The sequence below is a fragment of the Pipistrellus kuhlii genome, unplaced genomic scaffold (assembly GCF_014108245.1).
Source record: "Pipistrellus kuhlii isolate mPipKuh1 unplaced genomic scaffold, mPipKuh1.p scaffold_m20_p_8, whole genome shotgun sequence".
NCBI lineage: Eukaryota > Metazoa > Chordata > Mammalia > Chiroptera > Vespertilionidae > Pipistrellus > Pipistrellus kuhlii.
In genome coordinates, this window is record NW_023425584.1 from 38,419,240 (window position 1) to 38,563,418 (window position 144,179).

Here is a 144,179-nt window from a genome sequence, read left to right on the forward strand (position 1 = left end):
AGACCCCAGAGAGAAAGAACTGGGATTCTTCCTACAGGGTCTTCAAGCTGAAGAGCCACGATAGTTCCCCTGGGAAGTGAAGTCCCCGGGAGCCACAGGCAGGAAGGGCTTAGCCGTGGCAGTTCTGCGACGTGATGGGGAATGCGGCCCCAGGGGCCCGTGCCCCTGTGCTCACCCAGACCTCAGAGAACGGTTCCTGCCTTTGAAAGTCGCCATCAGCTGCAAACTTGGCGATGAACTTCCAAGGTGCAGGAGGATTTCTCTTTATTGCTCACAACGGCGCGGTGATGTGGTCTGGTCTGGGAAGAGCAGGAGAGCTTGGACTGTCTGGTTATTGAAAAAGGCCCATGAGCAGATCCCGTATCTACTTCCCTGGCTGCGGCTGCGTCCACACCTGCACTCGGCTCCTCCTGGGCCGAGCGCGCGCCTTTCCTCGGGATGGAGGCAGCTGCTGGGGGTTTCGGCCCATCCTTGTACATCCTGCCTTAGAGACCGCAGCTCAGGCCTGGAACCTGGGAGTGTGTGCGAGTCCTTCCTTCCGCTCCCGGGCCCAAGTCATAAGTCTGTGGATTGCATTTAGTATCTCCTCAGCATTTCCATTTCTCTTAATCCCAGTACCCCGTGCCATGGAGCTCACGCTGCACCAATTCTTGCCCGGGTTAATTGCAGCTGCCCCTTGTTTCCTTCACTCAAGTCTTGCTGAAATTAATCCCTTCTCCCCCTCAATTAGCTGCAGCTTTGCCAATGCCATCTCCATAGTGATTGCTTGTGCAATTAAAACCTGATGTTGTCATTGTGCGCACAGCCGCCAGGAGAACCTCCAGACTCCTGCAGATATGACGGGGGCTTTCACATGGCAGGCACTGGGCTATTTTGTGGATAATGACTGTGGTTAAGCCTCACAGGTGAGGCGTTATCTAATTTGCAGATGAGGAAACTGAGGCACAAAAGTCAAGTTAATTGCTCGAGGTCAGTAAGGGGTAGAGCTGGGAGTGAGTCAATCCCGCGAGCTCGGCGGCCTTACAGAATCTAAAAATAGTTCCCGTAAGGAGCTCTGGTGTTCCTGAGTGTGCTGGGCTCACAGCTGGGAACTTCAGGCTAATGAATTTCTATAAAGTAAAGCTGATGATCATGGCCTGAACCCTTACGTCAACGTCCTGGCCGAATGACTCTGAACGTAACCTAATGGCTACTGGCTAATACCGTCTGCTTGTGGTCATCGCTGCCTTCTTCTAGGGAGAATGAAATTAGTTTATGTGGCGTCATAAACATCATGTAGCGAGCACACATACACATTTTCAGATAAAATATGTGCATACATGAGCAAAGAGAAGAGCTATCAGAAACTCAGTCACAATTCTCCATATCCCGACACCTTCCTGGAAAGTTAGTTATTTAGAGTCACACGGTTTCTTGATGATGAATCTAGAATTAGGACTAATGTCCAAGAACTTTAAACTGATGCTATGTCAAACCTTCAAATCAGTATTTTTGTGAGAGAAGATATAATAAATCCAGTTAATTTTTCAAATAAGCCAAACAATGACTTATTTGTCAAATTAAATAGCCAAGATTTTAAAAAAGTACTGTCATTCCTAATTAACACTAATATATCTTGATAGTCTCACTGCTCGGCTTTTATCTGGCTGAGTTTTAAGTGGTACATTTATAATTATGGGTTAATTATGGCTACTTTACCCACTCATCTGGCTCAAGGAATGGTTCTAACCACAAGTGTGGCGTCCCCTCTCCCTGCAGCAGTCTCAGGGCGAGGTCCTCCTTTCCTTGCTCACTTTTGAATGGCTGAGCTTCTTTTTCATGTCAGACGCTTGTGATCATATCTTTGCCTCTACTAGTCCCAGGTCCCAAATTTTGACACAGGAAATCATACAATATTATACCAACCACCTTACAATTGCTAAACAAAATTTAACATATTTACGATTTTTGGTGGATGCTTCATAGTGATTTTTACCACCCATTATAGAAAAAACCAAATCCAACTATATATGAAGTTGCTTTTCTTATACCAAGTTTTCTCTGTAATGCATATTAATTAGATGACTAAACGGGCTTTTGGGTTAGTTAGAAAAGGTGAAAAGGAAATCAAAAGGGCTCACAGTTCAGATTTGTTATAGGGTTGATGAGTGAAAAAGTGGAAGTAGAATTTTTTAAACCCTGATTTGCACCTATATTTCCCATCAAGAACACAATCCTTGAACTGAGGAGGACACACTGATGGGTAGTGAGCAACCACCTATAACCAGTCTCTAAGCGCGAGGAGAAAGTTACGGGAAGTCCGGGACGAGCAAGTCCAGGATGTGGCCCAGGAGAACTCCCAGGGCAGCCGAGAATGAGAAAGGCGACCGCTCAGTACCTGCCAGCAAACAGGAGAGAGGTCAAAGGTGTGGCTTCCGGGGCCCAGAGATGCCGCCCAGCGAGTAGAAGGCGTCTGGTGTGGGAGAGGCGGGTGTGAAACCTCAGAGCCACTTCCTGCTTTTGACCCAGAGCAAGTTGGTTAACTTCCGACATGCCTTGTATCTTAGGAAATGGAATAACATCTGCCTTATGAGCTAATAAATGCAAAATGTTAGCACAATGCCTTATGTATGAGTGATAGGTGCTCAACAAACAGGCGTCGTTAACACAGATCAGCATGTTTACTGTAGGCCCAGGAAGGAGTCTCCATGAATTCTTGTGGTTATTTACAAAAAGGTGATTATAGCTTCTCTCCGCTTTTTAGATGAAAGGGGATGCTAGTCTCATGTTTTTAATCTTCACAGATGTAAGTGCTAACAGAGTTCCTTATATATCACATTCTGCTCTAATGGCTTTTTTATTCTTTCAAAAAAGGGTGAAAATATTGAGTGAAAAGTTCCACGATGCCATATTAAAGGGCTGAAAGGGCTTTAAAAAGGAACAGGCAGTAATGACTGGGAACTCTGCTGAGCGCTAAGGTGACAGAGACACGAGTCCTGCTCTCGCGGAGCCTGCAGCCTGCTGGTGGGGGAGAGGACCTGAGAAAGACTCAGTCAGTGACCAGTCTCTAAGCGCGAGGAGAAACCCTAGAGCACTCTCTACAAGCAGCTGAGCCCTCCCCTAGACAGTGGCACCGGGAGATTGTGCACACAGCCAGGTGAACACTGCCCTGGGCGGGGAGAGGAGGGCCAGGTGAGGGGAGTAAAAGGCAACGTCAGGGGAGGGCAGGAGAGGAGGGGCGACGGGGAGTCAGCCCAGCACGCAAGGCCCAGGGCCAGCTCCTCCGCCCCACGGCCTCAACTCCACCAAAGACCCCACAACATCTGGTTGTCAGCATCAGTCCGAAACTTCCCACTGCGGGCTGACTATGGACACACCTCAAACTTAAGGCGCGATCTTTTACCTGCGCCACCGCAGGCCTCCCAGCTTGCTGTCCAGAGCACACCTATCCGCCCTGCTCCCACCGGGAGCGCAGAACAACCGCAAAGCTGCAGCCCCATGACATGAGCCACGCGGCGCAGCCTCAGGACCAAGTCCACCTGATCGCTGCTGCTCACACCTCCCGCCCCCAGCCTCACCGTCAGCATCGATGAATCCTGGAGATCATGGCAGTGAAAAACGGAGTCACTACAGTTACATATTAAAATACACGACAGCATCATTTCAGAACACATAATTTATTATATTTACGAGTTCAAAATAAAATGGATACTTGGGAACCTTAAAAATGAATTAGAAGTAACAATCTGATATAAAATTCTCAAATCTTGGAAACAGAATTTTAGCACTTACTTAAAATTTCTTTCTCATGATTAGCATAGTCTAAAGGTTATTATGCTCTTCCAAAGGAGGGGGGGGGGGTGTTTAGACAACAGACACACCGGTGGAGGCAATGAGGTCTTCTCAGCTGCTTTATTCTCCACTGAAGCCCGAGCGGTTCTGTTTCCTTTACTCCCAGGAGGCTGCCACGTCCTGCTTCCCCAAACCCTCAACAACAATGGCACGCGCATGCCCGGAGGCAGGGCCTGGCCCTTCGCCCTCCTAGCGCGGCGGCTTCCCCCGCCAAGGCTGGGGTGAGCTACGGGCCTTTTTAGAGATTTTCCAGGTTCATCATGGAGGCCGCTTTTCTTCTCTGCACTGTAACCACACTGAGCTGCAAGTGAAATGAACAATCAGTGAGCAGTCACTTTCCTCTGGAAAGTCTTGGGTGAATTTTCCACACTGTGTAACCCGCCACAGCTTACGGCCATCGAACATAACCTTCGTGGAGAGGGACTTGGGAGAGGTCGCCCTCTGTGCTCACTTCTCTTTTACTCCTGAGACACGTGAGTGCCTGCACCACACTAGACACACAAGCCAAATACGACATCCCGCAGCTCAGTGACATCCTGAGAATTCCAGGACTGAGTCCACAGATGGAGGAAGAACAGCCAGAGGAAAGGGAATTGGAAAAGTGGCTAAAACAGACACACTGTAAGCAGGCACACTGCAGGGCTGGTAATAGATGATAGGCCATAGTAAGAAAAGTCTAATAGGAAAATAATATTTAAATATTAATTGGAATTGATTAAAATATGGAATATACACATGGTAAAAAAAACAAACAAACACCTAACAGTGCAAAAAATAAAGCGAACAGTACGACGTAGCATAAAGGAAGTCTTCCCACCACTGTGCTATTTCCGTAGCCTTCCTTCCAGATTCAACACTATTTCCAGTTCCTAAGCATCTTTCCTAAAGTATTCTATTGTAAATGGGGGTAGGCATATGCATATATTTCCTCACCCCTTTTTATTTAGAAAATGATAAAGTATGATGCAGACTTTTTATCTTTTTTTTTTCTCTCCCTGCTACAAGATCTACCTTAAAAATGCTTCCATATTACTTTCTTACTAAAGGAAATAATATGGAAGCTGGTACATGCCCGTGACTGATATTCAACCTGGGACCCTTCAGTCTATAGGCCAATGCTCTATCCACTGAGTCAAACCAACTGAGGCAAAATGGTTTCATATTAGATCTATTTTATTCCTTAACAGCTGCTAACTTTCCCCTGCCTGGATATTCCATAATTTAGCTGGTTTTCTGTTGATGGGCATTTAGATATTTTTAATATTTTAAAAGGATAAGCAACGCTGCAATTAGGATTTTTCATGCTTCCATGTACAGCTGTGCCCAGGGGCAAGGAGCCACCTGCAGAATAAGTTCTCAGGAATGCTGGGTCCTGGGTCATTACAGCTACAGCCTGTGAGAGATCCTGCCGAACCGGCTCACCGCACCAATCGCCATTGGCACCAATGATGTGTGAACTGCAGCACTTCGTTGTTGACTTAGCCACTCTTTGTATGCATTCACGACATTAGCCTCTTGGTCATACACTTGTTGCTCATACTTTCCTCAGTCCGTCATTGACTTCACGACACTTTTTAAATGTAGGAATTTGAAATCTGACACTGTCACATTTATTGATTTTCTTAGTTTCTAGGTTTGTGTTCTTGCGGAGAAAGGCCGCACCGCCCTGATTTCTAAGACATGGCAGTCATGGCGCATGTGACTTAGAACCCGGGCCACAGTATTGGCTGGGGGGGCCTTGGAGACAGGACCCGGGAGGAGCAGGGTCAGGACCGGCCGAGTCAGGACTGAGGGGCTCTCCCTGGACCCAGCACGGTGCTGGGCTGCACTGCTGAGTACAGACAACGAGGATCTCTCAGTGCCATCGCTGCATTAAATATCAGGCCCTTAGCAGGATACCACTTCTATTAGCAGTTTCCATTTTTTGGAGGAAAATGAAAAAAATTAATTAGAAAGAATTCAGAGAAGGCAAAGGTAAAGGTTAAAAAAACTGAATATATGTCTCATAAACAAAGTTTATAACTTGGACTCACTTAAGGTGGAAAAATATTAACTCCAGGGGATAAATTCCTTTTTGTGTATGGGAAGAAGGATGAATGGTTCCTTTCCGTCTTTAAAGAAGAACAAAATAGGAGAAGAAAAGCTTAAGGAAAAAATTGTGATTTACTGAAAAAACATTAAAAAAAAAAGTTCACAAAGAGAATGGGGGCATCTTCCATCAAGGTTAGCAGGAGGCTGCTCAGGCTTAACTGTCTGGAGGGAGACGCAGCCAGATGTCACCAGGGCGCTACAGCGAAGTTCTGCAACTGCTCCCTTTTCACTACGGGACTCGAGGTAGGTGGTTTTAAGTAGGCATTTTCTTGACCATATTCCTTAAAAAAGGCGAACTCCAAGCTTTAAGGATTGTGATGTAAAAAATTTAATTTCTTATATATCTCTCTACTTACCATTTAATGACTAAGTGCTTTGTATGTGTGAATTCCCTTCACCTTTCAATAACTCTAATGGAAGCGGTTTTTTTTTGTGTGTGTGTGTGTGTGTTTTTAAATATATTTTATTAATTTTCCACAAAGAGGAAGGGAGAGGGATAGAAAGCTAGAAACGTTGATGAGAGAGAAACATTGACCAGCTGCCTCTTGCACACCCCCTACTGGGGATGTACCAGCAACCAATGTACATGCCCTTGACCGGAATCGAACCTGGGACCTTTCAGTCCCCAGACCGACGCTCTATCCACTGAGCCAAACTGGTTTCGGCATAATGGAGGCGTTCTTATCCTATGCTGAGTAAGAGCGTGAGGCACAGAGAGATGGAAGTGGCCCTGAGCCACATGGATGCCGAGGGACAGCAGGCTGTCTGTCCACACCAAACACAGGCTCCAGACACTGCCCAGCACACCCTCGCTCCTACTACCCTATAATCCACGCGATGGAGAAATTCTTGAGTAATTAAGTAATCAGTTACTTCATTATCCCATAAGTAATTAAACATTTCATAAAGCTATAATTTACTTTCAAGAGGGAGGGGACAGAAGGAGAAGGGCAAATTATGGCTGGATTTCAGTTAAGTGTCGCCTCATGGTCATACCAGAAGCAGACTTAAAAAGAAAATCTGTAAATATCACAAACACAAACTGAATTCAGTATTCAGAGTTGCTTTACTATGTATAAAATGGTGTAATATCTGAGTAATATTAATTTTAATTAAAATAGTAGACTTATATCCAAATATAACTATTAATGTTTTAACTTGGTTTGTTTTTGTCTGTCTGCCTATCCATACCTAGCTATCTGACTGTCCATCTATCTGCCTGCATGTCTATCTATCTATCTGAACTGCTTCCAGCCTATCTTTATATTCACTAAACTGATCTCATTTCGTTCTCAAAAAAAGAGACTATTGCTCCTATTGCAGAACAAATGGCCCATTTCCTAATGATGTGTGTGCATTATGGATAATTACCCCCATATCAATATTTCACGGATGCATTTTCAAACTCTATTTCCCACTGGACTTTATTTCATATTTTAGATTTATAGTCGTATACAAATGTGCATTAAATGGAGTTAACCTACACACAAAGTATTTTTTTTCCATTAAAAAAAGTGCAATTGAAACAGTGCTTTCAGAGCAATGCTGCCTACTTCCGACTCCGTCAGAAAACACCTGCCAGTTCACACGCACAGCCTCTGGGGCAGGGCGTCCCTCGGACTTCCTGGGACAGAGCGGCTCACCGTCATGTCCTGCTGTCTGATGTGACGCGTGGTCATTGAGCACCTGGAATCTGCTAGTCTGACTGCAGATTTATTTTAGTTTATTTACTTTTAATTAGTTGGAGCAGCTGCTGGTGGCTAGTGTCTGTGAGTGGACAGTGGTTCCAGAGGTGGGAGTCAACTGCAGAGACTGACGTTTATTTCTGTCTTTAAAGTTTACTTTCAACCCCAAGTAATAGAGACTAATTTCAAATTTAATCAGGTAAAAATAACCCTCCTAGTTCTCTGGGGACTTCTGAGGAGCCTTTCTTAGTGTGACCCACCCGGACAGTCCCCTTTAGGGACGGCACGGAGCCCCTACCTGCTGAGAAGCGGACGCGGCTCTCTGCTCCGCCTGATTGAGCCGCCTCTGGAGTCTGCTGGCTTTTTCTTGATGCTCGAGAATTAACTTTTCACTCTGGAAGAGGAAGCGTAAAACGAATGGGTTAGAGATCCACGCGTGACATGGAGGCGTTTGTGGAATAATCAATGGGAAATCTGGACGTCATCTGACCACTAAAAAATGCAAACAGAGTGTCTCAAAATGTGCATGTTTCAAGTTATGAAATTCAAAGCTGGTTGTACATCCTCACTAAACCATTTTACCCCTCCATGCCAACAAAAATGTGGATTAAGTGCAAAGCAAAGAGAATCAGAAGTTGAGAACAGGATTTTCAATTTCTGACCTGTTAACCGTGAGATGCTAGCTCAGTGCTTCCAATGGGGAGAGCATGAAAACACAGACTGCCGGGCTTCCCACCTGGACCCACTCCCAACTGAGAACCCTTGTGTCTACCCTGTTCCCCACAGGCGCTGACACTGCCTGCTGGTGTCCTCAGAGCCACTGTGCTAGGACCAACGTCTAGGGAAAATGGGACATCGTCATTATTAACATTCAAGAAACAAAAAATATTCATTCTAGAAATCCTGGTTTTAACAGTGTTAGATGTGCCTTAAATGACTTCTATGCTAAAGGTGTTCTTTAAAAGGTGACGAAGTCTGTTTCTACATGTTCACCAAACAGCTGTATTCGCCACAAGGTATTAGGGTCAACAGAGTTATTAAGAAACTAGAGGCCTGGTGCACGAAATTAGTGCTATCAGAGGGTGGTGGGGAAGGGTGTCCCTCAACCCGGCCTGCACCCTCTCACGGTCTGGGAGCCCTGAGATCGAATCCCCCAAAGAGGTAGACCTTGCCCACCCACCATAGCCCATCAGTCAGTGGCCTGGGCCTCCCTCTGCAGGGCGGTCATGGGGTGATGGCAGGGCACCTGCCTTGGCTGGCCTGGCGCCAGTGCATATCATAGCGTGGTCGTCTGAACGGTCGTTCTGCTGTTCGGTCGTTAGGTCCATTTGCATATTATGCTTTTATTATTATAGATTGTTATGGGTTGAATTATGCCCCTACATATATATTGAAGTCCTAATCCCCAGTACCTATAAATGTCTTCATTTGGAAATACGGTTTTTGCTATATGTTAGAATGATATTACTAGGCTTGGCCTTAATCAAATATGACTGGTGTCTTTATAAAAAGGGGGAATTTAGACAGACAGACGTGTGCAAAGGGAAGACCATAGGAAGACTCAGGGAAAACACCATCTACGAGTGGAGGAACACCTGAGGCTGCCGGAAGCTGGGTGACAGGCCTGGACCGATCCTCCTCTGAGCCCAAGAGGAACCAACCCTGCCGACCTCCTGACCAGGACCTCTGCCCTCCAGAGCCGAGACCACACTTCCCAGTGGTGACCTGGCAGCCCAGCCTCAGGAAGCTCGCAGCTTCACGAACATAAATCTGACACCACACGCCGCCACGCACCGGCTCAAAGAAGCTGTGAGTTAAGAAACGCACCAGACCTCCCATACTTACTCGCCTGAACAAAATGTTTTTGTACAACTGGTATTGTTATTCAGTTTTTCTGGCACTTGTGGGAATTGAGAGAGTAACCAGCCTAATCAGGAATGGAAAGAAAAACACGCTTTCTATGAAGAACAATATAGTTCCCATGTCTTAACACACAAGTGATTACGGGGCCTGTCATGCCTAGTAACATAAAATATTGAAATAACAGTATCCTGTTAAAATGAGCTTATTATATTTCTCAGTGTGCCCCAAAGCAAAATTAAATTTTATGATGAGAACTATACTGGCTATTCCAATTTACAAAATTGTTTAAATACGCAGTCTTAAATTTAAGAGGCACATTTTAAAACTAGAGTGAACTTGGGGAAAAAATGCCATCATCTATAATAATCATTTTCATAGTAACTATCAGACTGCACATAACATACATATTTTTCTATGCTGTCATAATAATGGTTAAGGCACAGTCCAGATTACATAAATCATAATATATAGGCAATTGTTCTTTTTCAACGGTTCATTGTGGTTGCTTCTGCTCTTCCGATATTATTAATATTACTGTGTTGATTATCTTCCTTTAAATTTTTCCCCATTTTAAATAACCCCCCTTAGACCAGATTCCTGGAAGTGGGAACTATACCGAAGAGTACTTTAATGGCTAGGGTGGAATTGTTTTCTAAATGGTTCATATCAATTTACAGTGCTACAAAACTTAAGAGCAATGATTTCACTCTGGCAGCTATAGCGGCCCACAAAGAGACGGTGGGCCAGGCAGCCTGTAAAAGAAATTCCAGCAAATACATTCGAAGTTGGGACATCAAAAGGAGAACTAGAGTTCAGGAATGCCCTAATCATAATCTAGAAATTGCTTCCTTTTTAACACTTCAAGGAAAAAAACCTGAACTCTTGTTCTAGTAACCTCTCAAGTCATCTGCAGGAGTATTTTAATATACTCCAGGAGGCCAAAGTATTTTCTACACATCTCTTGTGATGGATGAAAAGTAAACAAAAGGAGCAGGTTAAAAAATAATCTCAGACATGCACAGACCTCCGAGGGTCCTAGCAGTCTCTGAGACTGGACCAGCCCCGCATCTGTCATGTGCACATGAGGGATCCCTGACTTCAGGCTTTTATTCACATGGCACCACCTGAGGACTTCTGGGTTATGGATGATTTCTACAAGAAATACGCACATCTGTACGGTCATTTCCAAGTAGAGAATTAATTTGGACTTGGCTCCAGTAAAATTCTCTAACATGTGTATCAGGCTGCAGCAGAAGGACCTCCCGGGGGAGTCATTATCTTACCTCCACTACCTTTTCATTTGCCATTTCCAGCTGAGAAAGCAGCTCTTGGGTATGAAGTTTCTGCCGACTCAGCTCACTCCTATTAATGAAGGGAAGGAGGGAGGAAGTAGGGAGGGAGAAGAGGAGGAAGGAGGGAGGGAGGAATGGAGAGATTGTTTTTAAAAAAATGAACAAATAGAATCCTTATTAGTGAGATGCATGTTCATGTTTCTGTGTGTGAAATAATGTTTCTTAGTAATAGACCATATCTAAAGGACTCATTCATTTCTTTATATATGTGCATTTTATAAAGAAATGAATGAGTCCTTTAGATATGGTCTATTACTAAGAAACATTATTCTGGAGATTGATTATACAGTAATGTGAATACACTTAACACTATTGAATTGTAACTTTAAAATGGTTAAGCAGATAACTTTGTTATTTTATCACAATTTTAAAATGGTTAAAACAATATATTTTATGTTATACTTCGCCACAGGACCCCTCCACCCCACCTATGTACATGAATATATATACTAGTATCTTAACAGTACCACAGTGTCTTAATATTATCTTGACTATTATTTGGCATTAAATGAAAGCACATTCATATTCATTACTATAATTACTCATAAACTACTGTGATATACAGTGCTTCTGAGAGGAGCTCAACTCTGGGAAAACTGGTAATGTTAATCACTCCACAGTCATTTCAGTGTGGTATATTCAGGACTAGTGTTTGGGTTGCATATTTTATACATTCATATCTCTTATGTTTTATTAGCTGGAATTTTCTTATGCGCAGACTTTTTTTCTATTCAACATAAATGCATTATATTGTTTTTGGCCAAAAATAATTTGAAGAATCCCAGGTTAGAAGTAGATACAATGTAGTCTTAAAAATAACTTAAAAAAAAAAGATCAACTCAATGTCTTGCATACTAAAATAATTATTCAGGATTCAGTTTTTCATCCTTTGACCTTACTTGTTCTTTAAAAAAATCAACAGATTAACACTTCCAAAATAATTTCAGCTTTGATTTTTCCAAAGGAGCTACATAATCAGCTTAAAAACCTGGTCTCTCAGGTGTCGTATAGCTAAGTGAATAGTTATTAAAATCAGAAAGCAATCTGGTATAAATACATAGGAGAGAGAAAATAATAACATCTACAAATCAAATCCACACAAGTAGTTAATGAACATTCTTCAGGCCAAGTGCAAGGTACATGATAGTAAACACAGACTAAAAGGGACACAGCTCATTCTACCTTACATAGCTTAAAATTCCCAAGATAAAAAAAAGAAAAAGAAAAAGAAGAAAAAAAAAAAAGCGCAAAATGACTGAAGTGACAAGTCTTCTGGGTAAAATGCAATTAAAGGTAAATGTTTTGCACATTAGTGCTGATGAGAAATAACCTTTGAGTACTACTGAGATGAAGATGAAACAATGATCATATTTATAAAGTCGGCCAACATCCAGTTTATAGAAAACACCTACTGCATAATTTGATGTCTGAATTATTATTCACTTATATATCCATGACAATTTACCTGAATGACAGTAATAATTTCTAATAAATAGTATTAGTAATAATTTTTCAAAAAATTTAAAATCACAAAAATACACACTATTAAGCCTAAGTTACTTAAAAAATATATATTTTGATTGATCTCAGAGAGAATGGAAGAGGGAGAGAGAGAAACATCAGTGATGAAAATCATTGATTAGCTGCCTCCTGCACGCCTCCTACTGGGGATCAAGCCAGCAACTCAGGCATGTGCTTTTGACCCAAATTAAACCTAGGACCCTTTAGTCCACAGGCTGCCGCTCTATGCACTGAGCCAAACTGGCTAGGGTAAGCCTACGTTACTTTTTAATCTGTGTAAATACTATTCTCTTGTTTGTCAAACTCTGTCACTCCTGGATGGCGAGCAAGTGGATCATTCCTTGTGGTTCCCTTTAAGGTCTGGTTCTCAGCAGACCTGGGCAGGTAATGATGCAGATGATGATGATGAGGATGGTGGTGTTAACAGCAAACACTTCCATGTGCTTCCAACATGCCAGACACTGTCCTAGGTGCTTTATTTAAATAAACGCATTCGGTTTTTATGATAACACTATGGGACTCCATTCTCACATATGAGAAAATTTAAAGACAGAGACATATAAAAACAAAGTGAAGTAGTTGTCTAGAGTCATGCAGCTAGTCAGTGTAGAGTCAGGACTGAAAACAGAACCTTTGCTTCCAGTGTGAGCTCTGTGCCCTCCCCTGGATGGCAGGCAATTGCTAAATGAGTGAGTGAAGGACTATGAATTTGTGTGCTTATCAGGCATTCTAGATTATAAAAAGTAACACATTTACTGAAAACTGAACACATTTATCTTTATTTCTGATGTACTTCCCAAGGGTTCAGTCTTACACTTAAACTTGATGCCCAACATCAAACTTCCTGCACTGTCTCCAAAACCTACTTCTCATCCTGCCACTCAGATTTCACCCCGCCCACACATCTGCCTGGTGACTTAGGTTAAGTGTAGTCTCACTTGTTCTGCAACGCTCCTAAATAGACTCTTCCTAAATAGACCCTTCCTTTGCAATGACTCTCAGATCTGTTCTTTCCTTCTACTCTGTTACCATCACAGCTCAAGTTCTTAGTTTTTATACCGATGGGCACCGCCAACGGCTCAGGCTTCTGTGAAGCACCCACCATTGCGCCCGCAGAAGTGCTCAGTGAACACAGCGGCCTTCCCTTTCTAATCGCCAGCATGTGCTCGTCCTGAGACACCACTTTAATACCTTGCTTCCCTGAATGACAACTTCTAGGGCATTCTGCTACTGCACAAAACAGTCCAAGACTGGCATTCAAAAACCTCCCTGAATCTTCCCAATCTTATCTCTGATAGGAGTCTTCCTTGTTATTTAGGCTCTCACAGTCCTGCAAGCAAACCACCTGTATCCCAGTAAGCTTGCATTATGTCATTTTCTGAATCCTTGTGTTTAGATTTGCCATTAAAATCCTGCTCTCTCTCTAAGATTCCACTCTGCTTCAATTCTTTCTATGCCTCCTTCCGAATTCATTTTAATTTCACTAAAGGTTTATGCTTATTTTATGTATAGACATTTAGCAATTCTGTATTGTAATGCCGATTAGTGGTTTACACACACACACTCACCCAAGAATAATGGAAAACTATAAAATTGGGGATTGCTTTGCCTTGGCTGGACAGGTCAGTTGGCTGAAGTGTAGTCCTGATATGCCAAGGTTGTGGGATTGGTTACCAGCCAAGGCACATATAAAAAAAATCAACCAATGAAAAACAAAAGAATCAACCAATGAGTGCCTGAATAAGTGGACAACAAATCAATGTTTCTCTTCCCATCTTCTCTTTAAAAATGAAATAAATAAAATTTATTGGGAATTGTTTTTAGTTTCTGCAGGATCTACCAAAGTTGCTTTGCACATAGGAATTCAGTAAATATTTGCTGATTTATGGCTTTTTGTAGCAAACCTAAGTTAGAAAGTTCTATTCCTTATTTGCTCAGCAAACATTTACTGAAGAATCTACCACAAAACATATTTTAGATAAAGACCATTTTTATTTATTTAGATTTATATATATTCCACTTGTTTCTACAAAGGATTTGAAGTGGCTAAAAAAAGATTTTTTTTTTTTTTTTTCCAGTTAAGCATTCCCTTCCATCTCGTTTCTGAATGAAATTTGGGGAGGTGTGAAAGGGTGAAGAGAACAGTGGTTTCACCAGCTCTGTCCCCTGAGACCTTCCCAGAGCCTGCCTGCCAGTGCTTTGCAGCTGTTAATTTCTCTTCTGGGATGTTAAACTGCAGGATAAAGGAAAAACCCAGGGGACGATGCGACTCTATATCTGTGAGAAATTTTCTCTTCATTAGAGAACATCATTGAGCGCTCCCAATATCATTAGTGATTTGGAAAAAACATTAAACAAGACTTTCCAGAAAGTTTCACAGTGGTATTATAGTGGAAACACTTGCCAAATACAGCTACATAATCTCTCCCCTGGAAATCTTTAAGCACAGAAGCATCATTTCCTATCAGGCATGACTGAGGTACAGCCTGCCAGAAGGATAGCAACAGATGACATTTCCAGTTTCTGTGTGACATTGTGGTACTTAAAGAGTACTTTAAGCTAATTAAAGAATTTAACAAATTTCTAATTTCTGGCATATTATATATTACAGGTTTAAGGTAAAATTGTCTTCTACCAAGTTAGTGTGAGTATATAAGAATGAGGAATTCCTTATAATATCACTTGGCCCTCTAACTCCTAAATATTTTTAGTTTACTTACATAATTTATGTGCATGTAATAAAGTATCCTAGTTATGCTTACAAATATAATTTAGAAACACAGTTGTAAAATATAATTGATTTATTATCTTCTGTGTAAGTAAAATTTAAAAACACATACATACAAAATAACTTACATCACCCAGCTAGTGTGGCTCAGTAGTTGAGCATAAACTCATGAACCAGAACATCATGGTTTGATTCCCGGTTAATATATAAAAAGCCAGGGGCTGTCATGACCTAAACAATCAGACGGACAATCGAATAGCAGGCTAAGTGGGGCGACCAGGCCAGCAGGGGGGTTAGTCAAGGATGACTGAACGACTGAACCACAGGCTGCGTGGGATGACCAGGCTGTCAGGGGTGTCAGTTGAGGGCGACCAGGTCAGTCGGGGGAGTAGTTAGGGGTGACGAGGTTGGCAGGGGGGCCAGTTAGGAGCGATCAGGCCAGCAGGCAGAGATGCTTAGGGGTGATCAGGCTGGCAGGGTTGGCAATTAGGGACAACCAGGCCGGGGGGGGGGGGGGCAGTTAGGGGCAACCAGGCTTGGGGGGGGGGCGGTTTAGAGTAAATCAGGCCAGCAGGCAGAGACTGTTAGGAGTGATCAGGCTGGCAGGGGGAGCATTAGGGGTGATCAGGCAGGCAGGCATGGGAGCAATTAGGAGTCACTATCTACAGTACTTGCTGTCATTGCAGAACTAACTAGATAATTCAGTGATTACATTTTCATAGCACCCATCAAGTGGTGTAATAAATTTCACAGCACCCATCAAGTGGTGTAATACATTCCTAGCGGACGACTGCTAGGAAAACCAATGCAATGTAGAGCTTTAATTATAAATACCACTCATAGGAAGCTTATGTTAAGAAACTATGTGAAGAATGGACTCAAAGTGTACAAAGTGTGGGTGAACTTCCTCACATATCATTCTAAGTGTGGCCCTAAGGATGCGATTGGGGAGACTGTACAGTCCATTCATTTCATTAAATAATGAATTGAGTGCCTGCTGCATGCTACACATGATGCTGGTGCTTGTGAGATGGAGGAGGGGGGCCTGCAGAGGAGATACAGTCACTGCCACAGTGAGACGAAGGGATACCAGAAACACTGAGAAGCTACTAGGTTTATAACAAGTAAATGCTATAAAAGTCCTGTGGAGGATGAGGGGATTAGCACGGCTCTCCAGAGGAGCAGGCTTTTAAGCTGATATATGAAAGATGAACAGACGTTAGGTGGGCAGAGGCAGGGTGAGAAAAGGAAAGACGTTATAATGAGATCCACATGTGAAGGCCAGGAAATGAGAAAGGATCATCAAGGTAGAAAGCTGGGAGATGGTGCAGTATGGATGCGCCATACAGACTCACTGGAAGTCAGTTGTAGGGGGAAAGAAGCTGAAACACAAGGAAACACAGATTGCAAAGGATCTTCTATGTCTTGATAGGAAATGGAGAATTTATCAGACAGATAGGGAAGCGCTGAAGTATTTTAAGAAGAGGTGACAAGATTAGATTTGAGTATCAGGAGATTTTGCTGATTACAGCAGGAAAAATTGTAAGCATCTATGATAACAGTAAATTAGGAGGTTATAGCAGCAATCTAGGTGAGCAGTGTTGATACCTGAACTTCGAGAGGGCAATGGACAGATTCAGGAGATATTTTGATGAGAGCGGGGGAGGGTAGAATTAGCAGTACTTGACATATGGTTATGAAAAGAAGGGTTCAGGATGATTTTGCCTGAGTGACTAGGTAGAGAGCACCACTCATGGAAAAGGAAATGCAGGATGAAGGACAAATTTGGGCCAGGTGTGGAAGAATTGGTTCAGATCTGAATGCATCAAATTGAGGTGCTATGGAAATGTTCAGGAGAGAGTTGGAAATACAGATTATTTCAAAAGGGCAGCATTAGAAGCTGTTCTGTAATAAAAATGAGTCTTTTTCTTCTTCTCTATCATAGAAATGGGTGTCCTAACCCATGCTGAGAGAATTTCTACTCTAAACACACTTCGATTCCCCATATCATAAGCACATGTAATAACTGAAGAGTATGGTTACAAGGTTAAGAGCAAAGTGTTCCCTGCAATGCATTCATCTCTGTGAAAACACAGCAAACACTTTTATAAAAGAAGAGAAGTTATGGCTCCTTAAGGCATGGAATAAGCATTTAAAATTTGGGCCAATATCTTAGGCTTTATAATTAATTATGATAATTGCTCAGATCATTATCACTGAGGCACAGTTTAAGATAAGAATGGGCCATGCACATTTTGGTTGATACAGAATAAGGGGAAATTTCCTAATGCATGAAATCATTTAGTGGTGTATGAAGAGTAAATCACACAAGACACTGTTCTTATTAGACAAGAGAATTACAAACAAAGGTGTGCTATTCGTCTCAGAGAAATGATGGATCAGCCAGCTGCAGTGTGTGCTTTCTTTGAAACTCTCTCCTATGACAAATTAACATAGCATATGCCAGATGTTTTTTTTTTCCTGTTGAATTATACTATAATATGCTTCAGTTACTTTTAGCAATTATACATTTTGTAATCTGCCACTACCTGCAGCTGCCTCTCATCCTGTTAATAAAAAAAAAAAAAAAAAAAAGCTTAAGAAAAGCAACATTACAGATATATAGCCAAGAATAATATTTTAGAGATTAAAGAGAATTTCTTGGGCTCAGATGCTGTGTAATTGCATACACACACACACACACACACACACACACACACACACACACAGAGACATACACACACACAGAGTTTTGGAGATGAAAATACTACATATGATATATTCATTCATTCATTCATTCATTTATTCAATACAATTTTATTAAACATCTATATGCCTAGCAAGATTTCTGCTCAGAGGCTTGTAGAAGAGATGAATGTAAATGATAGTTATACTACAATTCAGTAAGTGCCATAAAGAAGAATGAGCATAGTGGTATGGGAGTGTAGGGAAAGGAAAGACTCAATCTGTCAGAGGAATTAAGAATGCCTTACAGAAAAAATAAAGATATTTGATATGGGTCTGGAGGGAAGAAAATGTTTTGAGATTGAGAGTTGGGAAAAAAATATCCCTAGAAAGAAATCGCACGTACATACCCCTAGAATCCTCCTTGATTCCTCTCTTTTCCTTCATATGCCATGTTAAATCCATCAACTCCTTCAATTACAGCTAAAAAAAAAAGACTCCCATCTTTCTCTTTCTTCTTAGTCTGAGTCACCACCATTTCTTAACAAGACTCTTACAATAGCCTTCTAAGTCCTTTCCCAGCTTTCTTTTCTACTTCTATTTTCCATTCAGAAGCCAATGGTCTTAAAAAAAAAAAATCTGATCAGGTGACTTCTTTTAAAACTGTCCACTAGCCTTCATTCATACTCAAAAATCTTTACCTGGCTAATAAAACAGCCAAGATCAAGTCCCAGATTGGAGCAGAAGCAATCACCAAAAATTCTGTGTGCACCCTACGTGTTTCCTAGATTCTTATGCAGTTAGATCAGTTTGGCCAATGAAGATAAGAGGAAGTGATGTGTATCATTCAGAGCAGGCTGCCCACCCCCACCCCTCGCCAAACCAGTGATCTCAAAGAAACCACACCTTCAAGGCCATGGAATCTCTACCACCAGAGCCTTATGCCAAACTGTCTTAGACAGGTAACATAAGCAAGAAGTAAACCTTGTGTGTTCAGCCCTGGGGTTTCAGAGTCTGGCTGCCCAAATCTGCCCCTCTGCCTTCATTTTGTGTACTGTTTCTTATACTTCAAACATACCTGCCTCTTCACAGTGACTGCTCTCTCCACTCAAAATGCTCTTTCTCCTGATGCTTTAAATGACAGGATCCCTTTTGTCATCAGATCTCACATTAATTCCCTCACAGGGTCTTCCTTATCTACCAGTCTCAAGTGCCCACCCATCCATTTATGGTCACATTGGTTTATTTTAATTTTCTGTATAGTACTTTTTATCTGACTTTAAACATATTTATTTGACAGCTTCCACTGCCCATTACTCAATAAATATGTGGTGATGAGTGAATGGAGTGCAGACTAGGAGTTGTAAAGGGCCAGCATGTTTGGTTTATTGGGGAGGTTGTTCAGTGTGGCTGGAACACAAGTAAACAGGCAGACTGCTGTTTAATAAATAAGGTGAAGGAAAGATTGTAGGAAACCTACAGGCAACAATAAAACAGAAGCCGCTAAGTAGACAGGGCAAGGATTTGCTTTTTTAGGAAAATAATTCTGACAGCAGTATGAAAGGTGGAGTGGAAAAACAAAACAAAACAAAGCAGAGTGAAGAGCTACTTTAAGAGTCCTAGTTGAGGATATGCAGGGCCTGACTGAAGGCAAGAGCAGGTATGTTATTGCGTGTTTACACAAATGCAAGTGTTTCCATGGGATAAATACTGCACCTGAGATTGCAAAAGGGTCTGCACAGACTCAGTTTTATTAGATAACTCTTCTAAAAAAGATTCACCAGTTCCCACCAATACATACACCAATTCCTGTTTTCCCATGTGCTTTCGGGCACTGCATGTTAACCATCTTTTACATTTTTGCCAACTTGATAGGTACAATTATTGCTTTAAATTTGCATTTTTTTTTAGTGAATAGAGTGGCTGAACCTGGTTTGCATTGTTTAATGGAACTTTGCTTCTGTGAGCTGCCAGTTCACATATTTTGTCCCTCATTCTATTAGGTTGATAATATTTTTCTTAATTATTAAAATCTTGGTGGATTCTTCATATGAATCCTTTGGTTTTTTTTGTGTTTTTTTTTTTTACATTTGTCTTTTATTTTTGGTATCTTCATATAGAATTTTTATTTTCTGTTAAATCAATATTTTTCTTTTATAGATCTGGGTTTTGTGTTTTGATTAGAAAAACTGTTATATTCCAAGATAATAAAAGTAGTAATTTCTTTTAATACCTTCTTTTTTATTTAGCTCTTTAATCCACCTGAAATTAGTTTTATGTATATGATAAGAAATATTCTAAATACTTTAAAATATCATGTTTTCACCAGTGATTTAAAATGCCATATTATCATGAGCAAAATTTCCAATTTTACCTGGTCTGTTTTTCTGTATTCTACTCAGATGATCTACACCACATAGCTTTATCTATTTGTTATTGGCAGGACAAATGTCTCTCATTTTTAAATTTAATCTATAAAAATAATGTATCATTCAAGTAAGATTAGTACAGCTATATTACAGTTCCAGATGTTATATATTAACAAGCAACTATTAATACTGTCCCCTCTTGAAAGCTCAAAATTCTCTGCATTACATACATCCCATATAATAAAAGTCTAATATCCTAAGTGTCCAGTTGTCTGTTCAACCAATCAAAGTGTAATGTGCTAATGATATGCTAAGGCCACTCTACCTCTAGTTACGATGTGCACTGACCACCAGGGGCAGACAGTTGACCAGTCGCCATAATGTGCACTGACCACCAGGGGCAGACAGCTGACCAGCTGCTATGATGTGCACTGACCACCCGGGGGCAGATGTTCCAACAGGCAGGTTAGCTTGCTTCTGGGGTACAGCCAATCGGGACTGAGCAAGATGGGCTGGACATTCCCTGGAACCCTCCCGTGGTCTCTCTCAGTTGGCCAACCTCCTGCATCTCTCCCTGGCCCCAAACATGCACCGGTGGGGTCCCTTGGCCTGGCCTGTGCTCTCTTGCAATCCTGGCTGAGAGACTCCTCTGAGTGCACGAATTTCATGCACCAGACCTCTGGTTTCAAAATAAAAGAGTAATCAAGAGGGAATGATTATAAATGAATAAAAATTTACAAATGAAAGCAAACTTCAAACTGAAAGAAGATACCAGAGGAGCTCACATTTTTAAAAAGCTCCTGACACTTACATAAAAAATTTTCTTCTATAGAAAAATTTTATTTAATTAATGTGAGTTATGTGTCATTATAGCTATACTTACTTTTTGGTAGATCTTAAGAAATCACAGGTACCTGATAATCATATTTATTTGTCACTTGTCAGGAGGAACAGACGTTTTCTAAGGCAGCAAAACCAGTCCCTAGAGGATTCTGGCATCTTAGGGGTGTTGTGGCCATGCTGGTATTTGTTTTTGTCTCTAATGCTCTTAAACTATAGTAAGTAGGTAGACACACGGGAGGCAAGAACATGGCAATATATAAATATTTGTTAAGAAGTAAAGAGGACATATTTCAGGGGAAAGCTTTAATGCATATGGCACGATAATGGTGTGCTGGCAATGAATGCTGGGACGTAAACCTGATAAAGCTCATTGTCAACAGTGACAAATAAATACATTTTATATAAATAATAGAATGCCTGAATTGGTGGCATATACACAGAAATCCTCATGGGGAAAGTCAAATGCATCAAATGAGCCATTTGATTTTTAAATGTATTGTTCTGTGGTTTATGTTGTAATTTATTATTAATAAAAGAGATAATTGGTTGAAGACTTGGATTGTATCGCTGAATCAGCCTAAAACAAAACTGTTTTTGAGGAAAACAAGTGAACCCTTCCCCAAAGAAACAGAAATACTACCTAGCAGTCAGCCTGGAGAGTTCCTGGAATAATCACATTGCTAGTACTCATATGGAAGCTGTCCTAAATATATCCAGTGAAGAGGAACACATTCATAATATTTTTTTTCACTGGAATAAACATAAATTCCTACTTCAAAGTAAAAAATTATAGCTGCTATGTAATTCTGTTTATGACCAATAGGTGAGGGATAGGTAAAATACTTTGATAGATACTATTTTTATTGTAGGAAGATTTTTGGCTTGATTTCATATATATCCCTCAGTATTATTTATGCCTCCAAAGAGGATACAATTCACATATATAAATCTTGCCTAAAATCTAGTGCTTTCTAGAATTAGCAATGCTTTTTTGTACAATTAAAAATGAAATAAGCACATAAACTTCTCATATACATATCCCATGCATTATAATATGGTTTGCTTGAAATACAATAATCTCTTTGCAATTATAAAGGCTATTTCCTAAGCCCTGGTTTTACTGTTTCCTTCCTAAATATTTTACATGTCAGAAATGGAGTTAACACTATATATGTATCATATAAATAAAGCCTTATAGTAACATATGGGATTACAGGTAAGTGTAAAGTGTTGGGGCTGGGTGAGATTCAAATTCAGGCTTGATTGCACCCTGAGTCAGTGGTGGTCTCTCTAACTGTTGTGCTGCTTCCTTACATGCTAAAAATATATATTTTTCTCAATACTGTGTAATATATAATCCCTTTATGAAAGGAAACAAGTCTTAATGCAAACTCTTGTGAAAATATTTTCTGTTTTGAAAGTAAACATTTTCTTTCATAATGTAAACATGCGGAGCAAACCAACATGGACCTAGCAGTGACATGCAGGAAGTCTCCCTAGAATAGTGGAGTGTCTTTCTCTTCCAATCCTGATTTAAACAACCAACACAGGCACAACAGGTAAAGATTAAGTATGCCTTATGAAAACCGACTTTCCTCTGCAAAATTCTAAATATATACAATGAAACCCTAATTAGAATATAATGCTTTCTCATATTTAAAAAATTATAAAAATTATTACATAACCAAGAAAGATTTAACTTAAGCCTAATTATTCCTTTTTTAAAAGATTTCTAAAGAAAATGACTAAATCTAAAATTTTCAAAGCATGTAAGATGTGTAACCTATTTATTTTTTTATAAACAATTTAGTTTTAAGTAATCTTCCTCAACCTATTCAACCTACCAAAAATGCCATGGAACATGGGGGCTTTTAAAATTTAATAAGAAGAGTGTTCTAATCCCTGAGACAAAGACTGGATTGTTAAACACACAGAAGAGGCAATGGCTGGAAAAATCTGGTTCTTTTTCTCTTGTCTTTAGTAAGAGCATTCAAAGAAGGATTCTTCCCCTATGCAGTTATTGTGGATTTGTTAAAAACTGGGTTACACTGAACTGGAATGGCAGAAGGAAAAGCAGTCACAATAATTAGAATCCATATGAACTTGAAGAGATATGATCATGATAAAAACTAAAAATTAGAATACTAAAAAGATCTCAAAGATAGTCAAGGACTAGAGATTCAGGGACAGTAAGACCATTGAAATATGAATCCTATATAATAAAACCCTAACATGCAAATCAACTGAACAGTGAATGACTGGCCGCTAAGATGCACACTGACCACAAGGGGGCAAATGCTCAATGCAGGGGGAGTACCGCTCAGCCAGAAGCCAGACTCATGGCTGGTGAGTACAAGCTGGGCAGTAAGGAGCAAGGGGTCCCAGACTCTGAGAGTCCTGGACTGCAAGAGGCATATCTGTCTGCTGGCTTAGGCTCAATCCCTGGGGAGATAGGGCCTAAACTGGTAGGTGGACATCCTCCGAGAGGTCCCGGATTATGAGAGGGCACAGGCCAGGCTGAGGAAATCGCCCCCAAGTGCACAAATTTCGTGCACTGGACCTCTAGTGTAGAATGAAACTATGAGTACACACTATTTCTAATAATATATAATATTTACATGAGGCTTAGAGATTATAAAATTGATGCTTGGAAAAATTAAGTGGTTTATATGTAATCACACATTTGTGGAGCAGACCCTGAATTAGAAGCTACAATTTTAGCTGTTTTCAAATTGTATTTTTTTGGGTGATACTGGTTTGCAAAACTATGCAGGTTTCAAGTGTACAACTCAACAACACATCATCTGCACAGTGCATCATGTGCCCATCATCCCAAGCAGTCTCCTTCTGTCCTCATTCTCCCCCATTGCCCACCTCCACTTCCACCGCACCCCCCCTTTCCCTCTAGCTACCACCGCACCGTTGTCTCTCTCTCTCTTTCTGTGTGTGTATCTTTGCTTAATCCCTTCACTTTCTTTCATCCAGCCTCTCAACTCCCCTCCCCTCTGACAGCTGTCAGTCTGTCCCATGTATCTATGCCCCTGCTTCTATTTTGTCAGTTTATTTTGTTCATTAGACTCCTTTTTATATACCCTAACTGATTCCTGTGTGAAGGTCTTAAGTTAGCTACTCATACTGTGGAGAAAAAGTTTAGATCTTTAAAATTGTTATTTCAATAGTTTATTGTTGAAGGCTGTTGATAAATATATGATCCTAAAGCTTATGTTTTTCAGTATTTAAAAGCTGTCAAATTATGAGTTATGCATAAAAGATGGAGACTATTTTGGGAAGACATACACAGTATTCTAAGATTCTATGTAAACTGAAAATAAACATAATGCCTTCAGTTGTCAAATGGATAATTTGAAAAGTTTATATTACTTCTACTTAATAAGCTTTGAGAAAAAATGTAAGTTCTTAGCAATGACTTACAGAGTAAGTTTGCTGCAAATTCAAATTCATAGATGGCAAAAAAAAATAATAATAATTCACCAAAAGTAGAAATAAAATTGTTAAAAAAAAAAAAGTGTACAACTAGAACTAGGGTACAAAGTGTTGCTTTTCTGTCTGTGTGAGCTGCTGAGCCTTGTCCCTGACTCCCTCTGTCTTGTGCCCAACCCCAGGCTGCCTCTGTGGGGCTCTGTGTGGTGTGCTGTGTTCACCCCTGGGAACCCGGAGTACAGAAAGTGTAAAACTCTGTTTGGTTTCTTTCTCTTTTGGTTTTCCTCTGGTCTCACTAATTTTACTCAAGGAAGTAGTATAAAAATACAAAGATATAACAGCATATTTCCTGTTAAGAAATAACATTAAAACCAACTGCTAATGTTTCTTAATTAGAATATGTTGTGTAATAAGTACAACATTAATTCTAACGACCCCAATATTAATTCCCTGCAATAGTTCCAACTGATTTATTTTGAAGCTACAGTTGATTTCAGCTTCCTGAATGCTGTAACTGACCATAGACACATGTACAGGAAAAAGTTACCCAAAGCCTAGCTTTCACTAATATACATTATCATGAAATATGTATTTCACCAATATATATTATGCCAAATGAGGTGGGATATTTTTAAAAAGTATGATTGGATCTACTACAGGTATATTAGATTATTCAGATTAATCAATTCATTAAAACTGCAATACTTCAAAAGTATTAGAGAGATGAAAACACAGCAAAAAGTGCTGAGGCAATTTTTGAACGAAAACTTATAATGAGAAAAAGCACAGAATATTGGAGCATCAATGATTCCCGCACCATGGAAATCATTTACAACTCCCCACATTTAGTTCTGGTCTGTTGAGCATTTAAGTCTGATCATATCACTTTGCTCAAAGCCTCTATAGCATCCCATCTCACTCAGCATCGAAGCTCATGTTTCTTCTGGGCAGGGGCCAGTAAGCATTTTCTTAAAGGGCCAGAGAGCAAATATTTTAGGCTTTGCAGGCCAAATGGATTCTGTTGTATTTACAGAACATCACTATATTATATTTATATGCAAATAGCATTAAGATTCTAAATGGCCATATCCAACAAAAATTAAACTTTATGGAATATGCATAAAATTTATAAAAATACACTATATCAGTTTTGGTTTATAATGCTCAATATTTTTTTAAAGTGGTCCAATAAACATTTGATGAATAAAACATATAAATATAAGGTCCAGGATTATACACTTTTATAAAAATACTATGGCACAGACCTTACACTAATGGTTAATTTCTTCTGTAAAATGTATGAGACAATTAACAATGAACTTACTTCAGATTACTAATCCTCATTTCGGAACTTTCAGTAAGTCTCTTTGTTTCTTCTTTCCACCTATTGGCTGCCTTCTGCTGAGTTGCTAAGAGATGCCTCAGTTCAACAGTGGAGTTGCGGTTAGTATCTTCCAACTCTCTCAGCTGAACTTCAAACCCATGCTCTTTTACAGAAAATTCGTGTTCCATTGCACTGATCTAGGGAATAAAATACACACAGTGTCTTCTCTTTCTTTCCCATTATTCTACAGGATACGCTGACCACTGACACCCAAAAGGAATATTCATTGCATTGTCTGTACACGTAAATTTTTTTATGGGAAATACACATAAAAGTTGTTTATAACTGTTGTTTTTCACCACTGAGGACTCATCCTATATGACAGTAAAATTTAGTGAAACCAGAATTTTGATGAACCACAATTTTTTGTGACACTTTCCCCAACACCTTAAAATGCCAGTAGAAAAAAGTATCTTACCTAATAGACAAACATGTTAATTGACTCTATCTTCATGACACCCACAGCCAATCAAGAGTGAGTATGCAAATTAACCAAACAAGATGGTGGTTAATTTGCATACACAGCCGCCAAGCAGCTGAGGTAGGGTGGGATGCTTGCATCATTGCCATGGTGACAATGCAGTTGTTCTGCCCCACCCCCAGCTGCTCTGGGCCTCTGAGTAGCGTAGGAAGATGGAAAGGCGGCTCTGGCCAGAGCAAAAGCGGTGCGGACAGCCAGGGAAAGGAAGGCCATTTTGGCACGAATCTTCATGCATCGGGCTTCTAGTACTCTATAATCTAAAACTGCTCTCATCATTTACTATTACTTCTGTTGCCATAATCCATGGGAAATGTTCAGGCTCTCAGTCATTAAAAGTTAGGTTTTTACTCAAGCCATTTAAAAAAATGTTTACTGGTGTACTATAAAGGCTACAACTCCGGAACAGCAGATGGAAGAGATACACAGGGCAAGGTTGGGATGTAGGGGCTGCGAGCTTCCAGGTATAGGCCCTAACCTCCTGACATGTTTACCAACTCAGGAGCTCCTACAGTCACTTTAGGTTAATATACTACACCTCAGATTGTCTTTCAAAGGGCTTTATGAAGTCACAGAATCCTATATAATAAAAGCCTAGGTGGCATCGGGTGACATTGCCACAAGATGGCTACCATGGCATCATCACAAGATGGCCACCACAAGATGGCTGGCAGGGGAGGGCAGTTGGGAGCAAGATCAGGCCAGCAGGGGAGGGAAGTTGGGGGGCGATTAGGCTGGCAGGGGAGCAGTTAGGCACCAATCAGGCAGGTAGGCAGGAGAGTAGTTAGGAGCCATATTGGAGCAGTCCTATACTGTGAGAGGGTACAGGCTGGGTTGAGGGTACCCACTCCCTTCCCCCCACTGCACGAATTTCATGCACCAGGCCTCTATGATTATATATGGGAGTTCCTTCACCATTTCAAAAAGACTATAATAATGATTTTGAGAATCTCATATGGAAATAAGTTCGGTTCATTTCTAGGTAGTGTATGTCATAGTAAACACATTTTATGAACACATAAATAAATACTGTTGGGACACCCTAGTGGTTTTCTCAGCTGGGATCCAGGGAGAGAATGAAGCCTTAGTGCCCTAAAGCATGTAATGAAGTGCCTCCTCCAGGTGCATCTAGAATAAAACTACCTATAACCATCCTTGAGGCAACTGAGAAAATAGGCACTACAACAATTTTCTTGGTGTACTCTCAGGACATCTTGATCTTGCTACACTAAAGCAATATTATAAAGAATACCTAACTTTGTGATATTTTCAAGTATTGGGTTTTAAAATGGTCATAGCTGGCATGGCTTCTAGCAATTCATTAAATATGGCTACTTCCATACTCAAAAAAGAATGAACAAAGAACCCAACTTTACCAATTCAAAAAACACCAAAGGAAACCCAACAATAGCAAAATCCCTGGCTCATGGAGGAAAACTGCAAACTGTCTGTCTTCACTGCCCCTGCTAAATACATGCTTCTAAGACTCTTAAATTTGCTTTCTCAAACAGAACACAAGTAGAAATGTAGGATTTTATGAATCCAGGCACTGGAAAACAATACTGATTTCTTAATTTTGTATTGCACTACTATTGGGCAATCCTCCTGAGGCTCTGTGACCCCTGCTTTTTAATACTTTTTCAATTATTAGAGTCTGAAAATTTAGATTTGAATATGCCCCTCCTCCTTCCCTGCCTCAATCTCCACCTTCTCTGGAGAAGCCCTGATTCTGGTATCTTATGCGGAATTGTCTATTTCTCTTTCTCTCACACACATACTAAAAAGGATCTATGCATATTTATATACACACTCATATATATATATATATATATATATATATATATATATATATATAGATAGATAGATAGATAGAGATAGATAGATAGATAGATAGATAGATAGATTTAGAATTCTGCCTATCAAGTTAACTTCCCATTGCCACCTAGAAAATCTATTTGTGACAAGTCTTGCTTTAGGTCCTTCATGATAGCCTGATCCATGCCTACTTCTACTATTAATAGTACAAACTTGTATTATGCCACCTTCCCCTTCTTCCTTCATTTCTGCCACAATGTCTTCTCATTCTTGGGCCATTTTGACATGTTCTCTTTGCATGGAATAATCTTTCCCCTTCTGCTCCATCTTGGTTATTTCTATCCAACTTTTAGAATTCAGACCAATTATTGCTTTTACAGGCTAATTCTCTACCTATCCAGACAAAGTTAGGTCCCTCTATAAAAGTTCTCACATTTCCTAAAATGTCTGTAAGTAGATGTTTAAAGTTTGACCAACTCCAGGCACATTTTAAGGTTTTAAGGGTGGGGACCATGTCCTTTTTGTTTGCTATTACATCTTTAGGACCTGAAACATTGTCATCAAAACACAGCTGAGGATTGATCAAATGATGGCTTTTTGGTGTCAAAATTCAGTCTTTAAACAAACCTCAGACCCCTTACTGGATGCAATTCTGAATGTTAAACTGGATAGGTTTGCAGTGATATTGAAAGGCCAATGGCTAAAACAACTGGGCCTCCTGTGACGAAAGTCCCACAAATGATGGAATCCAGAATGTTGGGTAGGAAAAGAGGACTTAAGTCTCCCTCCCATCTTCCTTTGTGTCCTTCATTGCAGAGAACATAAGCACTCTCTTTGGGTAAGTAGCCAGGATTATTTGGTATAGAATATGTGTCTGTCCAATTTTAAAAGATACTGTCAAATGGTGGTTATACCAATTTACATTTTGAAAAGTATCATATGAAAGTTCCAGCTGCTTTACACCTTTGTCAACACTTGATACTGTTAGTTTTTAAAATTTATCCATTCTGGTGGGTATGTAGTGGCACTTGCACCATAGTTTTAACTAATAAGTAATAAAGTTGAACATTTTTTCATATGTGCTCTTTTTATAAAGTACCCATTAAGTCTTGCCCATTTATGAAAATGTGATGTCTGTTATTTCCTTATTAAGTAACTTTTTTCCTATTAATAATTTCCTTTTTAATTGGTAATAGTTTTTATAGTTCAAATATAAGCCCATTTTTTTTAATTTTATATATTATACTTTCCTCTACTTTTTATTCTCTCGATGTCTTCTGATGTCATTCATTAATTTTAGTAAAATTCAATTCATCTGTGTTTCCATTATGATTATTGTGTTTTTTTTGTATGTGTTCTGTTTAAGAAATTCTTTCTTATTCAAGGACATGAAAATTTTCTCCTTAAAGCTCCACTGTTTATATTTTCATTTAGGTCTACAACTCAAAATCAATTTGCATGGTGGTGTGATATGAGTCAGGGTTTATTTTTAAAATATGGACTCAACTGATCTAGCATCATTTACAGTCAAGATAAGTCTTTCCCTATTGAATTGCAGTGGTGCCTTTATTATAAACGAGGTAATTATGAAAAACTGGTTTGTTCCTGGACTCTATTTTTTTTCACTGATCAAATTGATTATTCTTATGTTGATTACACATTTTTAATTACTATAGCTTTATATATAGTCTTCATATTTTGTAGAACAATTCTTCCCTTATTGTTCAAAGATTTCTCACTGACTAAAGTATAAAGTACAAAGTTCTTTGTAGGAGACATAAGGCTCTCTTTTTCAGAATTCAAGCTTTTACCAGTGTTAATACTTAGAACAAGAGGCATTCAATAAAAGTTGATATTAATTTGGGTGAAATGTGACTTTATGAGTCCTCAAAATAACAAAAAATGAAGTGAAACACTAGCATTATCACCCCGCATCCCTACTAGGAAACTAGAAGATACAGATTACTAATGATATAGAGTTAATGCCACTTTTCCAAAAAAAAATGGGAAAGGTAAGCAACATGTTGGCGGTGATACGTGTGCCCCTTAAAACTCCCTTAAACAGGTAATCATATTCCTATTGCCAAAGCATGTGAGCATTAAAGGAGAAATGAGAGAGAAAATGACGGGGACTTTTTCCTGGAAGAGAGTTCATCCCTCACCTTCTTCCGAGTGGAATTTTTAGACTACCTACGAGTGATTGTCAGAACACTCTGAGGTAGCATCCTCTGTACAGCCAGTTTTAGAGGTCAATTTTCAAGAGGCTATTACAGAGGGAGAAGAGAGATAGTCTATAAAGTTATCTAATCTATAGTTTTGCTAGCATTGCTTAAATTGCTTTGGCAGGAATCAGTGTACTTCACAGTTGGGAAATAATTTTGTGTGTGTGGACAGTGAAAGCAATCATTTTCAAGTATGCTTGCCAAGTTCTACACCACAGAAAGGCCGGTTAACGCTCTGCATTATGATTTAGTGCTATCTGATGAGAAGGCAAAAAAGAAAAAGGGCCTTAAAAGTGTTTTACAAGGTCTCTAAATATCCTCTACATTCTGCTTCTCACAAGTCCATATTTAACTCTGACTACTATTGAAAATACCTTTAATTTTGCTTTTTTTTGAGCCTCGAGAGCCATCTTTCTTAAATCCTCGGTCTCCTTCTGTAACTGTTCATTTTCTTGCTGAAGTTTTAGCCTTTGTTCACTGACGAAGCCACAGTTCTCTCTTTCAGATTCCAGGAGATTTTGAAGTTTCTGAATCATTTCTTGGCAACGTGATATCTCTTCTGAGGAACTGATTAAAAAAAGAAAACAAAAAAACCCTTAAACTTAATGATAGGTAATGGACGTCAAGAAATCTGTCTATATTTTATACATAGAGTTCGTTTTCTTTGTTCTGGGCCATTTGTCTTCACCGTACAACCTAACTGCATGGTGTCAGAATTCTATGTTATGCCAGGAAAGCACATTCAATTTAGCTATCTTAACTAAGAATAGAAGAACATTGAGAATCCGTGTGTAAAGAGGACTTCAAGAGAACAAACTGAAGCTAATGGTATGAAAGGTGAAATAGTAATAAAACTTTATTTCCTCAAGCAACCCCCATAGAAAGACATTAGCTGGCCACATTAGCCAATTATAATAAGACCTATTTCATATTTTCCTATTATACTTGTCTTATAAATGGTTTTTATACTTTTCTGGTTCCATAAACTTATTTAATCATAGTTTAAATAGGTTATATTTTTTTAACTTTCTTTACAATGGATTGTTGGGTGACACAACTTCCCAACATGTCTAGTACTAATTTTTATCCCTCTCATTTTAAATCTCTATCTTTTCAATTCTAGGTAGTCAAATACTGTGAACCTCCCTTGGTCAATACAAGGCCTTCATTTCCCATAATATTTATAGGTCTGTTTTGTTTTTTTGTTTGTTTGTTTGTTTTTTTGTCTATATCAATGTTGGCTAATAAAGTTACTAGTGAAATGATGGATATAGGCAATGATCGACAAAGAGTGATAGTGAGAAAAATGCTAAGACCAGAATTAACCACAGGTTGTGCTCTTCTAAACAAAAGTCCAAGATATCAACACCTATGAAGAAATCCTACAAAAAAAATGGAAGCTGGATACACTCAAGCCTCTTGACTTAATTATTAGCTTTTAGGAACCACAAGGCACAGAGAAACAAGGTAAATGATTACACATATATGCATCCCACTTAACTGCTAGAAAGAAGGACTTTTTTAAAATGATAAAATACTATTAAATCTTTTTTGTCTGAAGAAATTAGTCTTCAAAAATAATTTTGAACAAAAATATCTATTTGGTGCTAAAGTTTATTTTTTAAACACAAGATATAATTCTAATAAAAGATTAATATGCAAATTGACCATCACTCCAAGACACAAGATGGCAGCCCCCATGTGGACACAAAATGGCCACCACAAGATGACAAGCAGGGGAGGGTAGTTGTGGGCAGTTAGGGGTGACTGGGCCAGCAGAGGAGGGCAGTTGGGGGTGGGACAGGACTGCAGGGGAGAGTAGTTGGGGGGACCAAGGCCTACAGGGTAGGGAAGTTGAGGGGGACCAGGCCTGTAGGGGGAGGACAGTAGGAGGCTCCAAGCAGGGGAGGACAGTTAGGGGTGACCAGATTAGCAGGGGAGTGGTTAGGGGCAATCAAGAAGAGGTAAGTGAGCAGTTGGGAGCCAGCAGTCCTGGATTGTGAGAATGATGTCCAACTTCCCATTTAGGCCCGATCCCACTAAACGAGCCTAAACGAGCAGTCGGATATCCCTCAAGGGGTCCCAGATTGGAGAGGGTGCAGGCTGGGCTGAGGGACACCCCCCTTCCCCATGCATGAATTTTATGCTCTGGGCCTCTAGTTAATTATTAATCCTATAAAGAAAGTAAAGGATCTGTCAAAAATTGTTTGCATTCTGAAAATGTTATCACAAAAATTCTAAAGAGTGTCTTACTTTATTTCAAATTGTTTTAGTTTATTTTCTGCTGTCTTAAGTCTTAGCTGAAGATCATCTTTTGAACACTCTGCAACCAGACATCTTTGGTGCATTTCTTCCAGTTTTCTGTAATGATTTTCGTTTACTTTGCCTTCACGGTAAACCTGCAGAAGAGGCTCATTGGTATGTTACCTTACAGAGACAATATTCTAAGAAATTATAGATTTAAAAATGGAAATCAACAATAAGAAATCAAAATCCATGATCCTGTGTTTATCTTTTTCCACTTTAATGCAGTAACGCACATCAATAATTAAGATGGATGTTCCACATTTATAAAATACAATGCTAAAAACTGACAAAATAATGACTTCTTATTTTTTAAAATGATTCATGCTCATTGTAAATTATTCCAATAGTTTTAATATTTAAAAAAATGTAAAAGAGCTGAAGTAAAAAAAAAAAAAGTGCTCTAGATGTCACCCTTAAGAGGTAACTGCTTTGATTCTTTGATAAAAATCCCAAAGTCAATTATTTAAATTTTCAAACACAATATATGTTATGGTGTAATGATCAGAACTATCTGAAAGTGACTACAAAATGCCCCTTTGTGTTAACTAGATAATGGTCTAGCTGAAATGGGGGTTCCCCTTTGCCTAGCAGAAATGATTGAAGCCAAGTTCAGCTTCCTATGTAGCCTTCTCCCACAACATCCTATATAAAAAAAAGCCTAATATGCAAATTGACTGAAGAGTGGAACGATAGGCAGAATGACAGGTCACTTATGATGCACACTGACCACCAGGGGGCAGTCACTCAATGCAGGAGCTGCCCCCAAAACCCAAGCCAGACAAGGCGGGTGCCAGCAGGGGCCCCATGATTGCCTCATCAGTCACCCCACAGATTGGCCTTGATTGCCAGCCAGACCTAGGGAGGGACCCTACCCATGCACGAATTTTGTGCACCAGGCCTCTAGTAGAGTCTATAACACTCTAAGAATTGTAAGGTCTAGGCAGCTCACATTTTCACACAAATCCTACCCTTCAAATCCAGACTGCCTGGACAGGTAACCCGAGTCTTCTCCCATTGACAAGATGCTTTGTTACTCCTACTCTATAAAAATGACAGAATATCAGCACAATGTCCTACTACCAAAATGCAGACTCATATTGCAATGCAGCAGGGGACTTTAGCACACTTGTCTTTGGACAGTGGGAGAACCTGTTACCTTTAGCCTTGTAAGTTTTACATTTCTCCAATACAGCCTATTCCTTAACTTATGCTATGTGATGTTAAAATTTCACCTCAAGCCCTGGATCACAATTTAAATGGTACATATATGATGAAAACTGAGAAGGCATCAACCATGAAGGAGAATGGTGACCATGAAGTTCCTACTTAAAAATCCTGTGTGCTTTTTTTTTTTACCTAGATAAGGGATTAGAAAGATGTTTTGCTTTTTAAATTACTCTTTTATGATCCTATGTTGTTATGATCTCTTTATGTTAATGATATAAATATATCACATGCTTTTTATGCTATATAGCTCTTTGAAGAAAATCAAACTTTGACTCTGTTACTATTTTTTTAAACACTGGGTAATTGTGTGCTGAATCAAATGTAGCCCCTTACTCCCAAGGCTCTTGAAGAGAGTGGGATATTTACTGCTAATAAAAGAAAGTTATCTAAGTAAGAAAAAATGTTAACTATAGACTCCTTACAATACTTTTCCCTCAAATATCATAGGGGTAAGTGTTTTTCTTACCTATGAAATAAAAATATGCATTTTGAAAGGTAAAAATCACATCAATGTCATAATTTTCAAGTTGGCATAAAATTTAAAATGAGAAGACAGACAAAATAAAATTTACATTGGGATGAGGTTTGAGCAACGAATATAGCTTTTTCATAAAATTTATACTTTTATGTATTTCAAGCCTAAAAAAAACACTCACCAGATGAATACTTATAATATAGGGGTTGCTAGTAGATAGTGTGATGGAAGCAGACAGTAATGTTGAATATTTGCAGTTGGATTTTAGGCAGTTATCTTTTTCTTTTTCTTTTTACCTTTTCTAGTTCTTCTTCCACTGCTTTTTTCTCCTTAATGACTCGTTCAATTTGGCCTTGTTTTTCGGTACACTCCTATAAATTCAAGTCATATTGTAAATAACTGTAATATTTGTAAATCCTTAAGAAAAATGGAAAAACATGGATAATATTATTTGTTCATAACAGGAACCCCACATTCACCCTATCAGTATAGCAAGGCCTTGGTTAAAACAAAAACAAACTAACAAACTCCATCTTCAAAGAGCTAACTACCCCAGGATTTCAGAAATCACCCCAATACAGAATGCCAAGTTCTAAGTAAATATACCAGTTGAGTGACAGAAGTTGAGGGACAGCAAGGAGAAAAACATAAATAAATGAGATCCATTTCTCATCTTTTAGTTTTTCTCTTCATAAATTCTTATCATATTTTAAAAGAAAATACCGGGCTAGGCAAAGGCACAGCACCCTGAGGATAACTGTGGACTAAAAGCATGTATATAAATTCTAAAAATAAAAAAAAATTTTTTTGAAGAACTTATTAACAGCCAATGCAAGGGGCAGTGCAGAACATGGCTGGCGTTGGTGACATGGTGCAGGCAGTGGTTGGCAGTGGAGGCACTGCCGGCCCCAATGGGCCCTGATGAGAGCAGAACTATGGTGGGAAGGTGGAGCAGGTGAGTGGGCAGCGCCAGGCCAAGGTGGGTGAGAAGGGAGGTTTCAGCGGGTGGCGGCAGCAGGTAGTTGGAGAAAGGGAGGCCCTGGCTGGCAGCCAGCAGCCAGCAGCCAGCAGCCACTAGGGACCCTACCCATGCACAGATTTTGTGCACTGGGCCTCTGGTATGCATATAAGTTTCCTCCATGTCTTTTTATGGCTTGAATGGTCATTTCCTTTTAGTGTTAAATAATATTCCATTGTCTAGACATACCACAGTTCACTTATCCATTCACATAGGAAATGATGTCTTGGTGCCTCCAGGGTTTGGAAATTATAAATAAAGTTTTTATAAATAATCATGTGCAGGTCTTTGTGTAGACATAAGTTTTCAAGTTGTTCAGGTACATAAAGAGGAGTGAAATTGTTGGGCCATGTGTAGGTGTATCTTCAGTTTTGTAAGAAACCACCAAACTGCCTTCAAAAGTGGCTGTTCCACTTTTCATTCCCACCAGCAAAGAATGAAAGTTCCTGTTGCTCCACATCTTTGCCTCTGTTGGTGTTCTAGATTTTGGCCATTCCAAAAAGTGTATCTGGCACTTACTTGGTTTAATGAGTGGTATCACATTGTTGTTTTAATGTACACAGATAATAATTTAATAAAAAAAAAACTGTCAAAAATAAATAAATCCTTAGGCAACCTCAAAAAAAATTTGCATTTTCCTGGTGGCATATGATATGGAGCGACTTCTCATAAGCTTACTTTATATCTGTTTATCTTCTTCAGTGAGATGCCTATTAAGGTCTTTGGTCCATTTTTCAATCGACTTATTTGTTTTCTTATTGTTTTTATTACATTTATTGGGGTGAGATATAGAATGGAATACTACTCAGCCAGAAGAAAATATGAAATACTGCCATTTGCAGTAACATGGATGGACCTTGAAAATATCATGCTAGCAAAATTAGTCAGACAGGAAAAGTTAGAAACCATATGATTTCACTCATATGTGAGATATAAAATTGAAAGCAACAAATGAACAAACAAACAAACAAAACAAAAACTCATAGTAACAGAAACACTCATAGGCAACAGTAAACACTTTCAATTAGTCATACAGTTTTCCCAATGGAATCAACAGGACATCAGATAATATTTAATATTTTTAGAAAAAGCCACTGAGCTTTATGAACTAGAACTGTTTCACTGTAAAGCCTAAGAAACATGTATTAAAATAACCTGAAATTATAATTTATTTTACTCCAAAGTGAGTTGACAGAGCTCTGGTTGTTACACAGCTAACAGCTTTTTGTGTGTGTGTGTGTTTTGTTTGTTTTAAATCCCTGCAGGTCTTATCTAGTACATGTTCTTTTGGGGAAATATAAGGACAAATGTTCTTGTCCTTCCAGAGTTTATAATCCATTAAATAATCCTGAACTAAGGTATGCCCTTCTTCCTCAAAGCTGTTAATCCTTTGATAGCTAAATCACTCCATTTAAGAGAATCAGCAAAATAGCAAGGAGATAGAAGGAGAAAAAAGCCTCGGCCCCCCTACCCCCCTGCATCCTATTAATTTTACCTAATGTTTCTATATCCTTAAAACAAATGACACTCATCAGACAAAAAGTAACACTGTTGTTCTGTTGGTCTCCGGACCTATGCACAATGTCTAAGTTCCCATTATGCACACTGGAGTTTGCAGAATGTGAAGAAGATGTGGTCCTTCTCTCTGGGGTGACTAAATACCAATCAGATATCCTCCCAACTTCAGAAATTCTTATACCTTTACTCCCCTGTAAGCAAGGTTGTTAAACTCCATTTCATCTATCTTCAAGTTAAATTCATTTATTTAATCCACCTCTAGCCACACAAGCACTCTTTTCCTTACCCCTCTTTGCCTACTCATCCTTCAGTACTCCTTCCTTCGGGAAGCTTGTCTTTCTTCCTTCTCACTCTCATATATACCTTTTTTTTTTCTCCCTGGTCTCCCACGTGAACCCAGCTGTAGCTGGCTGATTCACTCGTGCCAGGTGAATTCTTTGTCAAAGATAGATAATCAGAGCCATCTTTCCTGCTAGATTATAAATTCCAAGACATCAGATAACATGTTCATTTTGATTTCCTCTCTGTCCCTAGCATCTAGCATAGTTCTTGTCTTAATAAACATCTTTTGAATTAACTAGGTCCAATACTATGTCTCTTGCCCTTTAAAATAAGCAATTTCAGAAGAAAATATCAATACAGGCTTCTAACATACCATCTGAAGGGCTGACAGTTCTTCTGTTAGTCGAGAAATCTGTACCTGATATTGTTTTCTTGAATTGGAAATCTGTAAATTAAGATATTTATGAATTATTAAGGACTAAAATAAAAATTAATAATATCCAATATACACATTTAGAATAATAATTTTGATAAAAAATAAAGTTGTAACTTTTAGGGCATAAAAGATAAGTAAGCACAGGAAATATTAAAGAATTAAGAATTTATCATGAAGTGGGAGGAAAGAGATTACGATAAAGGACAGTGTTATCAAGCATTTTGGTCCAGGATCCTTTTACACAATATAAAACAGCTATCTTTTGTTTATGATGTTTTTTTTTCTATTGAAATGTACCATATTAGAGATTAAAACAGAAAATTTCCAAGTATTTACTTATTAATTCCTTCATAAATAACAATAACTAAGGTTTTTACAGTTTAGTACAAATAATATATTTTATAAAAAGTAACTTCTAAAATTAAGATATTTTGAGAAGAGTGGGATTATTTTACATTTTTGCAAATTTCCAGTTCTGCCTTAAAACAGACCTAACAAGTTGAATAAAGGTCTGAAAGATCTTTAGATAGAGAGAAACTAGATTTTAGGAGGCAGCTGAATACTCACTCGTGTTTGCAGAAAGGTTTGGACTGAATTTAGAGATTGCAACACTTTTGAAAAAATTACAGAGATTATTAAAGGATTCATGCAAAAGATAACCTCCACTGACCATAAAACTAATGTAAATTTATTTTAGAATTAGACATCAATTAGAGGATGTCTCTTATCATGAGCACTTTGATAAAAAGTTTCATTATATATATATATATATATATATATATATATATATATATATTTAAGAAAATAGTTAACACCTAGTGAAGGAATATACAGTATATCTAACTATTTTTTATAGAGCTAACTTGCCTTATTTATTAAATTTATTTATTTTTAAAATATATTTTTACTGATTTTAGAGAGGAAGGGAGAGAGATAGAAACATCAATGATGAGAATCATTGATCAGCTACCTCCTGCATACCCCCCACTGGGGATTGAGCCCTCAACCCAGGCATATGCCTTGACTGGGAATCGAATTGTGACCTCCTGGTTCATAGATCAATGCGCAACTACTGAACAGACTGGCCGGGCAAATTTATTTTTTATTAAATGCAGTTGGCATACAATATTATATTAGCTAGAGGTGTATGGAAGCTCATCTTAAAGGAAAAAGGTATTATTTTACAATAATTTATGTTAATAATTTCATTGATAAGTCTTTATAAATATGTAGGCAAGGATTTTAATGTAAATATTTAAAAATTAAACTATAAATTTCTGCTTTTTCTAAACCTTGTCTCTGACAAAGTATCAAATTAAAAATTACAACCCAGGCTTCTTGAAAAAATGGCAGATTCCAGGTCTGAGACAGGGAAAGCACAGGATAAGAGAGAAACATTACTTATGCAAGAAAGCTCGAGAGACAACCTTATATAATAAAAGCATAGTATGCAAATTGACCAAACGGTGAATGACCAGTCACTATGATGCTCACTGATCACGGAGGGATAGATGCTCAATGAAGGAACTGCCCCCTGGTGGTCAGTGCGCTCCCACAGCGGGAGAGCTGCTCAGCCAGAAGCAAGGCTCAGCTGGCAAGCCCAGCAGTGGTGACGGGAGCCTCTCCTGCCTCTGCTGCAGGCAGGTGGTAAGGAGAGAGGGGTCTTGGACCGTAAGAGCCCAAGACTACAAGAGGGATGTCTGACTGCCAGGTTAAGCCCGACCCCTGATTGGGCCTAAGCCACAGTTGGACATTCTCCGAGGGGTCCCAGACTGCGAGAGGGTTCAGGCCAGGCTGAGGGACACCCCCCTCAGTGCATGAATCTCGTGCACTGGGCCTTTAGTTTGAGGATAAAAAGACTGATGGTAATATAACATAAAATGAATCTACAGTGATATTAAAAAGAGGGGCAGGGCACTTCTTTAGTGAAAAAACAACAGCTTATAAATGTATAGAAAGAATAGAATATTATCATTTTAATCAGTCCATATAATATTTATTTCTGGCAAGAACTATCAATGAGTGCCAAGACCACTGTATGAAAGATTTTGGTGAAAAAGGATACCAGCATGGTCTTCAACAAACTCCCCCAATTATTTATTAAATGACAATGGAGAAATCTGATCTTACCATCTTAATCATGTGCTCAAACTTAGCATCACCAATGCATAAACTGACATTATAGCTTCCTGATATGGCAGGGCGGGAGGTGGGAGGTGTGTATATACAATACATCACTCTGCCATTTTCCTACCATCCACTGCTTTCCCACTCCACCTCAAATTGTAGGTGCTAATATCCTATGTTGGTTTTTATTTGAAATTTGGTACATTGATGCTGTACCAAATTAGCTGATATTTAAGTAACTAGGTCCATCAAGCAAAACTTAAGCAGTATTGAGTCTTAAGCTGTAAAACTTTAATTTTAAATATAATTAAAAGCCCCCTTACTTCCTTCTTGGCTCTTGTGGCAGCCTCTTGCATAAACTGAGAAAATGATTTTTTAATTTTCTCTATCTCTTCTTCTTTTTGCTTCTCCTCAAGCAGAGCCTGCAGAAAATAATAATTAATGCTATTATATTTCCTGGTGAATTTCTTGTGACTCTATTTCTTTCAGAGTCAGTGGACCAAATCTCTCATGTTTAGCCTAGGGGGGGCATTATTTTCAGGGGATGCCTTATATTTCACTCAGAAGGAAACCTGTAAGTAGGTCTTATTTTCGGAGGATGTCTTATTTTCGGGGAAACACGGTAGTAAGAGTAACAGCTATTTGGCTGTGACAACCTGGTGGGGAGAAGGAAACGCTGAGTAAAGGGGGAAGCACTGAAAGAGAACTATGCGGGGCTGTGCTTCATGTCTGTGTGTGTGATCAGTTTAGAACCCTTGACTTCTTGGGACAAGAAGCTGAAGTAGAGAGCCCTTTAGTAACTAAGCAATGAGTTGAAAGGCAGCTTAATATTGTAGCCACACATAGTCTCTATAAAAGTCTGCCGACTTAAGGCTTGGGTGATAAGATTTGAGGGTTAGGCAATGAGTGTCACTACGACCTTCTGTCCACCAGATCTACATATAATGTTCATCTTTCACAACCTGATGTTAAGAATGCTCATATAATTAGGCTTCAGAGGGCAAAGAAGAACTATTAATATTTTGCCCTGCTCTTATTTTTTATTTTACTTTTTTTTTTTTTTTTTTTAGCTAATTTAGGTGGTAAGAGAAATTCCCAAGCATTTTGTCTATTTTATGTCTATTTCTAAGAGTTGCATGCTATTTCTGGAGGTTTCAACCATTCTAGCAGATAGCATTCAGATGGGAAGATTGGTATTCCTATGGTTTGAATTTGCATAATTATTTATTTTTTAATAGCTTCTTAATAGACAACTTATAGCTTGATTTTTTTTTAATGGCACTCTTGGAAAATCCTCTGTTCTGTAAGAAAGGAAACTTAAAGCATTTTCATTGTACTTCCCATATTTCCCAGCATTATTACACATATACTAGGTATTCAATAAATGCTGGTTAAACAAATTAATGATCTCTACATAAGGAAGGCAGCAACATTAAAAACAAATATGAATGCTTTATAATTTCTATAAACTATATATCATTCATAGGGAAGTGGTAAAGACAAAAATACGATATGTGATCACATTGGAATCAATTGTTAGAAGGTTAAAAAAAAAGTGAAATAAAGGCCCCAGTTAATAAATCTCCGCAGCTAAATTTAATTCCTGTCAATTAAGCTTCTGCTCTATTAAAGTAATTGTGAAGGTGATAAAGGGGAAATAAAGATAAGATTCATCTCCATTCAACTGAACAAAATACAGGGTATATTGCAGCAAAGTGCTGTAATAGGTCTTTTAAAATATTTTTTTTGATTTCAGAGTGGAAGTGAAGAGAGAGAAATAGAAATATCAATGATGAGAATCATCGATTAGCTGCCTCTTGCAGCCCCCAAAGTGGGGCTGAGCCCACACTCAGGCATGTGCCCTGACCAGGAATCAAACTGTGACTTCCTGGTTAACAGGTCCACGATCAGCCATTGAGCCACACTGGCCAGGCTATAACAGGTCTTTTAAAGAGTATAAAACTATAGGGGATGAAGATTGGTTACACAAGGATTACAGACAGAAGAAAGGTCTGATATGTATACATACGCTTTTGGAGAGGGCTGACACTTTATTATGCTTTATGATATTAAGTCTTACCATCAATAATGTAGTATGCTTATTAAAGGAGAGCAAAGCAATGTCATTTTCACGTGTTTATTCTGTAGTTATAGATTCCCTACTATGTCATATGGAGGAATAGTCAGTATTTCATTTTTTTATAAACCTGGGAACTAGTTTTCTTACCTGGTTTTTTTGCAGGTTAGCTTCTTCTAAGAGTTGCATGCTATTTCTGGAGGTTACAACAGCTTCATACCTCTCCTTTTCTAATTCATTGTACTTCGTTTGTAACTCTCTGGTCTGTTTTTCCAAATGTATTTTATCTGCTCTTAGTTGGGTGGCTTCTTGGACTGTCACACATAATCTAAATATTAATAGTCACATTGCAAAAGTTAATTTTTTTTTTAAAGAGAAGGAAGAAGATAGCATATTTACTGAACACCTGCTACAGGACAAGCATTATTCCAGTTATTTTCATGTATATTTTCTTATTTGGTTCACATAAAAGTTCTGCATCATAGATTTTGTTATTGCCATTTTAAAGAAAAACAGACCTATTTTAATAGAGGTCATTTGATCAAGGTCGTATGGCTAACAAGCTGTGGGGCTGATACTACGCCTAGATAGTCAGATTTTAATTATGTTACATTTTCTATAGTATCATGGTATAATATAGAATAGTTATGTGATAATGTTATAAAGCAAATTCTTTTAAAAAATATATTTTATTGATTTTTTTACAGAGAGGAAGGGAGAGGGATAGAGAGCTAGAAACATCGATGAGAGAGAAACATCGACCAGCTGCCTCTTGCACACCCTCTACTGGGGATGTGCCCACAACCAATGTACATGCCCTTGACCGGAATCGAATCAGGGACCCTTCAGTCCCCAAGACGACGCTCTATCCATTGAGCCAAACCGGTTTTGGCAAAGCAAATTCTTAAATAATGAGTAGTTATTTCTATGTATATGGTCTTTTTTCTTTCCTTTTCTTTTTGGTTGGCTCCCAGTTCCCATGCTCTACCAGGATTACCCATATTAACTTTGAATATTTTCCCAAGTTCATAAAATCATATACACACATACACAGCATACGTACACTGATCCACAGGTTTTTAAATATAATTATTTTGTGTTATAAAAATTAATATCACTTTTCCATACTTGCTTTTCTCAATGAATAACACATTGTAGAAATCCCCTAGCAGTACACCCAAAAGCTTTTTCCTTTCCTACTCTGATGGATGTAATTTTATGTTAATTTGTATGTCCCTGATACTGAAGAGTTTCGGTATAGTTGAAAAATTTTGTTAGCCACGTGAACTGTCACTTTAATTTCTTTCTTCATATCCTTTGCCCATTTTTTTTTTTCTGATGGGTTATTTACTTTGCCTGTTCCTTTATAAGAACTCTTTGAATATTAAGATAGTAACTTTCAATCTGTTCCTAAATACTGCAAACATATTTGTTGTTGTTTGCCTGTTGACTCTACATAGGGAATTTTTTTCACAGGACAAAATTTCATGTTAATACAGTTAAATTTGACTCTTTTCCCCCCAACTTCTTGGATTTCACTTTTATAAAGGTGTTCTCCCTTATCCATGGATTGTGAATGTAAACTCTGAGATTTCCTCAAAAGATTGCTATGTCTTTCATATTTTGACCCCTAAATCTTTAATAACATGTTCTGGTAGGACAACTCTTCCCTCACATTTCATTCTTTCCTTTATTTTCAGGCATTTTCCCCCTAAGTGGTGGCAGGAAAAACCTGCTTGGTCCTCTTCCCATGTCCATTCTCACCCTTAAAAACACAGCGCCAGAAGGAAGCTTCCCAGCGCACCCCATACTCTCCCCGCTTCCAATGAACAGAAGTTAGCCTTTTTATTTCATTCCTCTCCTTTTAAATATTTTGTTGTTGTTGTTTATTTAGTACCTCTGCTTAATCCTAAATGGAGTTAAGGTCCATCACTTAGTTAGGGTTCTGAGCTGTCAGAAGCAGAAGCCAGCCTAAGTGGAAAAGGGTTTATTCGAAGAATAACAGGGTAAATTCACAGACTCACTGGGAGAACTGGAAAACCAGGAATGAAGCTTTGTAGCAAGGAACTTGCCAAAAACTTCCTCCACAGAATTAGCTGGTCTCCCTTTTGGAGATAAATCTGGAGAATTCTACAAACATGGCAGGGAGCTGAGATGCAGATGGCCAAAATGATTTTATTTTTATCTAATCACTTTTGCACTCCCTGGCTTTTGCATCACATATTGAGCTGTCCTATCATTTGCTGCATTTAGGTTTATTAATGTTATCTTTTTCAAAAGGCTTCTATTTTCATTATTTAAGGTCCCTCTTATTCTGTTTACTGCTTTTCCCTTTACACCGTACCTTGTGTATAGTAACACCATCACTCCTGCTTTCTTTGTTTAAAGGTTGCTGATATTTTATACTAAAACCTTTATTTTAAACTAGAGACCCGGTGCATGGATTTGTTCACCAGCAGGGTCCCTCGGCCTGGACTGCGGGGATCAGGCCAAAGCCAGCTCTCCAACATCCCCAGAGGGGTCGGGAGAGGGTGGCTCTCAGGTGACACACCCTGGAATCGGGCTCCCTCCTCTCTGGTTCCTGGTGCTTCACCCAAAAACTGCAGCTGCCAAGTCATCACAGCTCAGCAGCTCCTGTGTTGAGCATCTGCCCCCTGGTGGTCATTGTGCATCATAGCTACTGGTCATATGGTCACGTAAGCTTTTATTTTTAAAAATATATTTTTATTGATTTCAGAGAGGAAGGGGGAGGGTGAGAGAAATAGATCAATGATGAGAGAGAATCACTGATCAGCTGCTTCCCTTACGTGCTCCCACTGGGGACTGAATCCATAACCCAGGAATGTGCCCTGGACCAGAACTGAACCTGGGACACTTGTGTCTGCAGGCTGACACTCTATCCACTGAGCCAAACCAGCTAGGGCAGCTTTTATATACATAAATTTAAAACAAATCCTCCTCTACTTCCCCCTCTTGAGATCTTTGTTCTAATTTATTTATTCTCTGTTTTAGGTGTTTTCTAAAATAACATATTACTGAGCCTTGCTTTTTAATCAAAACCTGCATGTCCCTGCCTTTTAATAGAATTTGGTCCCCTTATACTTTAATGTAATGATTTCTATGCAGGACATTGTTCATTCCACCTTAAATGGCTAAAGCTCCTGTGGCAGCAGGTGAAGCACTCTGCCTCTCCCCGAGACCCAGGACACCTGCCACTCTCCGACCATCCCTTCATCTTCCCTTCACCATGGCCCCAGGCGGGCAGAGCAGATGGACTCACCAGGGGTTATGAAGAACTAGTCAAAGCTTAGCTACTCATAACTCTGTTTGCTCTCATACAAAAATACAAGAGATTTTTTAAAAAAAACAATAATGTGAATTTATAGGCATACTGCGGCCATGATATTGCTAAAAGATTACAAATGACAATTTTCAAAATTTTTAAGGGAACAGCTAATAAGAAGAAACGAGCAAAACAACAAAAGATCCTAGAGTGAATGTTTGCACTAAGATAGCAATGAAGGACAAAGCTATCGATAGATTTAAAAAGTAGTCCAGCCCTGACTGATGTTGCTCAGTGGTTAGAGCATTGGCCTGCACACCAAGGGGTCTTGGGTTTGATTCTCGGTCAAGGACAGGTGCCTGGGTTGTGGGTTAGATCCCTGGGCCCAGTCAACGTGCTTTTGGGAGGCAACCAATCGATGTGTTTCTTTCACATCAATGTTTCAGTCTCTCCTGCCTTCCCTTCCGCTTTCTCTAAAAATCTGTGGAAAAATATCCTCAGGTGAGTATTAAAGCACAAAAATTAAATAAAAATGAAAAATAAAAAGTATCTAGAGCTTCAACGATAACTGAAAAGTATTGCTTCGGAAACCTCCAGAGAAACCATCTATAATGATTTCTCAAGTATTTTTTTCTCTTTTGTATCTGCTTAGTAAGAAGTGGTTTTTATAAGATTTTTACCAACTTCATTATTATTTTTCTCTGCTTCAGGATAAAAAGAACATGTTTGATTTTGGGATTGATTAAACGTAACTATGATTGCTATAGAGAAAAGGTAAAGATAGAAACGATCTTTGAATATATGTTCAAGATATACCAATCATTTGAATACATTTTTTCAGGTAAACAATGTTCAAAATATCAGATTTTTTGTCTAGCACTTATAAAATATTAATACATATTGATACTCTAATGTAGAATATCTTTTGAAAAGTATAGGCAAAGCTAGACGTATTTAAAAATTTACCTTGTTTCTAATTGTTTTATACTAGATTGCAACTGCTGTAAACGCCTGTCTGATGCTTCCTCTCTTCTTTGGGAAGTCACCATGTCCTCCTCCTAGGAAAAAAAGAAAACTGGAAACTTATTCTGAGTATGTGAAAATTCAATTCATCATTCTAGAGCATAAAGACTATACTTCACTCTCTAAAACACACTATTAGAATATACTTTATAAGTTTAAAGCAGGACCACTTGAAGAGCAAATCATATATATACTAAAAATGGTGAAGAGAATCTTCCTGTATTAGATACCATCAATCCTATATTAAATAATCAATAATCAAATAGTCATTGCATATAGATTTCTACTACAGTATTTCTATAGAGCAGTCAGTTTGCCTTTCAGACAAGCTCTGTTAACTAGGTTACACTGCATCCATTATAACAACAGGATAGTTCTTCTTTGACATGGAGATGCTTTAAAATATATTTAGGTTTTATTTGAACAACCTTTAAAAAAATTCACTGCCTGTCTTTCCCTACCTTCTGGTGTGTTACTTTTTTGTAATACCATTTTAATTCTTCTATTGGCTTTTAGCTATATCTGTTTGCATTACTTTTTTTAGGGTTGCTCTAGAGATTAAAATATGCATCTCTAACTTACTCCAATTTACTTAGAGTTAATATTTAATGAATTCAGAGAAAATGTCAAACCTTGCAGCAGTGTGTTTATTGCCATATACCATCCTAGTTTTTAATGCCTGCTTGTCATATCTTACATCTGCATACTTCACAAATCCATCAAATACAGTGCTAAGTTCTGCTTTAAAGCAATCAAATCTTTTAAGGTGTTAATAAGAGAAAAGAAAAATATGTCGATATATTATTTCATAGTTATAATTTCTGTTGCTCTTGATTTCTTCCTATATCTAAGCTGCCATCTTGTGTCACTTCCTTTCAGCCTAAGGAATTTTCTTCAGCATTTTTTAAGTACAGTTCTGCTAGTGACAACTTTTTACCTGAAAATGCCTTTATTTGCCTGCATTTCTGAAGTACAGTTGCACTGCACATAGAATTCTTAGTGAGCATTTTGTGTTTGTTTTTTTTTGCCTTCAGCACTTCAGATATATTATTCCAATGTTTTCTGCTCCCACAGTTTCTTGATGGGAAGTCAGCCATTACTCACGGCCGTTCCTGTTTATGCCATTTTTCTGTTGCGGTTTTCATGTCTTCACTTTATAACTGTCGGTGTTGTCAGGATGTATCTAAAAGTGATTTTCTTTGTGCTTGTCCTACTTGGGATTACTGAGATTTTTAGATCTGTTTATATTTTCTACCAAAGTTTAGAATTTTTCAGGCATTATCTTTTTAAACAACTTTTTGCTTCTTATCTTCTGCCTTTGCCTGCTAAATCCAATAGGTGGGTCCATAGAGAGTGAGTTTTACTGACTGCCCTCACTGCCAATAACTACACTTTCCTATCCAGTAAGTTTTGGTAGTTATTTCCAATATAATTTAGCTGACTAATTTTATATTTATTTATTTATTTATTTATTTATTTATTTATTTATTTATTTTAATTTATTTTATTGATTTTGTACAGAGAGGAAGGGAGAGAGATAGAGAGTTAGAAACATCGATGAGAGAGAGTCATCGATCAGCTGCCTCTTGCACACCCCCCACTGGGGATATGCCCGCAACCAAGGTACATGCCCTTGACCGGAATCGAACCCGGGATCCTTCAGTCCCCAAGCCAACGCTCTATCCATTGAGCCAAACCGGTCTTGGCTGACTAATTTTATATTTAAAGGGAAAAATAATTAATTCTTTTTTCCAGCAGCCTGTTTAACCCCTAATCCAAATAGATCAGGAATAAAAGACATGGAAAACACTAAGCTATGGGCACTCAATCAGTTGTCTTAGAAATAAGAAAATACCTTCTTCTGCATCTGTCCTTGAAAATCTTCAGTCACCTGAGTTAACTGTTCCACTTTTGCAACTGCAACTCTCATATCTAACTTGGCTTGCCTAAAACAGAAAGTAAATTAGTACAGTTTTCATACACCATAAAGAATGTAAAAAATTAGAAAATGTAAATTTGGTAAAATCAGTACTGACTTTTGTGCACATGCATGCTTAGAAAGGATAATCTGCCAAGACCAGATCTGTATAATAGATGGTTTCCTCATTTCTATCTAATTTGCCTAATGATTCTACTTCTAAATAGTCTCTAAATTGTGTAATCCATTTTCACTTTCATTGTCCAAACTTTGGCTCCATCATTACTTCCCAAGACTATTCCAATAGATTACAAATTCAAATCTTCACTGTTGGCCTCCTCTTTAATTCATCCTCTATACTGCATCCTAACTGCCAAAAAGTTTAGTGATAAAAATTCTCGTTTAATAATGATTTCTGGATTCTCCACTTCTTTGGGTACACAATCAACACTCCTCTGCATGGCCTTTAAGACTATAGCCATCATCTGGTCTTCAAGAGTCTCATGTCTTGCCAATTCTCCCCATGTAGTTTATGTTCCAGGTATAACAAATTACAAGCCCACTGTTTCCTAAACACGTCCCTGTCTATTTTTTCACCTGTTTGATTGGACTATCTCCCTCCCTCTTTTTATGATAACTTCTTCAATCTTTAGGACTTAGTTAAAAAATCTCCTCATTTCTAGTATTCCCTAACTTGTCTTAGCTAAAAGACCCTAAAATCCCAGTTTTCATAATACATAACACTTTGTGCATTACTAACAGATACCCCCTCATGGAATTTGAAATTTATAAAAAATGAAATGAAGATCATTAAAGGCAAGATTAACATTTTTTAAATTGTTAAATCCTCAGTAGAGTCTAGCACTTAGAAGTAAACATATTATAAATGAACGAAAGAGGACACAAGTAGAAAGGAGACAATCAAGGTATATCTTGATATTTTAATTATATCATGCCTATCCAATTTGATATTTAGTGTGCAAATCCTAGAGTAATTTTGTGAATCTTTCATTTGAAACAGAATCTCTCTCCCACATAATTTAAAAACTTTTGAGATAATGTCCTAAGACCTGATTTTGTAAGTCATTAAAAAAATTCTTAAAGTATTTAAATTATTATATTTAATTTATAGGCCAGGTACATGACATTTGTGCAATGGGGGGGGGGGGGAGGGAGGAAGAGGGGGAGTTTGTCCCTCAGCCCAGCCTGCACCCTCTCCAATCTGGGTCTCTTCAGGGGATGTCTGACTGCTGGTTTAGGCCAATCCCAGGTAGTCAGACATCCCTCTCACAATCAGGACTGCTGGCTCCTAACTGCTTGCCTGCCTGCCTGCCTGATTGCCCCTAATCACATCTGCCTGCCAGCCTGATCACTCCTTAACCGCTCCCCTGCAGGCCTGATTAACACTTAAATTAAGGTGACCAGACGTCCCGCTTTTGGCGGGACAGTCCCGATTTTTAACAATTTGTCCTGCGTCCCGCAGTGTTTTAAAAAAGTCCTGATTTTTGGAAAAATTTGGACTTTTTAAAAATGCCACAGGACACAGGACAAATTGTTAAAAATTGGGACTGTCCCGCCAAAAGCGGGACGTCTGGTCACCTTAACTTAAACGTTCCCCTGCTGACCCAATCGCCCCCAACTGCCCTCCCCTGCCAGCCTGGTCATCCCCAAATGCCCTCCCCTGCTGGCCTGATCTCAACCCCAATTGCCATCTCCTGCCATCCTGGTCACCTCCAACTGTCCTTCCCTGAAAGCCTGGTCACCCCTAACTACCCTTCCCTATTGGCTTGATGGCCCCCAACTGCCCTTCCCCTGCTGGCCTGATTGCCCCAACTGCCCTCCTCTGCCAACCTGATCTCACCCCCAATTGCCTTCCTCTGCTGACCAATTTGGTTCTGATTGGTCGGTTTCTATGCCAATCAGCATCTCTGGGCCTATATCCGGGCCTGATCATAGAGGCGGGGCTGATCAGCAGCTGCCACAGGCTGCTGGTGAGTGGCTGAGCTACTGACCACTGGGAGAGAGTGAGAGGCTTGGCTGCTGGTGAGGGAGAGAAAAACAGGGTCTGATCACCCTGCTTTTCTATCTGGGTCTGCCACTGCTGATCAGCCCCACCTCTCTCTCTCTCTAAGAGGTCAGCAGTTATGCCCACGCTGAATGTCTGCCCTTGATTCCCGGACAAGAAATGAAAAGTGGGATTTGTGATGTGCTGCTTAATATCTGAACTTGTCATGTAACCTCCAGCCAGGATTTGTTTACTTATGATTTTCACCTGGAATAACTGATAGCTATGTGACTAGAGGGGAAAAAAAAAAAAAAAAAAAGCCCAGCCTTGAGCTTTCCTGAAGCCAAAATTCACTGCACACATGTTGGTAGTTCAATCTGGAGACAAAGCATGTCTTTGTCTGAATAAAGACCCTGGGGCACTTTGCCTGTGCTCTTTTTTTTTTTTTTCCCCTGCACAATATCCTTTATTTTTACGCAAAAGCCTTAAGTGAGTAGCTCTATGGAGTCTGGTGAGTCCCTTCAAATATTCAAACTTTGAATCGTTAGAGGAACCAACAAAAATAATCCTAATTTTATTTTATGAGGAAACTTCATTAACTATATGTTTATAATATTTAACACATAAATGTTGTAGATATGTCTGCTTGTCTACAAATTATAGCAAGGTCAAAATTAATTTTCATTTTAGAAAAATAAATTTGATAAAAAATAAACAACAATAACTAAACAATATGGATGTCACAACTATCCACATATTTTATTTTTGCCCCAAAGGAATATTTTAAAAAGCACATTATTTCATTTTCACACATGCTTCATTGTTAAACAATTTCAAATTTCTGGGATTTATCTTTAATTTAATATTAATCTTTATAAATATTTCATTATTTATAAAAAACAAAGCTTTGCTCTGTTATGCAAAGTATAACCAAGTATAAAAGACAGGATATAGTACTTTAAATTATAGCATTAACTTAGATACATATTAAAATGCTTAAGCATCATTACATGCTTTTGAGATTTAACATCAAACAGAGTCTACTTTATAAATTTTTTATCAGTTTCTTTTGCAGTCTCACATTAAAGAAATACTAGAATTGTTTATAATAACTTCCATACAATGAAAAATGACAAGAATCTGAGCAAAATAAGATACAGATTTTACTTATTTGATCTACAGTCTGGTTGTCCTTTTTAAAATAAAAGAGAAATACATCGTTTGGTACTTTAATAAGTGTTCCTACAATTATACAGTACTGTAGTAAAGCCAATCATTTATGTTTAAAAAATTTTGATTTTGATTTTTTGTTAATCCTCATTAGAAGAGATGATTTTTTTCATTAATTTTTAAAGAGAGTGGAAGGGATTTGAAGAGACAGAGAGAAACCATGTGAGAGAGACACATTGATTAGATGCCTCTCAGGGACCCGGGATCAGCGTTGTGTCCTTGTCCGGCATTGAACCTGGGACCCTTCAGTCTGCAGGCTGACGCTCTATCCACTAAGCCAAACCAGCCAGGGCTATGTTTAAATATGTTGGGAATCCCCAAACTTAATTTTACACAAAGTTCTGAAACTTCAAGATAATTTCTGCTTTAGAAAACTGATGGTAAACAGCAAAACTGTGAAAAATTTTTATTTTGTTTTCTTCTTTCAATCTTTAATGGCTATCTAATGTTTATACCTATTAAAAAGACAGTATACCAAGAAAACTCTGAAAGCAAAAGGTATTAATAATCCACAGACTGAGCTGTCAAAACGTTAAAACTGAGGTGCTTGAGTTTTTAAATATTTAATTCAAAATTATACAAAAAGTAGTTCAAATTCTAATTTCCATGTCAGAATATAAGTTTCTAATATATCAGTTATAGTTGTCTACACTTTCTGTTCATGAACATGAGCTTTCCCCAATTCTGTATGCACAGGCTCTCAGTCTCATTCATTTACAAGGTCTGGGGCTAATCTCGTCATCAGTTTTTCACACCTCAATAAAGCTGATTCTGAGGTACAGCCATTGTTTTATGTTTATCATTGTCAACATGTTTATCTTTACAAAAAGATTGCAAACAATGATTAAAAATATGGTTTTACAGTCATATTATTTTGAGTATCACTAACAAACTGGAGAATATTTTAATTCATTTTCTATTATTAAGTACTAGGCTTATGCAATGGACATGCTCAACAATGTTTATCAAGTTGTGATGCTTGAGACACACAAGGTGTGTTGGAAGGTGGTACAAAACACACAGAGATAGGTGAGACACAGTAATCTTTAGGAGGGCCACAAAGCACACTTTAAGCATCACCAAAGTTTAAAATAAAGTTTTATGATTCAAAGTAGGTAGTACATTTGCATTTGTTCAAAGAATACTTAAGTGGGAGATATTTTAAAAAAAATTGGCAGAGGACTAGTAAGTCTCATAAACAGATAAAAAGAGAAAGCTTCAAGAAGGAGCAAAATTAGCATAAAAGTAGGAACCTATAGGGCCTACTCAGGGAAGGTAGGAAATAAGACAAGAAAGGCGATGAAAATTAGTGTCAGTGACCTTAATTGACAAGTTAAACAATCTGTATTCATTTAAAGGCAAAGGAAGCTATTTGAAGGGTGGGATCAGGGCTGCACTTTAAACCTGACATCTGTGAAAAACAATGGACTAGAATGATGGTTCATTCTGTCTCTATCTAGCCAATATATCATAATAAATGAGCAAGAAGCAGCAAAAGGCTAAACCAGAGTGATAGCAACAATGAATAAGCAGTTCCACTGGGAGGCATAGATTTGACAAAGATAGAATTTAAGAGATTCTATTCAATAATTTTTTAAACAAATATTTGTTGAATGCTTATACTATGCCAGGCACTGAGCTTCAAGTGCTGGTGGCTCATTCAGCTGCTTTGGTTTTTATTTTTATTAAGTTTTATTATGGTGACATTGGTCAAAATGAACATACAGGTTCCAAAATCTGTATAGAGCACCATGTGTCCACCACCCTAAGTCAAGTCTTGCTTTGTTTTCCTAACTATATTTCAGGAACCCTGTATTTACTTCACGGAGCACCTACAAAAACTAACAAAGCACTGTTAATTCAGTGGTAAACAAGAGAGATAATCTATTCACATAAAGTTTACACTGCTGTGAAGAGATTCGGGTAACATGTAAACAAATAAATTAGGTAATTTTAGAAGTGATAATTCTCTGAAGTAAATGACATAAAACAATGAGAGACCTGGGTCTTCAGGGATAGCCTGTGAAAGGGATATTTGAATTAAGACCTAAAGCATGATAAGCCAACTTAGAATTTAGGGTGAAAGAGTTACAGGCAGAGTAAATTAACAATAAATGTAAAGAGTATGAGAAAAGCACTTAAAGAAATGGTACTTAGCTAGGATGTATCACTAACAGGAAGGTAGAAGATAAAGCAGAGAAGAAGGCAGAAGCCAGATCAGTAAATGCAGAAAGTCCTCAATCAAGAAGAGGCAACAACCAAGGAAAATGGACCATTTTGTTTTAAATCAAAAAGGTACAAGTAATCTTGAGGAGAAGAAGACTAGAGAGGCAGGGCCAAATCCAAATTGAAAGAAATTCCAGAAAGACTAGAGCAAATACACTCTTCTTCTAAGCAATTTCAAAGACTAGAAAGGATAAACTATAGTAAAATGATGAATCATCAGGGGGTAGGAGGTCTTGGAAGAGCCCCATAAAAGAGAGACTAAACTTTTAGATCGAATATAAGTGAAGGAACAGATATAAGAAGAAAAAGAAGAGATTTGGGGTTGTACAGTATGCAAGAAATGGGAATAGAGCTTACTAGAAAAGATAAAATAAGAGAGGAAGGTTTCATCTAGTGGCAGGAGTTATAGCAGCAACAGTGTAGGTAAGGCTGATTTTTCCATAGCTAGGAAGGTAAATACCTACTGCCTATTTATGATATTAATACTAACTCTCAAACTACTAGCATCTGCTTTGTAAGCATTACTCATGCCTATCTACTTGGATAAGTCATACACTAAAGTAGAATGGAAGAGAGTAAAGATAAGAGTCATAAAATACTACAACACTGCAAAGAAAATCATATTTCTATTACAGAGCTGAGGAAACTGAAGTTCATTTGGTTAAGCAATCTGGCCAAGTCAATGAACCAGAAACAGAATACAAAATAGAAAATAAAAAATAAAAAATAAGAAAACAAAACTAGAACTGTCTGATTTCAAAGCCTACGCTATTTATATTATACTTCATACTACACAGAAACATATTTTTAGATGTGCAAATGTGAATATTTGCAAAATAAAATTATCAATAAAATACATATTTTGAAATAAATCAGTAATCAATTTTTAAAGGCAAAACTTCCAAACAGCAAAGTTATAGATCTTTTCCTACTCTTGAACAATATGTTCTGGACATGAAGTCTAATATTCTTCTTTCTGACCTTTAAAGATTAAGCACGAACAATATGCTAGTAAACATTTGAGTAATGGGTAACTGTAATTAAAACAGTGTGAACAGACAGAAAAATGACAGCAAAACCCTATTTCTTAAAACATGTTTTCCATGCTCAGAAGACTAGCAGCCAGCACATAAGGAACTGTCTGGCAATTCTTCTGACTAAGCTCAGGCCATTTCTCACATGGGACAGTTTCCAAGAGACTATGAATCAAACATAGTAATCCAGGGATTCCAGATTTCCATTGCATTCTTATAACAGAAGACACAATATCATTCAAATTGGAACATAAATCAGCTGAGAAAAAACTATTATCTCAGCTAAAATAAAACTATTACCTGGCAAAGGTACATATATTTTTGAAAAGAGATCACATAAAAATTATTGGCACATACAATGTTTTTTGAAGAAAAAGATTAAAAATGAATGCAATAAATATGCAGACTGGTTTATGTAATTTAGCCTTTGTTGCATTAAACATAATAGACTGATATAAAGAATCACACTGATATCAAATTGCTCTTATGTTTTTTTAATAAAACTACTTATTTAAAAATCCTTTCATTATCACATTTTAAATATTTTTTGGATTTTATTTCACATTTAAATAGAGCACTACCATTAAAAAATAATTAAATGCATCTATCATGCATTCAAACTTTGGGATGATTGGTACTAAAGCCTGGATCCATATTGAGGAACACTGAAAATCTTTTCATTCATTTTGCAAAGCTACTATCAGTTATATTAAAAATGGTTTTCTCTGGTGTGTTGTTTTTGAAATCAACCACTATGTGTCACACATTACTGCATAGCTGAAGAATATAAAATGTAATTTTTACAAACAATGACACTCCAAGAAGATAGTTGTGCCCCCACAAGATCAATGATAAAAGTACACAAAGAGAAAACCCACAAAAATTAGTTTAGCTGTGCCCCTCCTGTGAAGTGCAATTTAATTAATTATTTAATTAACTGAATCACTCAACAATGTTTTTTGAGCACTTGCTGGCAAGACAAAAATGACTAAATTATGAGCCATATCTTTAAGGATCTTAAAAGCTAGTAAGGAGAGATTAACTTATAAAGAATAAAAGTACACTAGAGTGAGAGAAATGCAAGGAGAGAAGCTACAACTAGGATCTGCAGCTACAGATGAGGCACAAAGGATGGTACACCTGGTTCTACCTGGGGAGGAAGAAACCATAAAGATTCAGAAAAAGATTTCTAGAACATGTGACACTTGAATGTTGAGAGGATATTTATCAGAGAAGAGCATTTCAGGCAGCCTGATCAATGTGAACGAAATTAGGGAGTTAGGAAGCAGCATGGCTTGTTTGGAAAACTAAAAGTAGTTTAGAAAATTGAGGTGAGGAGTGACAAGATCTAAAGTAGTCAGGGGTCAAGTCATAGAGGACTTTAGGTTGTGCCGAGTAACTTGGATTACATTTAGTAGCCTTTGAAGGAGAGTGACATGATCAGATTTCATTTTAGAAAGATCATCCTGATGACAGCATGAAAAAGGAAGATAGGGAAGGAATAAGCCAATTTGGAGGTTACTCACATGAGATGATGGACTGAGCAAAGGCAATAACAACACAGTGACGTAGAAGTGAAGGATCTGAGAGAGATTTGGGAGGCAGAGTTGAGGCACAGGAGAATTTAAGATACCTCCTAGTTTTATGAAGCAGGAACTGGATGGTGCCAGTCACAAACAAAGATTCAGGATACATGATAGATAATAAGCTCAGAGAGCCTGCTGGGTTTCAAGTGCCTCTGAACCATCTGGGTGGAGACAACCAAGAAAACCTTGAGCTAGAAATACTGAATGGGGTCTCATCTTTAGTGAGATCACTGAAGCCACAAAGTGTGCATGAGATTAAACAGGTTAAGATAATTTGAGGCTATCATATCACACATAAACTTATTAAAGGTCGTTTCTACTCCAGCGCACACTTGTGTATGTCTAAGTTCTCAGTAAATATATAAAATAAATTGGCAAGTTACAGATTCTATATATGAAGAGGAGAGGCCCGATGCACGAAATCTGTGCAAGGGGTTTGGCCCTTGCAGCTGTGGCAGCTTGCCTCAGCCCTTGCAGCCCTGGCTTCATCTGGAAGGACATCCGGAAGGTCATTCGACTGTCTGGTCTAATTAGCATATTATGCTTTTATTATTATAGATACTATCATGTGTGCTAATAAGATCATTCCTTAGTGGCTAAAATATCCTATATAATAAAAGGGTAATATGCAAAGTGACCCTAATGACTGAATGATGAGTTATGATGAGCACTGACCACCAGGGGGCAGAGGCTCAATGCTGGAGTGTCCCCTGGGTGTAGTGCACTCCCACAAGGGGAGCTCTGCTCAGCCACAAGCCTGGCTGATGGCCATGAGCACAGGAGTGATGGCTGGAGCCTCTCTCACCTCCTTGGCAGGGCTCCTGGACTGCAAGAGGGCACAGATCAGGCTGAGGGACCCCCCACCACATAAATTTTTGTGCACCAGGCCTCTAGTTTTAAATAAACACTTTGATGGTGCCACAAGGATAATACAGACCCCTATGCAAATACTTTAGTCAGTCTGTATAGCACATCCTTTACCAATATTGGTTATTCCTGAAAAATATAAACAGATGAAGCCGAAGCTGGTTTGGCTCAGTGGTAGAGCATCGGTCTGAGGATTGAAGGGTCCCAGGTTCGATTCCGGTCAAGGGCATGTACATTGGTTGCAGGCACATCCCCAGTAGGGGATGTGCAAGAGGCAGCTGGTCAATGTTTCTCTCTCATCGACGTTTCTAGCTCTCTATCTCTCTTCCTTCCTCTCCATAAAAAAAAATCAATAAAATATATTTAAAAAAAATATATATATATATACATACACACATACACACACAGAGATGAAAATCCTTTCCTTCAAAGACTTTACAAGGAAAATATAAAATCTGAGCAGGCATGACTTGAATTACAACCACGTCCATAACTCAGTGGGACATACATTGGAAACAAATATTTATGACAAAAAAGCACCTAAAGAGAAATAGCACAATATTTGTTTAAATTAATTAATGATGAGAAGAGCCACAGGAACAGTAAAAATCTGATAGAATGAATGAGAGAAGTCTTCCTGGAGCTGGCAAGTTTTAACCAGGCTTAGAAAGTTATAACATTTTTGACAAACAGAATAATGACCAAAGGCAAAAGGGAAGGAACCAAAATTTTGTTCCATGAGTAACAGTAAGATAACTGGTTTGAGCAGTTTGTACATAGCTAGAGTGCTGGGAAAAACCAGGTGAAGTAGGTTTTTGGAAAATAGGCTGAAGAGTTTCATCTGCTATGACAGGGCATCACCGGGATTTCTCAAAAGGAAAATGATGAAAAGCTTTAATTATAAATTCACAGGATTCTACTTTTTCTTGTACCATAACAGCAGACAAATGAAACCAGTATATTTTCAGTATAAGTACAAACTTAATGCTGGTGTTTAAAGAGTTTCCGATCTAGTTATTCTTGGCATGGTTATATAGGACATCTCAAAACCTACATTCTGGTAACATCAATATGCCCATCATTCCGAATCTGTCAAACTGGAAAGCAATACCCTTCTCCTTAAAAGAAGCATCTGCTTATCCTTCTGTTCCTTCAAGTCTGTGTCAGGAAAAGCAAGCATTAGTTTTATGTATACAACTCTGAACTGCTTAATGTTAAACTATGGAATACTGCCAGTAAATATTATGGCAAGACTGCTCATGGACAATGAAATGTTAAGACCTTTTAGAAAACCACAACTAGCTTTATCAATCTCTATTGATAGTCTTTGGGCCTGAATGTCCAAAAGCCAAATGAGATGTCAAAAATAATGTAGCCACACTCATCATCCTTTCTTTAACAAGCAGTTCTCATTGACTTCCTTACTTTGGTGAATACCGTTAGACAACCAGGTATAGAAACTCACTAAAATAGCAATTACAACATGTGAGTTCTAATCTGACTTTTTTCATGAATTTTTGTGCAAGCATGAAGACGACAAACGATTTCCGAGCTCTTGGTTCTTTTTGGTTTCTTCTATAAAAACAGAAAGTTAGTCCTAGCTGGTTTGGTTCAGTGGATAGAGCATCCGCCTGCAGATTGAAGGGTCCTGGGTTTAAATAGGTTTAAATAGTCAAAGGTACATGCCAGGATTGAGGGCTCATTCCCCAATAGGGGGCATGCAGAAAGCAGCCAATCAATGATTCTCTCTCATCACTGATATTTCTATCTCTTGTTCCTTCTCCCTCTCTGAAATCAATAAAAAATATTTTTTTAAAAAGGTAGAAAGTTATTTCTTTGTATTTGCAACAACATGGATGGACCTTGATGATATTATGCTAAGTGAAATAAGCCAGCCAGAGAAAGCTAAGAACCAAATAATTTCATTCATATGCAGCATATAAAACTGAAACTCATGGATGCAGACAGCACTGGGGTAGTCACCAGAGGGAAGGAAGTGGGCAGGTGGGGGAGGGGTGGACAGTTAATATATGGTGACAGAAGATGGTTTGACTTTGAGTGATGGGCACACAGAGCAATATATTGATCTTGTTTCATAGACATGTACACATGAAACCTGTATGATCCTATTAACCAGTCACCCTAATAAATTTAACAAAAAACATTTAAAAAGTAGAAAGTTAAAGACAATCATTAAATTACCTTTAGCAATAAATTCCATGATTTCCCCTGCCCTTTATCCCAATGTCACCAAGTTCTGCTCATTTTCCCTATACAAAAATATTTATATACATTTTTGTTTTCTATTTACATTATCATTATATGATCACAGGTCTTTATGAACCAATTTTCTTACTCATCTTTCTTCCAGGACCTTGCACCCTGTTTTATACTACATATACCATATTCTTTCTTTTTCCACTCTTTTCTGAACTTTAAGTGCAGAGTTAAATTAATCACACTATTCTTTCCATGATCTGTTATTATTAACTGTGAACTGTTACTCTCATTTGTTAATTTTTGTTTACCTGTGCATTCTCAATCCTTTTCTCATTCTCTTCATCTTGTGGTTCACATTAAAATGTGAAATATACTTTGGAGATATCTATCTATCTATCTATCTATCTATCTATCTATCTATCTACATATATACCTATCTATATAAAGCCTAAGTGACCATTGCAACCGAATGCACGACCGAACAACAGGCTGCATGGGGCCACCAGGCTGGCTAGGGGACAGTTGGGGGCAAACTGGCCAGTAGGAGGGGGGGAGTTGGAGGTGACCAGGATGGTGGGAGGGCAGTTAGGGGTGACCAGGCCAGCAGAGGTGACTAGGCCAGCATGGGGGCAGTTAAGGATAGTCAGGCAGGCAGCAAGTGAGCTTTAGGAGCCAGTAGTCCCGGATTGTGAGAGGGATGTCAGACTGCTGGGTTAGGCCTGGGAATTGGACATCCCCCGAGGGGTCCCAGATTGGAGAGGGTGCAGGCTGGGCTGAGGGAATCCTCTCCCTCCCACCCCCACCACATGCATGAATTTTGTGCACTGGGCCTCTAATATATAAAAATTATATATTGCTATTTGCATGTGTTTTTATGCTATAGATAATATCTTTTTACTTTTAACATACAAACCCTGTTTTATACATCCATGTTGCTGTAACTACATCTTTACCTGTTAACACATGTTCCTAAATGATGCATAGCATTCCACAGGATGCAGTTACTGCATTTTACCTATTTCCTTGGTGACAGACACCTAGGCTGCCTCCAATTCCCTACTTCTACAAAGAGTCTTATTCCACAGAGGTAATCACTAATTAGAAGTTAGGGTATGTCATTCCAGGAAATGTTTTTATTTTATTCTTTTATATACAGACATTTTATTCTTTTACTATATAAGTTAACATAGATATATATCTAAACATATAAGATATATAACCATATATAACTATATATATTGTATAATATATATATAATCAACACACATTATTATTTAAAACATTTAAAATGTATATAAACTGCATCATTCTTTAAGCTCCTTCTGCATTTGTTATTACATTCCACATTATATTTTTGACATTGATAACTGGGTGTGAAGAAATATCACAATACTTCAACATGTGTTTTCCTGATTGCTATGCCTTTTTACCATCCAGAATGAATTCTATGTTTTTTAATGGTTTGTGTGAATATGAAAAGATAGTAGATTCTGAAGTACTCTTGTTAAAACCACAATGACCCCTGCAGTGAATTGAATAGTGACTATACCCCCTACCTCCAAATTCAGGTTTACCAGCAACTTTATTTGGGAATAAGGACTTTGTAGAAGCAATTAAAGTAAGGATCTCAAGATGGATTATCCTAGATTAGAATGGGCTCTAAATCCTAAGACTTTTATGCTTATGAAGGAGGAGAGAGTACACAGAGAGACAGAAAACAAGGCCAAGTGAAGATGAAGGTGAGAGGAGATGAGAGTTATGCCGCCAGGAGCCAAGCCAAGAAGCACCTCAGGCTACCAGCAGCTGCAGAGGCAAGGAAAGATTCTCCCCCAAAGCCTCCAGGGAGCACCGCTCGACTAACCCCTTGCTTTCAAACATCTAGCCTCCAGAACTATAAGGAATAAATTTGTTGTTTCAAGCCACCAATTATCATTTGTGATGGCAGGTGGGAAGCTAATACAACCTCTATGTTGCTGAAGTCAATGAACTCATCCTGCTTTACCTAGCACTGACTGCACTTCACTCAGCAATCATTTCTTCCTCCTTAATATACGTCCTTCACTTAACCTCCAGGATATACTTCCTTGTGTCCCCTATCTCATTGGTCTCTTCTCAGCCTCTTTTGTTGATTCCTCCTCCTTATCCTTACGACTCTGAGCCCAGTTGTAGGTTCATCTCTTTTCTATATACACTACAATTTAAATATATTTGTAAATGTCTGTAGCATAGAACAAAACCTTAGAGGACTACAATTCTTAATTTTAAGTATCACAAGTGAGAGGAACAAAAAGTGACAAAAAACCTTTTTTTTTTTGACACTTCGAGGTATTCTTGTGCATCTATTAATGAAATGATTATTAAACCACTGGACCACAATTTATACACACACAATATTAAAATGCCTGATTAAAAACCCTTTATTGACTGCTTTTTCTTTCACTTCCCTGACTCACTTCTCCACTCCCCTAACATCTAAATAAACTAAATGCTCAAATGCTCAAAACCCTTTTCTCAGGGTCTGCTTATGGGGGGATCCAAAGAAAGATACATGTGAAAATATTTTATCTAAGAAATTTGATTTTCTTTTATAACCACTGGTTTTAACATCATGAAACATTCCTTCATATATAAATATTATAATATAATTGACTCCTCACTAATAGTTGTTTTTAAAAATTAATCCTCACCGAGTCACCGAGTATATTTTGCCATTGATGTTCAGAGAGAGTAGAAGGGACGGGGGTGGGGTGGAGACAGAGACAGAGAAACACTGTGATGTGAGGGAGTCACATCTATTGGTTGCCTCTCATATGTGGGGGATTGAGCCTGCAACCAAGATATGCGCCCTTGACTGGAATCGAATCCAGAACCATTTAGTCCAAGGGCCGATGCGCTACCCTCCGAGCCAAACTGGCTAGGGCTCACTAATAGTTTTGATTTCAGTCTCTTACCATCCCAAAAGATCGTACAAATAGCTATTGACAGAAACATAAAAGAGAAGAGGGGGAAAAAAAACTGATGGGAAAAATTATGGCATCAAAAGTTCCTCTGAAGAAAAACAATTAGTAATACTAAAATAACAAAATTCATTTTTAAAAATACCTAAGTTGTTTTCGAAGTTGCTCGATTTCCACACTTTGTTCAGTTATTGTTTTCAGCAAGTGTTGGTTACCCTACCATAAAAAAAAAGAATATTCAGTATCATAACATTTAAAACTACTTCTTTAACACCCACAAATCAATGGAAATTTTATACATCAAGAATGAACTCTCAGAAAGAGAAACTAAAAATATATAATCATCAACAATTTTGTTAAAAATGCAACAAAAAACTTAAGATACTTAGGAATAAACTTAACCAAGGAGGTAAAAGAACTGTGCTTGGAAAACTACAGGACATTGAAAAAAAGAGATGAGAAGATATAAACAATTGGAAGAATATACCATGTTCAGGAGTTGATAGAATTAACATCATTAACATGTCCATACTACCCAAAGCAATCTATAGATTCAATGACATCTCTATTAAAATACTAATGGAATACTTCACAGATCTAACAGAACAAATACTCCAAAATTTATGTGGAACCAAAAAAGATCCTTGAATAGCAGCAGCAATCTAAAGAAAGAAGAACATAGTTGGAGGAATCACAATATTGGATATCAATTATATTACAAAGCCACTATAATAAAAACAGTTTGGTTCTGGCATGAGAAGAGGCATATAGATCAATGGAATGGAACAAAGAACCCAGAAATTGACCCAAGCTTTTATGCTTATTAATATTTGACAAAGGAGGCAAGATCATACAATGGAATGAAGATAGTCTTTTCAATAAATGGTGCTGGGAAAATTGGACAGACACATGCAAAAAATGAAACTAGATCACCAAGTTACACCATACACAAGAATAAACTAATAAAAACCCGTGGTATATATTTACACAATGGAATAATATGCAGCTGTAAAAAAGAAGAAACTCTTACCCTTTGAGACAGCATGGAGGAACCTGAAGAGTTTTATGCTAAGTGAAATAAGCCAGTCAGAGAAAGACAAGTATCACATGATCTCACTTATATGTGGAATCTAGTGAACAAAATAAATTGATGAACAAAACATATCCAGAGACACTAAAACTGACTGACATATCAGAGGGAAGAGTGGGCAGTAAGAGATTAATGAAAGAATTTATATGAATATATGCACAGCCCATGGACAAACAATATTGCAGGAAAGGCCTGGGGGGAGGCAGGAGTGGAGTGGAGGAGGGTCAACAAGGGAAAAAAGGGAACATCTGTAATACTTTTAATAATAAAGAGTTTAAAAGAAAGAATAAACTCAAAATGAAGAAAAGACTTAATGTAAGTAATGAAACCACAGAAGTCCTAGAAGAAAATATAGACAGCAAAATAACAGACATCTCACAGCAGAATTTTCACCAATACATCTTCTAAGGCAAGATAAATAAAGGCAAGATAAAAAAAATAAACAAACGGGATTACATCAAATTAAAAAGCTTCTGCACAGCAAAAGAAACCAACATCAAAATGAACAGGTAACCAACTGTATGGGAAAACATATTTGCCAATGATACATCCGATAAGGAATTAATTTCCAAAATATAAAAAGTATTCATAAAACTCAACAAAAGGAAGAAAAACAATCCAACTAAAAAATGGGCAGAGGACTTGAATAGACAATTCTCCAAAGAAGATATACAAATGATCAAGAGAGATATGAAAAAATGCTTAAAAATGCTTAGTAATCATCAGAGATATGCAAATTAAAATGACAATGCAGTATCTATATGCCTTAGATGTAAAGCCATATGGATGACAGTTACCTCCTAACTGATAGTCCTGATTTCAGTCTCTTATCAATGGATCATACATACATTTCTCCAGCAAAAGTTCCAGAAGCAATTTTCATAATACTCTATCTAATACAATGGTATTGACTTCATATTGTTAATACACCATTGTATTTCCTTCTGCCTGGGATATCCTCCTTCTGACAGCATTCATCCCTCCACATTCCATGTCATCCGCTCAAAATAAGGCAGAATTAACTGTTTCCTTTTGCATTTTGATAAAACTTCATATGTACTTTTACAATATATATTGCATTATATCTAAAATTTATGTTTTTCTGGCTACAATATGAGCCATTTTTAAAAAATATATTTTACAGAGAGAAAGGGAGAGAGAGATAGAGAGCTAGAAATGTCGATGATAGAGAAACATCGGCCAGCCGCCTCCTGCACACCCCCCACTGGGGATGTGCCCGTAACCAAGGTACATGCCCTTGACCGGAATCGAACCCAGGACCTTTCAGCCCACAGACCGACACTCTACCACCGAGCCAAACCGGCCTAGGCATGAGCCATTTTTTGAGGACTAGCTTATTCCAGAACTCACAGTGTCACTTAGGATATGTACCTGATTTAGCACATTCTAAGTACTTATACCTTTGAGGATTGAATGAATGAATGTCTTTATGAGACCTGAAAGAAGGCATCTGGATAGCACCTTTATCTTTATGTTGGGAAGAAGACTACTGCAGACCAGAATTTAGTATTCAATTAACAGACCACAATTTAAGAGACCAAGTATCACATACAGAGAAAGAACTACAAATAAGGAGGCAAATTATACTACAGCCAAAAAAAAAAATAACAGCAGCAGCAACAAAAAAATAGCAATGAAACCTGGGTGTAACAATGGAAATGAGTCAAGACAGACAGATGAGAAGGGCAGTCTTGAAGAAGTGAGCTTCCCATATTCCTCCAAAAGATAAAACTAGGCATCAGTGGGAAGAAATCTGATGAGAGATTTCTAGCTTTCCAGTAATCAGAGTTGAAAGGAAAAGGCTGCTAGGGGAAGTATAATATCTCTTACAGGGGATATTCAAAACAAGCTAAATTACCATCTAACTGAAAAGCATTTAATAGAAGGATCTCTATTTAAATTAGGGAAGTAGATGACCTTTAATATAATTTCAAATTCTCCTGTGAAGCTCTTTTAACAACTTCAGCCCAAACTGATTCACTTCTCTGATTTCCTCTATACTATCTGTATTATACCATTAACTAGGGACCCGATGCATGGAATTCATGCAAGAGTAGGCCTTCCTTCCCCGGCTGGTGGCACCGGCTTCCCTCTGGCACCTGGAACCCGGGCTTCCCTCGAAGCCCAGGCTTCGTCGGGTCTAATTAGCATATTATACTTTTATTATTATAGATTTTTTATTTATATACTATCTTGACACTAGCATAAATAACACTTTTTTATTATTTGAGGGTATCTTAAAGATAAATGATGTAGAATAATTAGTAGAAATATACATTAGAATCGTGAATTATAAGAAGCTAGTGTTGCTAACTAACACACTTAACTTAGTAGCAATCCTAGCAGAAACTCAACAACTGCATCTGTTTTGGCCTAATTAGACATTTGCGAGCAGATACAAATGTGAAAGATTCATAGAATGTGGAGATTCATAAAGGTCTAAGGAAGCATCCTTCTCAGTTATCTATTTCAGCACTTCACTCACTATTTCTTCTTTCCTGCTTTTTTTTTTTTAAGTGTTTTTCTTGATTTCAGAGAGAGAGGAGGGAAGAGGAATAGACAGAAACATTGATGAGAGAGAAACATGGATTGCCTACCTCCCGCATTCCTTATACTGGGCATCAAGCTCGCAACCTGGGCGTGTGCCCTGACTGGGAATAGAACCTGTGACCTCCTGGTGCATAGGTCAATGCTCAACCACTGAACTACACTGGTCAGGTGTCTTTCCTGTTTTACTAAGTAGACTGGGGGTCTGCAGATAGATGCACTTCCTCTTGAAACTAGAACATCTATAACAGTGCAAGGAACTTAGTAGGTAATTAACAAATATTTTTGAATAATTTGTCAAGCTAAGGAAATCTTAAAAAAGAATATGATTTCAGTAAAGAGAATCTGTAGGAAATATAAACTCTTACTCTAGCTACAGTCATCTTATATAATAAAGAGGTAATATGCAAATTGACCATCACTCCAATACACAAATGGCCATCCCCATGTGGACACAAAATGGCAACCACAAGATGGCCAGCAGAGAAGGGCAGTTGTGGGCAATCAGGCCTACAGGGAAGGGCAGTTGTGGGGACCAGGCCTGTAGGGGAGGGCAGTTAGGGGTGACCAGTTTTTATAGTTATTATAAAAACTATAAGTGGCTGGAAATTCTAAATGTTAATATAAGTAAACAGGGGAAACTGATTTAATATTTTTACAGGATTAAGAGAAAATTTAAAAATAAGGGATAAAGTTAGGTAACTTACTTTTGATGACAAAATTCTGCACTTAAACAAAGACATTTTCATTAGGTACTAATAAAAATAGCAGAGTAACTAAGTAAAACAAAGAAAAGAAGGAGAATAATTACCTGAGATGTCATAATCCTATTACTCAATAATGAGGTAAAATAAAATTCCAAGAAGGAAAAGGAAATGGAAGGAAAAAGAGAAAAAAAAAAATCTGAAAGAAAAGGAAAGGAAAGTGAGAGGAAAAAATGGTAAAGAACAGAAGTGGGAGGGCTGATTATATTTATTTAGGGGGGAAAAATCACAGGGAAATGTAGGTGTACCAGTTAGTTCTGATGGTCAGTCAACTAACAAATTGTTCTTAGTGCCCTGTTATTTAAGAAATGAGGCTATTCACTGATTTAATAGTCTCTTCCTCCTATCACATACCTACCAGTGCATGAGTCCCTTTCTTGAGAAGGTCCCAGTCTAGGTTACTCTCAGGAGATCCTACCAAGAAACCTGAGTATTTTCAAATTAAAATATATTTCAGATAGATGTTAGCTTTTGATCTCCAGAAAGTACTGTGAACTGTCATGTTATTAAATATGTGAAAAAGACAGACAAAGAGAAAAGAGTACTGCTTGCCTATATTAATGTCATGTAATAAGTTTCTTGTTGATTTACATTAGCGTAAATAAATATTTATGGCGAAAATTTAAAGTTTATATAAATAAGTACACTAAATGGTATTATCACTTACCATTTCTATGCCCTCAGTATTAGCATAAAGTTTCTTGTTCAATTGTTGAGAATTGGTCAGCTGATTCTACAGTAAAAAACACGGGTTACATAAAGAGCATTTGGTTTGCAATGCTTATTTAAAATTAAACTAAAATCAAGTTTAAAATCATTATGTCCAGTCTAGATGAAATCAGTGGCATTTCTTCTATTATTATGTGAATTAATAAAGGAAGAAATTATAAACTTTTAAATAAATGATCACTGAAATTAAATAAGGTGGCAATATGGAAAGTAATGTAGCTATTTCTGTTTTTTTGTGAAAGCATAATCTAGAAACCAATTCATTAGTCAATAGACATGCTAGAGAAGTCCTGTCCAATATTGGAAAGCCACATGCAAACCCATATGCACCTATGGTGCAAAAGATGGCAAAGGAGTTACTGCCCCACTCCCACTTTTAAAAATTCTCACAGCTTGAGTGCCACAAGGTTTAAATCATTTGATTATCTGTAATGCTCTTACTAAAATTACATTTGCAGGTGACAAATAGTTGGGAGTAATTGTTAGTATGTCTGGAGACAGAATTAAAGAATGTTAGATAACTGGGAAAATAAGAACAGAGTATTATTTGTGAAGTTTTGTAAAAAAAAAAAAAAAAAAAATTACTGCAAGCTACAGGTCAAACATAATCTTATTCAGATGAAAAACAAACAAAACAAACTTCTAATTGCTTGGCTGACTGACCTAAACCAGGAAACAACCTTAGAGAACTTAATATTAGAAATGGTTTCTAGATCTCTAGTCTTACAGATCAGACAACATGGGTTATTTTCAACCCCATATAGATAAGTTATTTAGTAAACTGCAAAGCATCATGTGAATATTACTATGACTTGTTTAGGTAGAAATTCCCAACAGTTCCCTTCTCAAACTCTACAGAAAAACTACTTGAACTAGAATTATTCCACAGCTGTCAACATACCTAGCAGAAAAAAAAACAAAAGGATAAGAGACAGGTTTTCCAATGGAATGGATGGTCCTGTGTGACAGTGAGTTTATATCAACACGAAGTATGAAGTGAAAGCTAGATGTCCACTTTCAAAAAATATAAGAAATCTTTAAGCAACAATTAAAATGCCTTTCTATTGTAAAATTCTATTCTTATTAAGTTATGTTAGACAAATTTAATATCTATTTTAGTAAAAGTTCACATTTTAGGTGTCAATTTTTACCCAGTAGTGTGGCTCAGTGATTGACTGTTGACCTGTGAACCAGGAGGTCACTTGGTCAGAGTGCATGACTATATGGTGGGCTCAATCCCTAATGGGGGGCTTGTAGGAGGCAGCAGATCCATGATTCTCTCTCATTATTGATATTTCTATCTCTCTCTCCCTCTCCTTTCCTCTTGCAGCAATCAATAAAAACACTTATATAAAAAAAGGTGTCCATTTTCATTTTATATAGCGCCGTCCCTATAATTGTGCAGGATTCTTCATTTGTCATGATCCAATGAATAGTTTTTGTCTCTTTTAAGTGAGGCAGAAATGAAGACTGTAAAAGCTTTAGAAGTCCATTTATACATAACTAGAGGCCCGGTGCATGAAATCCGTGCACAGGGAGGAGGGTGTCCCTAAACCTTGCCTGTACCCTCTCACAGTCTGGGAACCCCACAATTGATTGCCCCAAAGAGGTAGGTCCCACACACCCAGCCCCAGCTCTTAGATGCATCGCCCCAAAATTGTATCGCTCTGCCTACCTGGCCAGGGCTCTACGATGGATCATCCCCACAGAGGGAGGCCCTATCCACCTGCTGCAGCCTGCTGGTTGGTGGGCCGTGCCTCCCTCTTTGGGGTGATCGTGGAGCCTCCGGATTGATCGATTGCCCCACCAGCCAGTGGTCCGAGCCTCTTTCTGCAGGGCGATCATGAGGCAATCACATCACACCTGCCCCGGACAATCACATCACACCTGCCTTGGCTGGCCTGGCAACAGTGGATGTCATAGCATGGTCATCAGGAAGGTTGTCCAGAAGGAAGTGAGGAAGGTTGTTTGGCTGTCTGGTCTAATTAACCTATTACACTTTTATTATAATAGATAATCTATTAGCTGCTTAACACTAAATATGTCTTTCACTGCTGATGACAAAAAAGGCAATGTACAGAAGGAACTGCTTTAATTATCGGCTCAAAAGATTTTTTAACTATCAAAGATTTATTAACTGTTACATAAAGGATACACTAGAAACTTAGGTATTCCTCTCCAAAACAGTTTCTCCAGAATATGATTTCTTATTGTTATATAAGATAACCATGATAGCCAATTTTACCTTTTGTTTTTTTCCTTCAATTACTTTAATCTGGGCCTCAGTCTGATTCTCCAGGCAAAGTTTCTTCACTCTATTCAACTCCTGAGAAACATTCTGCCAGAGTTCCAAAACATAATTTTTTTCCTATAAAACAAAAATATTTGAGAACTCATTAAATTATTAGCAGGCTATTTATGGCATAGTACAAATTAACCATATTCTTTTGCAGAATAAATTCTTGTATAAAAGTCATAAAATTAAAAGAACATGGACAACAGTATAATGTTTGTGGGGGAGAAGGGAGTGGGTGGGGTGGCAGAGGGTATAGGGGGATAGATGATGTGAGAAAGTAAAAATAAAGAAAAAATAGAACTTATGTAAAGATGGTATAATTATAATATTTTTGATGATATGAAGATGTATTAATAATTTAGAGAATAAAACAAAAGGTGAAAATTTCTTTGAATTTTATTTATTTATTTTGATTTCATAGGCAAAATTAAAGCTCTTAGATCAGAGATAGAGATGAAACCACTCTCCTTGTTCTTCAACAGAGGATAAGCCTTAGAAATTACTGACAAAGAAAATTGCCCCTCGCAAAGTACAAGACTTTTTTTTTGTAATTGTAAATGTAATAAATGTAGAAAATTGGGAAAATACAGAAAAAGAAAAGAATTACCTATAATCTTACCAGTTGATAGTAAATATTGCTAACATCTAGATATAATATTTTTAATAAATGATAGATGTATTGATATTTATAAATGTGATTTTTGAAGAGAATCTTATTTTTCTTTTAATAATATTGGAAATGATACAGTTTAATGTTTGTATTATACTACTAGAGGCCCGATGCATGAAGATTTGTGCCAGAATGGGCTTTCTTTCCCCTGGCTGCCAGCACTGCCTTCACTCTGGCCAGAGCCGCCTTTCTGCCTTCCCACGCTGCCCCACCGGCAGGCACTGAGTGCCTGCATATGCAAATTAACCCATCAAAGATAATTTGCATACTTGCTCCTGATTGGCTGGTGGGTGTATTGAAGGTACAGTCACTTTGCATCTTACTCTTTTATTAGTGTAGATTTTCACCTGGCCTTTTATAACAAGAAGCTTCTCAAATCATTATTCTTTCAATATAGCAATTCTCAAAGTGTGCTTCAGGGGTCCTTGAGGTAAAAATTCTCTTCATAACAATATAAACATACTATTTGCCTTTTTTATTAATCTTCTGATGAGTACACAGTGGAGTTTCCTGAAGTTTATATGATGTGCTTTGTGATGCTGTCATCACTGATGGCTACTGGAATGTGGTCCCATGCTTCCATTTGTTTTCAAAAACATGTTTAAATTTGAAATACAATAAATACTAATAGGTACATAACCTACAAACACAAAAATATCTTTGGGGTCCTCAATAATTCTTAAGCATCCTGATGAGGAGTCACTGAGAAACACTAAAGGAGCATGTGGTAAGCACTGTTTTTTTTAATGCTCTCTCTGGGGCCATTGGCATAGAGTCCCTTAGCAAGTTGATGGCAGAGTCTGGAAAAAACTTTTGTAGGGAAATTTATAGCTAATCTGCTTTCCTCTTTTTGAGTGCTCAAACTTGGACCTCACCAAATAATCTACTAAATAACTGATCCAAATGTAGCAAAAAAAGTGGGGCCATCTTCAGAGATATGAAAGGAGACCAAGCTGGATATAGATGGAAAGGTAAAGAGAGGGAAGACAGGAGGAGAAAAGGGTACGAAATGAGAGTATAGTTTTAAAAAGAAAGTAAAAAAAATGTTAAAAAAGAATAAGTAATTTTCAAGTTTTATAAAATCTAGCATTGGACATTATTAAAACAAAACTACTATGAGAGAGATGTTTTTAGAGACATCTTATTTTGTTTATTTGATTTTGTTTTTTGAAACTACAATATAGCAGTTTGAAACTACAAACTACTATATATTTAGTTTACATAAACATTTGTAAGTCCTTCCTGATAACACTAGTCTAGAACAAAGTAAAAAAATGACTCCCTCATTTTTCCCCCTCCTATTACTTTTTAAACTCAAAATACATGCTCCTTACCAAGGTAAATATAGCTGGCTGATTAATCTACAATATCACTTTCATAAGTAAACAATTCCAAGTAATAAAAAATATGACTCTTCATAGATAACCATAAAATCTAAATTGTAATACAGAATTTCTAATCCCTTATATAAATGAAGAAACTGAGGTAACACAGCAAGAAAGTAGAATAGGGATTCAAATCCATACAGGAGATGAGATACCTCAGATATAAAATTATAAATTAGAATAAAATTTCCTTAGGTATAATCACAAAAAATTAGTATAGAAAACAGGATATATAGAACATGGCTTCCCAAATAGTTCAATTTCTATGAGGATAAAACAAGAAAAAATGTAATTCTATAATCTATGTAAATGAAAGACAACAGTATCAGAAGAAAACCCAGAAAAATAAAAAACATAAATTTACAGAAATAGATAACTAATGATTTTTTTCTTTAAAAATTTCCTTGATGTTAAATATTTTATAAGATAAATTCATGTTAAAAGCTTTATGATTCAATTAAATCTATAATAATAAAAGCATAATATGCTAATTAGACCTGATGGCCCAACAGTGGAACAACTGTCCGGACGACCTTTTGGATAAAGCTGGGACTGTGAGGACTGAGCCCCTTGCACAAATTTCATGCATCAGGCCTCTAGTTAATATATAATGATTAACATAGATTTAAAAAAGTATATTTTTATTGATTTCAAAGAGGAAGGGAAAGGGAGAGAGAGGTAGAAACATCATTAATAAAAGAGAATTATTGATTGGCCACCTCCCACATGCTCGATGCCACTGGTGATCAAGCCTACAACTTGGGCACGTGTCCTGACCAGGAATAAAACTGAGACCTCCTGGTCTCAACTTCTGAGCCACACCAGCCCAGGCAATTAACACAGAATTTTATAAAGTCTCGGTTTACTCAGGATATAATTTAAAAATATATAAATGTCACTTACTTTATTTGCTAGTTGTAACTGTTCTTGAAGATTCCTGACTGTTTCATCATCTATATATATATCATTTCCCGTCTCTGTGTCAAAGGGAAGGGCCTCCAACTGTTTTACAACAGCATCTTTTAATTCACTGTGCAACCTTTGGAACAAACAGTTAACACGGTAATAATATAAATTAATTTTAGTAATAGTAATTAATATTTAAGGTTAATGAAACAAACATTTGGGTAAAAAAATCATTTTTTACATAAAAAATCATTTTTAAGCAGGCCAAAATAATTAGAAGTGTTTAATCGCCATTAAATACTGTGTGATAAGAATGAAAATTATCTTACAATTTCAAAAGCATTAAATTGGTCATAATGAATTCAAGTGTAACCAGTTTGCGTTTTTAAAATTTCAAAAAGGTAAAATTCAGATACTGTACCTTATTAATTGATAAAACAAGACATTCAGAAAAATATTTAAAATGTGATAGTATTTTTATACAGTCAATAAAATGGAAACGGGATATGAAATCTTATAGAATTATTTGTTTTCTTCATTGTGTTTCACAAAGCTTATTTGACCTCTTCCTCATTTTAGTTAATAAACAGAGAATAAAAGTGATGCTAGTTATAAAATCAAGAATATTGAGGCTTTATTTTTCAGCACCTTCTTACATAAGCTTGATCATAATTCTGAAAACCTTAAATTCAATTTATTCAACTTAATTTGAAGTAGAATTTAAGGTTTTCAGAATTATAGTCAAGCAACCTAGAGAGTATTGTGCTAAATGAAATAAGCCAGTCAGAGAAAGATAAGTACCTTATGATTTCATTTATATGTGGAATCTAATGAACAAAATAAACTAACAAAGTGGAGACAAACTCATGGAGGGAAAGTCAGAGGGAGAGGTTGGGAGCACTGTGTGAGAAGGGTAAAGGGATTAAGCAAAAAAGAAAAGAAAAACTCAACACAGAGAACAGTGTGGTGATTGCCAGAGGGAAGAGGGATGGGGAGAGGTAGAAGAAGATAAAGGGAGAATAAATGGTGATAGAAGGAGACTTGACTTGGGATAGTAAACATACAATATACAGATGATGTACTACAGACTTATATACCTGAAACTTATATAATTCTATTAACCAATGTTCATCAATAAATTCAATTAAATATTCATATTAAACTAAATTATAGATCCTACTTTGAAACAACTAAAAGAAAGCACAGGAAGGTACATATTAATAGACTAAGTGTTTTATTTTAAAATGATATAAATTTAGAAGAAAAAAAAGTTTTATAATATCAGAAAAACTTCAAATCAATTCATTAACTATAAGCAGAAAATATTCACAATAAACACATAAAATAAAACTAAAAATTAACATATTGTTACAAATACATATATCTATAAAAAAAACTTAAAAAAAATGACAAATACAAAATTCAAGATAGTGTTAACCTCTTACAGAAGGGAAGGATGGGATAGAGAAGGAATACATGGATAGATGTATCAATTTGGGAACACAGTAGCTCTTAAGTTGGATGAGTACTTGACCAGTTTTTGTTTTATCAGTATATTTTATAACACACATACTATACGCTATACTATTAATAATTGCTAACATTATATGGTGCTCATTATGTACCATATTTCATGTACTTTGTAGACAAAAAGAAAACTACAGTACAAAGAGATTAAGTAACTTATCCAAGGTCACATAGCTAGTAATAGAGCTAGGAATTAAATAAGAAATCAGGCCCAAGAGACCACATTCATAACCAGTATACCACATAAATAAAATATTAAATAACAAAAAAATTTAATCTAAGACAATAATAAAGAAACAATAGTAATTGATATACCTTTCATTTTCCTTGATGACACTTTCAAGTTGTAGTTTCATCTCACCCACTTGTTTCTGAAAGAATAAAATATAGTTGTAGTCATACATTTCCCAATTAGATCTCTATGAAGTCTCCATTCGTTTGAAAGCAATCATATTCTATCACACTAGTCTTCCAAAAAGAAATAAGTATTCTTTACTCCTAACAAGCAATCTTAAATCTGAATATTTTAATAATATACAAATCTGAGGAAACATTCATTTTGAATCGCATATAAATAAAAGTATTTTACAAATACATTAAGAAAATTATAAATGTAATTCCTATGACTTGTAGATGTTTATAGAAAAACAGATATAAGATATTCCTCATTATGTCACTATAACAAATATCAGATGCTCCCTATACCGTGAATACATATTTTAATTAATTCATCTTAGTTTAAGTGAAGCCCATGTAAGTGCTTGTATTTCAAAAGTAAAATGTTAATGGTAAAAAAGAAAATATGTGAAGATCTTCTTTAGCATTATTTCATTCAGGCTCCGATTCACTACTTTTATTAACTGTCTAAACTCTGCACTACGCAAGGCTGCTATGTAAACCAATGTAGTCACTAACATATACTTTAGTAGGGAAGAGGGTTAAAAAATGACTAAAATACAAAGAATAAAATATAGACTGTAAAGGGAATGAGATAAAGCCAGGGTTAAATTTTCTCTAGGGGATAAAAGGATAACAGAAGTTCAATGGGAAAGAAAGGGCTTTTCAAGTAGGGAGAAATGTAAGTAACAGCAAAGAAGCAAAAAAAATATATAACCCACTGGGAGTAAATGAGAAGTGAAAAACTGGAAGAAGGCCATGTAAAATCAGTTAAAACAAAAATGCAACCAACTCCTGATCTGCCCAATTGTCTTGATTGGGCACCTAGCCTAAAGAAGAGGAGGCAGCCTGGAGGAATCTGGCAAGGGAAGGTGGGAGAGGTGATGCTCCCAGCCTTTCTCTCCACTTCCTGCCAAAGAAGCTGAAGGCAGCTTGGCCCAGAAAATCAGTCCCAGCTAATTCTACCTACAAAGTTGGCTCAAAAAGTGAACCTTTCCCAGCTCCCTGCTGTGCCTGAATCATGGAAGAAATTTACTACCAGATAATTGAGAACTGACCATACATGGAACAATGGCAGTGAGAGATAAAATTAAAAAGACAGGTGGCAGGTTTTGAATGTCACACTATCTAGGAGGTCTAGATTTTATTTAGTGTAGCAATTATTCCCACTTTGTAATTTAAAAAAAAATAGATCTTTAAAAGTTGCAACAATGTCAGAATATCTTGAAAGGTATTTATTACTCAAACAATTCCAATTATGTGGAAGCTGAGTGAGTGTATTAGCTAGGATTACAGCCACACTAAAAATCTGAAATATTTTTTAGTGTAAAATATTTCAAATTACTTAGAGGTTGGAAGGAAACTAAATCTCATATCATCAAATTTCCCTCTATTATTTACATTTTCTGGAAGAAAAAAAAAATATATATATATATTTTTTGGTAATTTTTATCTTTTTTTAAATGTGATTTTATTGATCTCAGAGAGGAAGAGAGAGGGAGATATAGAAACACCAATGATGAGAGAGGATCATTGATCGGCTGCCTCTTGCATGCCCCCCACTGGGGATCAAGCTTGAAACCCAGGCAAGTGCTCCTGACCAGGAATCAAACCCAGGACACTTCAGTCCGCAGGGCGACACTCTATCCACTGAGTCAAACTGGCTAGGGTGGTTTCATATAGAAAACTATAGTGATACTTCTCTTGCTTTCAAGATATACTATTTTTGACTGGGTCAATAAGATAAATAAGTACCAGTTCTAATAATAATATCTATGTGAACAACTGTTCTCAGAAGAAGCTATCAGCATCTTTTTATCTATCTAAAAGTAGCAACTATTCTTATCACAGACCCTTGGGCTTTCAGCTTCTCTCTTCATTAATTCAGTAATCACTCTCAGATGGAGAATGCCAAATGGAAAAATGAAGTTAAACACCTTCGTAAAATAGCTGATTAAAGAGATACATAAATCAGATACATTATGAAAATTTAAAATTTCAAACAGTTTAATTTCAAGATAACAAGCTATTCCACTTTATAACAATTGAAACTATATGTCATTACAGCAATTCCAAAAGAGGGAATCCAGCAGAAGCACATTGGTCCTAAGAATAAAAGCATAATGCCATTTGTGCAAAAGAGGGCTTTCTGTTGCTACTGTCAATTAGAAAGATTAAAAGACATTACTATGGTTGGCTCAAAACTTAAATGACCACAGGCATATTTTCTTCTTTTTGCATTACATTAAGGGAACCCTGCTACCCTGTCACAACTAAACTGACTTAGGGATTAGTATCTGAGCCAAACAAAAAGATGAGTATATTAACACTAAGGCCATCACTTCTTTGTGGGCTTCACTGGAACATATAGCATCTATTTAAGAAATGCTTCTACTGTGTGGTTAGCCAACAATCAGAAAGGTTAAAATTTGCGAGGAAAATGAAAAAAAAAAATCAAATAAAAGAAAGATGACAAATATTATAATATGTATACTCTAAAACTGTAGCTAACTAAAATTCAGATAGTATCCCAAATAATGATGTGCTATACCTCTAGTTCTCCATGAACCTGCTATATGCCCTAATCTTAAAAATGCTGAGACCCATGATAATATGTCGGTATGGACAGCTTCCTTGGTTTCTTCACTCCCCTTCACTCCTAAAATAAACTCTAATTACTAAGAAGTTTTAGAAAAAACCTGCCACAGCTTAGTCCTACATTAGAAGTGGATCAATAATGTTTAAAACCTGATAGACATAATATTTGAAATTGGGGAGAAAATTCAGAAACCATATAATGGGGAATATGGATAAAGAGAAAGATCTAAAAAGATGTAATGGTTTTAGGTATTTCTAGGGGGAAAATAAAGATGTAAGCAAATAATGGATTAATGAGTGCTTCTACCCATCCAAGAGATGCTCCTGCCAGGGAGCAGGAGCAAGGAAACACTGGATTAAAAAATAGGCCAGCCAAAACCGGTTTGGCTCAGTGGTAGAGCGTCGGTCTGCGGACTGAAAGGTCCCAGGTTCGATTCCGGTCAAGGGCATGTACATTGGTTGCGGGTACATCCACAGTAGGGGGTGTGCAAGAGGCAGCTAGTTGATGATTCTCTCTCATTGACGTTTCTAGCTCTCTATCTCTCTCCCTTCCTCTCTGTAAAATATCAATAAAATATATTTTTAAAAAAAATAGGCCAAAGATAATTTACACTCACACACACACACACACACACACACACACACACACTCACACACAAACGCACGCACATGCACACACACCGAAAGCTAAATATTTTCTTCCTTATCAATTTTTTTAAATATTTCTTTTTTTAAATATATTTTATTAATTTTCCACAGAGAGGAAGGGAGAGGGATAGAGAGCGAGAAACGTCCATGAGAGAGAAACATCGACCAGCTGCCTCTTGCACATCCCCCACTGGGTATGTGCCCGCAACCAATGTACATGCCCTTGACCGGAATCGAACCTGGGACCCTTCAGTCCCCAGACCGACGCTCTATCCACTGAGCCAAACCGGTTTCAGCCCTTATCAATTTTTTTTAAAAGGGAGTCTTATTTTACTTTTTCTTTTCTTATAATACAATAGTACAAAAAGCTTGATAACTATGATGTCATACCTGATAGTGTTTCAGCTGCCCATTTAGCTCTTCCAGATGCTTATCATACTCAGTAATAAGAGGTGCTGAAAAGCTAAAGAAAAAATACCAAAAAAGGCATACTTTATTTAATCTGATTTAATAGATATGTAACTTGTGAAATAAATTATACATCTAAGACCTTTACTATTCTTAATATCATTTTCCCCATAGCAATCAATACTTTGCCTTTTCCCCAAATCAGTTCTTACCCTTAGCTAAATTAATATTCTGTGCTGAATAATTATTTGTCTTGGGAAGATGACCTGGGCACTGCAGGACATTTAGTGGCATCCCTGGCTTCCACCCAACAGATAACAGTAACACCCTCACCCTTCATAGCTGTGACAAGTCATTGTCAAATATCGGGGGAGGAGACAGAAGCAAAAACACCCCAGTTGAGAACCACTCTTATAGACTAAGATACTGGCTTTTTTCCCCCTTTTCAATTCAATGACACATAACTCAGATTTGATTACTGTATAGCAGATTACAAAATAAACATTCCTAATTCTATGGGAATTATTTTGACAATAATTAAATATAATTAAGAAAATAACATTTTTCTGGTAACTCAGCCTTACCTTTGGTCAACTACTAAGTTTCCTAATATGTCACCTCCCTCTCCTTTGAAAGCAGCTTTCTATAAGAGAGAATACTGATTCTTAAAATGTTTTCTCAGATCATTCTAGCCAAAACTGACAGTGGTATAAAATTAAATACAATTAAAATTTTTATAACTGTAGAAACTCTATTCATGCAATTAAAACAGAGAGAAAAAAATCATTTTTAGATTTGGTAAATTTTAAAACCTATACATAGTAAAAATTTTGGCATACTAAAAAACAGGAATAACTTTCTCAAATTATTAAAAAAATATATTGACCAGAAACCTACATCAATTATTATTCTTCACAGTAAAACATTAGAAACAATGCCTTAAATTAATGTAAGTATGCTCTCTACTGTTAAATGAACTATCTTATAAAGGTCTTTTCTTATGGGTATACTAGAGGCCTGGTGCATGAAATTCGTGCACAGGTAGAGTCCCTAGGCCTGGCCTGCAATCAGGGCTATCTGTGGGGTGACCAGGGGCCCCCCACTGACACCTGCCACGGCTGGCCTGGTGCCACCTGCTTGCCGGTCCTGCCTCCTGCCAATGCCGCTAGTTGCCTCCCTCTGCGGGTGACTGGCAGGGTGATTGAGGAAGCCCCCTGCTAACAACCGCTGTGGCTGGCCTGGAGCCTGCAGGCAGCTCCTGTGCTGAGCATCTGCCCCCTGGTGGTCAGTGTGCATCATAGAGACTGATCATTCTGCCGTTTGGTCTATTTGCCTATTAGGCTTTTATTATATAGGATGATTCTGAGAGTACGCATCAGTCAGTTCTAATACTCCCACAGGCTGTATAGAGAGTTGTTCTATATCTTTGTCAATAGTTGGATTCATGGCTTTCACTTTAGTCAGTGGGTATGCAGTAGCATCTCACTGCAGTTTTTTTTTTAAATATATTTTATTGATTTTATACAGAGAGGAAGGAAGAGAGATAGAGAATTAGAAACATCGATGAGAGAGAGTCATCGATCAGCTGCCTCTTGCACACCACCTACTGGGGATATGCCCGCAACCAAGGTACATGCCCTTGACCGGAATCGAACCCGGGACCCTTCAGTCCCCAAGCCGACGCTCTATCCATTGAGCCAAACTGGTCCCGGCCTCACTGCAGTTTTAATTTGCAAGTATCTGACAATAAAATTGAATACCTTTTCATAAATTTATTGGCTATTGTCAGGGACATGTTCCAGTCTTTTGCCTATTTTTCTGGTATTGATTTGAAGAGATCCTTTATATATTCTAACATGAATTTTTCCGAAAATGCAAATATGTTTTGCCATTCATAATCCGCTTTTACTTTCTTTGGTTTAATATTGCCTCCCCTCTGACTATTGCAATCCATGCAGTGAAAGGCAAGACGTTATGACCAGTGGGACCTTGAGAAGCCACATGTTCTGAAGAGTCAGCTGCAGGAGGAACTTTAAGCAGTAACATTATACTATCATTAAAAATAAGAGCTGGGAATAAAGATATGATTATATGACTATAAGAATGGTACATGGAAGAGAAGAATGTATACTTTCAGAGAATTCAAGGAGCTATTATTTCACCATAGAATACACTATTAAGTAAGGGTAGATGTGTTCCTACTTGGTTACCGTTAGGCTTTAAGGAATAATAATCACAATTCATAATGTAGGTAATCTAATGGGCTGACTATTTTATCTGGTAAAATCATCTTTCATAATCAAGTTAGCCATAGATTCCAGGAGATACCGGTATGATGCAACACATTGCCCAGAAGCCTTCTCAGGATTTAAAATGAATCTTTTGTTTGAATCCCCCGTTCAGGCATCCTATCTAATAAAGAGATAATATGCAAATTGACCATCACTCCACCACACAAGATGGCCATCTCCATGTGGACACAAGATGGCTGCCACAAGATCACTGGCAGGGGAGGGCAGTTGGGGGCGACCAGGCCTGCAGGAGAGGGCAGCTATGGGCAACCAGGCCTGCAGGGAAGGGCAGTTGTGGGTGATCGGGCTTGCAGGGGAGGGCATTTGGGAGCAATCAGGCCAGCAGGGGAGCAGTTTGATGTCAACCAGGTTGACAGGGGAGTGGTTAGGGGGCGACCAGGCTGGCAGGAAGAAGCAGTTATGGGGCAATAAGGCAGGCAGGCAGGTGGTTAGGAGCCAGCAGTCCCAGTATATGAGAGGGATGTCTTATTGCCGGTTTAGGCCTGATCTCTGCCTAAATTGAAGAGGGTGCAGGTCTGGCTAAGGGACAACCCTCGCCTCCCCCCCACCCCTGGGCACAAATTTTATGTACTGGGCCTCTAGTATTTAAATAAAAACATACAACCAAGGAAAGAAATATTTAAAACAATGCCATGCATTATATACTACTTTGAGCTAGTCTATGCTTCTGTCATAATCTATGAAAACTCTGGTAGTTAAAGTTTACAACTGGCTGTATATTGAGAAACAACTTTAGAATGTGTCAAAACAAAAATGAATTCTCATTTCAGAACTCAAACACACTATGAATATGTAAACTCCAACTCTAAAAAAAAAAAAAAAAAAAAAGGGCAGTTTCTATGGTCAAAGAATTTACATTCATTAAGCAAAAACAAGCTTTTCTCCTTACAGGCATCAAAATTTTAGGTAAAATTTCAAACTAAGTTGCTGTAGGCAACTTCACATGAAAATAATCCAAAGTAGAATTTATTTCAATTCATATTTATACAGATATATTTATAACCAAAGTAAACCAGTTTGTTAGACCTTCATTTACATACCTGCACTGTTGAATATTTGGAAACATTTTCCATTTGACACAGCCTAAGAACTTCGTTTAGTCTTTGAGCTGAGAAAACAACAACAAACAATTTGTAGTTCATAGGGTAATGTTCAATTTTTAAAAACTAGAAATAAAGACGTTATTATTTGATATAGCCAATGCAAAACTGCTAGCCTCCACTACTTCTTAAAATAAAATGAACCATCATTTTCAACACAGTCACGGGGCAGGGGGGGTGGGCGGCAAGGGCATGAGTCGGGGGGTGGGGGGACAACGGGGCGATAAGGACACATATGTAATACCTTAATCAATAAAGAAAAAATAATTTAAAAAAATTTATCACACCACTTTGAGTTTAAGAATAGGACCCCTCTTACACACCTAAACCAACTATTGTCAATAAGAAAAAGAAGAACAGCTGCAAAGAACCAATTTTTCTGATCTCATAAATTTTAATTTTCTCTCTCCCCTAGCTTTCTCAAAAAAATATTCTGCACATTCTTTTTAAATTCCTGCTACTAGAAGTAAAAGAAGTTGAAGAGATTACTTTTAGCCATATTCTTTAGAACTGTTAAAATCTGCTGCAATTCTTTTTCAGGACAAACTTCCACATTGAGGAGAAACTGCAGGATGAAGAATCCAAATTAAGCCAGAGTGAGCAGGAGACAAAAAGGAGGTCCAGTAAGTACAAGGTGGATATTTTAATTCACAGTAATACACAGCACTTGATAAATTTACAATACTCATTCTTTCAATACCACCCAGAATTGGAAAGAAATAAAACTATATTTATAAGATGAAATGATCATCTATGTAGAAAATCTAACGGGCTTTACAATAATAAAACTACTACAACTAATTAGTGTGTTTAGAAACACAATTGGCAAAAATAAAGACTTCTCTATAGTAGCAATGATAAATAAAAAAAAATGAAGGTAAAAGTATAATTCTATTTACAATATTATCAATATCAAAACAGCATTATATCTGATAAAAAGTATGTAAAACCTACTAATATATACTAAAATACCAGTATTTCTGAGAGAAATTAATGAAGCAATATTTCAATGGATTTCAACTATTTCAAATATTTCAATTTTTAAAAATATATATTTTATTGATTTTTACAGGGAGGAAGGGAGAGGGAGAGAGAGTTAGAAACATCGATCAGCTTCCTCCTGCACACCCACTTCTGGGGATGTGCCCACAACCAACATGCCCTTGACAGGAATTGAACCTGGGACCTTTCAGTCTTCAAGCTGACACTATCCACTGGGCCAAACCAGTTAGGGCAGATATATAACCTTTTTTTTTTTTTTAATATATTTTATTGATTTTTTACAGAGAGGAAGGAAGAGAGATAGAGAGCTAGAAACATTGATGAGAGAGAAACATCGACCAGCTGCCTCTTGCTCACCCCCTTCCAGGGATGTGCCCGCAACCAACGTACATGCCCCTGACCGGAATCGAACCTGGGACTTTTCAGTCCGCAGACCGACGCTCTACCACTGAGCCAAATCGGTTTCGGCAGATATATAACTTTTAATTGATCAGATAACTCAATATAATCTACACAAATTGATCAGTAGTTTCAATGCAATGCCTATCAAAATCCAAGCATCTGTTTTTTGTAGACATTGACAAGCTGCTTCTAAAATTTATATGAAAATGCAAAGGACTTAGGATAGCCAAAACAACTGTGAAAAAGAGCACACTATCTGATTTAAAGACTTACTATAAAACTTCAAAAATATTAATGGATCAGAATTAAGTCCAGAAATGGACCTACACAAATACAGACAACTGATTTTTAACAAAGGGCAAAGGTACCCCAATGGGGAAAAGATATTCTTTCTATTGGGCATCCATATGCAAAACAATGAGCCTCAATCCTTACAAAATTCAACTCAAAATGGGCCATAGATCCAAATTTATAACTTAAAACTACAAAACTTCTAGAAAAAAAAAGAAAAAACACAGAAAAAAAATCTTTGCACCCTTGGTGTAAGCAAAGATTTCTTAGATGTAACACAGATCCATAAAAACACAAATTGAGGAATTGAACTTCACCACACTTAGAAAGTTCTGTTCTGTGAAAGACACTGTTAAGAGAATGAAAGGAAAAAATGAGTCCATCCCCACTGTCCATAATCACCACTACAAGAACGAATTCTTCATTTCTTAGTTTGATACACAAGTTCCTCTGAACAGATCCCTAAGAACTATCAGATCTCTCTTCTCAGATGGAAATGGAAGACTAGTGTCCTGCAAATATGCTAAAAGTTTACTAGAAGCCTGACTGGGTGTGGAACTGCCAGTGGTTATGATGTGTAAAGTTGACACTTTATCATGTGGAGTTGCCAGATGAAAAGTACCAAATCACAGTGTCTTGAGCGAGACTCTCAAATCCCAATGGAACAAATGAAAAGAGGCAATCAAGTTCCATAGAACCCAATGTAGAGAATGCCAGAGATGGGATGAGTTCTTCACCACTGGTCTATAATGCTTCCAAAATGAAGCCTACTGTTCCCCTCCATCCCCCCTTATCTTCCTGGTTGCTCTCCACCTCTTTCTCCCAAACCCCCTAATCTCCAATCTCATTATACTGACCTTAGTTCATTTCTTACCTGGATAAGTCACCGAACCGCACTGTGCTATAATACATGCTCCTCATAACAGCCACATTGGGCTTTCAAAATCCCAATCTGATCATGCTATTCTCAGTTGATTTTCCCCCCCCCAGTGGTTCCTGGAACCTGTGCAATGGTCCGAACTCCTGAACATAGCAGACAAGACTGTTGACCATCTATCCCCATTCTTCCCTTTCAGCCGCACTTGTCATTTCTCTAGATAAAGCACATTCCATCCAAGCTAATTTCCTTGCAAGTTGTTAACTAAGCACATTTCTAACCCCCTCAATGCTGCAAATACTGTTCTATTGGGGATGTCTAGTAAATTCATATTAGCACTTCAAATTCCAGCCCAATGGCACCTTCCTTGACCACAGTTAATAATAAGCCTGTTATTATTAGTATTAACTAGTATTAAACAATATTAATTAGTGTTTGTTTAGCACTATGTGTCACATACAATCCCAAATGCCTTACATAGTTAAACACTCTTTTCATCACGCCAAGAACCTAGGAAGAAACTTTGGCAAAGGACCTAGCAGTTGCTGCCACTTCAGTGTACTTATGGAATTTACTTATTATTTCCCTCCTTGTTTTAAATTCCTGGATTGTCCTCTTCACATGGTGGCAGCTATGCTTATATGGCTCTGGCACATAACTGAAAAAGGAGGACTTCTATAAATGGCCAAATGGCCAGAGCTGTGCCTCCAGGGTGTAACTTCGGACTGAGAAACCCTGCCCAGAGGTTGCCCTCTCAGGTCCCAGAGCCTGTGAGAAGCATAACAAACATGTTTGGTGTCTAGCTGAGCCCCGGGGAAGCCAAGGGACCTGCACGTATTCACCCAACGGTTCTGCTTTAGTATGTATACACACCTCCTCCTATAATCCCACTAGGCTTTTCTGCAGCGGACTTCTGTAAGTTTCCACACATTTCCAAGAGGCATTCAGAAAAAATATATATTAGTTGGTCCACGATGACATGGAATACTAAGGCTAAGAATTCTCAGGAAAGGAAGAAGGAGCTTACTTTTCTCCCTCAGTGGGTCGGTTTCCTTGGCCATTCGGATGAGATGTGAGTTTGGAGCATTCACCACCTTCCCTTGATTCCTCGACAAGACACGGGGCTCGTGGGGCGGGAAGGCAAACCCGGGGCGCCGCTCCGGACGTTGTTCAGTGCGGTTGTCAGCACCCCACTCCCCGCTCGGGAAGGAGACCTCCGGTTTCAGGTTTGCCGGGGGCGCGCCGAGCGCATTCTGCCCCAGGTCCACACAAATCTCAGCCGGGCGGGACGGGGCGCGGCTGGAGACAGGCGTCCGACGGGTCGCTCCGGTCGCGTCGGGCCACCTAGCGGAGGGAGCGCGGAGGGAGCCGGCGGGCAGCCCGGGGGCGGCGTCCTCCGCGGAGCGAGCGGCGGCGGCTTCAGGACCGACGGCCCGGCCGGGGCGGAAGTCCAGGCGGCCCGCCCGGCGACTTTGAAACCGGTGCCCTGGACCGCTCCTAGGAGACGGGGATGCCGCGTGCGTCCTCACGCGGGCGTCAGCGCCGACGTCATCACGCTGCCTAGCGTTCCCGCACGCCATTGGCTATGTGTCCAGCTGGGAGCGGGGCTGCGGGAAGGTGGATGACAACCAGCTGAGCCGGCGGAGTGGTGGCGGGAAAGCTGGCGGGGCCTGTGTCTTCGGGTGTGGGAGGCCCAGCTGGGTTTTTTTTGTTGTTGTTGGTTTTTTTTTGTTTGTTTGTTTTTAAAGAATCCCCCCAAAATGTAACCCTAGGTAGGTCGTTAAGTAGATGTTTTCAATTCCCCAGGATCTTTGCTACCTAGACTTCCGGACTGGGAGAACCCGCTCCCCAAAGGGGGAAAGAGGAGGTTTGGAAAGGATTTGGGGTTCTGTGGTTTGGGAGAGGTGGGGGACGGAGGGAGGGGGGTTTGGAGGGGCGAGACTCAGACTGGAGACTTAAGAGGCCACACCAAGCCTGCCCCGCGGGGGGATTTCTGAGTAAGGACTGGGGAATCTGCAGAAACGAAGTACCGTCCTAACCCTCTTGGGTCTTTGGAGTTAGGAGACAGTAGTTTGAATGTTTAACTGCGTAGCAATGAGGCATGTACTGTAGTTAGAAGTACTCCAAAGGCCCTGCAAACTCAGCAGTTGTTTCTTTAGTCAACTTTCTTCCCCAAAAGGGGGAAAGACAAAAATTTCATTTTTGCAAGGAAAGAATAAGGCAAAACTTTACATCTATGGGTGGATTATAATTCCCATTATTAAAAACCTATTTTGTCTGGATTTAAACCCTATCATTTCCCCCCTCTCCCCCACAGTTAGAATTGGGGGAAATTTCAATGCTAGCAATATAAATGTTAATTCGAACTAGAAAGTACCTGAACTGGGATTTGAATCCAGGCACTTTGGTTCTATTGTCACCATTGTTGACCACTATGTAGATGCCGCCCGGTAGAGTAATATAATCTACAGCTAGGGTAACATTATTTATAGATGGTATTGTATAATATAATTTCCAGGTTTGGCTTATATAGACAATTAGCCTTTAGTTACATTTAGTGAATTATCACTGTACATGTTCTATTTTAATCTTAATACTTTACAGTTGATTTTAAAGTTGTTGCACAGGATTTTATATTGCGGGGTTCCTCTTCCATCTAGAAAACCGCTCACACTTCAATAAAGAAATTAAGAGCCTTCAGCTGGCCGAAACCGGTTTGGCTCAGCGGTAGAGCGTCGGTCTGCGGACTGAAAGGTCCCAGGTTCGATTCCGGTCAGGGGCTTGTACATTGGTTGCGGGTGGGGAGGGTGTGCAGGAGGCAGCTGGTCGATGTTTCTCTCTCATCATTGATGTTTCTAGCTCTCTATCTCTCTCCCTTCCTCTCTGTAAAAAAATCAATAAAATATATTTAAAAAAAGAAAAAAGAGTCTTCAGATGTTCACTGATGGTCCTTCAACATTTTTCTTTCCTAGAAAAATCAGGCCTCTGCTTCAGTCCTCCAAGCCCCGCCCCCAGACTGTGTAGGCAGCGGGGCGGAGCCTAAGCTGATTCCTCTCCCGGGAACTCAGCTGGATGTAGCCAGCCTGGTGGACATAGAACTTCCAGGTCTGTGTCTCTTATGTTTTTATTGTTGTTTTATTTTTCATTCTCATTCCTTGCACCTTCCCCCATTCTTGTCGTTAGCTTTTTCTCTCTGGTAACTTATTCAGCTGCCTCCTTCTGCTGGCACAGTTTACTCCCTCTTTCTGCCTGACTTCCTCATTTCTCCTTTTCTCTTTTCATTGCAGAGGAAGGGGTGTGTGTGTATGTGGAGAATGGAGCCGTAAAAGAAATAAGTTTTGAAGAAAACGAAAGAGAATTTCGTGGAATTTGGAAATTTTCCTTGTAAAAACGTTCTGTTGAGGAACACCTTTTCCATAATTCCCTTCTTTATACCTTCCTGGAATTTCCCCCCTCTCCTAAGCTTCTAATACGCTGAGCTGCTTTCTCCTTTTTCTTCCTTCACTTTCTTTTAAATGTCTTTGCATATAGGGAAAGCATGAAAATAATTTAAAATTACTTTTGACTTTTTTTTTTTTTAATGAAAGAGTAAGTTGAAGAATAGCAATTAAAATGTGGGGGGAAACAGGATTAATAGTAAACATTCTTTTAAGAAAGTTTAAGAGCCAACATTACAATTACATAGCAAGGTAGTGATCATCTTGAATTAACATATTCTTTAATATTCCTCATATCCATTCTGACTTTTTAGACATGTTCAGCATAAATAATATAAAGGAGAAAAGAGGTAGTTACCATACACTTTAGAGACACCCAGCCTTCCCTCTGACCAGTGTTCTCAGTGGTCAGAGTGTCTGCCTGTGCATCAAAGGGTTGCAGGTTAGGTCCCCAACCCAGGTTGGGGCTCTTGCCACAGACAATGTGTCTTCTCCATTTCTCTCTCTCTCTCTCTCTCTCTCTCTCTCTCTCTCTCTCTCTCTTCCTTCTACTCTCTCTAAAACTCAATGAAAAAAATATCCTTGGTTGAGGATTAATGAGAGAGAGAGAGAGAGAGAGAGAGATACCTAGCCTTAAATTAGATTTTAAAAAAAAGTTTTAAATTATTCATGTAGTTTTGAATAGTAATGTGTATCTATCATAGTATAAATTCAAATAGGTAAAAAACAAACAAACAAATGATGAAGTGATATTGTTGAAAGTAAGTCTGCCTTCCTCCCCTGTGTTAGGCAGATCCAAAGAGGCAACCACTGCTGCCCCTGGCTTGTTTATGCTTCCTGAGATAGTGTGTGCATTCAAAACAATACATACAATTAGTCTTCCTTGTAATTAACTGAATACTTAGTTTTCTGCACCTTGCTTTTTTTCACTTAGTATGTTTTAGATGTATGTATAGAGGTGCCTCACTCTTTGTAACAGCTATGAAGTTTCTCCTTGTATGATACACTATATTTCCTGTATCAGTCCTCTACTGATGAGTATTTAAATTACTTACAACATTTAGTTATTCTAAACAACGTTGCAGTGAATATTTTTACACTTACGTTACTTTGAATATGTGCAGGCCCAATAACTTCTAGAACTAGAATTTTTGAGTCAAAGGATGTTTGCATTTTTTATTTAGATAGCTATTCAGGGGTTGCCCTTAAAAAGACTGTGCCAGGTTTGCCCCAACAGCAGTGTGTGATTGCTTCTTAGTGTCCTCATTAGCATGTTATTAAACTTTCCGGTCCTTGAGAATATAAGTGAAGAATAGTATTTTTTATTTATTTTGTATTTCTTTAGAAACAAACAATTTACTGATTGATTTCAGGGGGTGGGGGAGAAAGACATTGATTCAATGTTCCATTTATTGATGCATTTGTTGGTTGATCTTGTGTGTGTCCTGATCAGAGATTGAACACTCAACCTTGGTGTCTCAGGTCAACATACTACACTCTAACCAACATGCTACACACTAACCAACTTCTACCACTCTAAGTGAACTTGAACATTTTGCATTTTTTTCCTGTGAATTAGCTGTTCGTATCTCTACCCATTTTTCTGTTTGGATTTTGGTCTTCTCCTTATTGACTTCTAGGAGCCTTTTGAAGATTAAATAACAAATTAGTTATTTATCTGAAATATGAGTTGCAGAAAATTTTCTAGTGGAAACCCATTGAATAGGATCACACAAATCCTGTAATGTGTTCAGCATTTCGTGGATATGATGCTTGTATGGAGAATGAGTAAATCTACCAACACTTCCTAGTTGTTGTTGAGCTATGTTTTGCCAGGATTGTCAAATTCCAAGTTAAGAGAATAGCATGTTCCCTCAGTATATTCCCACCAGAATCGGCTTTAATGAGCATTTCTAATATCTTGATTTATTCTTATTTCTTCCTATATGTAATAAGAAGATACCAAATTTAGGGTAGAGGATATACTACTAGATTTATTTTTGAAGAAGGTATTTGGATATTTTAACTAAAGAAAATAAATGTATTATTAATGTTTTATTCCATGCAAGTCAGGACTAAATTCCACATACATCAGGATCAATTTGTATTTATACTCTTATCACGCACTGAGCTTAGTTCAATACTAGTGGCCTGGTGCATGGGGGGACGGGGGTGCCCCTCAGCCAGGCCTGCACCCTCTCCAATCTGGGACCCCTTGGGGGATAGCCGACTGCCAGTTTAGGCCCAATCGCACAACTGGCAGTTGGATATCCCTCTCACAATCTGGGACTGCTGGCTCCTAACTGCTCACCTGCCTGCTTGATCTCCCCTAACCACTCTGCCTACCAGCTTGCTCGTCCCCAACTGCACCCCCCCCACCAGACTGATTGCCCTCAACTGTCCTCCCACTAGCCTGCTGGTTCCCTACTTTACTACTTACAGTAAAAATAACATATGAAACAAGGAAATGCCTTCAAATATTTCAGATATATAAATTACAGTTAGAAAATATCATCATTTAGTAATCAAGATTCTCCTCTGAACATGGCATACGAATCTAGTATAATTTAGAGAATTCAATACCCCTAAAGTAAGGCTTTCATCTCCCTCCAGATTCCTAAAATGGCTTCATCTGGGTAAACATGGTTGGCATTGTTTCAATTTCTTGATTTGCCCATTATGTGACCTTTGACAAGTCAGTTTCTTCTTTTGTACTGAGGATAATAATAGCTCATCTGCTAGTTTCTAGTGAAATTAAATCAGATAATGTTTATAAAATGCCCAATTTATAATTTTCAATAATATGTAATTTTATTAACATAATACTCTGTCCTTCAATTTAATCTTTGGAAAAATAGCATAAAATGCAAATACTGCTTGTGTCACTTTTTGATATTTCAAGTGTTAAATGACCAAATTGCTTGATTAATCTCGTTTCACCCTTAGAGAAATGGAAAAAGAATCTGTCATCATTTAAACTTTGAAATAGACTAAGAAGCCCAGCTATTAGTGGGCTCAGAGGTTGAGCGTTGACCCAGGAACAAGAGTTCAGGGGTTCAATTCCCAGTCAGAGCACATGCCCACTGTGAGGGCTCCATCCCCAGTAGGGGGTGTGCAGGAGGCAGCCAGTCAATGATGTTTCTCTCTCGTGGATGTTTCTGTTTCCCTATTCCTCTTCCTTCCTCTCTCTTTAAAAATAAATAAAAACTCATTAAAATTTTTAAAAAATAGATTGAGAAAATCTATACTCTGAGAACAAGGAACTAACTTCAAACAATTGTAGTCCCGCTTCCCCTCTCTCCCCCCACAAAAAAACAACAGGGTTTTAACCAAAAGAATAGGTGTTAACAGAAATGTTTCTGATGATTGATAGAATGTTTTAATCAAACTGAATTTTATTTTAAAGATCTTGGTTCTCAAGGGACCCAATAGTTTAGACACCTGCACATTTTACAGTAAATGACAAGAATGGCATAAAAACTCATAATGCTTATATCGATAGTTGTTAAGTATATGAACAATTTCTGCAGTGGGCTTATAGTTGTTAAAAACAAGTTTGGATCTAAACTTAAAGTCTCAAAGGCTTTTGGGTCCAACTACCTATTTTTGGTAAAACTCAGTGTCCATTATTTTGCCATAACGCTAATGGCCTTTGGACTCTCAGAACCGTCTTCTCTTCACTCTGCTATCGTCCTGCTTGGCTTACTGGAAATTTTCACTTCATTTCTGACTAAAGAAAACATTTCCGTATTGTTAAAGAGGTTTTTTTTCTCTCTCTCTCTTTATAATCTAAAGATGGATTTTAAAATTGAACACACTTGGGATGGTTCTCCGGTGACGCATGAGCCAGTGTTTGTCAGGCTGAACCCAGGTGACGGAGGAGTGATGTTGAAAGTTAGTGCTCCATTTTTCAATGATCCTCCAGCCCCGCTTGGAGAACCAGGAAAGCCTTTCAATGAACTGTGGGATTATGAAGGTAAGTGGCAGTACGGTGTTTTATTGCAAACATAAATCTTTTTGTAATAACCTCTCACAGAACTATTATTTTATCTTGCTGTAAGGAAGTGAGTGCTTCTGAGCAACTGACATATGCAGTGTGTGATATTTCCTACCAATCTCTCATTCTGACTTTTTCACCATTACCTATGCGACTTCAACTCTATAACTAGAACAGTGAAAAATGGCAATTACAAATCCAGACTTCTAAATTGCTGCCATATGTCCTTCCTTTACTTCTGTTACCTAGTCTGAGAAGAGTTCCGCCTTCTTGTTTTGTCTTCAGATTGCCACTTTAACCTTATAAACTTTCATTATGGAAGTTTGAGGGTGTTTTACTTATTATAGAAACACCATCAACTTCAATCTGAAATGTAGTTTTTATTTTATATGTACTAACAAGTAATCTCACATATCAAGCGAAGCTTAAAAGACACCATAAAATTACACTTTCAGGTTTGCTATATGATCCCCGTCTAATGTCTTCTAATTAAGCTACCAAACTTATCTTTCTAAAAGACTCTTTATGGTGCCATTCCCCAGATCACAAACCATTACTATCACTGAGATAAAGTTCAAAGCCTTCCTATAAACATTCTGGGGACTCATGAATAGGGCTATCATATTTAACCCAAACCTTTTGATTTCTAAAAGGCTACTATCCATGTTACTATCCATTCACATTCTCACCCATGTACCTTTTCTCATTCTATTCCTCCTGCCTCTAATGAACATAGTTCAAGGTCTAAATTAGGTTCCATTTATTCAAAGAAACCTTTTTTCTTTTTTAAAAAAATAGATTTTAGAGAGGGTTGGGGAAAGAGAGAAAGAGAAACAGCCATGTGAGAGAGATTCAGTGTTCAGTTGCCTCTCAAATGTGTCCTGACCAGGGATTGAACCCAAAACCTAGGTATGTGCCCTGGCCTGGAATTGAACCCATGTCCTTCCAGTGCGTAGGACAACACTCCAACCAACTGAGCCATATCATCTAGGGCCAAAGAAACCTTTGATGATTCTTCTAGTCCCTACTAACATCTACATTCTCTATACCAGTGTTTTTCAACCTTTTTTGGGCAAAGGCACACTTGTTTCATGAAAAAAATCACGAGGCACACCACCATTAGAAAATGTTAAAAAATTTAACTCTGTGCCTATATTGACTATATATAAAGTAATTCTCTTGAATAGGAATCAAATAAACACAAAGCAAGTATTTTATAATTACTATATTATGAAATATTAAGTAAACAAAATAGTGAAAAATTATAAAATTCTTGTCTTGTCTGCACCTATGGCTGCTCTATACCATCTATATGGCATGCATTTTGTCAAAATCCTAATATATAAAAAGGCAGGGGGCAGTTGGGGGTAACCAGGCCGGAGGAGGGGCAGTAAGGGGTGACCAGGCTGGCAGAGGGGGCAATTGTGAGTGACAAGGCTAGCAGGCAGGTGGGCAGTTAGGAGCCAGGGGTCCCGCATTGGAGAGGGTGTAGGCTGGGTTTAGGCGACCCTCCCCCACTATCCTCCCCCTTTCGTGCACAAATCTCATGCACTGGGCCTCTAGTTAATTTATAAAATGTTAACCATATGTTGTCTATTACTGATACAGAGCTTGTATATATCAGCTTCCCATTGGTATACACACCAGTGTGACTTATCTACTCAACAAGTCCCAAACTCAACTTATCCACTTTTCTCATAAACCTACTCTTTCCCTAATTGCCCAGTCTCAATCAATTGTAGTCATATACCTCAAATCACTGAATATAGAAATGTGATTTTTTCCCCAAGATTTTTTTCTCATTCTCTATGTTTGGTTTTATCTACTAAGTTTTACCAATTTCCCCTCCTAAATGTTTCTCTATTTCAGTACCCCTTCTTCATTCCCATCATCTCTGCTATAGGTTAGGCCTTCATCATCTTTTACATCAAATAGGACAGAGACTTCTAAATAGTCTTTTTGCCCTTAAGTTCATCTTTCTCTCTTGAAAGCCAGAGTGATCTATCAATAGGGGAACAAAGGGGGCATCTGTAATACTTTTAACGATAAAGATACATTTAAAAAAAATTTTTTTAAGTCATAATTCAGCTACTTAAAAACCTCTCAGGCTTCTGCTCCTCCCAAATAAGTTCTACTCTTCTTAATATGATTTCTATATACGATTTTTCATGACCTGGCCCCTTATTCTCTTTGCAGCATCACTTATTAATACATTGAAAGGTTTGCTTATTTGCTGATTTGCTTATTGCTCTGTAGCCTACTTGTCAAATATTATGGATATCTCTTCATATCAAAAAATATTTAACTGTCTTTGATTTTAATGATTACATACATAGAATACATAAATTCCATAATTTATATGGTAGCTTTTCTATATAATAGAAGATTTATTTATATAATAGGCAATGATCCTATATAGATAATAGGAGATAATCATTTAGATAATAACTAATTTTTGAGCAATATTTTGTTGACTAGCATTATATTTACTTATTTTTCTAGTTGTCTGATTATTTCCTTACGATAAATTCCCCAAAAAAGAGAACTGGCCTAAAATCTATATGATAATGTTGATTTCTTTACAACATCACCAGCTTTATTCATCTTTTTAATTTATGGCAATCTGATATGGGAAAATTTGATGGTGATTTATTTCTAAGCAACGTCTATTTATTTTATTTGTTCCTTTTTCTACTGAGGATACAGCTATAATTAAAAATAATGAGTTAATTTATTTTATACTCTAAAGGAATAAATAAATAATTTATTGTTGAAGCATAATTAAATTCTCAATATATTGTATCTGTTTTCAAAAGTTGTAGAAGCATTTTTCTTGAACGACATAACTGAACAGTACTTAGAAGTTGAACTTTGCCCGTAAGTATAAAAAAAATTTTTTTTCTAACTCATTACTATATAACTTGAACACATTGTTTTCTAGTTATAAATCATATGGTCATAGTAAAAATTTACTAATTTCAACAAACGAGGGCAAATGCCAATCTGAACTATGTATAATTTCTTATTTTCAATAACTGTATAATTTAAAATATATGTTTAAAACGGGTTTGGCAAAAGTAGGTTCAAAGTTGTGAGTATGCAAAATAGTTTATTCTTATATTATTATTTACTAATTATTGTATTATTTCCCATACAAACAATTGTAAGCCTACTTTTGTCATATCCTGTATATATTACAGATATTTGAAAATAGTATTTATGTTATTTTCATTTTACTATGTAGTTGGTCTTTGTAATAAATTTGAAAATAATTCTTTTGCAAAATGATAATAATATTGCAAAACAAACTCATTATTTATTCTAAAAATTGGCGTTATTATGTCCTAGCTACTCAGAAATAAAGGAGATGTATAGATTTGATAAATTAAACTAATTCATGAAACCGTTTCTTTTAGGAAATTTTTTTAATAACTAGATTACACTTTCATTTTATATATTGTTAATAATGTATTAATGTGTTTCTTCATTTAATCCTCATTTTTAAAAATTTAAATTCTTTATGCTTTAAAGTATTAAATGAGTTTCCTTTTTCCTTCATTGACTTCTCCCTGGCCTCCCTACCCTCCAACACAAACCCTTACCCGCCTATGTCAGTGTCCATTGGTTATGCTCATGTGCATGCATACAAGTCCTTTGGTGGATTTCTTACCCCCTCACCCCTGTCTTCCCTCATAGGTTGTACAGTAGTCCTCATTTATTTATTCAGTGTGTACTATGTCACTTTGAAGTGCCAGGGATAAATCACACATTGTTTTTTCTAGATTCATTTAGCGTGTTAACCTGGGACTCTCTTTGTTCAAATTTAACCATTCCTTTGGGAACCTTCTTTACCTGGTTGACAATATTTGTCCTGTAGATATGAAAAAGTGAATTTGTGCCCACCTCTCATTTATATTATAACAAATATAGATTAATGAATATATTTTTTGTATTGTGATTATTATTTTAAATGGCATTTAAATGTTTTTCAGTATCTAATATCATCCATTAGCCTTTGTCCCTTTGTAGGCTGGGCAGAAAGTTCCAAACAATCAATTTAAATAAGATTTTAGATATAATTTTCTTTTCCCTTAATTTGATTTTTTGCTAACTCTAATGAAGAAAATGTAGCTGTTTCCAATTATATTTTTCAGAGGAATAACCTTGTATCTTTGTATGTTACTTTTCAACTAACATGCCAAAATATTTTATTGAAACATATCATTGTCATAAACTGTCACATGAGGAAAAAAATATTCACCCATTATGTAATTATTTTAATCATACAAGTGAGAAAGCTAAGACAAATAGATTTGTAACTTGTCTACAAGTCAGTAAAGAACTTGGATCTCCTAGAATTCCAAAGTTTCATTCTTGGTTTTACTTTTATTAGATAAAAATACCAGTTTATTTTCATAAAGAGATTACTTAGCACTGGATGAATAGGATAATTAGGTTCTCTTTTGGTAAGATATTACATAATAACTATTATGTACAAAATTAATAAGTTCTAAAAATTAAAAAATTCTTAAAGTAGTTTGGTTTCATATATATCAGGACAGTCAATAATCAAGAATCAAGATTTTGCTTCAGGCAATCAATTCCTGTGACAATTAATCTCTAGAAAAACAATGTGAAGAATATTGTTGTTTTCATTTACAAGAACTTTTACTTCTAGGATATTATTAAGCTTGCATCATAACAATAAAAATAAGCAGAGGAAAGAATACGTGTCATGTGGTAGAGTAGTTTTCTGAAGGACATCCTCTCTGAAAAGCTCACAATAGACTATCTTTATAGAAGTGTTTAGATATAGTCTTTTCCAGAGATAATAAATTTCTTTCATGTAACTACTCGAAAAATCTTTGATTCTTATTGACCTGGCTAGTCCCAATTATGCTCTTTTATTAGAGTTTCCTTTTGAGGATATGTTATGTTTCTTTTTGAAAATGTGACATTGGTGTATGAACTAATGGTAGAAAACAGGAAAACGCAAGAGGAAGACAGATATAGTTTTAAACAATCTATATTTTATATTTTCTTTATTCCTAATGAGTTTCAAGACAGTTTTCTTATGGAAATAACCTTTAGTAAAGTTGTTGGATTCATCTAGAAATTGGTGCCAGCTTCTCTTAGGGTACTTTTGTTTTTGAAAATACGTAGTTTTATTATAAGTGCCAAATATTATAATATCCCTCACCCCTTTGCTGAGTTTTTATCTTCTGACTGAAATATTTTATATAATTTTATATTTAAAAAATATAAAAAACAATCTGAACATGTGTAACTTTTGACTATAATTATCTGGAAAATAATGGCATTTCTAAGTAACTGAACATACTGGCTCTTCCTATAATTATCCAGTATTCAATTTGCAGCTTTTTAAAAAAAATTGATTTCATAGAGGAAAGGAGAGGGGAAGAAAGATAGAAACATCAATGATAGAGAATCATTGATTGACTGCCTCCTGCATGCCCCCTACTGGGGACCAAGCCCACAACTTGAGCATGTGTCCTTGACTGAATCGAACCTGAGACCTTTCAGTCCACAGGCCAACACTATCCACTGAGGCAAACTGGCTAGGGCCATCTTTTAATTATTTGGAAATTTAGTTAAAATACACACATTGCAGATATAAACAATAGTGAAGAAAATAATGTTTGTTTCTTTCAAACACTCATGAGGAATTTTAATTTCCACAGCCATGGACAACATTTGGTGCTTTTATTATCTGGAAGAAGAAATGTCTGGAAAGTAAGTAAAAATATGAGATAAAGTTCTTAAATAGAAGATCTGTGTATATATTATAATATTTAATATATATATGTTTAACTTATAAATATGAATTTACCTTTTATATTTCATATGTCATTTCTGTAGCAAGAACTTGCTCTATCATTCGAAGTATCCAGAGGAGAGACAAAATGGGAAGGCAGAGCTTATCTTCCTTGGAGTTATTTTCCACCAAATGTGACAAAATTCAATTCATTTGCAATTCATGGATCAAAAGATAAAAGAATCTATGAAGCTCTTTACCCTGTACCTCGGCATGAACTACAACCAGGACAAAAACCTGATTTGTAAGTAGAAAATAAATGAAGATATGTTCCAACTGTGAGAGTTTTTTGGAAATTAATTTTTGGTAGACCAGTGATAATATTTTTTGGTCAAAGGAGACATGTGTACAAGCACCTAGTAGGGTACTGTGTTCCCTGATGGTTCTCAGTAAATACTTGACTGACTGTGGACACGCTTAATCTCTCTCACTGCTGTAAGTATAGCATAGAAGTTTCCATGGCAATATGAGAAAAATCTTGCTTAGTGAATATTGCAACAGCTGGTATAGAAGTATTGTTACAAAATCATTTATGATCCCTTTCAGAGCTAACTGGGCAGAGACATTCAAATTCTTGGTGTGAATAAAGGGTTAATAAATTATTTCCCTTATTGCTTGAGAATATGACCTTCAATTAACTCTCTAGCTATCTTCCCTTGGTAACCTCATAAGGATAAAAATGTCAACTAGGTTTCTAGGCAACATAATAATAAAGAAGGCTCTTAATTGCTAAATTGCATCTGGACAGATAGTTTTATGAATAAATTATAAATACCTGACGGGGACAGCATCGCTTTGGAATAACAGTCATATTCCCAGTGGAGACCCTAGAAGCTATGCCTGTGGACTTATTACAAGAGATATTGGCCCCTGTGGGTGCCAGGTATGTAAACCCAGGTGTCTCCTACACTTGCCTAATTTGAAGGCATGTAAGACCAGGTGTCTCCTACACTTGCCCAATTTGAAGCTGTCACCTAAGGAGAATATAGCGCCTGTCCAGCCGTATGAATGCCTCATGGATTGTGGTGAGCTCTACTCCCTTAGGAAAGCCAGATCCTGTCCTAGGGCAAGCTGGGATTTCTGCTCTCTAGCTGTCTGTGTGGCCAAGACAGTCTGGCGAGTGTGTGTTCAGAAGAGCTAACAGAGACATCCTAGTGGAAATGGGGTCCTTTCACAGAGTGATAGGAAAGCATTTTGGAGACCCATGTATGGGAGGATGAGAAGCAGTGGTAAGATTTATTGTAGAAGCAAAATCAAAGGACTGCCCTGGATTCAGCTGTGTCCCGCTGTGAAAGAAATCCAGCCTTGTCTTCATCAAGTCAAGAGCAAAGGCCAGTGCCCATAAATTCTGTGCCATTGGTTCAGTCAAGTTCAGTCCCTGTCTTCACAGACTCGCTTAGTGCACTGGTGACAGGGAAGTGAGCCTCACACAAGTCCCCCTGCTGTGAGCACAGCCTCCTGCTGGTCTGTCAATAAGCAAATTGGTCATTACTGTGACACCATTAGGACCAATTTGCATATTACCTCTTTATCCTACCTAATAAAAAAGAAACATACAAATTGACCACACCTTTGCTATGCCCACAAGCCATGCCCACCAGCCAATCAGGGTGAGTATGCAAATTAACCCAACCAAGATGGTGGTTAATTTGCATATCCAGGCCAGAGCTAAGACTGAAGACAGCATAGAAAGAAGCCAAGCATTGCAGAAGGGAGCAAAGCTGGGGCAGAGGAGAAGGGAGGGAAGCAGGGGGGGCAGTGACCGCAGCAGGAAGCCCTATTGCAGGAATCTTCCTGCAATGGGCCTCTAGTTATATAGATAATGTCTGATTCCTTTGCTCCCTCCCTTTATTGATATCTAATACTAGTGGACTTTGCACCATGGTGGACTGAGTCTACTGCCTTTTTACCTCTGGAAAATGCTGTTGCTCCTCTCCCTGTTTGCCTTCTCCTTCCTATCATATTCTTTTTTCTTTGTTTTCATCTCTTCTAGCCTACTCTTTTTTCTGCCTGATACACTTTTCCTTCTTTCCTCTGCTTTTCTCCCCAGTCCTAACCCTTCCTAACTAGCCTTCCTTCTTTTCAAATCTTCACTGTTGGTTCCTGAACCTCTTCATCTGGAAATGACAGTTGAGACTCAAACTGGTTCAGTCTGGCCAGGTAAGCAGAATGGGCCCAGAATCTAGATGTAAATGACTTAGGACCCTCATATCAAGATGGCTTGTTTCTCAGGTTCTTCACCAGCTAATAAATACCTTCTTATATTTTAGCTCCATAGTGCTATAATATGTTTGACTCCTCAACGTATTTGTTGTTGGAGGCTCTCTAGGTAAAAGTGTGACTATACCATTGGCCAGGGCCAGCCAAGGCAGAGTAATCTGCTGGAGAGCTGAATTCTACTGCAGCATGTTAGCTAAACCTTTCTCTCCCAATTAAACCACAATAGAAATCTCCGTAGTAGTTAAACAGTGTTCCCAGGAAGAAAAGAGCTAGGATTAACACTCTTTCAATCTTCTTTGCTTGGGCAAAGGAGTCTATCCTCTTATCTATGGAGTTGAAACTTTTAAAATAGTAGTTTATATAACTGATATAAAGTATATCAAAGTTTAAATGTAAAAAACATCAGTAAAAATACAATATGATTTGTTTAAGGCTAGATGGAATGAGTCAGGTTTTGAAAGTAGATTTTAAGTGCTTTTGGATGTGGATGAATGTTTTCAGAGCTTAATGTTTGAGAGCTAGAGTGAGAAAATTATACATAGAGAATATATCTTACCTTTGGTGTTCTTAAAATAGAATGTTGTCCTATCACAGATGTGACAGAATGAATAGCCTTTCAAGTCACCTATTTCTCAAATACATAATTCATTTCAATTCCCACCTTCTTTTTCTTTGCATTTAGCCACCGTCTGGAATACTTCAAGCCTTTCAATTTTAACACACTGCTGGGAGAAGAATGGAAACAACCAGAATCTGACCTGTGGGCTAATAGAGAAACCTGATGTATAGGAGTATAGTAGATGACCATATCAATCCTTTCCTCTCTATACCTTTTAAGGTAAATCTTTCTATATAATAAAAGCATGGTATGCAAATTGTCCCCTTGACCAGGAGTTGTGTGGGAGTTTGATAAGAGTGTGGGGCCAGGCACGGATAAGGTAGGGAGGCCCTGGCTGGCAGTCAGTAGCCACTAGGGACCCAACCAGTGCATGAATTTTGTGCACTGGGCCTATAGTAATAAATATAGTCTCTTTCAAGTATAATGTGAAAAAATTTCAACAATAAATATTTTTGTAAAGGTCAATGAAAATATAGTATCTCTCTGACAAATTTTATACAAATTAACAAGAAAGTGGAAAGTTTATAGATTATTATATCTATGAAGTTAATTTTTTCACAGTCATTTTGTCCAGGAGCCACAGCGTCAGTGAGTTCTGTCATCTTTGCATCACTCTTACACCAAATATCCCTGACTTGGTCAATAAAATCATTATTTCTCTTCCCACTTCCCTTACCTAGCCAGCCTGAGATAGGAAAATCTTATTTTCACACTTTTGAACTCCATGTACATTAATTCCTTACTCAGAATCTTTTGTCCATTCTTGAACTGGTTGGAAAACAAGTATATATTTCAGTCGAACAGGAAATCCACATCTGTTAAGGCATCATCAAGATACATCAAGATACATCATCAAGATACATGTTAAATTAGCTATTTTTCTTGTCTTATGACTATTTTTACTTTGTAGAAGAAATGGAATTCAGGTAACAGTTTCTGCTTTTATTTATAAAGAAATGCCATTTTCTGAATGCTAGTAAGTTGAATGTACTCATTTTATTTTGTAAACATCAAAACATCATGGTCCACAATTTTTAAAATTTCTGTTATAACATATTTCAGAGCTAGAAGCCATCTAGTAAATCATTTATGAACTCGACCGGTTCCTTCTTCAGCATTCTAAACTCAAAAATTAGCAGTTTTACAGAAGAAACTTGAAAAAAACAAATCTTTATTGTTGAAAGTATTACATCGACCCCTTCTAACCCAACCCTGCCCCCCACCCCAGGCCTTCACCACACTATTGTCAGTGTCCATGGGTTATGAATATATACATACAAGTTCTTTGGTTGATCTCTAGAAACTTGATTACTTATGCAGATATCTACTTCCTACCCACTACATACTTTCTCCTGTTCTTTACTGACAGAACATTAATTTTTAGGGGCTCTACTAAAAAACTACATTTTCCAAGATTCCTTTGTAGATAGAAACGACTCTATAAGACAGTTCACAGCAGTGAGAGATGAGTATGTAGTGTTTGCTGGGGCTTAAAGAAAAGGCGCTTTAAAGATGAAAGACTCAGCTGCCAGACACGCTTTGTCCTCCCCTTTCTTTTTCCTGAGTTGCAGAATGGATTCCTGAGGTAACACACTAGCTTCATTGTGTCAACAAGGAGCCAACCCAGGGATAGGTAGTTGAGTGGAAAGACAAAGGAGCCTGGGTTCCTAACTATGCAGTGGAGGAATCTATCTGGACTGTCCAGCTATACAGGAGAAAATAAATGTCTAATTTGTTTCCCCAGAGTGATCTATTGATTCAATGCAATCCAAGTTTAAAATCCTAGAAGGCTTTTTTGGGATAGAAATTGACAAGCTGATTCAAATTTTGTGTGGAAATGCCAAAACAATTTTGAAAAACATAATGAAGTTGGAAGACATATCGATATACTAACTGGATCAAGACTTGTCACTAGTCTTCAATAGTGAAGCATATGACCTTAGCATAAATTTAGACACATATATCAATGGGACAGATAGACAAACCAGGAACAGAACTATCTAGAGTCAGTTGACTTGTGACAAAGGTGCCAATGCATTTAAGAGGAAAAGGAGAGTCGTTTCAACAAATGGTGTTGGAATAACTGGGGAAAATATGGGGGGGGAAATGAACCTTGACCTCTAACATATTAAAAAAGAAAAAAGAAAAAGAATCTAAATGTAACTGGTGAAATAAAAAATTCTGGGAGAAAATCTTTACAATCTGAAAAATAACAAAAAAAAATTTCAAATAGGACATAAAAAGCACTCACTAAAGTAGAAAAATAAATAAATTGGACTTCATCAAAATTAAAAGCTCATAAGAAATCTTCAGTGAGAATGTGAAAAAGTCAAAAATTGGGATAAAATATTCAAAATGCATATCTGCCAGAGGACTCTTGCAGAATATGCAGAATACTGGGTGTCAGTATTAAAAAGACAAGCCAGTTAAGGAGCAAAAGAGTTGGACACTTCCCAGAGGAAAACATACAAAAGGCCAGTCAGTATATAGAAAGGCTCACAAACTCACTTATCAAAGAAATGTGAAAACCACAGGAAGATGCTACTGAATGACTAAAATTTCAAAAACAACAGCTAACTGGCTAAAAACAAACAAACAAACAAATAAACAACAACCCTAATATACGAACCGTAATGAGAACATGGAGTAACTGGAATTTTTCAGTATTGTGGGTAGGAATGTAAATGATACAACCACTTGGGGACTATTTGGCCACTTCTAGTATAGTTAAATACATTCCTACCCTATGATTGAGCAGTTTCATTCTTAGATATGTACTCAAGAAAAATGAATGTTCTTAGCAACTTTATTCATAACAGCACCAAACTATAGAAAATCAAATTTCATCCCCAGGAGAATGGATAATCTGACAGAGTATACTGTTAAAAAAAGAATGGCCTGTTGATGCATGCAAAAACCTAGATGAGCCAAAACCGGTTTGGCTCAGTGGTAGAGCATCGGTCTGCGGACTGAAAGGTCCCAGATTTGATTCCGGTCAGGGGCATGTACGTTGGTTGCGGGCACATCCCCAGTAGGGGGTGTGCAAGAGGCAGCTGGTCGATGTTTCTCTCTCATCGATGTTTCTGACTATCTCTCTCCCTTCCTCTCTGTAAAAAATCAATAAAATATATTTAAAAAAACACAAAAAACCCTAGATGAATTTGAAAAGCATTATGCTGAGAAAAATCAGAATATACTATATAATTATTTTTATGTGAAGGTCAATTATAGGCAAAACTAGGCTATCCTGAATCAGAACGACAGCTGCTTTGCATAAGGAGAAGGGATTCGAATGACCTGGAAAAGGGATATGAAGGAATTTTCTGGGTTGAAATGTTTTGTATTTTGATCTGGATGATGCTATATATACTTGCATACATTTGTCAACATTCCTCAAATTCTATGTATTTTAAGATTTGTGGTTGTACTATATGTAAATTATTCCTTAATAAAATGCTGTTATAAAATAAGCTATAAATAAAATGGTGTTCACTTCAAGTTTATGTCATTCCATTAAATAATCATTAGTGCTGGTTAAATGTGACTTATCAACTGACTTTTTTTTCTTTTGGTTATTAATATCTTCTCTACATCAAAAGAACTGGTGAAAGATAAATGCTGACTTTTAAGAGGCACTATAACTACATATCATGGTGACAGTGTTAGGCATCTTTGATTAAATACAGAAGTTATATCAGCAACTAACTAATTTGATATGGTAACAATCTGCCACTTTTGGATAGGAAAGGCATATTTAAAATAATCTAGGGTGATTTATTTATGTTACCTGAAATAATTTTATAAATGCATATAAAACTATGAGGGCAAAAAATAAGATAATTTTGGAGCATCTTGATTTTAGAAATGAAATCAATCACTATGAATTACAAGTTCAGATATGTCATCTATATGTATAAAACCCCAATATGCAAATAGACTAAATGGTGGAAAAACCGAATGACTGAACAACTGGTCGCTTGACATGCGCTGACTTCCAGGAGCGCACATGGAACATGGTGGGCGGAAGCAGCAGGCGGCAGAGCATGGAACATTGTGGACATTGGCTGTGGCAGGATTGTGGAGCAAGTGAGCGGGGCATCAGACCAGGGCAGGGTGCTAGTCACTATCATTAAGGCGAGCCTCTGGTGGTTACTGAAAATTCTTTGCTCCTGCACACCACAGTCCCACCTGGTGCTCACACCGGCTGCCAGCACCCAGCGCTGGCCCTGATTGCTCAGTGCCATCTGGCCCCAATTGCCTCTCAGGGCTTCTCCACCTCCCCTTGCTCCTGAGGGGCGATTGGGCTAGTAGCTGCCTCTCACACCGACTGCTGGTGACGACCCCACTTGCACCCACTGCTGGCGCCAGAGCCGCCACTCACACCTGCTGCCAGTGCTTGGCACCGGTCCCAATTGCTCAGTGCTGTCACCAGGTGTGAGCGGGGCTGAAGCCACAGCAGCAGTTGGGCTTCTGGCAGACAGGACTGAGGTCTGCCCCTGTGCCCACAGCAGCCTTGCAGCCCAATTTGTGCACTGGGCCCTAGTAACTTTATAATGTGGAGAAAAAGTAAAGCCCAAATACTCCAGATAACAATCATAGCCATATAAAATACTGACTTCGATATGGTGGTTTGTGGGCTTTCTAAAACCTATTATGTATTTTTAAAAAACTTTAGATGTGTGTTTTTTTAAACACCTCTTAACTTTTATCTAGATAATATGTTCCTCTTTCAATATCAAGCAAGCAAAAACACTTTATGAACATTTTCTTTTGAAAATAACATGCAATTTAACCACTTAATTTTTGAAAAGTTGTCCATTAATAAGATACAAATAATGCATTCTATAGAAACTCAATATTTGAGAGTGAGTGTTTATGATAACTGTTTCAAATTTGTTTTTCAACTTGAGGGTCATGAAAGAATAATCATTCCTTCGCTGAACAGTATGCATGAATGCATTTCCTCCCTGTGCTTTGAATTGTTCACCCCAGTGTCATGCCCATTCTCTCACCACCTAAATAGATTACACAGTGCCTGCATTTATTCAGGTGCTTTTTCATGTCCTTCCCACCCTGTGCCAGTAAATATAAGTCACAATCCAAAGGGAAATATTTTCTTTACTTTTAGGTCTAAAATATTTTATTGGACATTTTAAGTTAGACTTTTGGGGCAGAAGATAATGAATATAATTAACCTGATACTTAAAAAGAAAAATGATAACAAATGGATGAAGCAATTAAATTAAGCCCTCAGCACTTCTACTCCTGCATCAAAACCCCCAAATAATTTCTTTCTTTCCATTTAGTTTTATATGGCATTTTACACATTGCTTTATTAGCACACTTACATCCCGCAGTGCATTAGCAAGCTTTTCTAACTAACCGCCAATCCTTTCCGTCTTTTTACTCCAGCAACGGATTGCTCTCTGTGAACCAGCACCTTACATCAGTTGCGCTGTGTAGGCTTTGCTGCTGCTTCAGCTGTGTGGACCACTGCAGGAGCCCACTTGGTTGTTCTCATTCTCACACATAAACTATCCTGTGTGAAGAGCTAACACTCCACAGACAACTCTTGACCAAGGAGGACAGGAGTCAGTGGACACGTACTCCTCTCTTTCATTCCTCGGATTGACAGTTCTCAGGTCCCTTCCACATCGCACCTTAGAGCAGTGGTTCTCAGGGTTGAGAATCACTGCTGTAGAGCCTAAGACCATAGGAAAACACAAATATTTACATTACAATTCATTAACTAGCAAAATTAGTTATGAAGTAGCAGCGAAAATAATTTTATGGTTGGGGGTCACCACAACATGAGGAACTGTATTAAAGGGTCTGGGCATTAGGAAGGTTGAGAACCACTGCCTTAGATGTTCCCTGAAGAAATCATACCCCAGTGGCCAACTAAAAACACTCTGTTTTGCTTTTTCCTCATTTCCTGTTTTGCTCTTCCTGGTTCCTCACTCATTTGGAATGACAGCCAAATTCAACCTACTCTGAGCCCTTGTTCCAGGTGGGCTTTATGGATTGTTACCCGATTCTACAAATAAAAATAACGTGGAAGCAAAAAGATGTTCGGGAAGCCCTTAATGCAGTACATATGCTCCCAGAGAAGATGGATGTTCAAACTTCTCCTCATTAATAAATCACTTTCCCCTAGGCCCCTTTTATTTATCGCAGCAATGTCTCTGTCATCGCAGCAGTAGACTTTGGTGAACTAGTGCTCATCTGATTGCAAATCTCTCAGTATCTACCATGAATAGGGAATGAGTCAGAGTGTAGTAGAATATGAGAGAGGAAGAAAACCCAGTCTGCATCTATACTAAATCTCCTAACTTGCTATTTGTGAAAGTTCAATCTTGCTTTTTTACTTAATTGTATAACTAAGCTTAAAAATCCTTTGATAGACCTTATAACTCTTGAAGAGAGACTTGGCCTAGACTGGGTAGCTCAGTTGTCTCAATACACCAAGGTTGTGAGGCACATGCAAAAATCAATCAATGAACGCATATATAAGTGGAACAACAAATCAATCTCTCTCTCTCCTTCTCTTCCTGCTCCTCCCTTCCTCTCTTTCTAAAATCAACCAATAAAAGTGATGTTTTACATACCACATACCAGTCAATATTATAGGAAGGATCATTCAATTTCTCATATACCACATTCCCTATCACAGGAGGTGACTAGATTCTATTTTTCAACAAATTCTGGGTCTCATCTGGTTTGTTCCAGATGTTTTAGTACAGTTTTTAACAGGTGTCATTGGGTAACATCTGCCCCTGCTAGGGAAGACACAGGTTGTTACTGTATCTGAAACTATTGTACATACCCACTGGTTTCAAGAACCCAGGTAGCTGGCTCAGGAATCTGATCAAGTTATCTGTCACAGCATTCCAATCTCCTTTCTGAGCTGAAAACTTGATTTGTGTGTGTGTGTGTGTGTGTGTGTGTGTGTGTGTGTGTGTGTTGTGAATATCCACATGATCAGCTTTAATTTTTTCTTAATTCTCAATGAGTTTTCCTTGAATGCCACTTAAGGGCATTCTCTATTGTCTAGTGATCTAGGACTCATTTGCCCTTGACTATAGCCCAAAGTCTGTAAATATATAAATGCTCTGAGATCAGGAATGTAATTCTTCTCCCACTGCTAAATTAGCAGCTCTCAACCCTGCCAATTTTCAGACTTACCTGTTCTTTCTCTCCTCAAGGCTTTTTCTCCCAGTAAGGCACACACATAGCTGCCAATTTCTAAGCAGGAGCATGGCCCTCAAGCCAGGAACTGCCATCACAGAGCCAGACAGCTGCTTTGTCTTGGCTGAGAAAGAAGCACTGGGTTTGGACTACAGAGCAGTGTGGGGAAGGGAGGGTCCTTGCAGGGCTCTCTCAGTGACACCATGAGCAGCTTGCTCCTGGCTGCTGCCCTCTTCCTCTGCACTTCCTACCTGCAGCATCTTCCACACAGCGTTTTCTCCTGTGCTGCCCCTTCCCTAGTCAATGTCTTTCTGACACCATCCAAGGCATGATTGATACCTAAGCCTCAGATTTATTTGATGCCCTTCTATGGTGCAGCAGTTTTAATCAGCTTCTGGGAACAAGCTAACAACTGTCTTTCAAATGGCTTTAATGAGCAGCTGCCTTAGTTTTCAAGTCCAAAATCCAAGGGGTCTTTGCAGAGTAGCCCTATTTGATTCCTCCCGGAGGCTTCAAATCTGCATATATTCTAGGAGGCAGACATTGTATAACGTGAGCAGTTGGATCATGAGTTCTCAGTGGGTTTCCCTGTACCACCATCCTTTATAAATCTTTTAAGACATTTCTGCTAAGGACCGCAGTATTTTTTATGAGTTTGTGATTAGGGCTAGCAATATTCTCATAGGTGCAATGTGATTTTGCCAAAACTCAAACTTCCCTCTTAGCTATGAGTTTCTTGCATGTTGGAAGGGTCTGTGAGAGAAATAACTTACTTCTCACAGTTTGAGAATAACTTAATTCTCTGATTGCTCCAGGAATTTCTCAGAATGGCTTGGATTTAATTTTAAGCTAGATTTGTCAACTGTCCTCTATTCATCATAAAGGAGATTATAGACTCAGCCAATTCCAAAGGTTCTCATTTATGTTTTTAGCTTCATGGACTTAACTCCAAAGGGGCTATATTTTAGTCAGTAAACAGTTCCATTTTATATTCAGATAATTGCTTATATGACATTTTCTAAGGACCCATACCCATCCATCCAAGTCTAGTTTTTTGTTTGTTTGTTTGTTTGTTTTTTCCCCATAAGCAATCTTAAACCAACCAAAAGCATCCTGCTCAAAGCTTTCCATAGGTAAGGAATCTTCTTGTTAGCTAACATCCTTAGTTTGCAGAATTTGCCATGACTTGGTTTACAAGGGGATTTGACTAGTTCACTTTCTTTGCTAGGGCATCTCCATATAAAAGAAGAAAATAGGTTGTCATTCTGCTGTTTAACTATTTTCTTCACAAAGACTTTTGTATTTTTTGCCAGGATATCCTTGGTTTATATTCCTGCTGCAAAATCGTACTCTTGCCCATATCTCTAGAATAGAGATGCCCCTAATTTCCTCAAATATACTCCTGTTCTCTAAATATGTTTATATATAAAAAGTTTACCGTTTTATAGACTCGCTCCAACCCAAATTCATATGGGGACAGGAAAATCGATGCTTTGGAATGACTTCCCTTCTTTCCCCTCATTCTTTGAGGTCCTGGTTTCATACAAAACATAGGCTACAAGACTTCTCTAGAAATTGATGACAACTTCTATTCTTTCTTTTGGGTTTAGAAGTTTTTAATGATCACTTTATCTTCCTTTTTGTTCTTTAACAGATATTTTATCTTTGATAATCATATACCTCTTTTTAAAATTTATATGTTTTAAATTTTTCTTCCATTAATCTTTAGCTTTTCATCTAAGATTTTCTAAGAACCACCAAAAAATATGACACAAATATTGAGCTAATTGCTTATTGGCTACCCAAAGACGTGAAGGCATTGTTTAAAATTTATTTGAAAATTGTTTAAAAATATCACCATGATATTTCCAAAGGTAAACTATGATAAGAAAATATTTGCACCAAAGGGAGTACTCTTTATTTTACAAACACATGTAAATAAATGTTAGATGCCATACTATGTGCAGGATAATGTGCTACAAAATTCTGGGCATATAATAGGTGCCCTATGCACCGTAATGTTTAATCTCTATTGAATAGTTAATATTTGCCTGCACTTTATGTGTATTTTCTCATTTAATTCCTGATAAAAACCTTATTAAGTAGGCATTATCATTACCTCTGTTATACAGATCAGGAAACTGAGGCCCAAAGAAGTTACATGATTTGCCCAAGGTGCAAGAAACTCATAAAATTAATGAGTAAAATATTAATGCTGGTGACTACATATATAGCTTGCCTGCAGTTTGCTTCTCAGGAATTGAGCTTGTCTATTGTGAAAGAAAATGTTAAATGCCAAGGTCTCCAGTTTTAGCAAAACCACATTATACCATGATATAAGAGACCTACGCGTTTCAGTTGCCCATAATGTGGGCACACACGATTGTGAAGCCCGTTAAATGAGTAATGCCGGGCTAGGTTCCAACCACCGGGGTAGTAGTCCTGATGGCCAGATACCCTAACCATTTGGGCTCCAGCTGGCGCCATATGGTAACAACCGTTCGTGTCAGTTTAATTACTGAGGGTGAGGCATCAGGTCTTGTGGCCGTGGGTTATCTAAACAGCGGCAATGGCTTCAGCAGCCTCCCCATTCTTTCCTGGCTCCATCCAGGGAGACTAGCCATGAGAATTCTGGAGAAATGAGAATCATTTCTGCCTTGCCAGTTTCACAGATGGAGTTGTCCAATGAGCCCATCTCCTTTGTTTCATCCTCTCCTCTATGTCATGCTCCATTTCCCCACCTTCTCTCATTTGTAGCAGAATATACATTTTTAGGCTACTTCCATTGTGTGGCAAGGGTGGCTAGGGAGAGGGGGAAAAACCAACAGCCAAATTTGTGTTAGGGGTTGAGGGTGTTAAGGCAGCATTTTCCTATTCTTTTTTTTTTTTTTTTTTTTTTTTTATATATATATTTTATTGATTTTTCACAGAGAGGAAGAGAGAGGGATAGAGAGTTAGAAACATCGATGAGAGAGAGTCATTGACCAGCTGCCTCTTGCACACCCCCTACTGGGGATGTGCCCGCAACCAAGGTACATGCCCTTGACCGGAATCGAACCCGGGACCTTTCAGTCCGCAAGCCGAGGCTCTATCCACTGAGCCAAACCGGTGCCGGCAGCATTTTCCTATTCTTGAAAATTCTTGAACAAAAAATCAATCTTCTTTTAACTAAAAAATATTGAATTTGAAAGAATCATTATATTCTTCAGCACTTCCACTTCCCCACTATGTAGTCTTAATATAGTTTTAAACATTGACTGTTCAATTTATATACTATTACATGTTGTTAACTGGCTCACTTGAATAGGGGGAGGAGAAAAGCTTGCTGTCTTGGGGAATGTTTATTCCATTGTTGCAGAGCCCACATTTAACTTCTAAACGTTAGTTACAGAGTGTTAGAAGGGCAGTCCAACCTCACATATTAGGGATAAGCTTTGGCCCTTGAGAGTGTGGAGAATGCACAACTATGCTGTGTGTTGCATGTTACTTTTCATTGATGCTTTTGAAGCAGCTCTAGTAATGTAGAGCAGATGATTGTAACTCCTTCAAATGTTGCCCTCCCCCCTCCCCCCACGTTTCAATTGACTCCATGCTTCAGGTCATAAAGTATTTCACTGCCTATTTTTGAAAAATTAGTTTAACTGATAATTCCAGTGGGATAGGCCAATTTCGGTGGCTCTCAATTTTATCTTTTGAAACCTATAACAACACTGTAGTAGTCCTGGACCTATAGTTGAGGAAATAATGAAAGTCTAAATAGTTATTGCCAAAACCGGTTTGGCTCAGTGGATAGAGCGTCAGCCTGTAGACTGAAAAGTCCCGGGTTCGATTCCGATCAAGGGCATGTACCTTGGTTGCGGGCACATCCCCAGTAGGAGGTGTGCAAGAGGCAGCTGATCGATGATTCTCTCACATCGATGTTTCTAACTCTCTATCCCTCTCTCTTCCTCTCTGTAAAAAATCAATATATTTAAAAATATATATTTAAAATAAATAAATAAAAATAAATAGTTATCTAGCAATTTGGCTCAGAAACATAACTATGTATACACAAATTTTCACCCCACTTTAATGTGGAGTGATATATAACTTTATATATGTAGCAGAAGTCTTTGTTAAAAATGTGCTAATACACATATGTATTTAAGTAACGTTGATATTTATCCCAGCTGAATACTGTTAATTTGCTAAAATACTTATTTAAAAAATAATTTAAACCTTGGATTGTTGGACTCTTAACATCAGTAATTCCTAAAATGGCATTTAGAACCATTTGACCCTGGTGTTTTCCTAGGACATTGTATCTTACTGCTTTTTGCCACTAGATGGAAGAAGCAGGTTAACAAAACGATATTTTTGGTGCTTCACTCAACTCTACCCAGAAACAACCACAAGGCTGTGTTTAACATAATGACAGTCTCAACATTCTTTTATTTTTGTATTTTTTTACTGAAGCAGTTCTTTTCATATGAATAGTAGGTCTAAATATTATATTTTTCCTGCTATTTTTTGGTAGAGATTAATTTTTGTTATTATTATTTTAAAGTACTGGAATTTTCAAAAGTCACCAAGAAGAAATCACCTGCCAGCTGGAAAAAGTGAAGTAAGAATTACATAAAGGCATTGGTAACAGGCATGCTGCAGAGTAACTCTTCCAATGAGTTATTGTCCAAGGAAGCACATACCTGCATAAATATCTCCTCATTAATTTAATTATTCCTTCATAATAATCTGAACAACCGGTATAGCAAAGACTAGGTGCTGAGAAACACGCAAAGGATGACTCAGCTACAGCAACCATTTATGAGAACTTTACATTCTGCAACAGAGCTAAACAAGTGGTAAACCATATGCCTTTATGCATATATCTAGAATAAGATAGAAATGGGTATCAGAAACACAGATGTAATGTTTTGGACAAACAGGGTAGATGGAGAGAATGTGTTCGGGAATGACTTTTCATCTGAGGAACCAGAGATCTCTTTATGAAGAAACTGGAATTAAAATGAATTCTTGAATTGGGAGGGACAGAGAATGGCGTTCTGGTGACAGAGGCAGACTGAGCAAAGGCACAGAGGCAGCAAAAGGAATTTAAAAAAATGTTTAAATATGAAAGGACCTTACATTTCTGAAAGCAGTAAAAAAATTTGCATAGATAGGACATTGTAATTTGTATTTTTTCATGTTATTCATCTTTTTGCTTCCTATATTTCCACATTCGTTTTTTTGTTGATTTATTGATAGCCATTCTGACAGGTATGAGACAATATTTCCTTGTGGTTTAAATTTGCCTTTCTCTGTTGATTAGTGGCATTGAGCATTGTTTCAAATGCATATTGGCCATCTGGAAAAAAAATGTTCACTAATGATACATCTGATAATAGGTTAATATCCAAAATTCATAAAGAACTTATACAATTTAATAGCAAAAAACACCAAACAAACAACCAATTAAAAAATGGACAGAAGACCTAAATAAACATTTCACCAAAGAGGACATACAAACAGCAATAGACATATAATTTGAATTTTTAAAGCAGATGATAGATACAGGAGGTATTTTTACAAGTTAGAGTACTATTCTGGAAAATGGAAGCTTCAGCTTGGAAACAGAAGATCACTCAAGATAAAATAACCTGAAAATGGGAATTCTAGCACCCATCTGATGCCAGTGTAGGCTTATTGAGCATGTGGGCCTGTAAATGGATGAGAAGACTTCAGAAGAAAATTATAAATTCTGATTCTTAAGGCAGCTGCTATAGCTTCTATGCTCCTTCATCCCTCTGATGCATGTTATAATAGAAAGGAGACTAACATGGTAAATGGTGTCATTTGACTCCAAAGAACCAATACTTAACCTTTAAGACAACATGTAGCACCTACCTTCAGACCTAGTAGTCTACTGATATGAATGACCAAGTAATTCTATTCCAGCTGCTGAAGGCAATGAGCTTGAACACTGATATTATGAGTGCTATAAAATTATCCATCTTTTAAATCCTACCACAGAATTTGATTTTATGACCTCCTATGGAACTGTAGCTACAGGTTAACGAAAGGTTATGAAGTAATATTTCCTTTTTATGGTTCTGAATTCACTGCCTTGTAATTTTGGAGATCACCTTGTTCTACAGTGGGACAAGCTTTATAGCATTATAATTTTGTATAGTTCAATGAGGACCTTGTAGCTTTCTTTTTAAACTCAGATGTTATATTATTCCCATGATATTATTTGTATCTTAGTCATCAATCATTATTTTAATTGCTGAAATGAATATAGGAGACTTTATATGATGTTAAGCCTTATTTTCCTATTTTATTCTGTGCCTTGCTTATAAATAAGCTATAATTATAACAAAATTAGGTATTATTTTCTATCTTAATGGGGGGTAAAATGCTATGCATTAAATCCTACTTAAATGTGCTATAATAGTACATAGGATTACTAGATCATGTAGAATATATATGTATATATTCTTTTATATAACTCCAAATGAATACATTCAGGTTATAAACATCTCACCTTTTCTACAAATAAATTTTGTATTAATAGCTATATATATGCTGCTTTCCCTTAATTCAAAATAGTTAACTCCAGTGATTTGAATCCTATATAATAATCCTATATAATAAAAGGCTAATATGCAAATAGACCGAAAGGTGGAACAACTGGAATAACTGAACAATACAACAACTGATCATTGTATGACAAGCACTGACCCCCAGGGGGTGTGTGCAGAACATGGTGGGTATCAGCCATAGTGGGATGATGAAGCAGGTGAGGGAGAGGGGCACCAGACCAAGGCATGACAGCGGTGGCTGCCTTCAGAGCAAGCCTCTGGTGGTTACTGAAAATTCTTTGCCCCCACATTTGCATCTGTTGTGGTCTTGCACCCGCTGCTGGTGATGGGTGCTAGCCCTGATTGCTTGGTTTCAGCAGCCATCTCTTGCACCTGTTGCCAGCAATGGTCCCACTCACACCCACTGCCAGTGCCAGCTCTGCTCACACACTCAGCTGGCACTGGAGCCATCGCTTACACCTGCTTCCAACGCGTGGTACCAGTCCCAATCGCTTGGTGCCATCAGTGGTTACAAGCAGCAGCTGCCTGCCCTGATCACCCCTGAGGGCTTTTCCACTGCCCCCTGCTCCTGAGGGGCAATCGGGGCAGCAGCTGTCACTTGCACTTGCTGATGGCACCAGCCCCACTTGTACCTGCTGCTGGCCTGGCACAAGGGCAAAAACTAAAATCATTTCCCTAAGAACAGAAACAAGACAGGGATGCCTACTCTCACCACACCTGTTCAACATAGTACTGGAAATACTAGCTATTGTGGTTAGAGAAAAAGAAGAAATAAAAGGAAAAGAAGAAGTAAAAGTGTCCTTATTCACAGATGACATGATATTGTACATAAAAACCCCAAAGACTCCATAAAAAAACTATTAGACTTAATAAATGAATGCATCAATGTAGCAGGATACAAAATTAATGCCAAGAAATCTATGGCCTTTCTATACACCAATAGTGAACTTACAGAAAGAGAGATTTAAAAAGCAATCCCATTTACCATTACACACAAAAAAAATTTAAGATACCTAGGAATAAATTTAACTAAGGAAGTAAAAGACCTATACGTGGAAAACTGAACACTGAAAAGAAGAGATAGAGGAAGACATAAACAGATGGAAGAACATACCGTGTTCATGGATTGTTAGAATCAACATCATTAAAATGTCCATACTACCCAAAGCAATCTATAGATTCAATGCACTCCCCATTAAAATGCTAATGGCATATTTCACAGACCTAGATGAACTTTCCAAAAATTCATCTGGAATTAAAAAGAAAAAAAGAAAAAGAAAAAAAAAAAAAAAAGACCCCGAATAGCCACAGCAATTCTGAGAAAAAAGAACAAAGTAGGAGGGATCTCAATATTAGATACCAAGCTGTATTACAAAGCCACTGTTCTCAAACAGCCTGGTACTGGTACAAGAACAGATATATAGATCAATGGAATAGAATACAGAACACAGAAATTGACCCAAACCACTATGCTCAATTAATATTTGACAAAGGAGGCATGAACATACAATGGAGTCAAGACAGTCTCTTCAATAAATGGTGTTGGAAAAGTTGGACAGATACATACAAAAAAATGAAACTAGTCCACCAACTTACACCATACAAAAAAATAAACTCAAAATGGATACAGGACTTAAACATTAGATGAGAAACCATAAAAATACTAGAGGAATCCCCAGGCAGCAAAATCTCAGACATATGCTGAAGCAATTTCTTCACTGATACCTCTCCTAGGGCAATGGAAACTAAAGAGAAAATAAACAAATGGGACTACATCAAAATAAAAAGCTTTTACACAGCAAAAGAAGCCATCAACAAAACAACAAGGAAGCCCACTGCATGGGAGAACATATTTGTCAATGTTATCACCAATAAAGATTTAATCTCCAACATTTACAGGGAATTCATACAACTTAACAAAAGGAGGATAAACAACCCAATCAAAAAATGGGCAACAGACCTAAATAGTTACTTTTCAAAAGAAGACAGAAGGACAAGAGACATTTGAAAACATGCTCAAAGTCACTAATTTTCTGAGAGATGCAAATCAAAATGACAATGTGGTAGCATCTCTCACCTGTCAGAATGGCTATCATCAACAAATCAACAAGTACTGGCAAGGATGCAGTGAAAAAGGAACCCTAGGAATAGGAAACGATTCCCACTGCAGGTGGGAATGCAGACTGGTGCAGGCACTGTGAAGAGTATGGAGTTTCCTTAAAAAACTAAAAATGGAACTCCCATTTGACCCAGTGATCCCACTTCTAGGAATATATTCTAAGAAACTAGAAACACCAGTCAGAAAGGATATATGCACCCCTATGTTCCTAGCGGCACAATTCTCCATAGCTAAGATTTAGAAACAGCCTAAATGCCCATCAGTAGATAAATGGATTAAAAAACGGTGGTACATCTACACAATGCAATACTACACTGTGGTAAAAAAAAGAAGGGATTCTTACCATTTGCAACCACATGGATGGAACTGGATAGCATTATGCTAAGTGAAATAAGCCAGTCAGAGTAAGATAGATATCAAATGATCTCACTCATTTATGGAATACAATGAACAACATAAACTGATGAACAAAAACAGATCCAGAGACAGAGAAGCATTGATCAGATAATCAAACCTCAGAGGGAAGGTAAGAGAGAGTGGGGGCAAGAGGGAGAGATCAACCAAAGGACTTCTATGCATGTATATAAGCCTAACCAATGGACACAGACAACAGGGGTGTGAAGGCATGAGTTGTGGGAGTGGGGGAGCAATGGGGGGATAAGGACACAAATGTAATACCTCAATCAATAAAGAAATTTTAAAAAAAGTTCTGTAATTGAAGAAATGATATAGCATGGAGTTTTTAATTTGTTACCCAGACTCTGTATTACATTGATTCTATTGACCTGATAAAATTACATAATTATAACTCACTATCCTTATAAATGCTGATAGAAAACTCTATAAATAAAATTCTCTAATTTTCAACAACTTAGCCCTAACTTCAATGCAGCTTGTTTTCTATTATTGTCCCTTGAAAAATCATTGGTAATTTTCCTATAGAGACTTTTACAAAAGAAGTCTATCAAGAAAAGTTTATAAAAGCTAAACAAAACATGTCTATCAAGAGCGTTGCCTGCTCTTTTATCGACTTTTAGAGGTTTATTTCTTCCAGTTTAGAAAATTTTAGTTTTGCCTCTTAGAAGTCATAGCACTTTCGGCCAAATAACATCTCTCTGTTACTACAGGTGATATACTGTTTATTTGTGGAAACATGATGAAAATGAACAAAAGAAGACTCATCAGGCCAAATTCTGTTCTATGCAGTGCTAGCATCAAATGAGCATTTCCCAAGCTTAACAGAAAGCAGACTTTAAGCAGCTGAGAGTTTGATAAATATCAAGTTGTTTTAGAAAGGAATCGACATCATTTTTACCTCAGAGTTGAGCACAAGGATGCCTAAACCTGTTGTGTTTGGTGTTACGGGTTTTTTTTGTTTTGTTTGTTTGTTTGTTTAGTTTTTCTTATATATATAAAGTAGGCTTCATAGTATAGATAGCTCACTTTACAAATTTTATACCAGAGAACATTTGAATACTAGAATAAAAAATATGTGTTTTCTTGTCCACCTATGTTAGTGCAATTTTGTTCCATAAATTTTCAGGTTGGCATTTGCTATTTCTAAACTATACAACAAAACAAGTAGAATTTCCTATAAAATTAAGATTATTTTGACATTCTGAATTTTAACTAAAGGTGTTATTTTGACCAACACTTATAGGTTGGCAGAAGAATGCCTTTGACTATTTGGGTCTATTAGGAAGATTATAATCTACAATACTTATAAAGAAAGGGAAAAATACCTTCTATTTTATACATTTAAAAATTATTCCAACTCTTTTTCTAAGCAAAAGTCAATCAGAGCTAAACATAACTTATAAATATTTAGTGGCAAAAGAACAATCATACTACTGCAAATGTGGAGATTTAAATTTTTGTGGAGATAAATTTATTTTGCTTTTAGGATGGGATAGTTGTCTAAATAGCTGTTTAAACCTGTAGCATTCAGAGCCTACAGTAATTTATTCTTGGCTCTAATTTTTCCCCCCTCCATTTAGTCAGAACCACTTTGGTTAATTTTCTTTACATAATGAGAAATGAATAATTTAAGGGGCATGAGTGTATCTGTTACTTGTAGGTTCAAGAAATATTTTCCTGTAGAAAGGAACATTGTTATTGAATTGAGGTAAATTCTGTTCTTGATGATCCTTTTCTCCTACAGACATTTCACAAGCATCATTTGAAATAAAGACTATAACTTTGAAAATAAAAGCACCCCAGTGTAGTCAGGGGAAATTGGAATAGAAAAGTAAATCCTGAATAAGACTTCACATTTCTTAGAGTATATTTGTTCTTCTATACATTCTCCAGAGTGATAAACCTCATTAATGAGTTCTCTGCTTAAAACCCTCCAGTGGTTGCACTTGGCTTTAGCACACACACACTACTGTTTACCTGCAGGGTCTTCACCCCTTCTACAACCAGGACCCGCCCCCCCTCTCCCCCCCCGCCCTGCACCTCAGACCATGAACATTGCTCTCAGTTTATATCTGCTCTCCCCACTCCCTTCAGCTCACATATGGCTCCGTGCTTTTGTTCATGCCATTTCCTCCATTATAACACACGCCCTACCTTTCCTTTTCTGTTCCTACATGCCTGTCAACTGTAAGTTCTGTGAAGTCTTTGCATGCTGTCCATTCTTCCAGTTCCCACCCTCAGAAGCACAGGCTCCCTGCTCAGTGCTCCCATGCTTCTGCTGGAGCAGTTGGCACAGCTTCCTCCTGTATTGAGTACAGGTGTCTTTTCCACTACATTGTGAGTCACTTGAAGGCAAGGGGAATGTCTTCTTTTTATAGTTCTAACATCCAGAACAGAAAAGGTGGATGGTGGTGCAATTTTTTTCTTCTTAATTTTTACAAATTTGTAACTTTTTGAGAGAGAAATGAAGCGCGGGGAGAGAGGGAGACAGACAGGAACATCGATGTGAAAGTGAAACCGAGTCTGAAAACCAGGGCATGGAAACCAACAACCTTTTGGGGCACAGAATGATGCCCAACCAACTGAGCCACACTGGCCAGGGCAATAATTTTTAAAGTAATAACAAAATTCTTATATATGTGTGTCTTCTTGATGACACATATATTTTTATGAGATAATAAATTATTTCAATATATTTTCTACATTCTAGTGTAGTTTATTGCATAGCATTATTGTGGCAAATAGATAACTGATACAAATCTGCAAATCACACCCCCTCCCCCCGCTTTTATTTTTATTTTTTTATTTGTTTTTCCTTTTCGACCCCTATTGCCCTAAATAGTAAGGGGTTAACACTTAATAAACATTTAATATGTACATTTTGGGGACTTAGGGGAAATACATACAAGTCAGCAGCTAACATGGAATGTGAACAATAAATGCTGACAGATTGATATCGTTATTTTTAATTCTAAAGCTTGAAATTAAAGTAGGCAAAATAAACATCTAAAATAAACTATCCAAAACACATTTAACATACTGTATTTTCCGGCGTATAAGACGACTTTTGAAATGAAAAAAAGTCAACCGAAAATCGGGGGTTGTCTTATACGCCGAGTATATCCCGAAAAACATCTCGATATGCCGCTAAACGAATTTTCCAACTCGATCTCGCACCAATCACTGCAAGGCTGCTTGGACCGCCTCTCTAACTCAGCCAATCCAAGCAGGCTTTTTATGCATGCAAATTATACATGTTCTGTACCCGAAGCTACACTGTATTCTAGTAAAAAGCCTGCTCAGATTGGCCAGAGTCAGAGAGGCGGTGTATTAAAAAAAAGAACTGGTGTTGCCTCAGAAGTGGGGGGTAGTCTTATACAGCAAATATAGGCCTAAACCTATGTTTTAACTAAAATTAGGGGATTGTCTTATACGTTGGAAAACACGGTATGTGTTCTCCTTTCTTGTGTAGTTCAAGTCCCTGGAGATATTTTCTGATTATCCAACCCATATTTTTCTTCATGTTACTATTAGTTTTTTTGTGTGTTATCCAATCGAGTTCTAAGCCTTTGCTTCATTGAATTGTTCATTAGTTTGTAAATGTGCATTTTGTCTTTCCTTCTGCTTATAAAGATTAAATGTTGTTTTAGGGCAGGGATTACTGCATCTACTACTTTGAATTTTTGTCCTCAAAAATTCTTTGTGGAATGAATGAAAGAAAATACCCATCATTAAACATGATACATACTACATAAATAAATGTAGTTGTGTATTAAGTCACAAAAACAAATTCCTTGAATATTTTTTGTAGAAATTTTTCTATGAGTGAATATTACACCAAAGTGTTTTTGCTATAATCAATGGAATTCCCTAAAATGCAGTGGGGCATTGATTGCCTTGAGGATATCAGTAAAAAATGTTATTTCAATTTAATTTGATCAAGATCAGGGTAGCAAGAAACACATTGCTTTACTTATATCATGGTATTTGCTCTCTGTCTCATTTTGATAGTTGGAATCTGGAATTTCCACAACACACAAAGTTTGCCATTGCTACATGGGCCTCTGTCAAGGTTAAACCTGGGGTTCAAGGACTTACAGATGGAAGTGAATGCTCCTTTCCTTGATGGTTCCCCCAGCACCACCATGGGAAACAGAACTGACTTTTCATGGGCTCTGAGTATGAAGGTGTATGAAGGTGAGAAATTTTCTATTTTGAATGCCAATACTGAGAGAAATAAAGAGTTATGATTTATGGCAAATTTCTCTTACAATATCAATTTATCCTCTCACTGTTTCCAAATATCTCATGCTACTCATGCTGAGAATCTCAAAAGTCAATGACATAGAAAGCTCAGGTAAAAAATTATGGGGCCTGGAATTGAAAGCTTGAGGAGTTAATAGTCTATATCTGATAGGTACTTAATACAATTATTTATGAAGCAGTATTAATTGGCAACCTACGTGAAAATGTTAATCCAAGTAATAGATAATGGGTAACTGTTTTTTATTTTTTTTACTATATTTTTATTGATTTCAGAGAGGCAGAAAGAAACATCAATGATGAGAGAGAATCATTGATCGGCTGCCTCCTGCACACCCCACACTCGGGACTGAGCAGGCATGTGCTCTCATGGAGAATCTAGGAAACTGTGACCTCAACCAATACCGAATGGGCTGTATTTGCAATTTTGAATTTAAGTGCTTATATTCAGAGTGCTTCTTATAGGTATAGTGCGTGTCTGATTCTCTATATATCTGAGCACGAGATCTCTACAATCACAGCACAGCTTTTTTTGGAAGCATGTTATATCATGGGAGAAAATAAGAAAAAAAAAATCAGCATTAGATTCCTTCAGTTTCAATTCCCAAGTTTCCAGTCAGATAATTTGCTTTCTATCTCATCCCTCTCCCTGAGAAGAAAGGGGTAAGTGGCAGAGGAAACCACCATGCTATTCTTGGCATTAGCACCAGTAACATTACTAAAATGCTTCACCGATTTGGCACGCACACCTGAAGCTTCATGCAGCTATCAGGCAAATCTGATCTCCATTTCTTCATTGAAGCGAAGTGTGAGCTGATGAAATGATCCAACCAATGAGGCGTTTGAAAGCTTTCTATTGTTGTTGCCAAGTCATGCTAGGGAAGCTAGGATCTGCTTATGGCAACGTCGGTTGTGTTATATAACAGCAGCAATGAGAGTGATTAACACTAATGTCATGCTTACATTGTGTCAGATACTATTCTGAGTACTTTTTTCACATTTCAAATCTGTAATCCATTTTACAGGCCAGGGAACATATCTCTGTTGCCTGACTTGACCAACATCTCACAGGTTGTAAGTGGCAGTTCCTGCTCTGCACCCAAGCTCTCTGGTTTTAGAGCCCATGCTCTTTGACCCTTGGCTTTGCTGCTAACTTAATCATAATTATATTAACTTGAGTTGCTAAGGTAAAAACTTCAAAATGAATCACTTGCTTCCTTTTCTCTTACTAACTGTGTGGATATTCACACCTCAAAGCAAAGGTTAGTTTCAATGAGTGAAACTCAAATGTTTTGCAGTTTTAATCATATAAAACGCACAACCATTAAAAGCAGAAAAAAAATAGTGCTTCTAGTTTAAAATATTGAATATCCATGACTTGAAATATTTTTATTTATAAACTTATATTGTAGCTCTAGATATTTTGTAACTAAGTAAAATTGAAAGTCTCCTATATTCATTAAAAAAATTTTTTTTTCATTATAAGTGAAAGAAGTACAGCTCAAGGAAATTTGAATGGGAAGAGAATTATTGGCTTAGATAATAAAGATCAGAGGTGGACTAGCTGACCTGCCTGAGTTTGCCTCAATCCAAAGATTAAAGTGATGTCAATGGGTATTTATTTCGTGCTCTTTTCTCACACCTCCATATCCTACTCCACCATCCTCTCTGCATCTCTTCCATATCTCAGTGTGTCTGTCTTTATTCTTCCTGTAGAGAAAGTTTCCTTTATGAAGTGGTGGTGAAGGAGATGGCTCAGGCTGCCAAAAATGTGCACCACTACCAGCTTAGCCACCTAAGAGGAAACAGAGATTTCACATAATATAACAGATTTCCTCTTTCCAGCTCAGTATGTAAGGAGGCCGAGATAATGTAATTGGCAGCCCTACCAGAATCACAAAGTAATTGGAAAGAATCAGAATTTTCTAAAGGCAGTAAGGGTTCTGAGAAAAACTGGGAAGAAAAATCTGGCGGAGAGAAGTGATTGGTGTCCATGACATCCCCACATCTCTGGGACACTCATCACCTAAATCTTAAGTGTAAATCCTTGAGGGTTCTTCATGCTTTCTTCTATTCCATCTGGAACTCTACCTTTTGGCAAGTTTTCTGGAGTACTAAATGGGAAACAAGTGTTCAGAAGCTATTTTGCCAGGCACCAGGAATTACTAAAATATGTTGTTGGGAGTTAAGATTGAAGTTATTAGCAAGTTTAGTTTTTTCTGTTAAAAACATTTGTCTTGTGTAGTACCAAGATTAATAAAAAAATTGAATTTATCATTTTGTTTTTTTCAAGTTTTTATGTGGTAAATTTTTTTGAGTGTCTAACGGATATGCTTAATTAACTCACCATATTTATTTCCAATTGGAAGATTTTATTATTTGTATTATATATGTAGAAGTAGGCATTTTACAGTAAGTCATTATTGCTTAGGTAATATAATTTCTAAGGCAGGGTGCTGGAAGGAACTAGATTATCTTGATATGTTAGAATCTTGCTTCATTTAATCTTGCTAGAGCATTCTTCCCTGTCATTTGTAATTTTTGAAATAAATGTTTATAATAGAGAAAATGAAATTATTTTTATGTAAAAATGTCTTGATTCATTTATTAAACACTTTTCTTTTGAGTGCTTAATGTATGATTCACTGTTTTAGGCACTAGAGATACAGTAATGAAAAAAAAAGGCAAAAGCCTTCTGCTGAGAGAACTTTATTTAATGAATTATAATACATAGATACTATGAATGGTTTTATTTTATAGATGTTATATTATTGACTTATAAACAACATTTATTGAGGATTTGCTATATGAAGGCTATGGTAAGCACATTACACATATGATCTTTTTCATTCTTCATCTGGGAAGGAAGTATTGTTATTTATTATTATTTTGCCCATTTTATAGGTGAGGAAACACGTATAAGAAATTGAGGTATACTAAATGGAAGAGTAGGGATTTGAACAGATTCAACTGTCCTGGAAGTCCCCACTCTTAGCCACAGCACTGTTTTCTTACAATACCTACAGGATTGGCAGGGTACACAGTAGGACCTCAATAAACAATCATTGAATCAATGTACTTCTGAGCCCCACTTACAACAGTGACATTGTGTTAGATACTAGAGACAATGCAAAGATGAACATGACATACACTTTTACCTTATTTGCTTTAATTAAACATATTAATGATTTGGAAGAAGAATTAATTAACAGCTTTGTAAAGTGACAGAATCTCTTGAAGGTATAAATATAAGTATGGCAAAAGTCAACAGATATAATGTTATAAATTAGGATAGTAAATTACTCCAGGATTATAACATAAATCAATCAAGCAATCTGAACTGGCTATTATAAATGATGAATGAAAGGAATTTGCAATCCCAATCAAATTTCTCATGAGACATAATTTTATTCTTATATGCTGAATCTAGAGCTTGCCTTCTAGATTTTTGAACATATTAGTTTAAAAGATGTGGTTGTTTTTTTTAAAGGGTAGTGTCATCTGAAACATGGTAGTATATAAAAATGATAATTAAAGCACATTTCCCTCTAGTGAGTCAGAATTTATTTCCCTGTAATCTGCTTTTTGGTTATAAATTGAGAAGGTTGCCTTTTCTTTACTTCTTCCTCTTCTTTGCCTCAAGCTCTAAATTCTAAGGGTAATCCCTCTGGTGGTACCAGGCCCTGGGAAGATTTAGGTAAAGGAATATTGCCTCCAGGCTGATATGACTAGATGGAGGGGATGTGGCTCTGAATTAGTTTACGGATCAAAGGTATGTTCTAGATGACCCTATGTCTTTTGCTGGGAGTACTGTATTCAATCCATTTATATCTCTTAGAGTTGCCTAGCTCAAGGAGGAGCAGTCTTTCTTTAGCCTGAAAGATATCAAAACACTGTAATACATAGAAAATAAAATATAAACTATTTTTATAATTGCTTATTTATGCATCTTAATCCCTTTCCTTTTTTACCGAACTCTCCTGTCATCTTGTAACCATCAGAATATTCTCTGGATCTGTGAGATTGTTTCTATTTTGTTTTGTAGATTGCATATATAAATGAAATCATATGGTATTTGTGTTTCTCTGTCTGACCTATTTCACTTAGCATGGTCCATCCATGTTGTAGCAGATGGCAATATTTCATTATTTTTATAGCTCAGTAATATTCTAATGAATATTATCTAAATTAAAACAGTACATAAAATAGTACATATGTAGCACCTCTACTTTTCCATTAATCTGGTGATGGACATTTATATTGCTTTCATATCTTAGCCATTGTTAACACTGATGCAGTAAATATAGGTATACATATGACTTTTTGAATTAAAGTTTTGGGTGTCTTCAGATAAATACCCAGGAGTGAAACTGCTATGTCCTTCTTTGTCTCTTCTTATGGCCTTTGTTTTAAAGTATATTATGTCTAATATAAATATTGTTACTTCAGCTTTCTTTTCATTTCCATTTGTGTAAAATATTTTTTTTTATCTCCCTTTACTTTCTGACTATGTGTATCTTTTGATCTGAAGTGGGTTTCTTGTAGACAGCATATGCATGAATCTTGTTTTTTTTTTATCCACTTAGCCACCCTTTGTCTTTTGATGGGACTATTTAATCCATTTACACTTAAAGTAATTATTGAGCCTGGCTGGTATTGCTCAGTGGTTGAGCATCGACCTATAAACCAAGAGGTCACAGTTCAATTCCCAGTCAGGGCTCATGCCTGCTTGTGGGCTAGATCCCCAGTAGGGGCATGCAAGCGGAGCTGATCAAAGACTATCTCTAGTCATTGATGTCTCTATCTCTTCCTCTCCCTTCCTCTCTGAAATAAAAAATATATATTTAAAAAAATAAAGTAATTATTGATAAGTATGTATAAGTAATTTAGTAATTGCCATTTTATTATTCATATTTTCTTCGTCTTTTTAAAGAAGTTCCTCTAGCATTTTTTATAATCCTGGTTTGGTTGGTGATGAAATTATGAATAAGATTAAATAAAAATTGGATGACATTTTAATTTGAAAATGTCTGAACTTTCTTCTAATTTCCACCCTATCATCATTCTCTTTTTGTGCTTAGGCATGGACAGCATTCTGCACTCCTACTGTTTTCCAAGGGGGATGCATTTGCAGTGAGTACTACACATTTTTACTCAATCTAATCGGCCTAGGTTTTATAGTTACTATATTGTGTAATGTAGGTTAAAATGTTTTTGGAAATCTGAATATTTATATTCTTGGTGTTTATTTTCTTCTCCAAAATTATGAGGAAAGAAGCAAAATAAGGGAGTGAAAGGGCTCGAGTAGGACTGATGTGCACAAGGCTAATTTTTAAAACGGTTTTGCAGGTTTTAAGAAGGCTTGCTGTTCTACATGTGCTCTTGAACATTGGTTTTAGTAATGATAACCATGCTTCTGGGGGGTAGAGTTTCTACTTAGCTCTAAAAAAGGAGCATCAGAGAATAGTGTGTACTTAGTTGCAATATCTTTTATAACTGAGGGCACATTCAACAATAAAAAAGCAGATTATTTTTAAGTAAAATATTTTAATGCAGCTAGAAAGTACAGAAAATAATGGACACCACCACCTAGATTTAACATTCACCACTTATACTTGCCAGGTATTAAAAAATATCTCCTTAGAGATATACCCAGTGCCTATCTCTTGTCCCTTTCTCTTCCTTTTCTCATTTCCTCTTCCCATCTTTACCAGTTTTCTTTCAACTTTCACTATTGTAAAATTTATCTGTATCATTTCCATACTATTTTTGTTTTGTTTTTGAAATATGTCTATATCCATAAAAACTGATATAGTGCATTTTAATGTTTATGAAATGCTATATTCTTAAATTGGAAAGAGCTATGAACTAAGATGATTTATAAATTTTAAATTTGACTGGTCAACCAGTTGCTATGACATACAATGACCACTAAGGGGCAGATGCTCTGACCACCAGGTTGGCTTGCTGCTGGGGTCTGGCCAATTGGGACTGAGCGAGAGGGCCAGACATGTCCTGGAGCCCTCCTACAGTCCCTCCCTGGCTGGCCAACCTCCCACAGTCCCTCCTTTGCCTGTTCGTGCACTGGTGAGGTTCTTTAGTCTGGCCTGCACCCTCTCGCAATCTGGGACCCCTCGGGGGATGGAGAAGAGCTGGTTTCAGCCCTAACCTGTGGGTTACTCCCCTTGGAGGGTGCCAGGCACAGGGCTCACAGCTGGTGAGTGTTGCTGTGGCAACACAATCCTCTCCCAATCAGGACTGATTGGGTGGGAGCCTGTGGTAGGCACAGTGGGGTGGGGATGAGCAGGAGCAGGAAGTAGAAGCTGCAGGTGGAATTGGACTGTGGATTTTGGCCTGATTCCTGCAGGCCACCCAGAGAGACCCCACTGTGCATGAATTTGTGCACTGGGCCTCTAGTGTAACATAAAACACACCACTGGCTAATACCATTAAATCACATGTGTGTGTGTGTGTGTATTATGATAAAAGTTAAGAAATCATTATATTCACACTAAGGTACATAATATAGAGGCATACTTCTAACTTAATATCATCAAATAGTGTGTGTGTGTATATATATACACACACTTATTGATACATAATATTGCTATGTTTTATAAGAAAGAAGATATCTATTAAAGTCAAGTCTAGAAAATGTGGGTATCATAATATTAAAGAAAATTAAGGAATAATCTCCAATTGTGGTGGTCTTATGCACATTTATGTTATCTATCAATAAAAATTAATTCAGAGTAATTAGAATATAGAGAGAACAGAACAGAGGAGGATATCCATTAAAACAATTCATGATTCTCCTGGGAGACAAGCTAAAAGTATGAAGAAGGAACAAAACAATTCTTGAATTCTATTCTTTTCGATATTTTGCATTAGGATGAAACAGAATTGACAGATGCCTTCTTTCACTAATGAGAATTTAATTGTTTTGTGTAGTGTTCCGACAATGAAAATGTATTAATTGACAATTGACATACTTACAAAGTAAGATTAAAGGATTGAGATAGGATTTTCCACAAGACAGATGATGAATATTGAACTCAAATGGATGTGGTTTCAAACTCCAGCTCTGGTGCTAACTTGCTGTGTGCCTTTGGTTGAATTAGCTAACTTTTCGGACACTTAGTTTCCTTGTCTGTGAATTGGAGAGAATAAAACTATTCACTTAAAAGGTTTTTGGAGATGATAAAATGAGATAATAAATGTTAGGCACTATATTAATGTAAAATACATAAAGTAAGTCCTCAAATGGTGATTAACCTGAACTATTAATGAGAATATTTATAGCTTAGAAGAAACAGCATTTTAAATTCCATGTGGTCCATGTCAAGTATGGTGATGAAAATATGACTTAGAAAATGCTTATGGAAAGGAGATTCTATCCAGATACAATGAATGAAGCTATGGAAAATTCCAAAGGGAAAGGTGTGAAATTTATGAATTTCAAGTAAGGAGGTTATTAAGGAAGCTGTGAATATTTTATTTATTATAATTTAAAACCTTAGGAAGAAGGTGATAGAAATGGAGAAATGATGCTTCAAAAATGAGTATACATGGAATGGGAACAAAACCCAAGTTGATGGGAAGTAAAAATGGAGAAAGAGCTTGGTTGTTGAATGCCAAATGCTCTTAGGCCTTCTGGGAACTAGTCAAAGCTACTATCATTCATCCTTGTCACTGAGGTCTTACATACAAAAGCAATAAGCTCCATAAAAGACTTAGCTGAAGGCTTTTCCCATTGTAATATCCCAGTCATGAAAGAAGAAAATTGTAAGCAGCGGCAAGAAATCAGAAATTGATAAGATGCTTACATATGCTTCATATCTACCACTGTATTTAAAAAGTCTCTCCTGATTCATCTCCAGTGTTCTCCCAAAAGATTTTCCCATTTTCTTTCTGTTCAGAAAACTCTACACATGCAGCCCCTGTTTCTTAAATGTGTTTTTTAAACTCTTGTATTTGGGGTTTTATCTGTTGAAGTTTATCTTGGTGAACAGATTTAATGAAATCTCATTCTTCGTGATTTCTCTGCAGCATGTATGAGACATTGATGATTATACCTTTTTCTTGAGATTCTTTTCAGGATTTCCCTACTTCTCCGATGAGTTTTTTTTTATTTTAAATATGACTATTTTCTCTTCTCATGGTCTTTCTCCTTTTGTTTTTGCTACCAGGCCTCTGTCTTTACATTCGCCATGATGGCCCACCTGATCCTCCCCCATGCCTTCAGCCTTCCTTCCTGTTCACATTTCCCCACATCTATTTATCTGGGCCTAAGTTCTCTCAAGGGTGTTGTTCCTACATTCCCAATAATATTTTCGGGTATCTGCACCTGGGTGTCCTACCAGCAACTCAAGCTTAACATTTCTGAAACTAAAACCAATTCCCGGGTTTTGGTTGGGCCTTCTGTATAATGGCACCATTATTTTCTAAATTGGATAGATATGAAACTTCCACCATGTTCGATTGTTCCATCTCTCTTGTCTTCCAGATACAGTCAGTTGCTATGTTTTGTGACTTTTTAGAGTTTGGCTCTGATGCAGTCTCTGAAGTAGTGTGAGTACCACTGCATGACATTCCTGTTTATTAAATCAAAAGTAGCAAATAATTCAATAGAAAGTCTATTAGAACTCTACACAGTTCCTGATAGGTCAGTCCTGAAGGGGATGAGTATTGGAAATAAAGTGAGGCTGGGCTGTTAGAGTAGGATGTGGTGGAAGAGAGAGAGGCCTGAACTAGGCCTCTCCTTGAAAATCACAGGGTTTGAGGCATGGCTCTCAGAGTCATCTCCTCTGTATGACTTTGTTAGAATTCTTGGATAGAAACATCTCTAAACATCTTTGAATGTCTTAGCAGACTTCATTCTAGTGTTTTCTAGATATGAACGGGACAAGAGAAAAATTATTTACTTATACAATACATTGCAGATAAAGATAAAATTTCTTTAATTTGATTTCCCCCCTGCTAATAATTTTAAAAATATAATAAAAAGAAGTGATTTGAAGAGCAAACTGGGCCTCATCAGTGCCTCAGAACAATGTATAGTGTACTGTTGTGCTTTGTCACCTCCCTGCCTATATAACTAGAGGCTACTTATTGTCAGCTGCTCTCCTACGCCATGCTGCCTGGCATCTCAAGGTTAAGTTCTGGTCATTTGTGTTTTTGAACTCCTTCCTCTTTCCCAGTGGATTTATGACAATCTAGCAAGGCCCATTAATACAGCGTCTTTTTTTCTTTAAAGTAAAGCAAATGGATTTTTGCATCTTGCCTTACTGACAAGTTTGCAAATTGCCAATCTTTGCTCTTTTCTCTCCTTCCCAATTTTTCATGGTGATAATTAAGGACTGTAAATTTCACTTTATCATTTGTGTTAGGAAAGTAGCATAAATCATAGTAATAGCACCGTTTATTTTAGTAATGCCAGCCTGCCTGCAAATCACTTGTAAATTGGTTCCATGGATGCACCTCTATCAAATAAAAAAAACCACCTGCATACATTTCCTGAGCTTATTCCAGAGGCTTAGTAACAGTGAAGAAGAAAAACCACTGCTGACCTTTTCATCTTTATTTATCTGTAAGTTCTAAATGGCTCATGCATATATTTTCATTTTGAAGTCTGGCCACATCTAACTGAGCTCTTTATGTAGTGCTTTCTTTTTAAATCCAGGTAGGGATTTGTGCCCCAGGTAATATACCTGCCACATGGTCCTACTCTGATCCACACAGAGTAATAACAATGTTTGATTGGATATAAAATTATATACCACTTAAGAGTTTATGAGAAACTAGAGGCACAGTGCATGAATTCATGCATGTGTGGGGTCCAGCCAACCTGTCCCTGATCAGGCTGGACTGGCCAGAGGAGGGGATGTGGGCAGGGTCACCAGGGGGAAAAGAGGCTCTGGGTGGTTGGCTGGCCAGCCCAGCTCTCTGGTTGAACTCCGGTCAGACTCTCCGTCGAGGGGACAATTTGCATTACCATTTTATTATAAAGGGTCCCTCTTCCTTTCTATCTGTAAAAAATCAATAAAATATATTTTAAAAAAATAAAGTGTCAGGTAATAGGCAAAGGTTTTACAGATTGACAGTTTGGATTATTTTGCAGTCTTCCACATGTGGAAGAAGCTCATTTTGAAATTGTCTGAAAGGATATCCACAGTTTAAATAAATATTGGTTTATATATAGATTCATGTATGAGCAAATGTATTTGTAAACATTGTAAATATATCTAGGTTAAAGCATGCTTTTATTGTCTAGTATTGCAGTAATCCATTTTACCAAATTTTTGTGGGAAAGCATAAATTAAAATTAATTTAGTTAGAGGGAAAAAAATTTAGCCTATTTGCAGTGGTTTACTATTCACGAGACTTTAAAATATTTCTGTGTCATTTTTAAATAAAAATAAAAACAATAAAACTAAATGTTGAAAGCCATCACATTTTATTTTAAAGTAAACCTATGATTAACTGATGTGCAAGTTCTCCAAGTTGGTAGAATAAATAATCTTTTCACTCCCTTCACCTGTACTCTCTTCTAAAACAAATCATTTCCAGACTGTCAGCAGCGTGAAAAATTTCTAGCTAAAGATCCTTCTTTCTATAAGGCCTCAGAAAGAAGGGCCCAGGGTGAAAAGTGCCATAAGTACAATAGTAAGTGCATTCTACCAGGAATAAATGAAAATTGCAAAGCCTGACAGTGAAGAGTAGAGAGAGGAATTCAAGTGACTAAAGGATTATCCTTGTTTGTGAGGAATCTATCCCTGTAAGAAACGGATCTAGAAACCTCTGCCTACCAAAGAGGCTGGGCAGATTTTGAGCCACAGGGAAGTTGCAGCTGAGACCAGTCATCCGAACAGGGCAGTGATCTGGGAGCAGGTCTTCGGGCTCTAGCAATGGACACCTGTCTTGGCCTCTTTCTGTGTAGTTATTAGGCTGTGAATTTATTTATCCAGACAGCAGCTGTCCTAAATCAATGACACTTGATCTATCAGGAAAGTAAATTTGGTAGTATATGTTTTTACAGCTTTATTAACTTTACCATTTGACTTTCTGCTTTGTAAAAGGGGGGGAGGGAATGAAAATTGAGAACTGTGAATATGTTGTTTGTTAAGTGGATGCCAACAAGATTAAGATCCCATCAACAGCAGTGGAGGTAGCAAGAACAAAGTGACAGATTCAATGCTACTGTCTATTTAGGTGTCAGATAGAGTTAAGGAGGCTGCTGAATCTTGAACTGGTTTGCTCTATTGTACTGTAATGTCTAGCAGAACTCACTCTGAAAAGTAAAGCACAGTTTGTCTTAATTTGTGGTAAAAGTATGCATACTTGAGTATCAAGCAAATTGATATGTTAAAATGGGTTTTATTAATGAAAAAACAATTAGTTATTTACATATATATATATATTTGTAAAAAATATATATTTTATTAATTTTTTACAGAGAGGAAGGGAGAGGGATAGAAAGCTAGAAACATCGATGAGAGAGAAACATCGACCAGCTGCCTCCTGCACACCCACTCCTGGGGATGTGCCCGCAACCAATGTACATGCCCTTGACCGGAATCGAACCCGGGACCCCTCAGTCCACAGGCCGAAGCTCTGTCCACAGAGCCAAACCGGTTTAGGCTACTTACATATATTTATTAGGCAGAAATAAATTCATTAATTCATTCTTTTATTATTTCATTTGTTCATTTATCAAATTTTCCTTGAGTTCCTTTTACAGGCCTGGCTCTTGTTAGGGGCAGAGGATACAGACAGAGTCTAATACAATGTGGTTTTTGCCCTCCTGGAGCTTCTACTGCAATGGGATACATTCACCTTTTCAAAATGTTTTAATTCAGTTAATATTCATTGGATTTCTTACAAACAGGGTTTCTCCAAAATTTTCGTATATATTTTCTTTATATCTACTTAAATATTTATGTAAAAAAGAAAAATTTGATATCTAAATAAGAGGCGTTATAATCTTCCCCAAATTGTCAATATTATTGTTTGAAAAAAGGAAATAGATATGCTATTAAAATGCATTGAAGTCATCATTTTCAATTGTCAACTTTTCTGTCTCAGCTTTATCTATGTGTAATATGGTAAGCTCTACTCTGATTTAATACTCTTGGTGCTGTATGTGGGGCTTGACAAATATAAGGGTTCGCAGACCGATTCATTTATCCAGCAAATATTTTGTCAGCAGTTACCATGTAGGGAATTGTCCTTGTGGCTGGGGTTATATGCATGAACAGGAATGATAGTCAAAGCTCCCATCTTCAAGGAATTACTAATATTCCTGGGAAAATCCAGACTTGCGGATTGTAGATGGAGAGAATCCTAGTGATTCCATCCCACAAAATGAACTATCTGTCTAGAGGAAATGCAACATTGCAGTATAAAACTCAATACCTCTTACATTGACTCTTTTAATCTAAACTTAGTGTGTGCCTACTATGTGCTGAAAGATCCTGTTCAGGCTTTGAATTTTCCCTTAACATTCAGATTCAAGATATCTTTTAAAAATATATATATTTTTATTGATTTTTCACAGAGAGGAAGGGAGAGGGATAGAGAGCCAGAAACATCGATGAGAAAGATACATCGACCAGTTGCCTCCTGCACACCCCTCACTGGGGATGTGCCCGCAACCAATGTACATGCCCTTGACCGGAATTGAACCTGGGACCCCTCAATCTGCAGACCGATGCTCTATCCACTGAACCAAACCAGTTTCAGCCAGATTCAAGATATCTTGAATAGATCCCAGATGTTTGTATTTTTATAAGTATCTTGTGTGAATTCATAATCAGACAGGTTTTTTTTATACTACCGCTTTCAACAATTCCTTTGGAATTTAAATGATTTTACATGGGTTTATCATAAGAACTGTATGGCAGGAAATTTATAGTGCGGGACAACAGCAAACACACTGTGATGATGCCCTCTAGTATGTGTAGCTGATTAACAGAAGACTGTTGTGACCTTACTCAGGGAAACTGATGGCCAGGATGGTATTTCAGGGGGAACACTGAAGAACCTCACTTAAACATTATTGCTGGAATGAAAACTCCACTTACTGTAAAGAAAGCTGTGCAGGTAGAGCCAGAGCTTTCCTCAGAAAAACAAACCTAGTTCCCTTCAAATGCTTAAATAAGCACTTGTTTGGAATTACAGAATAGTCACCGTAAGCCTTGAAGAGATTGGCCTGGAATATCTGTGAAGCTGGATTTTGTTATTAATCCTCACGCAAGGATATTTTTTTCCCATTGAATTTTAGAGAGAGTGGAATGGAGGGGGAAAGAGAGACTGAAAAATATCCATGTAAGAGAGACACATTTGATTGGTTGCCTCCTGAATGTGCCCCAACTGATGCCCATGACTGGAATAGATGCACGACCCTCAGTCTGTAAGCTTACTCTCTACCCACTGAACCAAATCAGCTAGGGTGTGAAGCCAGATTTTTAATGAAGCTTTCGAAACATGCTTGTTTTCCAATTAAACATTTGTGCAATCTAGCAGGAGACACTGGAGGAGGGCTTGGGGAGGGTGGGCAGCCAGCTGATGATGCTGCCATTGGGGAAACAAGGAGCTCTCCTTTGTGAATATACATAAATAGCACGTCGGTTTCCTCTTACTACGTGGTGACTTTTCATCATCACTCAGGGCAAAATTCAAAGAATTTAGCAGCAGGATATCCAAATGTTGGGAGGAGTAAGGGATGGGGGGCAAAGAACACAGAAATAGCTACTTCAATCTGTTACTAGTGCACTTACATTTTTTCTTAGGATCTTGCCTGCTGCCTAATATACTGGAAGGTCACTTGACACAGTCACTTTGGGAAGCAAGAAGGATGATACTGTGAGAAATTAAGGGTGTTAAATCAACCATAATTATAGAGTTCCCAGTGAATCCGATACTTTAATGATATTCATTTATTCATTCATTACTTGGCCTGTTGCTCATTAGTCATTCAACAAATGTTAAATGTGCTAGACAGTGAGACATTCTGATGTACAGTCAGGCATCATCCTTGACCTCTTCAAACTACCCGTGTTTCCCTGAAAATAAGACATCCTCCGAAAATAAAACCTAGTGCATGGAAAAATAAGACATCCCCTGAAAATAAGACCTAGCGCAACTTTGGGAGAAAAAAATAATATAAGACACTATTTTATTTTCGGGGAAACAGGGTAGATCCTTCTCAAGCAGGAAGAAATAGTGGATAAAAAAATAAAGAGACTATTCTAACTGGATTAGTTTTGGTTTTTTTTGGGGGGGCAACATTTTCAGCAAATCAAATATGTTCTCTTAGTAAATGAGGAAAGGGATTTCAGGGGCTGACAATCAGGAATCTCTTCTCTGAATGTAGCTAGAATATAAGCTCCATGAAGGCAAGGAATTTTCGTTGACCACATATGCCCAGTTCTTTGAAAAGGGTCTGCTACATGGCAAGCAGTTGATAAATACTTGGTAAGCCTGGCCGGTGTGGATCAGTGGTTGAGCATGGACCTATGAACCAGAAGGACATGATTTAATTCCTGGTCAGGGTATGCACCCAGATTGCAGGCTCAATCCCCTGTAGGGGGATCAATGTTTCTCTCTCATCATTGATGTTTCTATCTCTCTCCCGTCCTTTTTGAAATCAATAAAAAATATATTTTAAAATATTTTTGTTAAGTGAAAATCCAGAGTTTGATAAATTCAGGAATTAATTTAAATTTGTTGATACAGAAACAAGTAGAATAAGGAAAAAAATAATATGCTTCCTTTGTATCTTGTTGGACTTCGAAGAGCTTAGATCTTGATAAAAATATATTTTTTTGAAAACTGTTTTTGGAGAAATGACATCCCAAACAGTTAGTGCTTGGTTCCTATGATTCTCTCTCTATATAAAAAGCCAATAGGCTAAGTGTTCATCTGGGTAATGATATCACATAGCAATGCCTGGCAACTAGCCTCCTTGGAGTTTTTTCAGCCCAGAAACACCTAAATGGAAGCATTTCACACTGTAACCAAATATCTGCGAAGTGTTTTCCCATGACTCATCTTATTTGATCCTCACAGAAATCCTGGAGTAGGTAGATAAGAGATTCTGTGGGATCCTATTTTCTTTTCATTAGTTGGAAAATGGGATTTAGAAAGCTTAGAAACTTGACCCGACTGAAAAGAAGTAAGAAATAGTGGACCTTGAAAGTGACTTCAGATTTTATCACTGCACAGAATAAAGTAAAACACTGCTGCAGTTAAATGTTTTACCCTTTGTTCTCCCTGTGTGAACTACAATAATAATCTGCTTCATGTTGATATTTATTGCTGTGTTTTTGACAATTATCTGAAAGAGAATTTGGGGTGCTTCACTGGGCTGGAAAAAGTTTAGCTAAACCAGAAAGCAGGTCTAATTAAGCAAGTTTATTTTATATCTATAAAAGGCTAAGTTGACTCATGCATATGCTATACATATAAAGCTCTCACTAATGCCAGTCACACGTGTGTGTTTCCATCTGTCATGTTGATCATGAATTTGGTTGACACTTCTATTAGAGAGAAAGGGCAAGTAGCAATATTAAAATATTTATTCTAATTAATTTCCTTTCAATGTACATGAATTCATATACTGGGACACTAGTCTTAAAATAAATTGAGAAGTTCTAGCCATAATGGAGAACTCTGGTGAATGCCAATTTCGAAAGGATGCCAAACAACTTACTCAAGTTTGTCCTGGCAGCAAAATAGTAGGTAGGTTTTCAACTATTTGATGATGGACACTCTGTTTAAAAGCTTTTCTTTAAAAAAATTCTGAAAGGGAGATAAGTATTGGCAGCTCTGTGGAATTATATCAGAGTGAGTTCCGGAGCTGCCCTGGATCAACTTCCTCATAGATCTTCTTCTCTGGATATAGAATAGATTGTTAAGGAAAATGAGGAGCATCAGTGGATTGTGCTTACAAGAGATCGTAGATTTTAGTTTATAGGTCTAAAAGTTGTCAACTGACCTGTGAATAACATAGTCACAGCAGTCCTATAATAGTTTTTTAAATGAAGTAGTCTTGATCTCTAAGGGAATGAAATTGAAAGAGCAGAGAAGGTAATTTGGCTCTTGATCACCACTGTTTCCCAAATGGATACTGTTTAGAATGAGATTGTCAATGATTCTGGCTGACTTCAATTAATATTAGATTCTTCTTTAGAGTTGACAGGATCTTCTCTGGGAGCAAAGGAAGAAAGTCTATGGGGAAACAATCTGAATAAAAAGAAATCCAATATTCTCTGTTTGAGACATGATGGTTTCTAAAACATATCCCTCTTATGCCTTATCCCTGTTAAAATATTACATTGATAAGCATAAGAGATGTTTAAAAAAGTAGAAGTTGATATTAGCCAAAAACTTTATTAAAAAATAAAATAAGGCCGAAACTGGTTTGCTCAGTGGATAGAGTGTCAGCCTGCGGACCGAAAGGTCCCAGGTTCGATTCCAGTCAAAGGCATGTACCTTAGTTGGGGGCACATCCCCGTTAAGGGGTGTGCCAGAGGCAGCTGATTGATGATTCTCTCTTATCAACGTTTCTAACTCTCTATCCCTCTCTCTCCCTCTCTGTAAAAAAAAAAAAAAAAAAAAAAAAAAAAAAAAAAAAAAAAAAAAATCAATAAAATATGTTTTAAAAAAATAATAAATAAGACCAATATAATAAGTAGGACCATCTTCTGAAATATTGAGAAAGGACAAAATGACTCGAGCAGGTAAGTCCATTAGAGATTATCTCTGTGATGCAGGTCAGGTTCCTTGGGCTAAGGTGGCTGGGTTTGCTGGGAGCGATCATCGTAGGTATTCACACCTATAATAAAGTTTGGGAATAATCAGCAAACAAAGTGGTTTCAGTTTCTTTTCCTTAGAGCTCCAAGCATGAAGAACCAGTGCCCAGATGAGCAGTATTATTATGCTCTTTAAAAGTCCGCCATTTGCACAAATCGACTCTGACATTTTTACATGTTTTGTAGCAGACCACCAATACTTTTAACTTTTAATAAATAATAGAACTATGAATGGGGTAAACACTCAGTGGGATTACTAATGGATCGTTAACCCAGGAACCATAACTGATGAACTTGCCTCACAAAGCAATTATATAATTTTATTTAATTTAAACCTTGGTTCTATTTGCCCAACACATAAAATTCACCAATTTCAGCTTACGCTGTTTTGATTAATTCTTCCTAACTATGAAAGAAAGAGCCAGGTTTACAACTGAGTCAGCATTACCTGGAAGCAGTGGACTGGGATTGGATCTCTTCCTCGGGACTACTGCCCACCTGGTATTAAGAAAATTTATATGCAGCTCATGGATTGGGGATTAGAAGAATTTATGAAGCCCTTTGTTCAATACCACTTGAAGAGATTGAGTAGGAACAAGAGTTTATTTTGTGAGCATGCAACAATAATTTGAGTGCACATTTATTTTCGGCTTTTAGTTATAATGAGTTTTGAGAGAAAGATAAGAGTTGTTTTGTTTTTTTTAACAAATCTTTAAGTTTTTGTGTTTATGTTTTTGTTGTTGTTTTGTGTGTGTGTGTGTGTGTGTGTGTGTGTTTTAATATCCAAGGAAGATCTTCATTGTATTTCTGGCAATAATAAGTGGCTCTATTCCCAAATGAGATTTTTACAAAATTAATTCTAAAACATTTTCTATTTATAATGTATAAGCTAATAGAAACTGAAAGCCAAAGGACAATTTTAAATTATTTAAGCTTTTAAAATTGTAGAATTAAATCTATCATGTAATCTTTCTTATTTATATTATTTTCTCAGCTCTTCATAACTCATAAAAAAACTCAGTTATGGTTTGCCTTTTGGAAATATCTCCTATATGTTATATTTTGTGAACTTTTTCAGTTTTTTTGGTTTGATAGCTGAAGATTTCAGATACAGCACACGCTTTTAGAAGATACTTTAAGAATTCATCATTTTTTACAGTGCCTAAAATCTAAAAAAAATATACATGTTCATATAAATTTTATATAAATTTTATAAATATATAAATTTTATAAATATAGTTTTTATATTTTATGTATAGCAGGGGTGAATATTATTCAACAAGTTTGTTTGAACTACTTTTTATACTTTCATACTTTAACTAAAGGCCAGAGACACAAAAATCGGGCAAGAGTAGGCCTTCCTTCCCCTGGCTGCCGCCACTGGCTTCCCTCTGGCACCAGGGACCCAGGCTTCTCTTGCAGTCCTGACTTTGTCATGCTATGCTTTTATTATTATAGATAACTCTATCATTTGGGTCACCTTCCACCTAATTTGAAGTGAATCTACTCAGCAGTCAGTTTGTATCCATTTTTGCTCAAACTGTACTAAGCACTGTACAGCATGGCATGATTCCTATTTGTAGTAGTAGTGTTAGTAACATCGCTGCTGGCAGTGAAAGCTCATGTACTTTGATAATCTGTATGTAAAGCTCATGTTACAAGAGTGTTGTAAGTACTTAATTAATGTCAGTGTAAAATGGGATTGTTGTTGCTTGAGAACCCACACAATTTTGAAAGCAGAGGCTGTTCTCCATAGTCTGGGCAGCACTGCCCAGTAGATTTCCTGCAGTGATGAAAATGTCCCATCAATACAGCAGTCACTAGCCACAGGTTGCTTTTAAGTACTTCTAAGATAGCTAATGACACTGAGGAACTGAATTTTTAACTTTACTTAATTTCATTGAGTTAAAATAGCCACATATTGCTAATTACTATCCTATTGGATAGAACAGATCTAGAGGAATAGGTTTCATGGTAAAGTCTTATTAAAACAAAATAAACCAACAAACAATAGAAACAGAGTCATAAAGACAGAGAACAGACTGAAAGCTCTTGGAGGGGAGGGAGTAGGAGAGCTGGTGAAATAGATGAAGGAATTAAGCCAAAAAAAAAAAAAAACCAAAAAAACAAACAGGACCTCGTAGACAAATAAGGGTATGGTGATTACCAGAGAGAAAGGGGGGGTGGGGAAGATAGAAGAGGGTATAGGAGGGATAAATGGTCATAGGAGGAGACATGACTTGGGATAGTGAACACACAATACAATATACAGATGATGTGTTATAGAATTCTATCCCTGAAACCTATATAATTTTACTAACCAATATCACCACAACAAATTCAATAAAAAATATTGAAAATATAGGACATTGGAAATGACAAAAAAAATTTAAACCTACCAGGAACCATGGTTTCATGCTTTTCCTAGCTCTATTGACCTACACAAAATGAGATAAGCTGTTGGAACTTAACCTATACTATACTATACTATACTATACTATACTATACTTCTATGTGATTTGAGCCACTGTGTTTAGTAATTAGGGACTCACAGAAACCATCAATAAGTCATGTAAGGTTACCTTCATTTTTACATGGGGAACCTTAGATTTAGACCGTTTTGACATGTTTTCAAATGTGAATTCAACATACTGCTTATATAAACCTTTTTAGGTGTGATTGAATTAAGAGATACATGTATAAAAATACATGCATAATTATGTATATACTAAAGGCCCAGTGCACAATTTTGTGTCCAGCCTGCCCACCCCAATTGGGGCTAATCGGGTCCGGTCCACCAGGGGGAGGGGCCGCAGGCTGTCAGCTGGCTGGCTCCGCCCCCAATCAGGGTGGGAGGGGCTGATCGGGCCCATAGTGCACATCAAAGCTAGCGGGTCATTCAGTTTGTTTTGGTTGTTCTGGTCATTCTGGTCACTTGGATTTTATATATATTGGTAATCATTAACATGGAAAGAAAGGTTTCTCACTCTCCAGTAAATATTGTGTCAAGGCCTTTAAAGGTATACATAGAAAAATTACTTATGTCATTATGTAATTATATAAATATCATTTAAAATATTATAATAGATATATTAAGCATACTTTGTAATGTAATAAAACACATATATACTTTCTTTTACATTTTTATACTTAATGAATAAATGAAAACATGACTATGTGTTGAATATTTAAAATGTGATTTTTTTCCAGTGTGTACTGAAGCTTTGCTGTATTTTAAATTTTTGAATCTTTGTATCTGAATGGATATTGGGAGACAACTGGGAGCAGCCAGTCTCGGAGTTGTGGAGGGAGTTTTCTGTGACCCTTTACTTTCTGTCAACAGAGTTTATACTTCATAAAGATACTTAACAAATAGAACTCAATTACCACCATCTTTTGGCCTCAGTTGTTTAGCTGGAGTAAAAATCTTTGTCTGCTACCCTGGTAAATGTTTCAAGAGCATGCCAAAATTGAATAGGAGTTTTTATGTTTTACTACATAATGGTTCTCTTAATAAATGGTAAGAGAAAATAATTTTTAGGGTGCTTCTCTTCCATCAACTCATCCTTCCTAGCAAGTTTTCTGTTTCCTGAAATAGAACTTTGGAAAATCAGGGAAGAGCATGCAATGTTTCTTTTAAAATGCCAGTGATAGATTACATGGTGCTGGGATTCATCTAGAAAAATGAGCTGCAGCAGATTTTGCCCTAGATACATTTCAGTGCTATGTAAATACATGGAGGTGACTATTATAGCCTCTACTCAATGTTACTCTGAAATATAGTCTGGTCTAATTCCTATACAAGACAATGATCTCAGGGATAGCATGCAAGTTATCAAAACTAAGCCTAAAACACCCTAAACAATATTAGTTTAGGGGACCAGAGTAAGTCCATCAGGCATTATATTATTAAACTAGTGGCCCAGTGCACAAAATTTGTGCACTTGAGGGTTCCCTCAGCCCAGCCTGCTCCACCTCCCAGACTGGGAGCCCTCAGGGGATGTCCTACTGTGGGAGGTGACCGGGCTGATCAGGGAAAGGCACCAGCCCTATCACCCCACTGCTGCAGCCACTGCCAACCCTGCAGCTGCCAAGGTATTTTCATCAACACAGACTCCAGTCCCTTCACCATGAAAAAATGACAATTTTCTTTAGGCATTTTTAAGATGTATCTTTCATAGGATATGACATTTCTTTCTTTTTCTTTTTCTTTTTATCCTCACCTGAGGATATGTTCCATTGATTTTTAGAGTGTGTGGAAAAGAGGGAGAGATACAGAGAAACATCAATGTGAGAGGGACACTTTGATTGGTTGCCTCCTGCATGAGCCCTGGCCTGGGCCCGGGCCAGGAAGGAACCTGTAAGCTAGGCACATGCCCTTCATCAGAATCAAACCCAGATGCTACAGTCGGCAGGCAGAGGCTCTATCCACTGAGCCAAACCAGCTAGGGCAGGATATGATGATTCTTAGCCCCTCCTGCAGGGGACCTTCATTTTTTCTCCAGGAGTGTGGTGGAAAAACCCTGGATCACCTTCTTGGATTCTTATAACTCAAGTTACCAAGAGCACTGCAAGTTGTGGCATACAGGGAGCTTAGCCAGTGAGCGGTCAGAAAAGGTGTTTATGCTCAAACTGGTTTGGTTCAGTGGATAGAGCATTGGCCTGCTCTATCCACTGAAGGGTCCCAGGTTTGATTCTAGTCAAGGGCATGTACCTTGGTTGGGGGCACATCCCCAGTAGGGAGTGTGCAAGAGGTAGCTGATCAATGTTTCTCTTTCACTGATATTTCCAACTGTCTATCCCTCTTCTCTGTAAAAAAAAATCAATAAAATATATTTTTTTATAAAAGAAAGAAAGAAAAAGGTGTTTCCTCTGTGGCTCATGCTCAGAGGACCCCCTGGGTTGTGTCCACTGGGCTAGGGACATGTCTCCACCATGTGGGGTGCTCGGCTAGGTGGCGTGTGGAGAATCTGGGCCACATATGTGGTGACCACTGCCGGGGTCTCCTCATGTCCCTGAGGCCAGCAGCCAGCCCCTTGTTGTGGGTGCTGGGCTGGAGGTCTTGCAGAGACCCCGGGCCATGCCTGAGGCAGCTACTCCTGCTAGGAACATGACCCCAGGTCGGCAGCCCTGTGTTGTGGGTGCCAGGCTGAAGGATGTGTGGACCTGGGCAGCCGCTTGACGCCAGTGCTTGCACAAGCAGCCATGGGGAGGGAATATCTGCTTGGCACCTGTACCTGTAAGCCCAGAGTGGTTGGGAGCATTCTGGACCCCAGCCTCTCAGGGCCTAAGTGTGGATGTATGGTAGCTTGGGTCCTGAGGATATACCTGGGACCCAGGCCTTTTGGCAACTGCATATGCAAATTAACCTGTCACCTTTGTTGGGTTAATTTGCATACTCACTCCTGATTGGCTGGTGAGTGTAGTGGAGGTATGGTCATTTACATGTTTTTCTTTTATTATATAGGATTATTGGGCACTTGTTGGATACAGGAATATCTTATGTATCTATCTAGTCTTCATGTTCCAGCTCTCAACACTTTGACTCTCTGAAGAACCAGTTTACTTATAGTAGTAACAATAGTCAATTCTGAGGCCATTAACTTAAAAAAAGAATGTTTTTTTCATAGTGGCCTTTGAATTGGGGTGGCAAGAAAGAGAAGAAAACAAAAAATAATTGCTAGGCATAACAGTTGGGCAGAGATTCTCATGGAATCAGATCTTGAGAAATTGACCCATCTTCTTGTTTGCCTCTCTGAAAACAGTTTAAATTATTTGTAAATTGAATCTTTGCTTAGTTAAAACTTGCTATAAATTACCCAATATAGTTCTTATCTTGTGGCAGCATCATAATCAGTTCTGGGCATTGTAAATAGGAAATATTCTCAACAAAAACAAATAAGCAATGACAATAGCAAGCAAACAAAGCAAAACAACAAAACAAAAAAACCTCAAGAGAATCTATTGAATAACAACTTCATTTAGAAACTCACATGAAGTACTCAAGTCTTGAAAGAATGAATAGGAAAAAAATTCCATTATTTCTGAGCACTTATTAAGGCCGCCCAGTATTATAAATCTTAAAATTACCAACACTTCAGATGGAAGTTTGAAGGCATACTATACTTTAAATATATGGTGCAGCGAAATTTAAATGTGAAATCATCCCCTCCAGGCTACCAGCCTTCATAGTCGGAGTGAAAAGAAAAAAAGTGTATTCTTATGTCCTGATTCATCAAAGTCCAGTTTTTAGGTCTCGGGTGATGATTAAATCTGTCTGGCAAGAGGCAATCAATTTCATACAAAGGGTTTTTCCGTAGGGCTGACTTGTCATACACTTCTGTAAATGGGAGTTTGGGAACTTTAAATGAAAGAGTGTATAAAGTTTTCTTTGCTGAGTGTGATTAACTGAGGGACCCTGGATTAATTTAGCAGCCAGGTTTGTTCTCTCAGCCATAAGCCATGCTGTCAGAGAAACTTAATTACACTTTAAGTGGGATGCAAATGAGTTGTGACACTACATCATTTCACATGAAAGGTTCATTACTTACATTAACTTGCACAATGCTTTCTCCTAAACCTAGACCTCATTACA

The 144,179-nt window shown here is 37.5% G+C and overlaps 2 protein-coding genes across 7 annotated transcripts; one reads left to right on the plus strand and one right to left on the minus strand.

The window, feature by feature from the left end:
• Positions 1-3,637: 3,637 nt before the first annotated feature.
• On the minus strand, positions 3,638-85,616 carry SCLT1 (sodium channel and clathrin linker 1). Of its 3 annotated transcripts, XM_036424445.2 has the most exons (21): positions 85,121-85,616; positions 81,462-81,529; positions 78,694-78,752; positions 78,092-78,164; positions 74,375-74,430; positions 72,530-72,665; positions 69,521-69,643; positions 67,214-67,279; positions 62,270-62,340; positions 47,937-48,027; positions 46,025-46,116; positions 41,926-42,103; positions 40,022-40,120; positions 37,509-37,580; positions 34,614-34,688; positions 32,562-32,707; positions 30,683-30,875; positions 25,734-25,930; positions 10,754-10,832; positions 7,906-8,001; positions 3,638-4,132 (listed from the first exon to the last, which is right to left on the minus strand). In XM_036424445.2, the coding sequence occupies exons 1-21, from the start codon at positions 85,152-85,154 to the stop codon at positions 4,070-4,072; spliced, it is 2,067 nt and encodes a 688-aa protein (XP_036280338.1). In that variant the 5' UTR covers positions 85,155-85,616; the 3' UTR covers positions 3,638-4,069. The 3 variants fall into 3 exon arrangements, with proteins under 3 accessions (XP_036280338.1, XP_045432373.1, XP_045432374.1); XM_045576417.1 differs by lacking the exon at positions 67,214-67,279; XM_045576418.1 differs by lacking the exon at positions 78,694-78,752 and having other exon boundaries at positions 85,121-85,255.
• An 81-nt stretch (positions 85,617-85,697) lies between these two features.
• On the plus strand, positions 85,698-102,790 carry CUNH4orf33 (chromosome unknown C4orf33 homolog). Of its 4 annotated transcripts, none has more exons than XM_045576421.1 (7): positions 85,698-85,865; positions 87,066-87,206; positions 91,320-91,506; positions 94,344-94,404; positions 97,230-97,281; positions 97,408-97,607; positions 100,266-102,790. In XM_045576421.1, exons 3-7 carry the CDS (start codon positions 91,326-91,328, stop codon positions 100,363-100,365), a joined length of 594 nt encoding a protein of 197 aa, XP_045432377.1. In that variant the 5' UTR covers positions 85,698-85,865; positions 87,066-87,206; positions 91,320-91,325; the 3' UTR covers positions 100,366-102,790. The 4 variants fall into 4 exon arrangements, with proteins under 4 accessions (XP_045432377.1, XP_045432378.1, XP_045432375.1 ...); XM_045576422.1 differs by having other exon boundaries at positions 87,066-87,198; positions 91,326-91,506; XM_045576419.1 differs by lacking the exons at positions 85,698-85,865; positions 87,066-87,206; positions 100,266-102,790 and adding an exon at positions 97,910-97,961 and having other exon boundaries at positions 91,301-91,506.
• The last annotated feature ends 41,389 nt before the right edge of the window (positions 102,791-144,179 follow it).

Bases quoted from the DNA above. Each gene is read 5' to 3' on its own strand.
- SCLT1 (XM_036424445.2), bottom strand. From the start codon at position 85,154: ATGGCCAAGGAAACCGACCCACTGAGGGAGAAAA. The intron at 69,644-72,529 runs GTAAGTGACATT...TTTGTTTTATAG, and splicing joins AGTTACAACTAGCAAATAAA to GAAAAAAATTATGTTTTGGA. The intron at 25,931-30,682 runs GTATTTTCAATA...TTTATTCCCTAG, and splicing joins AAAAAAAAGCAAAATTAAAG to ATCAGTGCAATGGAACACGA.
- CUNH4orf33 (XM_045576421.1), top strand. From the start codon at position 91,326: ATGGATTTTAAAATTGAACACACTTGGGATGGTTCTCCGGTGACGCAT. The intron at 91,507-94,343 runs GTAAGTGGCAGT...TGTTTTCAAAAG, and splicing joins TGAACTGTGGGATTATGAAG to TTGTAGAAGCATTTTTCTTG. The intron at 97,608-100,265 runs GTAAGTAGAAAA...CTTTGCATTTAG, and splicing joins CCAGGACAAAAACCTGATTT to CCACCGTCTGGAATACTTCA.